Source organism: Natrix helvetica (assembly GCF_964273705.1).
Source record: "Natrix helvetica genome assembly, chromosome: 3".
Taxonomy (NCBI): Eukaryota; Metazoa; Chordata; class Lepidosauria; order Squamata; family Natricidae; genus Natrix; species Natrix helvetica.
In genome coordinates, this window is record NC_138549.1 from 88,716,887 (window position 1) to 88,853,338 (window position 136,452).

A 136,452-nucleotide genomic window follows, 5' to 3' on the forward strand; every position below is an offset into this window, starting at 1 on the left:
TCGGGTACGCCCCTCGACCAATCAGAACGATACCTGTTTCCCACCGTAGCAGCGGACCAGAGAGGAGACTTCCTACGATATATGCTAATATCTAACAGTTAAGGCACCAGATGTGATGGAATGTGCTCCTGAGAATTGATAGGTGGTGATAGAAATTGCCACAGATTGGTTTAGGGTTATTGGTTAATGTAGATACCAAGAGGAAATGGTGGAATCCTAGATATACACAGATGTTAGGAGATAACTTAATTTGAAAGGCCACTAGGTTTATAATGGAAATGACTGAAAATGAGTCCAGAAAGCTATGGTCTAGTTTTTGCTATGGATGTTGTATTGTGAGATGTTTTGACTTAAAGATGACAGCTAGAAGAGCCAGATTGATGGAGTCTTCAAATCACTTGCAATCTTTATTAGCCTTTTCCAATTGGATGTAGAAGACTTGGTGATTTCCCACAATTCTAAGAAATATATCCTAATAAATCAATGGATGCCCATTCAAATTCACACTTCTTGTCAGGAGTAGCATAAGGTGCCTGGGTTTGAGTAGCTCCCAATTTGGCCCAGTCTAGTTTCCCTTCTAGACTGAGCCTAGTCTGTTTCACATTTGAGGAGGTCTAGCCTTCTTAGCAGGACAGTGGCTGGTAGGTGACCCTGCCCTGCATAATATAGGAAGAGTCCTTCTATTGCCATCTGTCCCTTTCTTTTGGCTGAGTCAAGGTGATAGAAAATTTGCCAATCTCTCTCTTTCTGTTAGGTGGGCTAACAGATAAGAGGTTACTTACTAAGATGGTAAATAACTTCTTATCTGTTAGCCCACCTAAAACCACATTTGTGATTGGTGTCATATGACTTATCTGCAGATTGCGCTATTAAAATCTTGTGGATCTAACAAATGTTTATTATCATTGTTTGTTTGAGTAATAGGAAAGCTATTGTCCCCCTTTTGTGGCTCATTCCATTTTACAAAACACCCCACTGTTTTCCAAATGTTACCAATGTCTCGTTAAGTTTAAGTACAACAAATAGCACTTTTGTATATCCATAAATCACTAACATTATTGCAAGGTATTATGTATGTGACATTCTTCTTTAAACTCTTCCAGTCTTTGAAAACATCCACTTTTAAATTCAATAGCAACATATTTTAGTATTTCAAATACTTCAGTATTATTCAGCAAGCAAACTAAGTCTAATTCTTTACATGCTGTTCTACCTAACATAGAACATCTACCTAATGCAGTTCATGCAGAGATATCCACTAATGCATTCCAAATTAATTATTCCCAGTGGTACTATCAGGTTACTAAATATTGGTTCGAGTTCTTGACAGTAACTTTTTACAAGAAAAGTGCTAAAATGTTTCTGTGGGCTATATATTCCGTTCTGCATCTAATTTAAACCTTACTATCATTTTGTTCTTACACAAGCATTAGTTCTTCCTATTTTCTAAACAATGGAAAGCAGATTTCACCGGTGAATGTGCTATCCATGTTTTTATTATGCAATTAACAACATTCATATTCCTTACAGTTTTGGAAATATATATTTAGCTGCCTTTGCAAAGCTGTATTTATTTCTACATTTATAAACTAAGTTTTCCAAATGTGGGACAATTCCGAGGGGTGAATCCAATGATATTGAGGACAAATGTATACCTTTTTTGTTGAATTCAGCTTGATTTTCTATTTTTTTCAGCTTGGTTTTCTATCCCCCACCCCCAACCAATGAAGCTTCTTGGGTGAGAAACGAAATGCCTTCTTTGTCAGGGAAAATACAGTCCAGTTGGGTTTTGAAAAAGCACCTTTGAGATATTTTTTTCCTTGTAATTTCTTCATTTCCATGTCACCGCAATACTTGCACCAGAGCTATTGCTTATCATGATTAAAACAATCCTATAAATATTATGAATTGTACAGGCACTTTTCACTTTTCATTTCATGACTAGGGAAGACCATGGGTTTCCAAAAGAACAAAATTGGATATACAGTGCCTCCTTGTGGTAGTGCTGAATCAGACTTGCCAGATTTTTCCCCCTGTTTGGTATATATCTATTGACTGCCAATCTTGCATGGTGATGTTTGAAATTGGTAGAAACCATTCAAACCGTTTGGAATGGAAAATTCATTTTAGATAACATATTCATTTCTACTGTCACAATGAGTCCAAGCCAAAAAAGTTTTAAATTCTTCTACCATTCAAGGCTTAATTTCCCTTTCTCATGATTTGTTATAATTTTTCTGAAAGGTAGCCAGTCAAATCAGCGATTTAAAATGGCAAATTATTTCACAAATTTCTCAATTCCTTTTCACAGCAATATTTTTTTATTAGCAAAATTTGATACATTTCCATTGTCAATTTTAGAAAGAAGATACCCCTAACTGGTAAATGTCTCTGGGATGTTGGTGCTATCAAATTAATTGGGCCTATATTTTTATACTGCCATTTTTACTACACTTGAAAGAAAAAATTAATATCTTCTCTCATGGGAAAATTGCTGGGCACTTAGATGAATTCTACATCACCTGACTTGAAAGTCCTTTCATCTGCTTATATTGCATGCCCAGAAGTATATTAATTTCTGCTTCCCCACTTTGTTTTTGTTTTGTTTAATAACAATATTCCCAACAACCAAAATTGTGGTCAAATGTTTAATACTTGGGGACAATGGTAAAAATGAGAAAAATTGATTTGACATTACTGAGTTTATGTGAAGTCTGCAGTGCTTACAATCAGTCTAAAGCATATTGTGATGGGCTGTAAAAGATATTTCCAGGATTGAAAAATATATTTTATGGCTAACAGTTCCTTGTTAAAAACATCATAGTTCAGTTCAACTGGTGAAAGCAGCATGGAATAAATGGCAGAAGGCAAGGGATCTTTTCTCCTCTCAGTTGTGTCTTAAAGGAGGATACCACCTAAGGCAAAGTCTGAAACATCGATTTGCACAATGAAAGAAGGAGTGTGGTCCAGATGGTGCAGCATAGGCTGGGAGGTAAAGATTTGTTTCCAATGCTAAAATGCTTCTTGAGTCAGCAATCCACTTAAACAGAATCCCACCCCCATTTTTTAGTAAGGTTGAATTAAAACCTTAAGCAAAATCAGGTATAAAACACCTATAAAAATTGTAGAAGCCTAAATACCATTGCACATCCATGATAGTCTTTGCAAAATAGCAGGTCAGAATGAGAGCAACCTTAGTAGAATCCATCTGCAGACTTTCGGTAGAGATCCAGGCAGGGATGTTAAAAGCACGTTTTTCAAACTTAGCAAATAGCCTATATATGCACAGTCTTTCCAAAACATTTCTAACATGATTGGTGTGGACAGTCAAGTTGGAAAAATTAAAAAAAAGCATCTAAATATACCATGATATAAATGTCCAGGACTCAGAAAAAACATTGTTCATGAATCTCATGAATACAGAAGGGTAATTAGACAGTCCTTGGGGTATGACCATGCATTAAAATCTCCCACAGCATGTGTCAAAGCCGGTTAAATACTCATGATTTTCCTTCATATGGATCAAATTCCAAGCCCTTCACAAGTCAAGTTTAGTTTTAAAAAATGCCTTTGGAGATGTTCCAGAAGACCAGAGATAAATTACAGTGAGTTAATGATGGTTATAATTTTTAAAAGTGTGAAATTATAAACAATCTTCTATTGTCACTTTAGTATTTTGGGGTCAGACAGCAAAGGAGGAATACACAGGGGAATGATACACCAGCACAATTGCAGTTAATTAAAATGTTACATATTAGTAAGGATTAGTTGCACTGTTAAGTGTCTAACAGATATTTGGCACTTAGTTAGGGCAAAAGCAGGAAATAATTATCTAACTGGGGTTATAGCTAGGAGTTTGATATCTCACCATACATATTTAGAAAAGCATGCTGCTCAGTAAATAGAATAAGCTTGTTTAAGCAGCCTCTTTTTCAAGTATCAACTAAAAAAGTGTGGGTCAGTCACAAGAGATCCTCAAAAAACCATTTTCGATTTGGCAAAGTAGAGCAGAGGCAGAAGACTAAGGAGTTCTAATAAATCCTTTCTTAATGTTGTCATCAACCAGTTTCTTTAAAGAAGCCAGTTGTGGTATACACAGAATATTGAAACAGCTCCAGAAACTGAAGTGATAACAAAGTCCCAGGAATAGGTTTAGAAAGCATGAAACACAATTACAGCAGTAGGGGAATGGGACTTTAGCTCCTGCAACTAATGATCTTACCACTTATTTTAATGTAAGAGACACAATTCTTCAAATATCACAAATATCAAAATTAAGAGTTTCTAGCCAATCCCAAACCTCATGGGAACACATTAAGAAAACTATGAGGTTTCTATGCAATCATTGATGAGATAAAGGAGAGAACATTCAACGGTATTTTTGAGCAGATAAGATAAATTGATGAACAATATTCTTAACAATAAAATTTGCCCTCATTCCTGAGACCAATAGTGCAAAAAGATACACAATTGGACTTGTTTGAAAGTTTAAGATCACAGGCTAAATGTTGCTTTTTAGCATTGAATATCTGACTTTTATTTATTTACTGGATGACTCTCTTCTGAACTCTTTTTTTTTTAACAGAAATTTTTATTAGTTTTACAAAATTTTCAGGAAAAGGGGTAATGGGTAAGGTTACAAATTTTGACAGCTACATTATGCAGGAAATGGTACTCCCTCCGATTCTCATAACTTTCACTTGTTAATACATTAGATAATTACTACTTAGCAATATTTTGACAGCATATTTTTACCTTATATCTTCCAATAATTTCAATCTATTTTATATCAGAAAAAATTCCCTGTATCAGCAATTGCATTATTTTTCTAACTCACTTTTGTGATCTAAGTTTTCTCAATGTTGCCTCTTCTCCCCCCACCAGCAAGGCTCCGGCACCTCCCATGTCTTGTGTATCTCGTGTGGTATCATCAGCTTTATCTAGGAGCGCTTTGTTTTTTTCCATGATGGCCTCGGCCTCCATAGTTGTATTAATTCTAACTCTAGTGCCCTCCCAGAATATCAGCATACCTTCTGGCAGAAGCCACCGGAACCAAACCCCTTTCTCAAATAGTTTCTTCGCTAAAAGCGAATATTTTTTCCTTTTATCTCTGACTTTCTTTGGGATTTGTTTCAGGATGACTATCTCTCTATCCTTGTATTTTAACACTTGCCCCCTTTGTGCACTAAGAATCTCATCTCTTGTAGTCTTTCTAAGAAATTTAATGTGAACCTCTCTTGGAACATTGTGTGTTCTAGCATAAACTGAATTAACTCTATAGACCAGGTCAATATCCCATCCCAGCTGCTGTCTGTCTTTTTTAATATATTCAGCCAATAATTTTGTCATAATCTCCCTCAAATCTTCATCATCAGCCTCAATTACATTTTGAAATCTAAGGAAAAAGGACATCCTTTCAAACTCCATTTTTATCTGATGGTTCTCAAGTTCTTGGTTTCCTCTCTGGACCCCCCTCACCTCCCCCCTCATCTCAGCCGTCCCCTCCTCCAAAACTTCCAGTCTCTGTGTATTTTGAGCCGTTCGGTTTTGGTTCTCTCTGAGCTGTTCATTCATTTCTTTCAGTTGATTTTTCAAGTCCTCCTGCCCCTTTAAGATCTTTTGAAGCAACTGCTGAGTTAGGTCCTCCTCAGGGGCTTTGGGTTGTAATAGAGATGTTAATGTCTGTTGTCCGCTGGGGCTGGACGTTGAGGATGTTGGAGCAGAGCCAGCAAAGCCTGGTTTCCCAGGTGGTGGTCTCTTCGGTGCCATTTTAATAAAGAGAACTCAGAGGTGTCTGTGTCAATACGATGAAATGGCAGCTATAAAAGGGGATAACCAAGAGAGATCACAAGGCAGGCAGTCCAGACAGTAATAAGGACCTTTTCTATAGTTCAAATCCAGACAATAAAATCCATTATTCCAAGTCCAGGATACAGTATATCAAGAGATATCTCTGAGTGTCACGGAGACAAAGACAAAATGCCAGCAATTTCCATGGGTGGAGTCAAATTTCAAAGGGCATAAAGACAGAGGAAGTGTGCCATCTTGCCTTGCCAGCACCGGGATCAGAGGGCAACAAACCAAAAGTTTTCAAAGTTTTCAAAAGAATCAGATCATCACCTCTCTTTCACAATTGCAGCAGGGCATTCATCTGCTTGCTTGTTATGAGTGTGATTTCTCTTCTGAACTCTTGAAAGGGTTCCCTCCCCCAAATTTAGGGCATCTATTGGCAATGTAGGCTTTCCACAGGTAGTACTGCATAGCTGATTCAGAGCAAGCAAATTTAGCAAAGTAGGCAAGGAAGAAGTCACCTGAGGTGACACAATAAACTGAGACCCTATCTGTCAGCTCTACCATCCCCAGCTTGGCACCTTGATGGTATCCTCCCATCACAAGGACTAGGAAGGAGGAGGGGGGAACAAATGGGCAATAAACCTGTATGTAGCTTGTGGAAATTAGGGAAGAGTATGACAGCTGAAAAAGAGCAGAGATATGTGGAACCAGTTCTGTGCCAGGCATCTCCAAGGTTGCGTATGGAATGTTACCAGCACAAGCAACTCAGCATTCCCAAAATATCACAACAATATCATATTGAATTGGATTGGCTGGATTGGACTGGTCATGGGAGGTGGGATGGGTTATAAGGGAGTAGTTTTGTATTGTTGCATGGGAAACCTCAGATTCCACCTGACCTTACTGCAAGCAGCATCTCTTAGTAGAAGTACCTTTCACTTCAATGAAATGGAGTTGATGGTTTTTCTTTTTTAAGGGATCAGACTGGGAAAGATCTGACACCACCTCTGTTGCTTCTTTGGAGCAAACAAGAGTTCTAATTATTGTATTCTTAATGACATAGCTGGGACAACAGAAGATCCAAAGAATTAGGAAAAAAGGGGGGAGCAAGTATGGAAAGGTGTGTGTGTGTGTGTTTGCGTGTGTGCATATAATTTTTTTCCCTTATAGCCTTCATCTATAGTTACATGGTGTGGTGACAATTCTGCTAAACTACATGGCTTGCCTTGACAAACTGGTTCATCTTGGAGTTCATTAGATAGGCCTTCCTAAAATTGATTTGCTCAACCTAATTCTTTCCAACTACATGCTGAACATCCTAGTGAAATTCTTTGATTTATTCCTGTACTTGCCTTGATATAATCTGCAACTTTCCCAATTAGTAATGGCTTTTCTTGTAGAATCACAGGTCTGAGACTAAAAAGCTGTTTGATTATTTTCATCTAATTTCCATGTATTTTGGTGTGCTGAAAACAAATGAAATATTGAAAAAACTCCTAGACGTCATGATTTGCCACAACATGCAAAATTGACTTCAAATTTATCATTCTTTTTAAATTTTTGGTATTTTTTTTATATTATGGGTTTTAAACAAAATTTAAAGTCCAAATTACTATTAATTAATTCACATAAGTGCATTTAAGATATAAAATGCCAAAAACACCTTAAAGAGTTTGTCCGAGTTATGTAAAAAAATATAGCACTGTAAATCTGATGGTCAGCAATATATACATAATCTAAGCAAGTTTTAAGTGTGCTTCTAATGGTAGAAGGGATTAATCTTTCCTGAAGAATCCAGTGGGAGGGAGACACAGGGCAGATAGCAGCATCTCCGGCCAGTGCAGGGGGCGTGGCCAGCACTGTGACGTCTCGTATACAGACACAGAGCTGCTCTCTCCTGCATGCCACACTTGTGCACGAATCATCATCAGGTTGATTTGGTGAGAGACTTGAATCTTCCCAAAGATGCCACTGAGTTACTCGGATCAAGGCTGAAAAGCAGGAATTTATTGTTGCCAGGAGTGTCATCTTCATGGTTCAGACATCGTGAAAAGGAGTTCGTTCCTTACTTCTCCCAGGAAGACAAGTTGGTTTATTGCATCGATGTCGAAGGTCTGATGGGTCAATTTAAAATCCAATATGATTCAGAGCGATGGCGTCTTTTTATAGATTCTTCAAAAAGAAGTCTCAAAGCAGTTTTACTCCACAACGGTTTTTACACTTCCATACCTGTAGGTCATTCCGTACACTTGAAGGAAACCTACGAGAACTTGGAATTGGTTCTTCGTAAACTTGAATATGAAGACCATGGTTGGCAAGTGTGTGGGGACTTGAAGGTCTTGTGCATGCTGCTCGGGCAACAAGCTGGGTATACCAATACCCTTGTTTTCTGTGTCTATGGGACAGTCGAGACAGACAAAATCACTGGACCAAGAAGAGTTGGCAGCCATGGGTGCTAACAGTCGGTGAAAAAAATGTCCTCCGAGAAACTTTGGTACCTTCCCATAAAGTTCTTCTACCACCTCTCCACATAAAATTGGGATTGATGAAGCAATTCGTAAAAATCACTTCCAAAAGATGGAGAATGCTTCAAATTGTTAGGGTTCTAAATACCATGCAGAAATAAATCATTGTCCAAGGCAAAACATCCTTAAAGGTGCAATTTATTCCGCAGGCATGTTAGCACGGCTATGGAAAATTCCAACTCTGGATTTACATCCTCTGGGGTCACCCAGTTGAAAGTTCATGATTTATCCCCACACCCACAAATCCATCACATGTTCCAATCATATTCTTCCACGCTGGCATGTACACCCATCTTCTTCCGGCCAGGTGTCGAGATGCGGAGACAAAAGATGACCTTGGCTTCTACAAAAGAATGTCAACAATCCATTCTACAATCCTACTCCTTTCTATTCCCCCCTCCCATCTACTACACTAATGAAACAGCATAGAAAATTATAAGAAAGTGTGGCAGGCTAAAGATCCTAAAAAGAATATAACTACAGACCTGACACAAATACTTGGTCACCAAGTTTCCATGCCTGTCGGAGGCAACATTGAAGGAAGGTGTGTTCGTCGGACCAGACATTAGAAGGCTTATAGTTGCTCAAGAGTTTGTCAATACCATGACGGATCCTCAAAAAGAAGGGTGGATTGCATTTAAAGAAGTCGTACAGAAATTTTTAGGCAATAACAAAGATCCTCACTACAAAAAGATCGTCAGAAGAATGCTGAAAGCATTTCAAGCTTTAGGTTGCCTGATGAGTTTGAAAGTGCATTTCCTCCAGTCCCACCTTGACTACTTTCCTGAAAATTTGGGAGCTGTGAGTGAGGAACAAGGTGAACGATTCCACCAAGACATTAAAGAGATGGAAAGGAGATACCAGGGAAAATGGAGCATTACAATGATGGCAGATTACTGTTGGATGCTTCAGAGAGACATTCCAGATGCTACTCACAAGCGTAAATGCACCAAGAGGAGCCTCACAAGGAAGAAGAATTGAGTTTAGTGTGTGTAGGTGAGCTCATTTCAGTTCAAAAAAGGATTTTCATGAAAATATTGTAATAAAACTTTAATTTTATAAGTCTATTCCCATTTATCTTGAGGTATTGCCTTATTTAACATAATTACCTAAATTGTCAGGAAATGTGATGTCCTATGACAAAATGGAGGTCATTTTTGGATTCAGCGCATCAAAAAACATAAAGATTACGTGGAATAACCAAAACAGCTCTCGAAAAAAAATTTTTTTTTGCAGACCTGTGAATTATCAAAGCCCTAAATCTCTGGATAAAATTGCACAGCTGCTAACCATTTCTAACTCTTCTCTGCTAATTTTTTAAGTAATTGTATTGAATTGGGAATTGAAGTTGATTTAATTTTGGGGAATATTATTATTTCTTTTTTTAAACAGAAATTTTTATTAGTTTTACAAAAAATTTCAGGAAAGGGGATAATGGATAAAGTTACAAATTTTGACAGCTACATTATGCAGGAAATGGCACTCCCCCCAATTCTCATAACTTTCACTTATTAATACATTAAATAATTACTACTTAGCAATATTTTGACAGCATATTTTTACCTTATATCTTCAAGTAATTTCAATCTATTTTCTATCAAACAGAAAAAATTCCCTGTATTAGCAATTGCATTATTTTTCTAATTCACTTTTGTGATCTAAGTTTTCTCAGTGTTGCCTCTTCTCCCCCCACCAGCAAGGCTCCGGCACCTCCCGTGTCTTGTGTATCCCGTGTGGTGTCATCGGTTTTATCTAGGAGCACTTTATTTTTTTCCATGAAGGCCTCGGCCTCCATAGTTGTATTAATTCTAACTCTGGTGTCGGGAATATTATTATTTCTATGGTAGATTGTCTAGTGTGTTCATTTGTTTCTTAAGATGTAAAAAGGGCAGATCTGGTAGAGAGGCCTGACCTTTTCTAGTCTTAGTAAATTTAAGTTATACAACTAATATCTTATCTATCAGAAATATATAACCAAAGAGGTGAAGCTTTGTGTCTTGTTCTACAAAGTTGGACCTTCAGACCTGCCTCAACCCTGGAATTACAACCCAGAGATGATTTATTCATAAGACTTTTGCCTCCTATATTTTATCAAATTTATAGGCTATTGATGATTATTTCTCATCTTACTGAAGTCTAATGATAAAGGAACTTCTTACATTAGTAACAGTCCTCTAGAGAAAGCATTTTCTATTTGTAGAATCTGATCTTTGTATTCGGTTTCCAGCAAGCAATCATTTTATATCATCATTTGCCTCTGAAAGTATCAGCCACAAAGTAGACCAGAAGATATAACCAGATAAACGAATTTTACTTTCCTGTATGGTTATATTAAAATATTCTTGTAAATTTGAAAGCACTTCTCTCTCCCACCTGCTTTGCAGCCCAAGAAACTAGAGATGGTCTCTTCGGAGCTTGCACTGGACTAAACTGCCTTTTATCTGGCCATTGCCTTGCCTGTATCTCATTGCTCAGTTCTTCCAACATTATTCCCATATACCATAACAGAATGTGAAAAGAGCTGAATTTGGGATAAACTGTCATATATATCCTCTAGAATTTATATAAACTCCATGCTCCTTATTCTTAATATTTTTACATTAATTATGTAACCCCTTTCCTAGTTTGGTTAGGAATAAATCTCACTTGGCTTGTGTGTAGGATTGTAAATTGAAGTTTAAAAGGGTTATATTTCTGAATAGAAACTACATATGTTCTAACTGCAGGAGGTAGGAAAGACACCATCAAAAAGAAGTACCGTACCTCTGATCTCTATTGCTTTTACTTCATAGGGTGGGGGGATCCTCAGCAACCCTCCTTGGGTGAATGCACAGGATGGGTTGATTCTGGTCAAGAGAGATGATGTTGGAGATCCACAGTTGCTGATTCATGCATGGATTTAAAAATTAAAATGAGCATCTTGAATTAGATCCAGAAGCCAAGTAAGATACAACAAATGGCTGCTGGAGAAAGAGGCTTTCTAGTGTTTTTTTTAAAAAAACAGACTTCTCTGATTACATTGTATTCATTGAAGATATTTTCCCTCCCCCCCCCCTCGCCCCAGTCCAGTTTGTTTTTCAGGGTTTAGTGCTATTGTTGACTATATTGTGTTCTTTTTTAAAAATTATAAACCATCTGGATAGCTTGGCTACTATGTACACATAAATATTGTAAGTACACAAATAAATGTACAGTATATTAATTCATACTAATTTACTTTATTAAAGTAAATGCTGAGTACCAAAGAGAATGGTGCAGAGGTAAGGACCTTTTTTCTGGATAGATAATGCACTTGTTGCATTGTTTCTATTGCATACTTATAATCTACAATTAATATCTCCTTAAAGTTTTTTATTTTGTTACAAATAAATGTTCTTTCTGTTGGCTATTATCAACTGAGTAAAAAGACTGTATTTCTGAAGCTTTGTTAATAAGATGTGAATAATTCAAACTACCCTGTGAAAAATTCAGAGAGTATCTTATTTGCATATAAATGAAATGATGCTTTAGTGTCAGAATCAATATTAAATACAATATAAAGTTTTACAATGGTACCCTAACACTGATATAAATAATAAGGTCAGGAGTTAACAATTTCTAACATCTTATCTTTTGCAAATATATGACTGAGAGGCCAAATCCTCTTTGCCATATTGATATGACCTGTTCTAAAGACTGATACATGAATTAACATGTATAATACAAACAAATCCTCAATGACATTAGATGCTAACCCACCAAAATATATAGAAATTGAGGTTACATAAGTAAAAAGAAAAGATTGAAAAAGAAACAAGTATTAGATTGTGGGTGTATAATAGAATAGCTTATTTTTAAAAGAGTTATATTCTATGTACCTAATTTAACTTCTGTTTGAGATCTAAAACAGACTTCTCTAGTTTTTCTTCACCCAGGAAAGACCTTCAGTACTCGGCTAACGCTCGCAGAAGTAGGTTGCAAAAATCCAAGCAGCCACTAGATGGAGCAAAGAGACACAGAAAACACTTTTCTGTGGTTTAATAGTCATTGCAGATTTATGCAACCTGTTCTAATAGCCTTAGGCCCAGGTCTCCACTTTGGTTATATTCATTGAATGGGCTCCTTTAGTGGACATGGTGTGACATGGTTCCTATTAAATGCAGACTTGTTTCCCCAGATTTATGTTTTAGCTTTATTCTAAAACTTTATTGTAAAACATTTATAATGTAATATAAATCTATAAATCTTGTTGGAAGTATTGTTAGCAAATATAACAACTTCTGTAGCTTTACTCCCTCTTGGTTCAAATCCACATTACCATTTTAATACTGTTGGTTAATATTTCAGTATGTTTTAAGGTAGCAATTTATGTAAAATTATGTCCTAATGAGTGAGTTCAGTAGGCAATACTCTCAGATAACATGAGTTCTAGACTTTAACTTCCAATTTCCAAAATGTATAGATAATACTGGTATTGAGGAAGAGGAAATCAACAGACATAGATTTTGTTATTATTAGAAAGAATTAATCATTGCTTTTGATTGACTGGTATTGATCCTAGACTACTATTGTTCAGAATATTTTTAAACAGAAGTAGTTTGGTTTCTTTTGTAGGTAGCACTTGAAATAAGTATTATTTGAGAAACTGTTTTCTTCTGAATATTTATCACAATCTGAATTTCACCTCATTAATGGTTTGTCTAAACAGTTTACATAGGTATTATTGTTGAAGTATGAAATGATTTCATAGTTATTTTTCACTGCTTTCGTGTCAAGCCCCACATAGCTTGCAAACTCAAGAAGTGAGAACCTCACAGATTTTAGAAAGGCATCTTTAATTCTAATCAGGAGTAAGAACAGTCTTGAAAACTGTAAAAGTAAGTTTTCAGGCAGACATTTAGCAAGCCAATTAAGGCAGGATCTCTTTGAAATGTTTCTTTCCCACAGCCTCCACATCTGGGCTCGGTTGCTTATTCTCATACAAACTGAACCTCTCCTCCTGCTTCCTACAGTCTCTCACATTTTGCTGTGAAGGGAAATGTTAAATACTCTGTGTAGCAGCAGTGTAGTTAAAATAAAAAGTAATAATTCTGGATAGGAATTAAAACTTATTGCAAAATGGGGAAAATTTATTTTATTTTAATATAATATATTTATATTAAAACTGTAGCTTTAATTTTGCCAGAGACCTTATATTTGAAATGGATATTGCTTGATTTGGCCCGAGAAAATAATCAGAGTAACTTTTAATAGTATGTAGACGGAAAATTTCCAGAAATGCCACTGCTAGACTGGTAAACCTGAGGGAAAACATTGTAGAAGGCAGTGACAACTATTTTTTTATTGCTGCTAAGAAAACAATATGGACTTGTCTATGAAATCACTAGAAATTGTACTGAACGCAAGGGACTATCTACAACAATAAGAACATACTTTTACTTCTGCAATGTACAGTTTTCAAAGATGGCATTTATTTTTGTTATAGTGTAAAGTCCTCCTTTTCTGCATTTGTACTTTAAAATCTTTGTAGAAAGTTAGCACCTACCCCTCTCCTAGAAGCATGAAATATTTTAGGAAATATTAAAAAGGCAGATTATTATATTCCCAAAGGGAGAAATGGAGAAACATGTTTTTAGAGGCAAAAAGCAACCCCCACTTTCCTTAATGCGGACAGCAGATGTCCGCATTTAAGAGATAAAGAGCTTATTGAAAGAAGACAAGTATCTAGATAGCACTATTCATAAGCAAATAGCCTCACCCAAGAGTCAAAACAGAATGAAAGCCATTAAGCCACAATAGGGATTGCCCAAAATCCTTTCAGAACACAAGCCTTCATTACATTACACTCAGAGCAGCCCAAACTTCAACCAAGCTTAGCTCAGACAAAACAGCTAGGATTTGTACTTTTCCTACAGAGCCAGCTATGACCCTTACATAACTCCTACATGGCCGATACATAGGCATCTGACAACAGCGAACAGAATACATGTTCTTGTACAACTCCATGTAGTCAGCTGCACCAGAACCTTAAACGCTGTTGGTTCTGTCAATCATTAAACTATCTTTCCAATCAGCCTCCACGTTTCCAGGGTCTTTCTCCCAGCTCAGAACTGAACCAGATGGATAATTCTTCCAACATTGTGTGTCGCAATTACAGTAGTCTCAGAAACTCCCTACAAGTTTACAGGGAGTATGACTGAAGCTATTTTACATCTGTTTAAAGTATGCCAAACAAGTAAAAAAAGGGATTAATTTATTTACTTCAGTAAAATTATTTTAGTGGCAAATTAAGTTGTTACTCTTGGATATGGCCATTATGCTTTCTCCTGCAAATCTTTTGCATTCTTTCAGTTGCACAATAGATTCTGATAAGATAAATTAATATAACATTGCTTTTGTCAAATACTTATAGGTGGAACCAGCACTTCTAGTACCTTTGCATATGCCACCTTTCTCAAATGTCACAAAATTCTTCCCACAAGAATGTACCTTGAAAATTAAGCTTTTTTCCTACTTAATTGCTGCAATTTCTGGGTTCTTAGTATGTACCTATATGTATGTAGTTACCTATTTCTATGATCCCTTTCAACTAAAAGTCTATGCCATCTCCAAACTAATTTCAATTAGCAGAAATGCAATGTCACCAGGCTTTCTTTGAAAAAATAAAGACAGACCTGAAAAAAACACATTTCTGAAAGAGATTCATAAGGATTTTTAAATATTGTCAATGTTGCCATACTGGAAAAATAATCCAAAACTCCCATCAGAGGGCAATATTTAGGGAAAAGGACTAGGAAAGTATTCACCTGTTCTGACTTGGTAAAACAGGTAGATATCCTTAGGGAAAAGCAGTCTTGCAGATAACTTTAGAGCAGGGGTGTCAAACTGGCGGCCTGTGGGCTGAATGCGCACGCAGCCCACATGTGCAGGCACCGCCCATCCCAGCTCCAAAAAGGGGAAAAAAACATCGCAATATATCACATGGCGGCAATGTGACGCTGCGAGTTTTGCACCTGTGACCTAGATCTGAGAAAGGCCTATGAGCCTTTAAAGGTGATGGTCAGAACCTTGAATTGCACCCAGAAATAAAATGAAAGCCAGGGTAGCTCACACTGGCTTTTGTTACAAGGACAAACCTAGGGCACCCATTACTGTGTGCTGTATTCTGGACTAGGTGAAGTTTCCTTGTGGTTTTCAAGGGCATATGCAATCAAGCAACTTCAGTTAATGGAAGATGGTGTGTCTGATATCGGTTAAAAACTGAGCTAGTAAGGTGCTGCTAAATATTGCTTACCTGATGCAGGAGGACCTAGCACTCTCATCAACATGCACGTAGACTGCTGCAATGCCTGAAGTTACTGAAAACAGAACTTTTAAAAAAGAAAACATCATTGGTAACATCATCAATACTTCTTGTTCTGATTTCTCTTTCCAATTTTCATTTTATTTTTACAATTTGGATTGTATATTACTTAAATTCTGCCGATCTATTGTGACATTGTGATTGCTGAGAGCCACTGCAGCAGGATAAAAAACAAATAACCAAATAAAAATAAAGTGCTACAATAAAGGCTAGGTCTAGGGATTACAACTGTACATAAAAATAATTTATAGGGGGTAAATGAGACTTTTACAACTAAATTGTTAATAATTACCGTATTTATCGGCGTATAACACGCACAGGCGTATAACACGCACCTTCATTTTAAGAGGGAAATTTCAGGAAAAAAATTTAAATTTCAAATAAAGAACTTTGAAGCAAAATAAGGGTAGCTCAGAACTTTTTTTTATTAATATTATTACCACTTATAAGGTAAATAATGTAAAAGGACAGTAAAAGCAACTATGAACACTGCTGCTTTCACTGCTACTATCTTCCACCCTCCCTTCCTCCTTCCCTTCCTTCCTGCCTCCCTTCCAGTTCCCTCCTTCCTCTTTCCTCCTGCGTGCCTGCCTTCTTTCCCTCCTGCTTATCTATGCTTCCTTCCTTCCTTGCACCTCCCTCCCTTCTGCCTGCCTGCCTTCTTTCCTCTTTCCCTATCCTCCTATCCTTCCTTTCTCCCTCCCTCCTTCCCTGCCTCCCTTCCAGTTCCATCCTTCCCTCCTTCCTTTTTTTTATTAACTTTTAGTCGGGAGTCCGGGGAGAGGAGAGACGGCTCATCCATTCTCTCCTCCTCTCACCCACACCCCGCTGTCTAAAGCGCTTCCTTTCGCCCGCCCGAGCTCTTCCGCGGGCAAAAGAAAGTGTTTTAGTCGGGTGTCTGGGAGAGGAGAGACGGCTCATCCATTCTCTCCTCCTCTCGCCCACACCCCGCTGAGTAGCGCTCCGTGATCCTTTTCTGTGCGCCTGGTGTTTAGATAGATAGCCGGATGTTTAAAACGCCAGGCGCACAGAAAAGCAGCTGCTTTTGGGGCGAAGCGCTCCACGATCCTTTTCTGTGCGCCTCGCGTTTAAAACATCCGGCTATCTATCTAAACGCCAGGCGCACAGAAAAGGATCGCGGAGCGCTTCGCCCCAAAAGCAGCTGCTTTTCTGTGCGCCTGGCGTTTAAAACATCCGGCTATCTATCTAAACGCCAGGCGCACAGAAAAGGATCGCGGAGCACTTCGCCCCAACAGCAGCTGCTTTTCTGTGCGCCTGGCGTTTAAAACATCCGGCTATCTATCTAAACGGCTGCTGTTGGGGCGAAGCGCTCCGCGATCCTTTTCTGTGCGCCTGGCGTTTAGATAGATAGCCGGATGTTTTAAACGCCAGGCGCACAGAAAAGCAGCTGCTTTTGGGGCGAAGCGCTCCGTGATCCTTTTCTGTGCACCTGGCGTATATCGCCTGGCGTATATCGGCGTATAACACGCATACATCATTTGCCCCCTATTTTTCGGGGGGGAAAGTGCGTGTTATACGCCGATAAATACGGTACCATGTTTAGTTGAAAGCCTTTTTCTTCACTGTATGGAACAAGAAGAGGAGGACATAGGATTAGCTTTTGATTCTTCTAGTTCAGACCTCTTTCACTAATCCATGGCCTGTATTTCATGTTCCATACATCAGCTCCCATTGTTGTGGAGAACAAGTATTTTAATTATATAAACCAGAAATAACAATTCAACCCCCTTCTTTCTTTCACATTTTCCCTACTGGGGGAAAATAGACATCAAGTGTTTTTAAAGTTCTTCAAACTGTCTGACTCATAGCCACAGATGTATTCCTTAAGGAAGTAGCACATGCGATAAAGTTTAATTATCTTTTCACAAAGCATTATGTGGCTGAGTAAGTAAATGCTCAGGTTTCCATTTTTTTTCCTCTGAGCAAATATCCATTGTTATTTCATAGTCCAAGAGTGCAAATCCTGAGTGAATTTGTGGCTTGGCACTTCTTATTTTCAATATTGTTCCCCCCACCCCCCAAAAAAGTGGTATACAGATGAAACCATGTCTATAGGTACGAATTGTAGGTATTTCTGTCTGTGGTACCATCTATTGTGGCATCTTGATAATTAGCCAAAATGAGAATAATAGCGTAGCTCAGACTTTTTTATTTTATTTATGAATTTACTAACAGTATTTCTTTTGGGGTGGCAATGGTTTAGTTGTTATGACAACATCTTAGTGGCTATAGAATAATTAGGAGTTGAAAACATATTTGTTTAACGAGATGGAGCATTGGAGTAAACAGGAGCCAAATGGATGGCTTGCTGAGGTTCTGATGGAATCCAAGTCTTTCTTGCCCCCAATGGTTTCTGATCCATGACTTGTCATCAGAGAAACTTTGCTTAACAAAAAGAAATTATGTCAGGCAATGGAGGGACTCAACACCTCAAAGTCCCCATTTTGGCCATATCAACCAGCAATGTGCATTTATTAAGCTTCTATAAGGATCATTATCCATAAAAGACAAGTGTGTGTTTGTTTGTATGTGTATATATGTATACATGTATATGTGTGTTTGTATGTGTGCGTATTTACAGGTAGTTCTTAACTTAAGAACCATTCATTTAGCAGCAGTTCAAAGTTACAAGGGTACTAAAGAACTTTACAAGTGTGACTTTACACTGTATCACTGTGTTTACACTGTGACTTTACAAGTCCTTGTACTTACAACCGTTGCAGCATCCCCATAGTCCCATGATTAAGATTTGGTTGCTTGGCAACCGGCATGTATTTACAATGGTTACAACATCCCCGGGTCTTGCGGTTGCCATTTGCGACCTTCCCAACCAGCTTCCTACAAGCAAAACCAACGGAGGAAGCTTAATTGAATGATGGTCACATCATTCACTTAACAATTGCAATAATTTGCTTAACAACCATGGTAAAAAGACATCATAAGACTGGGCATGACTCATTTAACAACTGCCTTGCTTAGCAATGGAAATTCTGGTCTCAAGTATGGTTTGTACATTGAGGACTTTGTGTATATGTGTGTGTGTTTATGCATTTCCTAAAGAGGAATAGAGTTTAACTGAAAATGACAAGCTTTGGGACTTGAGTTTCCTCAACCAGCAGAAGTGAGGCAGCCCTGCATAAAATGTTCAGCCCCCAGAGAGGAAAAGGTTGTCACTTCAGTCCTGGGAGATTCCCTCTGGCGAACATACCGACAGTATTGGTGAGGTCCAGAGGGAGCTGTGTTTAGTTCTCTTAGGGCCCAATTTGGCAAACACTTATACACTTGGCTAACTTGAAGGGAGTCTTTTGCATGAGCAATCTTACTCAAATGTATAAGTGTTTGCGGGACACAATGAGTCAAATGGATGGGTATTGAGGTCAGTAAACATTGTCAAATCACCCCCATCACAATATCGCATCCAAGCAAACTGCCTTGCTTATGGTGGCTTACTGCAAGACTATTAAAAATGCATCGAACAGGAATATTTTGAATAGTTATGGGGACTTGGGGGTATTTTTCATTTAAAAGGGATCGGGAGATAAAAACAACCTCTTAGATCTAAGCATTGAAAACAACAACCAAGGACAGTCAAAAGTCATAGGGACCCATGGTTCACTTGTGATTAATAGGCATTATTCTGAAAACTTAAAATAATGTTTAGACAGAACCTGCAGGGTTTTTAGAAATATCTGATTCTAAAAGGAGATAATTCTCCACATAAGGAGGCTGAGCTTTTTTTTTTTTTACACTGCTTGTATTTTTTTTTATTGCCATGGCAATTCAGTCTTGAACACTTTGGGCATTAGAAAAATATTTGTATTTGTTTTTCTCAGCAACAAAGTCCCTCAGAATGTGTTTGTCTTTTATTCACATTTCTTCACAGATGAGATAAGTTTTATACTGCTCTTAGAATGGATTTGACTTTCTGGTGGTGGAGATTTTTCTGTTCCAGAATACACAGGTTTATGACTTGTTATGTGATCTCTGTGAGGGAAAAAGACTCAAAACATCTGGATGATCAGATGTTAAGCTTGTGGGAAATCAAAAATTAAACTGTCTCAGAGCTGTTAAGAGTCTCCTTTGCTATATATTTTATGTGATGTGTGTATTGTATGGGTGTAGAGGGAGATGCCATCTTGGGGGAAAAAAACTCTGAGGAAAAAAATTGCTCTGAAAAATGAACTGTTTATATAGTTGCTTTAAAGTCTGGTCAGCTAAAAGCAGATGTTACAAATTAAGATGGAAACTTGCCTGAAGCCAAAAGGATCGGAGAGCATACTTTTTAATCATTAAAAAAGTGGGTCTGCTTTTGAAAACTGTGATGGATGAAATCCAGGAAGTTTAACAGTTTAAAATCCAAGTGACTTCAGCAGAAACTCTGTGGTTGAAATCAGTAGTGGAGTTTTAGACTGCTTAAATCAGGTTGTTTTTAAATTTTTTATTAGGATTATCATAATATAAAATACAAATGAAAATAAAGAGGGCAGGGGAATACGAAACGGAAAGAGAAGTGTAGGGTGAGGGTGGAAAGAAAAAAAGGCATTGACTTCCAACTTTTTTCTGGGCAGTAAAATAAAAAATAAAAATTGTAGCCTTTTAATATATCAATTTAACAAATACTAGCCATTTCTATTACGAATGCTTAAATTGGGTTGCGTTCACTGCATTTCTTAGGTTAACTATGGCTGTTTTGGTTTTGTATATGGTATTGTTTTTGATGGCTAATATTTTAGAGGCTTATTAAAAGTGATACAAAGATCACTTTGTATATATCTGAAGAGATACTGATGAGCCCCCTACTATGAATTACTGTCAACAACTTTACACTGATGGACAGTGTTATTCATATAAATATTTTAATCACTTTGTGGCAAGAAAGACATTTTTTAAATTACAGTTGGAGCACTAGCCAAAGCTCAGAATATATATGAGCCAGTTTGTACAATTTTTTTTTCTGTAAAGGCAGTTTGCTTTTTATTGGGTGAAATAATTCTGAATAGAATATAGTTACCTCAGATCCTACATGATAAATCAGGGCTCAGATTTATACATCATTAAACTGTATTTGCTTCACTATTAATTTCTATTGATTTACAGAAACACTATTAGAATAGCAATGTTAAGAGAATGATTGTTTTTCTTAAAGCACTACATTAAATGTATACAGGAATGTCTATTTTAAAATTAGCAAATGATTTTTAATGATTTGAACCTAAAATCAAAGAATTAAGAGAAATAAATATATATTATTTCTTTGTTTTAATTATTTTAGTTCAAAAAATTGGCGTGGATCATAACAGGTTAAAATCATGGGAGAAATTTGGTATCATTTCTGCTACTTTTTCCTCACGCCCAGATAAAATTGCCAGACTGCAGAGCTGCAGTTGTGATTGAATCAACAACATGCTCCCTATCTTTAAATCTAACCATCTTCAGCCCTACATTTAGGAATCTAAGAAGGAGGGTTGGTTCCCTGAGCCACAATTTTAAAGATTTTTCCTCAGATAACTATTTTTCCCAGTTATTTCCCCTCACACTAAGGCATATTAAGCTTGCTTGTTTGGTTTTTCTTCAGCTACTTTGAGGTCTCTGATATTTTCTGTTTAGTTTTTAGTGGTCACATTTTGGGGGTATCTTCCTAGTCAGCTCTTTCCTTCTCCTTCCCTCCTTGAAATAAAACAGGCCATGTTCACTGTTAATTCTACTCTTGATAATATACCACACTGTGGCTTGGCTTGCCCTTTGGCATCTACCACCATGAACACATGAAACTGGAAAGCAAATATGTATGACACTGGGTTATGTTATTGTTTCCCAACATGGGCCACCTCTAGAAAGTGAGGACTTCAACTCCCTGAATTCTCCAGCCAAGATGGCCCTTGCTGAAAATTCTGGAAGTTGGTCATATTGGGAAATCAGGTATCAGGCTAGAAACCGGTTTCATGAGTTCCAATTTAAATGGTTCTTGTAAAGAGATTGGGTTGTTCCCTGAGTAACTTGAAAGTTCCATAATACCATAAAAATAACTCATGGAGTCAGTGTTATTTCCACTGCCATGTATGAAATATAGTATAATCTAAAATTTAAGGGAAGATCATTGTTCATGCGATGATAACTTTCCATCCAGAGTGGCTGGGAAATTCTGAGAGCTGAAGTCCACATGTTTTAAAGTTGCCAAGGTTGAGAAACACTAATCTAGACTATCACAATTCTTTTTGTGTAGAACTGCTCTGAAGGACATTTTGAAAACTGGGGACAGAAGACCAGAAAGTTATTCCTAAACTGCTCCCAGAATACTAAACCTAGAGCCACTGTGAGCCCCTTCAACAGTGAGATGAGTGACATATAAATTTAATAAAGAAATGACTATGAGACCTCTGATTTATGGAAATTAAATTGGCTGCAAATAGATTCCTGGTCAGAGATCAGGTTACTGTATAAATAATTTCATTCAGCTCTGAACCTGTTTGAGGCCTAAACATTTGATGTGTCTATTTCTCTAAATACAAGTTCTAGCCAAATATTATATTTCACAAAATGAGGGAGGGGACTCACTGTTGACAACAGTGCACTAGGAGTAGAGTTGCACATCACACAATGGACAACTAAAATGGAACAGTTTTAAACTATTAAAAAAATATTTTCCACATGCTGCAATTCAGTTTTTAATTGTGTCTCTCTTCATTTATTCAGTGATGTTAGAGATACTTGAAATGAGAGACCTGAAAAAACTACACTTCCCAGAATTCCTCTGCAAAGCTTCCTTTATTATGAATGTGTTCCTTTCCTTTCCTTTGAAAAACAGAAACATTGAGAACTACTGATTTGAGATACTATTACTTTGCCTACACGCAAATGCTTAAATGGCTGGTTCATTTAGTTTTAAATGCCAGTAGAGAATCTGAAAACAACTTGAGCATTAAATTTATCTTTTCCCAAATGGGTGAGAGGGAACTGTATTCTCCAAAATTACGTAGTTCATCAAATCAACTATCTGAGACAGCATTACTGGACAAAACTGTCTACACATTCTGGTAAAGATAAGTTCCCGCAAGATGGGCTCTAACGTGAATCCAAAAGCTAGGAAGACTAAATCTCTAGTCCCAGTAATCGACCCAAATTAGATCCTGCAACATTATCCTGGGACACATATATTTGCCTTCATTCCTGAAATTTGGACTGTTTTATTTGGAATTAAAGTGATCTCTTATCAAGAACAAGCATTGCCTCCTTAAATTTACTCAAAGGCCTCCCAGTTTTTCTAAAAAAGGAAATGAATCCTGATTTACTGTGCTTAGTTAAATCATTAGGGTAAATATTTTAAATGGTATTTGTTTTAATAATAGATTATAACATGTATATTTTTGGTGAATATGTCTATATAGTACAGAATATTTGAATTTAAAACACCCAGATTAAAATATTCTTAGCAATGAAGCTCTTTATTATCACACACTAGCCCAAACTTCCCCAGAAAGTGGCTATGAAAATAAAATGGTGGGGAAGTCTATGAGCATAAACTGACATGAAATACATAAATATTTTTTATTGCATGTTTTTACAGCTAACAGAAAAATCAGATTTCAACAATGACAGAACCTGCCTTTTCTTTAGATAATTTATTTTTTGAAGGACCAGGCACAAAGCAGATGTAAGTTGGCTCAGTGATTGGTGAAAAATACTGATAATTTAAATTATGGTGTCAATGTTGGCAGGTAGGTAATGCAGTATTGGCTGAATACAGAGCCAATCATATATGCCCTCTGTACAATGAAATGCCACTCTTCATTACATTAATTGAACATCTCTGTTTAAAAATGGTTCTTTTAGAAATAATTTAAAGCTGTTACTTTCATCCTTTAGATTCTATAGGCTATACTGATACAGCTTTGAACATTTATTCCACAATAAACAATTTGTTTTATTTTATATTTAATACTTTTTGGAGTTTCAATTATCTTACTAATTCGTTCTGCATCTAAACTGTTTTCCACATATAATATAGGTTAGTTGTACAAGCAGAAAACCTGTGGGCTTTGGAATTATGGCTGGCCACAACATAGCAAATTCATATTTAACTGAAGTGGGTTAATATTAACATAAACCTTAAATGTTAAATATAATACTTTTTACTCAAGTGTAATATTAAAAGAGCAAATTTAGAAGTCAATATGTTTGGTTGTTTCTTAGCAATTTGGATGGAACATCTTAAAGCATTTTTTTGTGTATGCATATTTTGAAAGGTATCTAGAAAATGAAGAGCCAACAAACTGGGATCTTGCACCTGTTCCATCTGTTTTCGAAATTCCACCCACTCAGGAGCTACAAATGGATTTTGCAAAAATTAATCAAAAAGGTAGAATCTGTGATTAGGATTAATATGACAACTCATAAAAGTTAAAATAGAAAATAAAATTTAGTGTTTTTGTTTTAGACAGCTTGTCCTGATAACCACAGGAAATTAAATCAGGATGAATATAGATAATATACAATGATGCTTCTGTAACTCTATTTAATAATTCTATTTGCTACTTATTCCAGGAGAAAACTCGTTTTTGGCATCAATGGTAATACTCTTCCTTAGACAAAACAGCCTCTGAGCTGCAGCACAAAGTTGTAACTGTTCCAGGAAGCCTCAGCCTAGAGTGCCACATGAAGTCACAGCTGACGCAGCAGTACGATGCAAAGCTGCAGCTGCCCCAGGAAGCTCTGCTTGCACCAACTAGGCAGTGCCATGTGAATCCATAGCCATCCCCAAACACTTAAATTACCTTACCCTGGCCCAGCAATGCAGCACAAAGCCCTACTGGCTTAGCCCAGTCCCAGTCCCATTTGCCCTCAGTGCCCTGCTCTCTGAGGCCTTTCCCAGCCACCCTCTACACTGTTGCCCCAGCCACTTTCATCATCTTCTTGCTCCTGCTGTTGACTAACCATACCCTGTCTGGCTCTTTGTTGGTTAGCTGCTGGTCACATGCAAGCCTATTATTATCATTCTTGTGGTAATTTATACATTTAAATGAATAAAATAAATATTTTTAAATCACGTTATGTGATATGTGCTTTGGGGTTGAAATCAGCTCAAAAATGGTTTATTTTGAATAGAAGGTTCATATGCTTCAATGTATGAATTTCTTCTGAAATGTTAGTCTGTAAAAAGAGGAGGAATCCCTTTCTTTTAGATTTTCTTAATTTTACCGTAGTGTTCTGAATGTATATTTTAAAGTGAAATCAAGTTTGAATTTATAATTTGCTATATACATTTTGCAAGAATATTATGCATGACCGATGCATATAAGACATAAAAATGTGTTATCCGTGTAAGGTAAAGATAAAGGTATCCCTCGGACATATGTGCTAGTCGTTCCTGATGAGGGGGTGATGCTCATCTCTGTTTCAAAGCCAAAGAGCCAGCACAGTTCTAAGACATCATGTGGCCGACATGACTAAACAGCGAAGCCCGGAATGCTGTTACCTTCCCACCATAGGTGGTTCCTATATTTTTTAACTTGCATTTTTACATGCTTTCGAACTGCTAGGTTGGCAGAAGCTGGGACAAGTAATACCAGCTCCATTATGCGGCACTTGGGATTCGAATTGCCAAACTGCCGACCTTTCTGATTGACAAGCTCAGCATCTTAGCCACTGAGTCACCACATCCCTTATCCATGTACATTTTTAAAAAAATGAATAACATATAATTATTATTGAACAGACAGATTAATGACAAGCATGATATTGTGTATTTTTAGAAGACTTTTTACAAAGAGAATTATAGTAACTACAGGCTAAAATTGGGGCAGGAATATAACATTTTGGGGGCTACAGTTGGAATCAGATCCATTGTTCTCCATATCTTGATTAGAACATAAGCAGAACTTGTTTTATAGAGTCCTTTGGAAAATAAATATTAATTAATTTTCCAGAAGATGATGGTGATGAAAGTGCTTACTCAACGTTCAGGAAAAGGTATGATTCTATGCCAATTTTAATAATTATCAGAACTGTTATTACTATTCTTTTAAATGTAAAATATCTGGGAACAATTTTTTAGTATAGTAGTTGGCTTTGCCTTAGACAAAACACCTTTTATAAGGGTTTAAACACATAATTTAGTTTATTATTTAGTTAAAAACCAGCTGATTTGCCAAAAAGTCTATGGAGATTCTTAATCATCTAGGTCATGGTTGCCCAAAGATGCTTTTTCTAAAAGACAATTTGACTTTCTTGGTTTTTTTTTCTTTCAAAACATCCCAAGAAAGTTCCACACCTGTTTACACTCTGATTCAGATAACTCTGAAAATACAAATAAATCCCCAAGTAACTTCAATGACTCTCAGAGAATTAAGTACTGACTCTCAGAGTGCTAACAACCAGATGACTGCAAATAATATAAATCCTTCCATTCCCCACCAGTCAATTAGAACTGAAGAAGTTTCTTGGATGAGAAGTGAAACATTTCACTTTTGGGACAACGATTTGCCATTACACTTCAGTTTGCTCACAAAGACTTAATCCCGTGGCATTTTTCAGGATATAGATTTTGTAACCCAATCTTCATAGAAGTTTGTCATAAAATTTTTACTACATGAATGGGAATGTAACATCCCATTACTGTGGTATTAGAAAGTGGTCTTTGGTGATTTAGGATACTAGATTGTCCTTTTTCAGGAATTTGTTCTGAAAGTCTAAGTAACTTGAAGCTAGGAAGAGTTCATTTTAATGTGAACTTGATGAATCCTGATTCTCAGTTCAAAGAGGAATACATATCTTTAATGTTTAGCAATCATTGAGTTTTTCCTTCATTAAGTATCCAGATATAAACAATGTAATGAAATGAAAACAAAAAAGGAGTAAGTTAGAATGAAATATTTTGTTGCCTTCCGTTTTCTTCTTCAGTTCTTTGAAAACTTTGGAATACTGATTCTTGCAATATCCAAATATTATTTTTCAGAAGCTCAGTAGAAATGGATGTTATGGTGGGCTGAAAAAGCAGATATATATGAGAGATGATCTGAGTAATACCTCTTAACAAAAGAACATACAATACTTGCATGTACTGCTAATGGACCAGTCAGCTGAATAATCAAAGTTATATACCGTATTTGCTGGAGTATAAGACGCACCGGAGTATAAGACGCACCAAGATTTTGAAGAGGCAAATTTTTTAAAAAAGTGTTTGCACTCTGCAGGCCTCCAAAAATGGTCCATTTTTCGCAAAAACGGGCCTTTTTTTTTTTTTAAAGGGCATGAATAGCTTTAGGTAGCTTGTAGAGTGCTCCTCGGGGGTGCCCCCCAAAGAGCAAAAAACGGCCCGTTTTTCTCTCATTTCTGCTCTCCCCAGCCCCCAGGAGCATTCTGAAACCCTCCTAACGGCTCTGTATGGCCATTTTGGTTTCAGGAGGCAAAAAATGCTGTATTCAGTATATAAGATGCACCCAGATTTTCAGCTTCTTTTTTGAGGGAAAAAGGTGTGTCTTATACTCCGAAAATACGGTAAGTTGTTTATAAGGTTTTAAAATTAATTATTAGAAACAATGCAACAGAGCAAATATATATAATTGTCATATAAAAAGGTGTGTGTGTTTATGTATATTATAAAAAAAATCCTTTACATTCTTACAGATTATTTAAACCAGCTTCTTATACATATGCAAATAATGCCAGTGCAAAGATAGAAATGGATACATACTGCAATATTATTAACAACAAAGAGATGGAAAAAGACTTATGGAAAAATGATATGCAGATAGCCCAAAATTCAGATTTTAATTGTCTTTCTATAAATAATACTTTTTCTGCTTCTGCAAATACAAAAGGAATTAAAAAAGCACCATCATTTCCATGTATTTCAGACATCTCTAGTATGGAAGGTAAATTATATTTTTTTCTACACTTTTTCCTGCAAAAGGTACTTAAATTACAGTTCTCATGAAACAACTATGAATAATGCAGTGGTGGGTTCCTGCTGGATCGCACCGGATCGCGCGCGCTCCCTTTCAGCGCTCCACCTGGCTCGCGCACTCCCTTTCAGCGCTACACCTGGCTCGCGCGCTCCCTTTCAGCGCTACACCTGGCTCGCGCGCTCCCTTCCGGCGCTAAAACCGGAAGTACAGTCTTGCCCCGCCCCTGGCGAAGCAACGACGCCTGCCTGCGCTCCACCAGCTCGGCTGGGAACGGAGATGTTTCCTCAGCGGAGCGGAGCGCCTGAAAAGTCCAGGGTAGGGGCGGTGGGGTAGCGGTAATTATCCGGGAAGACCTGGAGCCGAGAGAGTTCACTGTGCCACAGACATCCGGGTGTGAATCCCTTGTCGTGAGATGGGGCCCAGGGAGACAGTTGGGCCTGCTGATTGTATACCTGGCTCCTCGCTATACATCAGCGGCCCTGCCTGAGCTCCTCAAGCTGATCGCAACGATGGCAGTTGAGACCCCCAAACTTTTGGTCATGGGGGACTTCAACTTGCCATTGGTGGGAGAAGCATCTGAGGTGGTTCAGGAGTTCATGGCTTCCATGACAGCCATGGACCTGACTCAGTTAATTCAGGGTCCCACACACGAGGGAGGCCACACACTGGATCTTGTTTTTGTCTCTGACCAGTGGACGAGTGATCTGGGAATAGGGGACATAGCTATTACTCCCCTGTCATGGTCAGACCACTCACTTCTCCGACTTGACTTCCCTGGTGCTACCCCCCGCCGCGGGGAGGCGGAACCGGAATATCCTAGGTGGTTCCGCCCCAGGCGCCTGATGGAACCGGAAAGGTTCCAGACGGAGCTTCGGCCACCTCCTGTAGACCTGACCCGCCCCCGGATAGAGGACCTAGTAGCCGCCTGGAATAATGCGGCTGCCGGGGCCTTAGACCGGGTGGCGCCTTTGCGGCCTCTCCTGCGGCAACGAACCACCCTGGCCCCTTGGTTCACCGAGGAGCTAAGGGTGATGAAACGCCACAAGAGACGCCTAGAGAGCCGATGGAGATCCTCCCGTTCCGAACTTGACCGAACACAGGTACGAACCTACTTAAGGACATACCTTGTGGCAATAGGAGCGGCCAAACGTCGACATTGTGCCGCCCTTATTGCATCCGCAGATAACCGCCCTGCCGCCCTGTTTCGGGTGACCCGCTCTCTTCTTTCGCAGAGACCGCGGGAAGCCCCTTTACAGGGCAGGGCAGAGGAATTTGGGAAATATCTGCAGGATAAAATCGCTCAAATCCGGAGGGAATGGGTCCCCCTCAGTGGGCTAGGAGGGATGCCCCAGGCGAGTCTTGAGAGACCATTCTGGGAGGAGTTTGACTCGGTTGCCATCGAGGATTTGGACAGGTTACGCGGGCGACTACGAGCCACCACATGTTCATTGGACCCGTGTCCCTCCTGGCTTGTACTGGCATCCTGGGAGGTTACACGAGACTGGCTCTTGGTGCTAGTGAACGCTTCATTGGGCGAGGGGTTCTTACCGGCCGCCTTGAAAGAGGCGGTTGTGAGACCCTTACTCAAGAAGCCTTCCCTGGACCCAACGGAGCTAGCCAATTACCGTCCTGTCTCCAACCTTCCTTTCTTAGCGAAGGTTGTAGAGAGTGTGGTGGCCCAACAGTTCCCACGTCACCTGGAGGAGAATGATTATCTAGACCCGCGCCAGTCCGGCTTCCGACCCGGGCACAGCACAGAGACGGCCTTGGTCGCGTTGGTAGATGATCTCTGGAGGGCCAGGGATAGGGGTTGTTCCTCTATCCTGGTCCTATTAGATCTCTCAGCGGCTTTTGATACCATCGACCACGGTATCCTCCTGCACTGGCTGGAGGGGCTGGGGGTAAGGGGCACCGTTCTACGGTGGTTCTGCTACCTCTCCGACCGGACGCAGTGTGTGTTGGCAGGAGAGCAGAGGTCGTCCCTGAGGCCTCTCACTTGTGGGGTGCCGCAGGGGTCAGTCCTCTCGCCTCTCCTGTTCAATACATATATGAAACCGCTGGGTGAGATCATCCGTGGTTTTGGGGTGGGATATCATCTGTACGCTGATGATACACAGCTGTACATCTCCACCCCAAACCACCCCAACGAGGCCGTTGAAATGATGTCCCGGTGTTTAGAAGCCGTACGGGTCTGGATGGGTGACAACCGACTCAAACTCAACCCCTCCAAGACGGAGTGGCTGTGGCTTCCGGCCCCCCGGTTCAACCAGCTAATTCCAACACTGGCCATTGGGGGCGAACAACTGGCCCCCATGGAATGGGCGCGCAATTTGGGCGTCCTCCTGGATGCCCGGCTGTCCATGGATGACCATGTGGCAGCCGTGGCAAGGGGGGCGTTCCACCAGGTTCGCCTGGTGCGCCAATTGCGCCCCCTATTGGACCGGGATGCCCTTCGCACAGTCACTCACGCGCTGGTGACGTCCCGCCTAGACTACTGTAATGCTCTCTACATGGGGCTTCCCTTGAGATGCACTCAAAGACTGCAGCTGGTCCAGAACGCGGCCGCGCGGGTGATTATGGGGAGTACGAGATACTCCCATATAACACCTCTCCTGCGCGAGCTGCACTGGCTTCCTGTGGTCTATCAGGTGCGTTTCAAGGTATTGATTACCATCTTCAAAGCGCTCCATGGCACAGGACCTAGCTGCATGCGGGATCGCATCCTGCCCCATACATCCCTACAACCAATTCGCTCTCACAGAGAGGGACTTCTCCGGGTGCCGTCCACTAAGCAGTGCCAAAGGGCGGCGCCCAGGAGTAGGGCCTTCTCTGTGATGGGCCCAGCCCTCTGGAATGACCTCCCCCCGGATATTAGGATTACCACCGACCTCCGCTCCTTCCGTTCAAAACTCAAGACCCACCTTTTCCAACTAGCAGGCCTGGCTCAACCATAGCTTCATTTTATTCCTCCTGGCAATTTTTAAACTTGTAATTTCCATTGGGGTTTTAATCTTAACTTATTTTAATATTTCTATGTTATTATAATGATTGTATTGTGTTTTATACCTCCTCCGTACAATGTGTAATTTTATAATATGTGTTTTTATTTATTGTACGCCGCCCCAAGTCCCTTTGTGGAGAGGGAGCGGCTAACAAATTTAATAAATAAATAAAATAAATAAATATGTCTTTTCTGTCTTAGAGGTTTACTTGATAACAAGAAAGTATAGAAGGAATAGTGTGAAAGCACAGATGATAACTTACAAAATCCTGTAAATCAGTGGTTCTTAACCTGTGGGTTGGGACCCCTTTGGGGGTCGAACAGCCCTTTCACAAGGGTCGCCTAAGACCATCGGAAAACACATATTTTCAATGGTCTAAGGAGAACCGAGACACCAATTTTATGGTTGGGGGTCACCACAACATGTGGAACTGTATTAAAGGATCACGGCATTGGGAAGGTTGAGAACCACTGCTGTAAATCATGAAGGTTTGATTATATCAGAAAAGCATAGTTTAGAAGCACCCATCATAGAAGCACCCAGCAATAATTATAAAGAATAAGTTAGGGTTGAAATTATTTACATTGGAATAGGAATATATTTTATTTATGCCTTCAAATAAGCTTTTTACAAGTATTATCTTCTTGTAAATTACATTTTGTGAATATGTTTGTTGTACTGTATAAACCATGGAATCATAATTTGCAGATTTCAAATCAATACAAAACACTCGTCTCACTAGATAACCCTTTGGAAAATTTTAGATTCAAGAAAAATTGGTCCAAACTATTTTGGTTTGATAGTCCTTTCCAGTTCCTGTACAAACGCTGACTGGACTAGATGTTAAAAGTTTCTCTGACATCGGAAATTGCATACTTGTTTATCATACTAGGAAACAGCTGACAAGTAACTTTCTCCTTCAACACTTCGTTGCTATTCCCAGTATTGGTTTCCTCTACCATTTACTTTATTGAAGGGCTGACTTCAACCATCACACCAACCAACAGCAATGTTACATCATTGCCAATGGATTGCAGCCTGTCCTCAGCATGTCTGTTAACCTAGCAAGCTGTAATATTGGCAATTTTTATTGGAAATTTTTCATGTTGTAAACATATCAAGATTTGTACAGGTTATCAATATTAGTCTACCCTCTCCCAGTGATTAATTGCACAACCAAGTACAACTAGGTCAGAATCTAATCTATTATGTTTTTATTTGTGCTGTTTAAATAAATATTGACTAAGATCAATTATAATGTGCATGTGAATAAGAAAGAAAGAAAACTAAATCCAGTATTTGTTTTGTTTTGTTACTAGTAATATCTAAAAATGACTCCATGGTTTTGAGGCCTGTGACTGAAATCCGTATCCTTTTATAAGTTATTACTACTATATAACTATATATCATTTCTTGGATGTAAATAATAGCACTTTTAAAATCCAAAAATTCATCATGTGGCAAAGGGATTCCTATATATGGCTGCATAATATCAGGAAAGCTAATTGAGCAAACTCATCATTATGCCAAGGGTCATTATCTACAATAAACATCTCTATGTTATTCATAGATTGTGGTACAGTACTATTACATGGCTTTAGTGGTCCACTAGCATGGCAGGGTCATTGGATTAGTTTACCCATATAAATGAATAATATTTATCTTTGGTAACTTAATCAGTAATTTTATAAATATTTACTATAGATTTTCGTCAAGACATCTTTTCTTCTTTCAGTTTTTTCTTGCATTTTCTTCTTTTTTTTAAGACCTAGTTTATGAAATGAAACAAATGTGGAAAATTAGAAGGTTTTATTCTTATGTTTAGATAAAATTGTACCCATACTTCATTAAAATGTCTCCTTAATACAAGTTTTAAGCCACTCAATTTAGAAATATTTTCAAAGAGTTCCCTTATTTTAATTTTATTCAGTCTAAGGCTTTGGATGATGTAAGTATGACCTAATTATTATAATACTGATGTTAAACTATTCTTACATTCCCGGGAAGTAGTTATAACAAAAACTAAAGCAAAATAAATAACCAGATGTAGCCATCCATCCTTAACACTCAAATGCCCTGCAGAATAGTAGGATCTTAAGCAACTTCTTCAAGACCAGGAAGTTAGGGTGGAAATGCAGCATCACACTATATTATGTTGCAGAAATTTGCACATTGTTGTCTTCTATCAATATATATCTCCGCTAGTATTTATAGCAGCATGCTAAAATCTCAATAAACCTCCTTTTCTTGGTGTGGCCCTTGCTACAGCAGCAAAGAAATAAATATTTTTAGAATATAATGAGTAAATTTATAAGATATCTTTTCCAAAATCCCTTTAGATGTCATAATTGCCCAAAGCTACAATCAAATGAAGTTTTTAATTTAATGGGATTTGCCTTTTAATAAACATTATAAGATTATACCATAAGCAATTTATAAAGGGCAATAATGGTTTTCAAACTCCTATATTGATAGGAATGTATATGATTAACAACTTTTATTGTATATTTGTAAAGGCAGATTAAAAATTAAAGACATTTATCTGCCAAAAGTCTCAAATCCACTTCACAACATCTGCACAACAATTTTAATATTGATTCCCAATGGAAAGTCAAATGGGTCACTGAATGCCTAGATATAGGTAGACATATAAATGACTGCACAAAAAAGGTGCCAGACTTTCACCTAACATATCAACAATAGACAATCCTGAGAAGGATTTGTAACTCACACTGTATCTGCCAGCATTCTTTATATAGAAGGGCATAGTATCCTCCCCTCAGTGTGACTGCAGGGCCCCACATCAACTGTAGATCACATTGTGACCTATTATAAGCTGAGGACATATACCTGTCCAGTATCTGATTTTTAAAATATAAGTGATGCTGCGCTTCAATGGATAGATAGCCTAGACCAGTGATGGCAAACCTTTTTGTAAAGGTATGCCAAAATTGTGTGCCTGCGCGCTATCGTGAACACGTGCCTGGGGGGAGTGAAAAACGAACCCAACAGCCAACCAGAAGTTCTGAAACTATCTGTTTCTGCCTTCTCGAGGGCGCTTCAGGGGGGCTGGGGAAGGCTGTTTTCGCCCTCCCCAGGCTTTAGGAAAGCCTCCGGAGCACAGGAGGGTGAAAAACAGGCCCAACGGGCCAACCAGATGTTCGGAAACAAACTTCCGGTTGGCCATTGGGCCTGTTTTTCTACCTCCCCAGGCTCCGGAGGCTTTCCTGAAGTCTGGGGAGGGCAAAAACGGCCTCCCCTGGCCCCCCGGAAGGCTGAAAATCAGCTGGACAGCACGCATATGCGCATCGGAGCTGATGACTGGCGTGCCAGCAAATATGGCTCCGTGTACCACCTGTGGCATATGTGCCATAGGTTCGCCATCACAGGCCTAGACATTGATACTTAAACATAGATCTTTTTAATATTTGTGTTTTACTAATATAGGTGAAATGTTAATACAGTATATATTGCTAGTCCGTGTATAGTATGTCATGTGCTAAATAAATAAATAAATTGCATATAATTTTTTTCTCCTATGTGCACTATTTCCTCCTTGGACTTGAGAAGTGGTTTTATGTTAGCAATGCTATTTCAGACCATGCCACATAGTCATTTTAAATACCTTATATTCTTCACAATTATTCAGTGGCAAATGCAAAGAAAGAAAGAAAATATTCTGGTTTAGGCTCTTTTGCTTCTCATGTTTTTTTAAAAGTGAGTTTTTAAAAAGTCAAAATGGATGTTGGCTGTTGTTCTATATTTTACTATTTGTTACTATTTTGTAGATTCTTTACACAGACAGAAATTTTGTAATCTGTGCACCAACTGGTTCTGGGAAAACTGTGATGTTTGAGCTTGCAGTTACCAGATTATTAATCAGAGTGCCAATACCTTGGTTAAATATTAAAATTGTATATAGTAAGTATACTACTTGTTAAAATTATTATTACTGCTTATAAAACTATTTTGTTTTTGCTTGTTTTGGTTATTGCATGTAGCCTTATGGCAGCAAAAAAAACCCTATGTTTATGTATTTTAATGATGATTTATTTATTTGTTTTATAGTTGTGCATAATGTGGTTTTGATTTATCCTTTCATAGGTCTTGCTTTGGAAGGCCCCCTAGGCCAGTAGCTAGAAACTTAACTATGCCCCTTCGTGATATGATTAAGTTAGTAAGGTTGCAGATATAGGAAGATCTTCCTCCAAAGCTTAGTCTTCTGGGCTAAACTTTGCTTCTGTCACTTTATACTGGAAATTCTTCCTACAAAGAGAAAAGTGGCCCTGGTTTTAAGCAGGCAGCGATATGTAATGATTGGGTTGTACTCTTTCTGTACCGCACAGAGAGGCAGAAATAGTTCTGCTCAGAGAGTGGGATTTCCTTTGCTTTCATTGCCTTTTTCTATTAAAACACTTATTTTGTAAATGTATGGAAACTACTAAACCAAAAAAGTATGCTCTTTAAAAAACTTTAGAGAAAGGTTTTAAAGAGTATACAATTAAGGCTTGGTGAAAAAAGTAGAAGACATATAGTATATGAAAAATCATTGTAGTATATCCCTAAAAGGAGTTGGGACATTCAAAGAAATTTGAAGTTGTGAGGAGTTGTGGGGAGTAGAAAAGTATTGGAGATATTGTACTGGAGTTATTTTGTGGCTATCTTGTTCTCTCACAAAACTTGGTTTCATTTTTAGTGGCTCCAATAAAAGCTCTCTGCAGCCAGCGCTTTGATGATTGGAAAGAAAAATTTGGACCCATTGGACTCATCTGTAAGGAGCTAACAGGAGATACAGCAGTGGATGACTTATTTGAGATACAACATGCTCACATTATTTTGACTACGCCAGTAAGTTTCAAAAATTAGTGAATGTTGCTTTGTTGACTAGAAATATTCAGTACTGTTCAAGTTATATTTGTATGTTTAGAAATAAGTCTGATCAATCTCCAGTTGATTTATCTATAGTTTCACCATGAATTGGTCACAAGGCATGCATGAAATGCTTCTTTGCTGCTGCATATAGTAGCATCAGCTACACAATGATTACATCTGAAAAGTGAAAATGCAGCATTACTTTGTACAATGCATTAGATTACTCTGAAATGCTGTTTGAATTTGATCTGCGGTACTTTTTAAAAAAAATAAAAATGCTGCTAGCTTTTACAAAACAAAACATATTGAAATAATTGTTAATATTTATAATGCTAAAGCTGATTGCTAGGTATAGTAATAATAGTGATTGACAGTTCCAACAGTATTTTAATCCTATAAAACAGATGAATTTAGATTGTACTACAATATTATGTTTTTTCTATTATCCTTTAGGAAAAGTGGGATAGCATGACTAGAAAGTGGAGAGATAACTCTTTAGTTCAGCTAGTGAGACTTATCCTCATTGATGAGGTAAAGTAGTAACTGATGATTTAAAATATAATGATGGAAAGCAGTAGATGTTTTAGATGTGGTATTTAATTCCGTAGGTACATGTTGTAAAAGATGAGAGCCGGGGTGCTACTCTTGAAGTTGTGGTCAGCCGGATGAAAACTATTCAGTCTTCTTTTTCACAAAGTTCTGACAATCCTAGCTCAGTATTTCCCATGAGATTTGTGGCAGTTTCTGCAACGATTCCAAATGCAGAAGACGTAAGAAACATGAATTAACTTTTCTTTTTATATGTTATACTTTATACTTAAGATTTCAAAAAGATTTTTCTCTCTCTTTTTAGCTGCTTGCTATCCAAAATCAAATATCCCAAAAAGAAAGGAAAGGAAAGGACAATTACAGTACTTTGAATTAAAAAAGCTATGCTGATTGGGCAAACTCTGTAGTTCTCTCATATTTGTTGAATATAGATACAGGTTACAGTACTGGCAATCTAATTATGACAATCTAATTGTGTTCCAAAATGCATTGATGGGTCATAAGTTTGTAATGTACAGTATGTGCTTAGCACAGTGAATGTTTCTGTTTCACACTGTCATCTCTAAATATTCAATTGCTTATTAGTACAAGTCAGTGTCTGCTCTTAGCATAAGCTAGCATAAGCATAGCTAGACCCGTGCCTTCAACTCTTCCAGTAGTTAGTATATTTTTGCATAATATGTTCAATATGTTACAATTTCAATGTCATTTTTACCTGAATTGAGAATTTTGGATGACTGTTCTATGAACCATTTGTTTGTTTAATGGGTTATTCATGATATGATCAAGAGTTTTCTCCAACACCAAAGCTCAAAAATGGCCAAAACCTTTTCTATCCAGCATATTCAAAGCCCAACCTTTGCTTCCATAGCCTGTCCTGGGGGAAACTATTGCTAACATGGTTCTGGTCTTCATAGGTAGGACTCTTCACAGCACTTGAATATCTTTTTCAAAGTCTCAAGTGCTACCTTACCAAATAGTTGATTCGTTTCATCTTTCACTGTGTCGAGCTTTCCTATGTTTATGCTCCTGACAGTCCATATTCCCACAGTAGCTCTGTTTTTGCAGCTTTGGTTTTTATGTTCCTGTGTGGCAACATTAGCCTAATGTACCATTTGTACTGCAAAAAATCCCAAGCTTTTCCTCAATAGAATATTAAGTGCTATCCAATCTGAAAGAGCCAGCACTATATCATCAATACTTCATTTTGTCTATCACACGATTTTCTTCGTAAAATGTGTGTTTATCTTTGCTTTCTTTCACATTGTATAAAATTATCCATTTGCTATTGTCACGAAAATGATTTTCCACCATCAGTATGTTCCTACACTGCTGCTACTTGTTTAACCTTGGATGACCCTTTTGGGACTTGGCATACAATCCCTACATTGTTCACTCCTCCCTTGCAGGAACACTCCCCATCATAATGTGACAGAACAGCAAGACTTGAAGGAAGAATTATATATTCACAGCTTCGTTTTCTTCCTAAAACCTCAGTCATCAAGGCTTTTGCATGAATTTCAGTCCAATAGTATGTTGCTTGGTAATTCACATCCTGATCCTTTCTCCTGCTTTGGGGGAATACATTTGAGCATTTCTGCTGCCAGCACCTATTTTCCAGGGGACACTTCATCTGTTGTCCATACCATGAACTATTGCATTTGCAACTTGTTCCCCTGGTTAAGTGCTCATTCAATCAGTTTTGTCCCTCATGATGTCTAGCCTGAATCTGTTTCATTATAGTTATACCAATACAATACAATAGCAGAGTTGGAAGGGACCTTGGAGGTCTTCTAGTCCAACCCCCTGCCAAGGCAGGAAACCTTATACTGTTTCAGACAAATGGCTATCCAACATCTTCTTAAAGACGTCCAGTGTTGGGGCATTCACAACTTCTGGAGGCAAGTTGTTCAACTGATTAATTGTTCTGTCAGGAAATTTCTCCTCAGTCCTTGATTAGTTTCCACCCATTGCTTCTTGTTCTACCCTCAGGTGCCTTGGAGAATAGTTTGACTCCCTCTTCTTTGTGACAACCCCTGAGATATTGGAACACTGCTATCATGTCTCCCCTAGTCCTTCTTTTCATTAAACTAGACATACCCAGTTCCTGCAACCGTTCTTCATATGTTTTAGTCTCCAGTTCCCTAATCATCTTTGTTGCTCTTCTCTGCACTCTTTCTAGAGTCTCCACATCTTTTCTACATCGTGGTGACCAAAACTGAATGCAGTATTCCAAGTGTGGCCTTACCAAGGCATTATAAAGTGGTATTAACACTTCAAGTGATCTTGATTCTCTCTCTCTGTTTATGTAGCCTAGAACTGTGTTGGCTTTTTTGCAGCTGCTGCACACTGCTGGCTCATATTTAAATGGTTGTCCACTAGGACTCCAAGATCCCTCTCACGGTTATAGTTTTATCCATTAATAAAGAATAAGTTCATCTCTCTTCTGTGACAGATATCTCTTCAGATATGACGTGCAGTCACTGTTATATCTCTCCTGATCCTCTAATACATCAGATTACTATATTTTAAAACGAAAGACTCTAAAAGCGAAATTTAACCTTAATCTTACTTAAGACAGACATGATTTCTCTCACTATGCTTATCCAGCTAGCTTGCCCTAAGTAATCTCGACTCCCATATCTTGCAACCTTCAATCAGAGTTGTAGAAGCACTTCCTCTTAGCTCCTCTTGGCTCCCTACAGATTTTTAGTTTATGCCTCAATTCATTATCTTACCTCAAATGCCAAAATACTTTGGCCTGCTTTTACCATGGGTCCCACCCTGATCATGTAGAAACTTTTATTGTTCCTGCAAATAGTGTTTTTATGTTCTCAAAAGATTTTCTTGGCTCAGACGTGTCGCCCTTCCATACTTGCAGTTCAGAAATGGTTATCTTTGCTATTACTACAATCCCTCCTTCTCAAGCATCTCTTGGTTGTGTGTTTTTCCTAGAAACTAGTCTATTGAACCCATGTTGTTATTTTTCCAGTCTTCATTTTGCTTACATTTTTCTGCAATAGAAAGAAAATCTTCTATGTTTTCTTTCCATTGGTCTTTTCTGAGTGATCTGCTTCTTTTCACGACTAGCTACCTCCCTGCTATTTGTCTCAAAATAACTTTTTTCAAACAGAACAGGGAATTTCCTCCTGGTTTTCCTCAGGAAAGTTCTGTTAGCATTATTGCTACCTGCCAGCGGCCAGAATACCAGAAACAACATAATATTTGTCCTTTATAGCTAAAAAGAAAAAGAAGAAGACAACGACAAAGAAGTTTTCCCAGTTTACATGTTTACGGATTGCATTTATAGTCATGGATTCTCCTGCCTATTTGCTCAGGCATCTAGGATATGTGTACTGGCTATTTGGATGAATGTGGAGGAAGGAATGGTTTGCTATGTCTTACTTGAGTGAATAAGGGATCACTCATTTACTACATTCATAATGCTTATTTCTGATTCCTGTTTTGCATGGAATAGCAGTAAATCAGTGCAAGTGACTTGAATATTATACAGAACATCTAATGTCTTAAATATAGAAAACATTCTCCACTCACCCATCTTCATATAAAATAGAAAGCACTCTATAATACCAGAAAGATAGACATGTAGGCAGTATTTAGCTGTATTAGCTGGTAAATCTTGGTAAAAATTCTGGAACAGTACTTTGTATTCATGACACAGACAAGCACACTGAATACCCAGTACAGTAAATCTAAAAATATTTGTGCCAGTGGAGCTTTCATGATTAAAGTACAGTTCCTCTTGAGCAAGTCCTTTCAGGACTGCAGCCCAAGGCATTTTTTTTCCCAATTTCAATCCTAACATGTTTTCTTTTCCTTTAAAGATTGCAGAATGGCTTTCAGATGGCAAGAAGCCTGCTGTATGCCTGAAAATAGATGAAAGACACCGTCCAGTGAAGCTGCACAAAGTTGTGCTTGGATTTCCCTGCAGTAGCAATCAAACTGAATTCAAATTTGACTTAACACTTAACTATAAAGTAGCTAGTGTTATTCAAACATATTCTGAACAAAAGCCAACACTTGTGGTATGCATGACAATTTCCCCCTTAACAATTATCAGGTTCTAGTGTATATTTCAGAATTATTATAAACAATGGGTTTTCTTATTTACAGTTCTGTGCCACAAGGAAAGGAGTTCAGCAAGCTGCTTCTGTACTAGCAAAAGATGCTAAATTTCTTATGACTATAGAACAAAAACAAAGGTACCTTGTAATGCAGGCTTTCTCCTGGTTACAACATATGCATAGTCTACATGTAGCAAAATCTGTGCTTCTCATCAATTTATAACAGACTGTTATAGAATCAGCACCACCAAGTTGTTAGCATATAGTAATTAGATAATGAAGTGATTTTGCTAAGAATATTTTTCATAGGACTCTTTCAGGGAGTGAAAATTAATAGCATCAGACAACTTACTTATGATGTAATTAGATTCATCCTTTTGTAAAGTAATTGCTTTTGGAATACCTAAAATAAATCTTCTCTCTGTGCTCTGCAGTTGTCATGTAGCAGATACCAGCAATTAGAGCATTAGTGTTGAATAGCTTCATTGTTTTTCCAGTTACCCCGTAACAGTCTTAAAAATTCTTTAAAAGTACACTTCATTGATTTGCAGTCAATTTTTTGAAGCAATAATTTTACTGCTTTAATTGCATACTCCATATAAATATTTATCTGTATGAGTACAGTAAAAAGTAATTTATTTGTTATTTCAATTTTATAGTTGCCCATCTCAAATAGATGATTTTGGGTGACTTACAATTAAAACAAAAAAGAACACAGTATAAAATATAAAATAATATAAAACCATATAATATTTATACAACACAATTCACAATCAAGATATAAAACAAGCCAACAACACTCAACAAAACCATTGTATAGGTTCACAGGTCTCCAAGCCTTGTGAGAAAATATGTATTCATTGAAGAGTAAAAAAGAATGCTGGTGTGAGAACAATTTTTAATGGGAACAGCTTTTCAAAAATGGAAAATTAATTTGTAGCCTTTTCTGAACTAAAAAAAAGTTTATTTATTGGTGTCATGAAATGAGTAAAAATATTTTAGTCTTATCAGGTGATAAATGGGGGGTTGTCCTATTTTTCATCCTGGTCTAATTTGAAGTTTATCATGATGAAATCAAACAGGGTGATCTTTAAAAATACTATTACTTTTTTTGTACTTATTTAATGACTTATTGCAATTGCCATATTTTCTCATTCTCTCCTTGAAGATTACAAAGATCTGCAAATTTAATAAAAGAAGCCAAGCTTAGAGGTATGTATGTTATACTAATTGGAGAAACTATCATCATTTCTGTATAACAGGAAAAATCAGTGTTTTAAGTTTGAATTTCATTTGTAGATCTTCTCATTTATGGAGTTGCTTATCATCATGCTGGAGTAGAAGTGTCTGATAGAAAAATAATTGAAGCAGCTTTTAATATGGGAGACATACCAGTTCTTTGTGAGTACAAGGCATTTCAGAATAAAAATATATTTTAATAACTTTATTTATAGTTTTTTCTTTGACATACATAAGTACTTAGTGAACAGTGTATTGTCTGGGTCAATTTACTTTATACACAATACTGATAACATAATGCTATTTAAGTATACATGGTAATAATCTTTCAACTTCTAACATTTACAGATGTATAGTAATTATAATATATTATGTAGCAGTATACATAATAATATTTCCCAATTTCCAATCTATACCTCTATTTTCTAACCCTTAACAAAGCAAATCCCATATTAAGAAGCATGTTGTATCCATCCATCAATCATCTCTTGCCCTTTTTAATATTTCAATTCTTATTGACTTTTTGACAAATCTCCATTGCTCCTCCCTTGGGATTTTGCATCCCCTGACATCACCCATATTTAGTCTAAGTATTTCATCTGCCTCTACATCTACCTTGCTGTCAAATCCCTAGAGCACCCTTCAATAACTCTTTCATAACTTCTGGGAGATCTTTCTCTTTGTCCTCTTCTATAGTTTGACCTCTTAAAGTGTAATCTTCCTGTTCCACTTCAGAATTTTTACTATCTCTTCCATATCTTTATCTGTTTGTGTCGTTTGTTGATTTATCTTCTCTATTCTTTCCTCTTCTCTTTCTAATTTCTCTTCTATTTTCTGAAATTTTTGTTCATTGTTTACTGTCATTTGTTGAGGGTTTCCTAGTCTCACATCTGTATCATATCAGTTTCTTCATCTCCCTATGGTTCCTTGTCATAGCTTGCTGAATACATTGAAGCTTCAATTGTATTTCTTTTTGAAATGTATTTGTTTTTCCCTGTTGCAACATTTTGCTTTAATTTAATGGGCTAAAAGTTACCCAATAATCCACCAAAATCCCAATGTCCCAATTGTCCAGAATACCAAAAAGCCAATATTAGAAGAATTTGCTCAATCCCAGAACTGTTCCTCAGAATCCATAATTTTTATAGTCTTTAATCAGCATTAAAGGAAGATATAACAGCTGATTGTCAAATGATCAAAAGGTCCATTTTTCTTTATACAATTTCTTCCAGTAGTCCAACAATATTATCAGCAAATTAAAATCACTTTTAAGTGTACTGCGAGTTCCAGTCCATTCTTTCTATATTTTAAAATTTCATAGTCTTCCATTGAAATTTCATTTCTCTTCTGAATCTATAATCTCCATTTGCTAACTTGCCATTTTCTCAGCGCTTTGGAGAGTGTTTCTTTCAAAAATTATTTTACTTGGGGTTGAGTTTCTAATATTGAAGCTGAAAATCATCTCACCCAGTTCCAATCCTCTGTTCACAAACTGTTCCAGCTCATTAGTATTTCTTCTTTAGTTGCCCCAGCTTTGGACTCTCTCTTCTTCATTGGTCGGGAGGGTGTCTTGGTTCGAGGGGGAGCTGCCACTCTCCCGTGATGAGCAAGAGGTCCCTCCTTTCTTCATCACCCCTCTAGGGTGACTTTAGCCCCTTAGGGCCTCCTAATGAAGAAGAATCGGACGGGATTTGTGGAGCCCCGCTACCCACAAACATCTCACCACAACGGCAAACTGGAGGTTTTCAAATAAAAATAATTTTGATACTTTATTTCTTTAAAAAGTTAAGAATCAACTTGTTATTGAATGATTGGTTAATTGATTGATTGATTATGTGCTGTCACATCAATGTTGACTGTCAGCAACCACATGGGCAGAATTTCTTCATGGCAATTTGTTTCTTTCAGTTCTCCCAACAGTACACTCCTCACTATTGTAACCATCTTGCTGCTGGTCATCTTCTTCTCCTTCCTTCCATTTTCGCCAGCTTTAAAGTTTTCTCCAAACAGCTAGATTTTCACATAATATATCTAAAGTAGAATAATTTGAGCTTGGAGTTCATTTTTTTAACTGGGATAATCTTAAAAAACCTTAACTTGTAAAAATGGAATTTATCATTATAGTTTATAAATGTGGTATCGTGTTTCCCCAAAAAATAAGACAGGGTCTTATTTTCTTTTGACCCTCCCCCCAAAATATGGCCTTGGCCTTATTATTGGGGGGGCTTATTGTTTTGGGGGTGCAGGAGTCAGTGAGCATGGTCATCTTATGGCAGCTGTGTTGCTCCGCTTCGACAGCACAACACAGCCGTTCGCCCGAGGCTGTGCCCACGTCCTCCTGTCCCCACACCAGGCTCTTCAGGAGCCACAACTGCCACTATCCCAGCACTGAGGATGGCTTCTACTGAGGTTTCCAAACCCCGAAATTCTGCTGCTGAGTCTTCCAGGAGCTGGGGCAGAGAGTCTTCTGGCAGTGGCTGCTCTTGGAGTGCACATCCTATTCTATAGTTGTGGCCTGGTTGCCGGAAGACTCTCTGCCCCAGCTGCCGGAAGACTCAGTAGCAGACGTCCGGGGTTTGGAAGCCGCAGAGGAAGCCATCCTCAGTGCTGGGATGGTTGCGGTGGTGGTGGTGGCACCCTGGCCCTGCAGGAAGAGCTGGCCCAAGTGGTGGTGCGGCTGGGAGGCGCGCAAGTGGAAGGAACAGGCACTTGCACAACCCCCCTCTCCAGACAGGCAGAGCGCCACTCACTGAGCCAATGGTATACCGCAGACCTCAAGCCATGGGAGCCAGGGGGAACAGGCATTTGCGTGGCTTGGCGCCTTCAGGATACCGCTGGGTTGATGAGTGGCGTTTTGCCTGGGCAGAGGGGGGAGGGTTGGCCAATGGGCTTATTTTCAGGAGAGGGCATATATTTATGCCCACCCCAAAAATCTGGCATGGCCTTATTTTCAAGACATGTCATATTTTCAGGGAAACACAGTATGAGGACAGAATATTTATCCCTTTTTCACTTAATAATATAGAAATTAAGTCTCATGATGATGTATTCTGTTTTTTACACTTTTATTTTATTTTTATGTACTGTCATTTTTAATTTTTATTATAACTATAAAAGTCCAAAGTTGGAAAAATCTGGGTCTTTGGATTTCTGAGAGGGCCTTTTGATAAATTAGTATTTTTTTTTAAATTGCTGTTCCTGTTTTGTTGCAGATTTTCTGAATTTTAGTTTGGCTGACTAACTTCTTATAGATATTTCATTATGAAACTAGTAACACTATTAGTTTTTTGACCCAAACAAGTGGTGTTTGTGAAATTTTATATGTATGAACTCTACTACCTTGTTCAGAGCCCTGATTATATTAGCTAATTCGGTAATGAAGCATTGGAAGAAGAAACCAAGATCAGCAAACAGCAATTTCTCAAAATTTTAATCCTGAGCTACAAATATCTCCACTTTCTAGCCTTTTAGATGTATATGTCACTAGTGGGCTAGATACTTAAACAGTTGCTGCATATGATATATGCAAAATGAAATGTCTTGGTACAACTTGACATAATATTTCAGTATGCTTGTTTGAAATAATAGGGGTTGTGTCAGCAAATATAATATATAATGTTATAAGATGGAGAATTGAATGAGTAAGCTTAAAGCTTTTTTCTCACTTCATTGTATCAAAAGGGAGAAAGTCTAGTATGTTACAAAAATATACTTATATCCATAATTTTTTAAAACTCATCTCTTGTAACAAGTTCAGTATCTGATTTTTGCAGTTACTACTAGTACACTTGCCATGGGAGTAAATTTACCAGCACACCTGGTAGTTATAAAATCAACAATGCATTATGCTGGAGGAATGTTTCAAGAGTACAGTGAAACTGATATTTTGCAAATGATTGGGAGAGCAGGAAGACCTCAAGTAAGATGAATGTATCTTAAAGCAAGTTTTATATGGAATTAGTAAAAGTTGGCACTAATATGTTTGATTTTATATCCGTGTGCCTTGGAGTCATTGCTCACTCTTAGTTACTGCCTGGATCAATCTCTGAAGTTTTCTTGGCAAGCTTTCAGAATTGGTTTGCAACTGCCTGCTTCATAGGGCAGAGGGTATGACTGGGCCAACGTCACGCAGCAGGCTTTGTATCCAAGGGAGAATTAGAAGTCACAGTCTTATTTTTCTAATCTAGTGCCTTAACTATTCCATGTAACTGTCTTTCACATTTGATATATTAATTCTGTTGTAAATGAATGTCTGCCCATCTTATTGTCAAAGGTTTTATTAGCATACTAGAGCTATTGTTGAATAATTAATATGACTATGTTTAAGAGAAAACATATAGTTACTAGGGTTTAAAATGGAAGGTTAAATGTTTCTGAATTAACAATAACCTGTAAAACATCAATAGGAAAAAAGAACTTTCATAAAAGTATTAGCAGTTTTTATTGCTTGTTGTTAACACTAGCTAGAATATTCTAATTTTATATTTTAACTTTTTCAACTGATAAGCAAGGCTGCAAGAAAAAATGTATGTGAAATGTAATGCTGGCAATTTTACTATTTTGTGCAACTTTCATATAAATTTTATTCCTAGGTAGAACTAAAACTTGATATATTTAATGTTCATTCTATGAGTTTATGAAAAAATTGTTAGGGCAGTGTTCAGCCCATACTCCTTAATGATCATCTCTTAAATGAGACCCCTGTTTTTATACTTATTTATAATATTTTAATAGAGGGTGAAACATAATCCTTGCTCATTATCTTTGTAAAATGTTTAAATGAATTAAAGTAAAAGTATTTCTACAACCTCTTTACATTTCAGAAATTCCCTTTTGGGATTTTGAATAGCAAATAAAAGACATGGGGGAATGTCTTGAATTAACAATAATAATAATATGCTTTCCTAAAGCCTTCAGAATTACAAATCCCAAAGACCTTGGTTTGCTTACTTTCTATTATGCTTGAAGGTGTATTGTATATATATTTTTCCACAGTTTGATACAACAGCAACAGCAGTTATCATGACAAGGCTAAGTACAAGAGACAAGTATGTTCATATGTTAAATGGTGCAGATACAATAGAAAGCAGGTAATTTAAATTGTTTTTAGTATGTAGCTAGAAATGCTGTCCATATTTGTTTGATTATTGGAAATAAATGTTTATCTAGGATCATGCAGTTAGGCCTATGAGGGAAAAGGTTTAGAAAATCTTTGTCTTTCAAGCATGAACCAGAATAGTAAGCAATAAGGCAAACAGACCACACAGTATTGTAACTGAATATTTACTGTAATAACATGAATGTAAGAGGAACAAATTTATGTTGAAATCCTTCGTATGCAACCATTTGTAGTACAATAGTAGTAATATGAGAGAATAAGAAAATACGAATGGTTATTTATTTTCTTTTTTTCCCTTAAGCATCTTAAAAGAAGCTTTGGGACTGAGAAAACACTGGATTTATCTGGGGAAAGGACTCCTTCCCTTTATCAGGCATTTTTTTATGACCTGCGCAATAAAGCTTTCTTAGTTTAACTCTTGAGTGTCAATTCATTCAGTTCAGGCCTAGCAAACTTTTTAACATCGTGACACCCTTAGTCCTGTTATTCAGATTAAATTTAGAATACAATTTCTTTCCATTCAAAATTTAAACACTTTGAGATTACACAATTTCCCCATTTTATATAATCTGGACTTGTTCATTATTATTATTACATTTTTATTCCATCTTTTATATGAACATGTATCTGTATATTTATGTGTATATGTATACATATATGTATCAAAGTGGTAAACATAGTTAATATTCCTGCCTTCTATTTTCCCCACAAAAACTCTGTGAAGTGGGTTGGATTGAAAGCAAAAGTGACTGACCCAAACCAGCTTCCATGCCTAATATATGCTTAGATTGTCATCTTATTGTATTTTGAGTGACTGCTGGAGCTCTGCCCAGAAAAATAATAGCTAGCCACGTTTTAGAATGTACTATAAAACTGACATACTTTAACATGCCCTTTAAACTCCAAATTCCAACAAAAGAAAGCTAAGTATGGAAACAGGTATTTCTGCATATCTCTAAAATTGTATTTTAAGATTATTTTGCTGTTGTGTGTTGGAAAAATCAGCACCAGCTGCTAAAAATGGTGATATGCAAATTCTTTATTGTTCTACTTCTAAAATATGAAGGACTTTGAATCTGCATCCGAGCCACTACATAATCATGTAAAATCATATAAAACCTGGTACATGGAAGACAAGGAAGCCACTGTGAACATTGAAGGCATCACAGAGATCTATATATCTCTGCTTTGAGCTTAAAGGAAGGTGGACCATATATTCTCCAGGATATACAGTATATCACTTCTGCAACTGCTGCACGGCAAGGCCAAGATAGCTGGTGCAATTTATATAGTCTTTATATTGATTTCCAATAGACAGACAGCATTGAACTATTGCTATCATGTCACCCTTAAGCCTTCTCCTCATTAGGCTTCTTCATTAGGCCTTAGCCATTCATTGTATGATTGGCTCCAGACCCCTTATCATTTTTGTTGCTCTTCTCTGCACTCTTTCTAGGGCCTCAGCATCTCTTTTTGTATTGTGATAACTTAGCACATAGAGTTATATACCACTTCACAGTGTTTTGTAGCCCTCTCTAAGCAGTTTACAGAGTCAGCATATTGCCAATCTGGGGCCTCATTTTACTGACCTCAGAAGGATGGAAGGCTGAGTCAACCTTGAACTGTTCCCATGAGCCTGATGTTACCCTTCTGTTGATGCATCCTGGGACTGCATCCACCTTTTTGGCAGCTGCAGCCAAACTGCTGACTCATAAGCAGTGGTCCACCAGGACCCATAGGTCCCTTTCATAGACACTATTATTGAGCCAGGAACTGCCTATCCTGCAACTATGAATTTAATTTTTTCTTCCTAAGTGCATCACCTTATTTTATCTCCAATGAATTATATCTTGTTGGATAGGGCCCAATGCTCAAGTCTGACAATATCCTTCTGAATCTTGAGACTATCTTCCAAAGTATTACCAATTCCTTCCAGCTTGGTGTCATCTGCAAATTTGATGTGTGCCCTTCAATCCCCTCATTTACGTCATTTATGAAGATGCTAAAGAGCACTATGCCCAAGACAGAACCTTGAAATACCCTATAGCATGCTTCCTTCCACATTCCATTAAGAACCACACACTGAGTGCGATTGGTCATCAAAATGTAAATATATCTGGTGTGGTCCAATCTATCCCATATTGTTCTATCTTACCAAAAAGTAAGCTGTGGATTCCTTTATCAAATGACTCACTTAAGTCAAAATAAACTATATCCACAGCATTTCCTTGATCCACTAATTAAGTCACTTTATTAAAGATGGCAATAATGTTTGTTGGCATGATGTGCCTTTAAAAAACCCATGCTGGCTTCTAGTAGTGCTCACACATCCACTACTTAATTATCTTTTCCAGGATTTCCCCAGGTATTGATATCAAGCTGATTGCTTTGTAGTTTCATGTATCTCCCCCCCCCTTTTGAAGATTGGATCTACATCAGCTCTTTTCCAGTTCTCTGACAGTTCCCACATTCTCCAGTAGCCCTGAAAGATTTCATTCAGTAGTTCCGAAATAACATCTGCCAGATCCTTGAATGTAAATCATCTGGTCCTGGAGATTTGAACTTGTAGAACCCACAGGCTAAATTAGCCACAGGCTAATTCCCAATGAGTTGACTATAAGCCTTCCTAGGCTACTGTTTTATACTTGGAGAAATGGGAACAGAAACTTCAGACCTAGTAAAGCAGGATTTCCATTCTCCAGCTTCATCAAGAACCCCAACAAAATATCATAATCAGTGTTATCAAAAGTTACCATGATTTCAACAGGTGTCAGCAGAATTCCTGTCTCCTGGAATATGTAATTAGTGCAACCAAGGCAAATACAAGTTTTATTTCATATTTAATTTCATATTTAGAATTATTGTCTCAAGCTTCGACCACCTGAATAGAATGTTCAGTGTACTTGAGGTATTATAAGATTTGCTGCTTAATCTGAAATTTTAAGTTAGAGAATTCAAGACCCAGGTTAATCTTTAGAAGAAATCAGACCTAGGCCTATGCTGAAGGCTGCCAGGCTTTGTTGTTGTTTTTCCTTTGAGTGACATAAAAATATCTTTAAGCACTCCCTTAAAGAAGTGAACCAACTATTTATATCTTAATATTTAACTATTACTTAATTAAATGTATTATTCTTTTAAATATCTATATTTAAGGGATTAGGCACTAAAACCCAAATCACTAGTTCTCTATTTAAGAATGAAATGTGTTGGTAATAATATATATTTTATTCATTTAATTTGTATCTTATTTTTTCTTTTCTCTCTCTCTTTATATTAGTTTGCACAAACATCTAATTGAGCACTTAAATGCTGAAATAGTGCTTCACACCATTACTGATGTGAACATAGCTTTAGAATGGGTGAGATCAACTTTCCTCTATATCAGAGCTTTGAAGAATCCAGCTTATTATGGTAGGTGGCACTTAAAATTTGTGAATTGAAATAGACAATTAAAAGGTGATGTGGTAATTTGTTTCTTATGATAAAACAGTTTTCTGTTGGCAAATAATTTATTCAAAACATTAATGGTCTTTCTTATGCATTTCCTTTTTCAGTAGAAATGTAGGCAATCAGAATATGTAGTCTCTTATTGCTTATGTTCATCTGTCTTTTCCTGATTGTGAATACAGAACAATATTTTTGTGGCATCATTAAGCAAATGCCATGATCGTTAAGTGAACAGCATGGTCATTAGATGAATCCATTATACCCAATGAATGTTTTTTAGCTGGAAACCAGAAATGAACACTGAACACTAGCAAACACTGTAAAAAATCATGGTCATATGATCATGGGTTGCTGCAAAATGGCCACAAAGGTGAGCCAGTTGCCAAGCACCCAAAATGCAATCAAGTTAACAAAAGCAAGTTTGAAAATGAACTGGAGCAAGTTCAGAACTAAGAAAAACTTTCCAGAAAAAAGTCCCCCAGAGTTCTGAAGGAGCTGGCAGATGTTATCTCAGAACCATTGTATCATATTTTTAAAATATCTTGGGGCACCGGGGAATTACCAGAGGATTGGAAAAGAGCTGATGTGGTTCCCATCTCCAAAAAAGGGAGAAAAAACCAGACCCAGGAAACTACAGAACAATCAGTCTAACATCAATACCTGGGAAGATACTGGAAAATATAATTTTAAAAAACAGATCTGTGAACATCTAGAAACAAATAAAGTTATAACTAATAGCCAGCATTGGTTTGTTAAAAAGAGATCATGCCAAACCAATCTTATTTCATTCTTTGACAAAGTAACTAAATTAATAGACCAGCAAAATGCTGTGGATATAGTATATTTAGACTTCAGTGTTTGACAAAGTAAACAACAACACACTACTTGATAAGCTAGAAAAAGGTGGAATAGACAGAATTACCACCAGATGGATTTGTAACTATACACAATGAATATTCCTTAATGGTACTACTTCTACACAGAGGAAAGTAAGCAGGGGGGTACCACAAGATTCCATCTTAGGCCCACTTCTCTTCAATATTTTCACAAATGATTTAGATGAGGGAATAGAAGGGGAACTCATCAAATTTTCAGATGACACCAAGCTGGCAGGAATAGCCAACACATCAGAAGACAAGCTGTGGTTCCAAAAAGATCTTGACAGACTTGGTGCAATGGGCCCTATCCAACAAAATTGATGTGGAGAAAGGCAAGGTTTTATACCTGGGCAGGAAAAACCAAAGGTACAAATATAGATTAGGCGAGATCTGGCTCAAAAACAGTAACTATGAGAGGGACCTTGAAGTCCTAGTGGACAATTACTTAAACATGAACCAGCAGTGTGCAGCAGCAGCTAAAAAAGCTAATACTAGCCTTGGTTGTATAAACATAGGCATAGAATCAAAATTCCATGAAGTATTAGTATCCCTTTATAAAGCCTTAGTAAGGCCACACCTGGAATACTGCATCCAGTTTTGGTCACCTCATTACATAAAAGATATTGAGACTTTGGAAAAGATTAGCAAAGAAGAGCAACTAAGATGATTAAAGGCCTGGAGACTAAACCATATGAAGAATGGTTGCAGGATTTGAGTTTGACTAGTCTAAAAAAAAAAGGATTGGGAGGACACAACAGCAATATTCCAGTATTTGAGAAGCTGCCACAAAGAGGAGGGGGTCAATTTATTTTCCAAAGAATCACAGGACAGGACAAGAAACAATGGAGAGAAGCAACCTAAAACTAAGGAGAATTTTTCTAACAGTGAGGACAATTAATCAGTGGAACAGCTTGCCTTCAGAAGTTGTGGATGCTTCATCACTGGAAGTTTTTAGGAAGAGACCAGACAGTCACTTGTCTGAAATTTTTGGGCTCGCATGCCATAAGTGGGGGGAGCGCATGGGGGTCATGTGCAGGTGTGCCACACTCATAATGCAATGCGTGACACCCCCCCAGTGCACATGTGCACACTACAGGCGCGACCCCCCATTTTTGCATGCTTTTTTCGCCCTCCCCAGGTTCCAGAGGTTTTATAGGAGCCTGGGGAGGGCAAAAACAGCCTCCCCCCCCGAAGCCCTCTGGAGCCTTCAGGGACCTTCAGGAGGCTTCCCTGAATCCTCCGGAGCAGTCAAAATGAACCTCCGAGCAAACCGGCAGTCCTTTCTTGAACTTCCGGTTTGCCCGTAGGGCTGGTTTTTTGAGCTCTGAAGGCTTCAGGGAAGCTCATAAAGCCTCTGGAGCCTGGGAAGGACAAAAAATGGCTTTAAAAAAGGGTGAACTCAGCTGGCCAGCGCGCACATGCACGCTGGCCAGCTGACAGGGCAGCGCCTCGCGTGCCATGACAAATGGATTCGCGTGCCACCTGTGGCATGCGTGCCATAGGTTCGCCATCACTGGTATATGGTCTCCATCTTGAGCAGGGCACTGGGCTAGAAGACCTCCAAGTTCCCTTCCAGCTCTATTGAGATTGAGGTTACTTAGTAAAAGTGTTAGGAAAAATTACTGAAGCCCAGTCAAGCTATGTAGTTTCCTTAACTTCAAAACAGGTTTGGCAAGACTGGTTATGAATACTGAACTTCTTTTCTATCTTTACATCAGTGACGTGCGGTGAGGTTTATGACTGGTGAGGCACTGACACAGTGCTGAGTTTCAAATATTTTTAGACTTGTGGACTTCAACTCCCAGAATTCCACAGCCAGGCATGCTCAGTTCCAATTTAAAGCGACAGCATTTGTTTTTCTCCTTTGCTCCTTCTTTCTTTTTCTTTTTCTTTTTCTTCTCCTTCCCCTCCTTCCTCCCTCTCTCCCTTCCTCCCCCTCTCTCAACACACACACACACACACACACACACACACACACACACACACACACACAGAAGTTGGATTGGACTATCTCTCCTACCCCTTCCCTCTCTCACTCACTCTCAAACAACCCCCCCCCACACACAAAAGTTGGATTGGATATCTTTTCCAGTGGCTTGAAAGCAGCTCCTCTGCCATCCCCCCCCCCCATTCCCCTGCTGCCTTTCCCAAACACCTTCACCATTGCAAATGCAATACAATACAATACAATAGTAGAGTTGGAAGGGACCTTGGAGGCCTTCTAGTCCAACCCCCTGCCACTGATTAATTGTTCTAACTGTCAGGAAATTTCTCCTCAGTTCTAAGTTGCTTCTTTTCTTGATTAGTTTCCACCCATTGTTTCTTGTTCTACCCTCAGGTGCCTTGCAGCCTGCTGTCTGGGTGGGAAATGCCTGGAACACAATAAAGCCCACCCACCACCTCCTGCTGGCAGGCTGGGGTGAGAGGAGAGGCAGAGAAGCCGGAGGGGAGCCGAGTCGAGCCTTCCAAAAGAAAGAGGCTGGGGGGAAGTGTGTGTACTACAGCATGGCTCTTTGCCTGGCTTCCTGCCTCCTTCTGTGGTCTCCTCAGTGCTCGCTTGTGCTCTCCCTCCCCAAGTGTAGTTTGATTGCAGGTGGAGCCACGTTGCCTTTTCAAACTTGTAATCAGTGAAGCTGGGCTAGATTTTATATAGTTTTATCCAGCTGTGTGTGTGTGAGAGAGAAATGAATGGGGGCCTGGGGAGGAAGTCACTACACTTGGGGAGGGAGAGCACCAGTGAGGTTAAGCAGAGTCATCCACGGTGAGGCAGCAACTAGCTCAGCTTTTTCCTTTTACTTTTTTTTTTTCATGATGAAAGTGGTGAGGCTGTGCCTCACTTGCCTCACCTGACTGCACGTCACTGCTTTACATGAACGCTTTGCTTATCAACCAACTCATAGTCTGTAAGGTGCTTGATAAATTACCAACCTGGATTACAAATGAGAATTTTTATGATTCCAAGTTCATGAATGGCATGCTTGGATTTGAGCAGTCAAAATGGAAAGTTAAATTATACCAGAAAACTTGGAAACAGAAAATCAGTCTGTCTTTGGAATAGTGCATGAAGCTCCTATTTCTTCTTGTTCCAAAGATGGCCTTGAGGATACTGGTACTTAAACATTTAACAGGCTTATTGCAGATTCATACTACAATTTATTTTGTAGAAATCTGATAATTTTTTCTCTGCAACATTTCAAAATATAAAAATGTCAGTTGCATATTGGAATGTGATACAGATAGTATTTTGTTCCCTACAGTAAATATAGGTTGCCTGTTTTTGAAGAAGATGAATTCACTTTCTTGAATAGTGTATACTTTTTTTAAAGTTTTCAGCTAAATAGGCTTGTTTTTTATAGAGGATCAAATGAGAATATTAAAATTAATAAACTATTTTATATCAAGTGAATGCAGATCTATTTTCCCCAAAGGCAGAGTTACTGTTTCTTCACTGATCCTTCTTGCTGTCATCACCACAGCATAAGGCATTCTGCAGTGTTCAGCACAGTAGGATCTCTCTATATGTGGAACAGCTGCTTTTTTAGAACTGTGAAAGAAAAGGGGGAGGGAAAAAGTGGTAAATGAAATACTTACTTTCTTGAAATGCTCTTAAATGATAACAGTTAGGACATTTAGCACCTTTCACTACATCTGTTTTCACATCGATTTTGTATATATGTGTGTGTATGTGTGAGAGAAAGAGCAAGAGAGAAAGTGAGAGAAAGATGAAAGCAGATATAAAATCTTTGTAGTAGTGGAAAAATATTCACAAAATAAGTATTTTTTTTAAAAAATGGTCTATATTTGTTAGCAGAAATATAATGGAACAAATGTTAATGTTTGAATGCTGTCCTGCTTTTTCTGCAATAAACTGAGATTTTAAAAAATAGAAATAGAAAGTAGGGAAAATGTCAGATGCTGAAAGCATTTTGAACTATGAAAACTGAATTTTATTTTTCAAGCCACTTTAGTGCTAGAACAGATTCTTTTGTTGTTTCATGAATAATGCAAATATTTATATGCACAATTAGGATGCTTATATTATAGAGGAAAGGATCAATTCAGAGCTCTGAGGGGAGAGTGTTCAATTCTCAACGCGGCTTAGTTTAGAAGAACACCTTACGGCCTTGACCAGGGGGGGCTTTTACCAGGTTCGCCTGGTACGTCAGTTGCGCCCCTTCCTGGATCGGGATGCTCTGTGTACAGTCACTCATGCCCTTGTCCTTTCTCGCCTGGACTACTGCAATGCTCTCTACATGGGGCTGCCCTTGAAAAGCACCCGGAGGCTTCAGCTGGCAGAATGCGGCCGCGCGGGTTGTCATGGGGGTACCTAGGTGCTCCCATGTTACACCCCTTTTAGGCGGCCTGCACTGGTTGCCGTTTGTTTTCTGGGTGCGATTCAAGGTATTAATTATGACCTTTAAAGTGCTCCATGGCTTAGGCCCAGGGTACCTGCGAGACCACCTACTGCCACCAGTAGCCTCCCACCGTCCAGTACGATCCCACAGAATTGGCCTCCTCAGGGTGCCGTTGGCCAGACAGTGTCGGCTGGTGACCCCCAGGGGGAGAGCCTTCTCTGTGGGAGCGCCTTCCCTCTGGAATGAGCTGCCCCCGGAGCTTCGCATAATACCTGACCTCCGGTCCTTCCGATGCACCCTAAAAAGTTGGCTTTCCCAGCAAGCCGGCCTAGCCTGTTAATTTTAACTTATTTTAAATGTATTGTCTTTTAAATTCGGTTTGTTTTTTTGGATATGTATTTAATTTTTTTTAAACTTTTGGGATGTGTGTTTTTTTAATGTTGTACGCTGCCCTGAGTCCTTTTGGAGAAGGGCGGCATATAAATCCAAACAAACAAACAAACAAACAATTCCTAAGATGAAACACTATGACAGATTGCTACATATGAGAACAGCAAGCAGCAGTTACTTTAGTTCTAGAAGCCAATTTCAAAGGAAATTTGAAATTTCTGGTATATCTATGTCATTAGCTGATCACCTATGGACTATAGTAGTGATGGCTAACCTTTTTGTCATTGTGTGCAGAAAGTGCATGCGTGCATACCCATAATACAATGCCCATGCGACCCCCGCTGCCACGCATGTGTGTGCAACCCCCCCGCATATGCCCCAATCCCCCCCGCATGCACCCAAGACCCCCATGCTCCCCTGCCCCAGTGCATGCACATATGACCCCCGTGCATACATGGCAGAGAGCCAAAAATCAGCTAGCCAGTGGGAGGTGCACACACATGCATGGTGGAGCTGAGCTGAGGCAATGGCTTGTGTGCCCGCAGAGAGGGCTCTGCGTGCCACTTGTGACACATGTGCCATAGGTGTGCAATCATGGGACTATAGCATGAATTTGTGGGTTGATACATTCTAAAGTACAGTGTATGGTGTCTAGGTCTTCTTATCCCCTGTTCCTTCTATATTGGAAAGGCAACAATATGTGTAGCACAAGGTACAATCTGGGACAATTTTAAAGTTAAAATTAATAAATAATTTATGAATCTCTTTAGGCAGCCTTTTGTGTCCCATAATAAATTGTGTGCTTAATATACAAATCTGTTGATTGTAAAACTTTGCATAGGTTTCTATAACAAAAGTGCTGCACATTATTCAATTAATAATCAATTGTATTCTTTTAACCAAGGGTTTTCAGCTGGGCTGGACAGAAATGGAATTGAAGCAAAATTACAAGGTCAGGTTTTTTGAAAACGCAAAGAACAATGCATAGGCTTAAATGATACTTAAATTTGTTTGCTCATTTTGCTTCACCTTCTAGTACTAGTTCTGTTAATTCTTTTGTTTTTCCTCTTATTTCCTGTGGATTCCTTAGAGGTTATTGGACCACAATAAAGTGACTTTTTCCCTTGAGCCCAGAGATAGATAGTCCTGTTCTTACCACCAACGTTAGAATTCTTTTACTTCACCTAGAATCTCTGCCTTTCTGAATAAAGCAAGCCTAATTCTCTGCCCCAAAGAAGTTCCAACTCATATCTACTTTCACTTCCAATCCCAAAGTTCAGCTCTGCTCCCATTGTTGCTCCTCCCACTTCAACATTGCTTAAATTCCTTCTTTTCTTGGGATCTAGCTCATTAGGACTATGTGGTCATTTTCAGTCTTCATCTTGCTTACATTTTCTCTCTCTTGCATCTTCCTTTTTGGCCTTTTCCCAAAAGAGCTTTCTTTCATCTCTTTTAGCCATGCTGTTTCCCTTTGTCCCAAAACAAAGCATGTGAGGCTAAGATTCTGAAGTCACCAAGAATCCCCTTTATTTTATCTGGGCAAGGGTAAACTTGTTTTTCTTGTTTGGTCACATGTTCATAGCTATTGCATAGACATTTAAGAAGTTGATTTTATATCTTGAAAATAGGGTGAGTGAATGTGAGGAATGGAAGTGCTTGCCTTGCCTGAGTTGAATCAGGGTTTGCCTGTTCACAGAAGATAGATAAACTTTCTGCTTTTTCTAACTGCAAAATTATTTTTCCTGCTTATCAAAAATTATCACTTCAACTTGGACAGAACTATGTTTGAAGAATTTGAATGATTTGTCATCACTTGATCTGATCAAGATGGATGATAACCTCTACTTCAAGACCACAGGTAATATTACATAATCTATATAATCTGAATGTTCAGAATTTTTTTTTTAATATTTTAATATTTAAAATGTTTTCTGGGGCATGCAATGTTCTCATAAAAACTGCCCCAGGACAATGTGCAATTGCAAGACTTCACACAGCTCTCAAGTCTCTGTTATGTGTCCAGTTCTTTCTTTCTATAATGACTAAAAATTGACGGTGTACTTTTCGTCATTTTCAGTAAACGCTTGAAAATTGTAATATCAGGCATAAAATAGACATAACTATTTTTTTAAAAAACCCAGTAGAAAATATAAATCAGAAAAATATAAATGTAGCCACATTTATAGTGTCATGGTTCTGCCTATCATGGTACTACTTACTGCAACTCTCAGGTCTCAGAACAGTGTTAACTGGGACCAATTACAGTTACAAAACTTTGTTCCTCTTTGTCTTAGAGTATTCCATAAATTAAGGGCAGCTTCTTGATAAGATATTGGTGTTAAAAGCATGGGCTAGGAAAATTGGATAACAGGGACAGAAACTTGAGACTTTAAGTCACTGTCATATAGCAATAGCATACAGTTACTGTATATACCACTTCACACTGCTTCACAGACCTTTCTAAGTGGTTTACAGAGTCAACATATTGCCCCCAACAATCTGGGTTCTCATTTTACCAACCTTGGAAGGATGAAAGGCTGAGTCAACCTTGAGCTGGTGAGACTCGAACTGCCGAACTATGTATGCATTAGTAGTATCTAGACTCATCTTCCTATGGAAAACTACACTGATATTCACATTTCTTCAGAGGATCATGAAAATCAACCAGAAAATTAACTAATAGACAACCATAAGAAAACAAATGGTTTTTCCCCCAGATTTGTAGAACGGCATGATTATAAGGCCAATGCAAATACTTGTTCTTTCTCTTTTTATTTCTCTTTTTTGCTCTTAGAGGGGGCAGTATTTCTCAGAGGTTTTTTTTCCTATAGAAGAGTTCTTTCATACGTACTTGGGAGCGTGGAAAATTCATGAATATTTTTGAATGTTGCAGAGTTTTAAATAGTAGTAACATTTTCTCCTTGAAATATGTACTAATCATGTGGCAATTAGAAGACTAGTTAATACATTAAACCAGATTTAATAGTTAAATCTAGTTTATTATACGTTCCCATTCTATAAAAATGAGTAGCTAAAAATAATTTGAAATCCTTTGAGTTAAAATCAATGTCTCAGAGTAAAAGAGCTGGAAGATCCGGTTAAACCATTGAGCCAAATCTTGTGCTCAATGTGAGAATCCAAACAGAAGCATCCCAAAACTGAAGGGTGTCTAGCCAATCCAGTAAAGAAGAACCTCCCACCTCTTTAGATAATTGGTTCCAAAGGACAACTGGACTTACTATTAAAAAGGGGTTTTCCTATCATATGCGTTCTTCAAACTTAAAGCTATTATTCAACTAGTAAAAAAATGTCTTCTATATTTCACTTATTAAGAATACTTAATTGTTTTATATATTTATTTTTTCTACAGAAACTGGACGGCAGATGGCTTGGTATTATATTGCATTTGACACTGTAAAAAAGTGTTTCCTGATTAATGGAACAGCAACTTTATCTGAACTGGTAATTTTATTATTCATATGAAGAATTAATACTCTTACAAATTAGCTGAAAACTCATTTATAGTTTCAGATTTTTGAAAGTTGCTTTTTATTGAAACTTTACACAATTCATACCATTTGGCTTAGATCTGTGATCAGAGTTGTGAACTGGAGGAGAAATGACTTGGAGTTCATTAATTATTGTGCAAGCTACTAGAAAAATTTATATCATACAGTTATATACAATTATCAAGAATGGCATTAGACTCTAATGCAAAGTTATTGGGAAATAATCTGTTCAACTTGAAAATAACTTTTGTGGAACTGGATCACAATTCTCTGTGCTCACAAAACAATGGTCTTTTTAAAGACTGTATTACATTACACTGCATTACCAAATCATTATTTCTCATTGATGAGAAGTCAGAAGTTTGTTATTGCTTGCTTCCTAGGGCTGAGAGAGAGTGATCGGCCCAAGGTCACCCAGGTGGCTTTGTGGTCAAGGTGGGACTAGACCTCATGGTCTCTTGGATTCTATTCTGATGCCTTAATTAATAACCAACCTGGCTTTCATATTAAAGTATTGTAATTTTTTTTCTAAAATTCTTGCTGCAGATGTCAACTCTTATTACATTTTAGACTTTAACAGTAAATATGTAACTAATACTGAGTGGATACAACTTTTCATCTTCCTTTTTTGCCTTTATTATTTATATTATTTGTATATACTTATTGTGGTTCAGCTTGAGTATTTAGTACAGACTAGATAAAGTGGATGTTATGAATCTAAGGTCAATGTATTGTTGCCTATGTTTATTTTTTTTATGGTTTCATATGCTATTTGCTGCTCAGAGTCACTGTGGGGAGTTGGGGGGGGGGTCATACATACTGAGTCAATGAATACACAAATAAATAAAATCCTTTTAAAAGTCAATCTGGACAAAATGTACCCAATCTGTCCCCAATTTTTAAATGAAAAATCAATTTCCTAAAATTTTCTTAAAAATTGGGGGAAGTTACCTGTTTTGCTTAAGCAATTTGCTCTTTAAATATTTATCATGTGGAGCAATTAAATCTGACTTTGCCTTGAAATATCACACATAAGTTTCCCTGTATTTGGGCAATATTTGGACTAAATATTAAAACTCAATGACAGAAATAGGAAAAAGCCTTTAAACTGTTTTAGAGTTTTTGTGCTGAAACATATTGTTTGAGAACCACAACAATATATGAAACAATAACTGTAACTGGGATATGTAGAATGTTTTATTTTTTTAATGATATATAACATAAAAATGCATTTTCTGGCAAAACAGACAAACATTTTTCATTGCTTTCCTTAATGGTGGGTGTTTTTTATTCATTAGACTGTGGAGATACTATTTTGCAACAATTCACTGAACCGTGAATTTTAATATTTGTATGGTAGCAATGGGATTATGTATCAATGATGTTTAGTTCCCATTTAATTTTGAATGTATTTGATGTTACATAATAAATATATGTTTATCATGATGCTCTGCCAACTGTCACTGTATGGTATTATCCTGATTTTCATAATGAAATGACAGGCATAGTTTGCCAGTCTGTTTATAGCAAAAATGTAAATTATTCAATGAATTAAATAATGAGATAAATTAATATGTAATGCCAGGTTTTATCCTCATAGTGCAACTGTGATAAATATGAACTAATCAAATTTATTTATTTATATACTTTATATGTCCTCCCATTTCACTGCAGTGACTATAGGTCCAGGGTGTCAAACTTGATTTCATTGAGGGCCGCATTAGAGTTATGTTTGATCTCAAGGGGTCAGGGTGGACGTGGTCAGAGTAGGCATGGCCAGCTCGACATCACTCTTGTCGAGGGTGTCTGTGGTGGTCCAAGTGCTCTGCCAGTGAAAATGGGCTCCTGAGCTCTGTTTTCATCTGTGATGGCTTCCTGCAACCCTCTGCCAGCAAAAACAGAGCTTGGGACGGCTGCCCGCAACCCTCATGAGCTCCATTTTGGCTTCAGCGGTCTCCTGCAACCCACTGCCAGAGAAAACACAGCTCTGTTTTCCTTGGTAGAGGCACCATGGGCCAGTCCTTCACTGTTTCCAGGGTGGCCCCATGGGCCAAATCTAAGCACCTTGCAGGTTGGATCCAGCCCGTGGGCCTTGAGTTTGATACTCTTGCTCTAGGTGGTATACAAAGTTAAAAACAACAATTTATACAACTTAAATCATAAATGCCAGGTCAGAAACAGCTACACCAACTCATAATAAAACAACAGTAGCTGTCAGAGCTTGTTTAACCTCTTGACTCAAATGCATGGGATGCTTTTAAAAGCAGATTCTTTGCTTTTTATGTTGTTACATACTAGTATGGATAAGGGACACGGTGGCTCAGTGGCTAAGACGCCGAGCTTGTCAATCAGAAAGATTGGCACTTCCGCAGTTCAAATCCTTAGCGCTGCATAACATAGTGAGCTCCCGTTACTTTCCCAGCTTCTGACAACCTAGCAGTTCAAAAGCATGTAAAAATGCAAGTAGAATAATAGGAACCACCTTTGGTGGAAGGTAACAGTGTTCTGTGCTCCTTTGGCGTTTAGTCATGCCGGCCATATGACCACGGAGAAGGCTTCGGAGAGTGCTGGCTGTTCTGCTTTGAAACAGAAATGAGCACCGCCCCCTAGAGTCGTGAACAACTAGCACATATGTGCAAGGGGAACCTTTACCTTATACTTGTGTTGGGACTGTGTTAAATGTACCCAATATGTGGTAACTTGATACTTACAATTTAGATAAAATTAAGAAATAAATAATATTTATTGCAGCAGCAATGTAAGCAATATATTTTATTCTTAAATTTTGGTTTGTAAATTTCTCACTACTTAACACTAACCCATATTACAAGAATGTATTATGTTTCCTCCTCCTGCTGCATATTAAAGTGTCCAAGTGTATCCAGAAAAACTATAGACTATTCTTCCAGGCTTAGTAATAAAAACAACATTATCCAATGCATGTCTGTTCAAAAGTAAATTCTATGAGATCAATGCATTCTGTTTTTACATAAATATGGATAAGCTAGACAACCATATAAAAATAACAACAACAAATTAAAAAAATACTAAATTATACCTCCATCAAGTCTTGTGAACTATTAAAACTGAATTGCCAGAGATAATTCTGAACCTATTTCTCTGCAATTACATCCAAGAAAGTAGACACATTTTAAAATAAGTGCTTAAAATATATTTAAATAAATAGAACAAAAATAGAACAAAATTAATGAAAGAAACTATTGCAGGTTGAATTGATATCTGGTTGCAGTGAATTTTCAGACATCAAGTTAAGAACAAATGAGAAAAAAATACTTAATTCCTTGAACAAAGATAAGAAGTGGATGAACATAAGGTACAAGATTAAAATTATTTTTGACTAAGGAGTAATTTTAATTACAGCAATACTTTTGCCTTCTGCATAGTGTATGTACTTAAAACCTATACATTAAGTTACTATAAATTCTATCCTACTTACAATTAATTCTATTTCACATTGGAGATGTCAGTGCCTGGACAAAGACTTTCCTCGTCATGTCCTTTACCTGCCCCAAATTCAGAAGGACTTCCAGTTTGCAAACCTACTGTTGTTGGAGGAATATAATCCCATCAAGAATCTGATAGTATATTTTAGTAGGCTTTAACTCAAAATTGCTTGGATTGAGTCTGAATCTGTTTTTCCCCTTCTAAGTCTCCAAACACCTGGTCATTACTTCTATCACAGTGATGGCGAACCTTTTTTGGCTCGTGTGCCAAAAACGGGGGGAGCACAGGGGGGTCGTGCGCAGGCCTGCCACACCCATAATGCTTTGCACACCCCAGTGGACATGCACGCATGACCAGTGCTCCCCCCCATTTTTGGTGTGCTTTTTTTCGCCCTCCTCAAGCTCCAGAGGCTTTATATGAGCCTGGGGACGGTGAAAGCAGCCTCCTCCTGGAGGCCCTCCGGAGGCTTCAGGGAAGCTCCTGAAGCCTCTAGACCGCAAAAAACCAGCCCTGTGGGCAAACCGGAAGTTCGGGAATGGACTTCCTGTTTGCTCATAGGGCCAGTTTTAGCCCTCTGGAGCCTTCAGGGACCTCCAAGAGGTTTCTCTGAAGACTCTGGAGGGCTAAAACCAGCCCTACGAGCAAACTGGAAGTCTGTTCCTGAACTTCCAGTTTGCCCATAGGGCTGGTTTTTTGCTCTCTGGAGGCTTCAGGGAAGCTACTGAAGCCTCCGGAGGGCAAAAAATGGCCTCAAAAGGAGGCCGAAGTCCAGCTGACAGGGCAAGCCTTGCAATGCCCTGACAAATGGCTCCGCGTGCCACCTGTGGCACAGGTGCCATAGGTTTGCCAGCACAGTACTATCAGATATCCTATTTGGTAGATGATACAAATTTATATCATTCACGTGCTGATATTTTCTCACTGTGAACTGAAAGGTAATCTCCCCCAGCAGCATTGCATGGATATTAAATAACATTAAGGAAAGGACTGAGCTCTGGGATTCTTTATACTGGAGGGACCAACCTGTTGCTGCCAAGTGCCAACACAAAATAGTACCTACCTATGCAGACAGCAGTTCATTGTCAAAATTGAACAGCCCTCTCTCCACAGAGGGGGAAGGGATATGACATCATTTATCTCCAGTCTACAACACAGTCCTTTCAACAGTTCCAAGAAGGCTCCATTTGCACTACTCAGGTGACCCTGAGGACACAGATAAACCTCCAGCTGGCCTCAACGACTCTCTAAAAGAATGCAAATGTCCAACTGTCTGCATGGAGTATAAATCCTTCCATTCCCCACTATCCAGCCAGAGCTGAAGAAGCTTCAGCTGAAGATGAGATGTGTTGAGAAGCAAAACGTCTTCAAAGAAAAAGTAGAAAGTCCAGTTGCCTCTTGCAAAAGCACCTTTGGGACAACCATGACTTGGATGACTGAGAATCTCCGTAAACGAAGTAGATAAGCAAGCCTGCTCTGCTGATTGTATCACAAAAGAGTAAGCTCAGATGTTCAGTTGTACTCACCCCAGTAAATGTCCAAACGCCTCTTTATATGTTTTTGAGAGCTCTCAAAAACGAGGAGTTCACTGGGGTGGGGAGCCATACCCATTAGAGCTTTCAATGTTAAAATGTGCATATATGAAGCTGTAAAGTATGGAGAAAATTTATTTTCCCAGAGATTGGCAAATCCCATCTTAAATCCACATAGCCAAAACAGAACAGCACAATTCAGGAGCACCTGGAGGGTCACAGGTCTTATAAACCGGCTCTGAAACTATAATTCTACAGTAATATAGTTATAAATAAATCTTACTGAACTCTTATTTATGTGTATCATACTGCCATATCTTCTAGATAATGAGAAATACATCTCATTTTATGTTCTAAATTAATGTCATATATTTAGTACAAGTAAATAAAAAATTATATATTTTATGTACAGATATCCAATGGAAGGAAAAATAAAAACAAGAGAAATGAAAGTAAACTGGTAATTATTTTATACAATATATTATTATTATTTTAAAATAGTAACAAGAGTTTTTGGTGAATTATTGTATGGTATTTCCTTATATTCCATCCTCTCTAGATTTTATCTAGAGCTGTGATGGTGCAGTGATTAGAATGTAATACTGCAGGCTAATTGGCTGACTGACATCTGCCAGCAATTTGGCAGATCGAATCTCACCAATCTCAAGGTTGACTCAACCTTCCATCCTTCTGAGGTCAGTAAAATGAGGACCCAGATTGTTGGGAGCAATATGCTGACTCTGTAAACTGCTTAGAGAGGACTGTAAAGCATTGTGAAGCAATATATAAGTTTAAGTCCTATTGATTTTTTTAAAAAAAATCAGTGGATTTACTGTTTATAATATTTACACATTGGTGTTTTCAATATTTTGAAATTTTATAACTTCTTTTTCAGTCTTATTCAGGCACAGTTAGGATGCATTCCCATACAAGATTTCACCTTGACGCAAGATATAGGAAAGATTTTTAGAAATGGCATAAGACTTACAAAATGTATGGTAAAATTTAAAATTACTCTTTTCATTATATATTTGCTTACAGCTAATCCTTGTTTAGTGACCTCAAATGGAATTGGCAACTCAGTTATTAAGTATAGTGGCTGCTAAGTAAAACAATGCAATTTTACAATCTTCAGTTTTCCTTTGCTTTACAGACCTACAAAGATTGGACACAAAGGTTTTTTTTTGTAATCACCATCGTAACTGGAGATGGTCACTAAATGAGGCAGTCGCTAATTTAAATTTCAAGGGCCACTCATTTTCTAATAAGTTTGAGTGCTATATATAAGAGTAAAAAAGAGAAGCAATGTGTTTTTTAACAATAACAACAACAACAACAACAACAATAGTAAGTTTACATCCTGTGATAATAGTTGTGATACCATCAAACATCTACATCTTCCTATTCCAGGTCCTTGAAAAGAATTCAAAACAAAAATGCCAAATCCATCTGAACATCTGGCTGGCTGTGAAATGAACTGTATAATGATAATATACATCAGCATGTATTTTTTTTTCTACCTCTTCCTCTTTTTACACTTGTTTCTTTTCTTATGTAGGGTTATCTGAATTTCTGGCTACCCATCAAAACAACTTTATTGTATTACTTAATGCTTTGATTTTAGCGAAGTGCTTCAGATGTAGACTTTGGGAAAATTCACTCTATGTATCCAAACAGTTAGAAAAAATTGGTAAGTACCATAAAAAAATATTCTACCTTTCAGCTCATACAATACAAAAATTGAACTTTTTTGTATTTAGGGTAAAGTACAATAATTTATTATTATAGTAGGATAGAATTATTTTCTTATTCCATCCTCAGATTGGACAAGGCTCGAGATATTGAGGAAAATTTAAATGCAGGAGATGTTGCTTCATGTTACATTAAATATCATTTGTGAAAATGTTCAGAATCTATGCATGTTTTTTAGATCTTTCTTATATTAATTAATATAATGCTTTATAAAAGGAAATGGCAACTATGATGAGAATTTTGTATAGCAGTATGTTATACATTAGAAGTACAAACTGCATAATAATATTGAGGATGATTCCTATATTTTCTATTGTTTTTTAAATATCAGATTTTTTAAAAAAATACAGGTAATACTTGCTTAACAACCAAAATTGGGATTGTAATATTGGTTGTTGAGCAAAGCAGGCATTAAACAAGACACCCACATGCCTTTTTTGCTCAATGATTGAAATCCTAGTACTTTCAGTTGTGGTCATTAAGCTACATCTCAAGTTATAAAGTGGATAGTGAACCACCACATCATGCTCCAGCTGGATATTGTTGGTGCTTTGAACTTTGCCAACAATCTCTGTTGTTGCCTTTTTTTTCCTATTACCCTGAGCTTCAGTCTAAAACATCTCCAGGGATAAAGCACCAAACTGCAGTCTAGTCAAATCTCACCATCCTTAAACCAACAACTGCAGCCCCCTGACAGATGACCATTTTGAAATATATATTTAGAGTAGATACTTATTTAAATGATATTCTATATTTGCTTATTAGTAAAAAAAAAAGATAAGTTGTGAGGAAATGCAACTTGACAAATTAATCTTTAGCATATTTCTATTTTCAATAGGCATGAGTTTATCAAATGCAATGATGAATGCAGGACTGACATCCTTTAAAAAAATAGAAGATACAAATGCAAGAGAGCTTGAATTGGTATTTATTTTATAATTTTTATGTTGTGTGTTACATATACTGTTTTATATTTGCTCATATATCTGATTTGTATTCTGATATTTTCTAAATAAATCATATACATATCTTGAAGGAATGCACAGCTGTTTTTCCAGTGAAACACATATTTCCATCTGCAGAAGTGATAATAAGGGAGTTCTCTTTCCTCTAGATTTCCCTATACTTTCAAAAACTACTCCAGATTTTTTGATAAGCTTGTATAGAGAGTAGAGGTAGAAAAATGACTTAACACGAGACTTTCTATTCATACTACACTAGATTCATTCTGCCTGAGAGTGTATATAATATTCTAGAAAAATGTATTGAATCATGATATAAGCAGTATTTATAACATTCTAGTCCTAGGAATTCATAGTTTTTCACATCTAGATACTAGTATAGTAAGGTATCTAAGGTGAGGAAAACAGAAAAGGAATTTATGCTGCAAGAATTGCAGAATCATCTGTAACTGATAAAAGAGTTGAACAAATATGTAATTACTTGTTAAAGCTGTAGTACACAAACATAGTGTTTTTACCATTCTTATTTCATTTGATAAATTCAAACAGTGGATAACTGCAGTTGGTGGTAGAAATGGCAGCTGAAAGTGAGAAAAAAAAGTTAACAGAAGGTTGAATACGGGGAGTTTATTTAGATTATCCTGAAGACATTTCCAGATAGCCAGTTTTGTGTCCTGTCCTCCAACCTGTAAGATGGGGTATAAAAGGTCAGAAAGTGTTTGCTCTGTTTACACAACTAGTCCTTACTCTGCCTCATTAATGAGGTTGGAGAATTGTGCTTAGAGTTTCCTGCTGGGCAAGTTATATTGCAGGGACTACTGGATTTTATTCCCTGACCAGATTGCTGCCTCTAACTATGTCATCAATATGCATGGTGCAAAAATACCATATATCATGCAAGGCTTGTATTAAGAGAAGATTGAAAACAGCATTTCCACATCTGTTTGTAAGAATCTGAAGTTAATTGTTTCAGTAATAGGCTGGGGATGAGGGGAAATCTGCATCAAGATTCATTTTTTATTGAAAATTTGACAAGGCATTTCAAGTCAATGGTAGGTTTGTGTGGATGTGCCCTAAGCAAGACAGACAAACTGACCTAAATTATCCCAAAATGCACTGTTGCATGTTGATTTATTTAACAATGCTAACAATGTAATGCTAGGAAGACTATGTTTTGTAAATGGCTTTTATGCTATGTTTAGCAAATATTGGTCTATGTTAATATGAATGCTATCTGAATTTAAATTTCCAGATTTTGAACAGACATCCTCCTTTTGGAAATCAGATTAAAGAATCAGTAGCACACCTTCCAAAATATGAACTTAACATAGAGCAGGTATATATGTTTGTTTTGTGTTTCCGCTACAAAACAACTGAATTGAAAAGAACATTTAGAAGAAACTTTTCTTCCTAAAGTTTTGCAAATGTTCATTAAGTACATTTGTGATTTAAGTGCTGTAACTAAATAAAGTATTCAAACTATGGAGCCAATTGTTCATTATGATATACTAGAATCAAATGTATTAGCTACTACAGTATAGAGAGTCATAGACTAGAAAAACTATAGTTAAGATTTCTAATCATAGATTGGAAAAATTGAGAAATTGAGTTCTGTGGCAAGAACAGCAGATGCTTTATTACAATGTAGCAAGATAATATCATTTGGTCATACTGTCTGCTACATCACTAATGAGTGACATTCGCTGTTAAATGGTCTAACACTGCATGGGATTATTTAATAATCCATACCATAGAATTAGCTAGAATGATGTAGAAACTAGATATAGCAACTACTTAAGAGGCATCTCCTCACAACCCATGTTTTCTCCTGAGTTTGAATATGTCTTGCTTTTCTAAATGCTGGTTAATACTGTGGGCATATATAATAAGGCAGTGATGGCTAACCTTTTTCTAAAGGTGTGTCAAAACTGTGTGTGCGTGCACTATCGCACAGGCATGTGTACCCACCCACCTGCACATATGTGAACGACCCCCCTTTTCATGCATGGGCGACCACTCCCGCCCTGCATGCATGAGCGACCCCACCACCATGCATGCGTGAGCGACCCCACCACCATGGGGGGGATGAGTTTTCACCCTCCCCAGGCTCTGAAGGCTTTCCTGAAGCCTGGGCAGGACAAAAACAGCTTCCCCCAGCCCTCCCCTTTATGCCCTCCCTAGGCTTCAGGAAAGCCTCCGGAGCCTGGGGAGGGTGAAAAACAGGCCCAATGGGCCAACCAGAAGTTTGTTGCTTCCGGTTGGCCCGTTGGGCCTGTTTTTCGCCCTCTCTAGCTCCGGAGGCTTTCCTGAACCCTGGGGATTATTTTATTTATTTATTATTATTTATTCACATTTCTAAACCGCCCCCTCTCCCAAAAAGGGACTCGGGGCGGTGTACAGTCCACAATAAATCACAGATAAAATACAAATATAAATAGAACTATAAATATATGTATGTATGTGAAGGAGGTTAAAATTAAGATGAAAATTAAAATTAAAATGACCTCCCCCAGCCCTCTGGAAAGCTAAAAATCAGCTGGGCGGTGCTTGCATGTGCGCAGGAGCTGCCGGCTGCCGAGGGCTGCTGTGCCAGAAAATATGCCTCCATGTGCCACCTGTGGCATGAGCCCCATAGGTTCGCCATCACGTCAATAAGGCAAGTGCAAGGGAAATTATACATGAGTGAAAACATCATCATACAAATGCTCCAACTAGAGGTGACACAATAGCAGTCTTCCAGTATTTGACAGAACCTCACAAAGAAGAAGGGGACAACCTATTTTCCAAAGCACTTGAAGGCAAGGCAAGAAGTAATGCTTGGAAACTAACCAAAGAGACATCCAGAACTAGAGAGAAATTCTTGCCTTCAGCTTGCCTTCAGAAGTTTTGGTTGCTCCATCACTGGAGATTTTAAAGAAATGATTGGACAGCCATTTGTCCAGAATAGTATAGGTTCTCCTGTGCGCTTCTTGGAGAGTCCAAGCATGGGTTAACACAGTCTATCTGCCCTAGGACTGAGTAGATTTTCCTTTGACCACGCCTCCCTTTGCCTCATTGAGATCAGTTTAAAAACTCAGTCCGAACAATTGAAGAATTGGCAGAACAGAACATGAAAGTTGACTGGCTAACTTACCTTCAAATCAAAACTAAATACAATAAAGATACCAAATTATACAACATCAAAACAGAACCACACGAATTGGATAAAATTATTCAAAGCTCAGATAGAAAGATGATAGGGAGAATATATAAATTTCTCCTGAAGTATAAAATGGAAGAGGAAATTGTGAAAGAACAAATGATAAAATGGGCGCAGAACTTTGGATATAATATCGAATTAGACAAATGGGAAAAACTTTGGGGAACAAACTTAAAAATGACACTATCAGTTGCATACAAGGAAAACCAATACAAAATGTTTTATAGATGGCACCTGGCACCAACAAGGTTAGCTAAAATCTCAACAAATACCTCCCCAAAATGTTGGAAATGCGAATCGATACACGGAACGTATTACCATTTAGGGTGGACCTGTGAGGAGGCTAAAAAATTCTGGAAAAAGATCAAAAATTGGCTGGAGGCAATAATGGGGGTTAAAATAGGATGGAAACCTGAAATTTTTAAATTAGGAATAATGTCTGCGAAATACAAAAAAATAATAATCCAGTATTTAATATTACATATAATTATGGCGGCAAGGATTACCTTTGCCCAGAAATGGAAAAACAAACTAACTCCAAGTGAAGATGAAATAATAAGAAAGATTATGGACTGTGCTGAAATGGACAGACTAACTAAAGAAATTCAGGGAAAAGAAGAATCAGAATTCTACCAGATATGGGATAAATGGTATAGGTGGATGGAGGAAAGAAACAAGAATCAATGAAGGAATGTAACAAAACTCAAAAATAATAGTTATGAATAAAATAAGAAAGTTAAGAATGGTGAAACTCAAATGAAATACAATTGAATGGGAAATAATATAAGGTGAGCGGTATCGATTGATAATTGCTACTAGAAAGAACAGGAAGCTCCTGTTTGTATTGCATTGTGTAAATATGTTGTATGTCTAAGTTTTGTGTGTGTGTATTTTACATGTTTGTTAATAAAATTGAAAAATTAAATTTTTTTTTAAAAAAAACCTCAGTCCGCCTGTTAGGACTAATTTTGGGGAGCTCCTCAGTTCTAGGTCAGATAGATTGGACTCTCCAAATTGAGCATAGAGAATCATCTCCCTTTTTTATTTTCGTATAGAACACGCTTTAGGTAAATATAGGTAGGAAAAGCTCAAAAGGGGAAAAACCTGTACCTTTGAATTGCTGAAGAAGGCTGCAGGGTTCCAGAGAGCTGCTGATCACAAGCAGAGTGAGAAAAAGGTGGCGGGAGGCTTCCTGTCCGTTTTTCCCCAGCAGCTGCTGTTAATAGTGCCCCCTGGAGTGCTTGAATGCTCAGGCCATGTCAGCGGTTTCTCCTCAGCCTGGCAAGATGGCTGCCATTTTAAAGCATTTCACACGCTTTTTGCAGGTTGCTAATTGTCATCTTGATCTCGGAGAGCGGCGGCACGTGGCGGTGGCCATTTTAAAGTGACTCCCTTTGCATAGATCGCCGTTTGGAGCCGCTTGAAGATCTGCAAAGTTGTGCTTAAGCCCCTCAGCTGCAGATCGCTGCCAGGGAGTGTTTGGCCTTGTCCGGGACGCCGGCAAGGTCTGCCTTCCTGCATCGACCACTCAAGGACCTTAAGGGCGGCCTGAGGAGGGTTTTGGCCAGCGGGCGTCCCTCCTCTCAGACAATGATCTGTGGGCATCCCGTAGCTGGCTGGCTCACCCCCGGTGCCTGTCTACTGCTGCATTACCATCTCTGCATCAATCATCTACTACATCAAGTCTTCTGCAGATCACCATGGCAGATGGAGGTTTGGAGGCGCAGGAGGTGCTGACAATGCCCTCCTCCAAACGCAAAAAATCCAAGAAGGCCTGTCATAAGACGCATCAGGTGGCTGCCTGGGCCATCAGGGCATCCACCTCTGCTTCCTTCTTCACCAGGGCTTCCCTCCTCTGGTTAAGACAATTGAGATCCAAACCTCCCTCTGAGGGATCTCGGTGGTGTCACGTTCTCAGTAAAATTATCACCACAGTGGAGTATTCAGCCGACACCTCATTGAATGCAACAAAGTTCGCATCCTGCACATTGGCTTCTAATGTAACCTCACACCGCCTGCTGTGACTTCGCCACTGGCAGGCAGACATGAAGGCAAAGTGGAAGCTTGCTTCTGCTCCTTTCAAAGGGGGACAGCTTTTTGGGGATGCGCTGGACAAATTTATGATTGAGACGAAGGACAAATGGAAGGTCCTTCCGGCCACTCTTAAGAAAAATGAGCAGAAAAGCTCTGGTTCGTTTAGAAAACAGACCTTTCGAATGCAGAAGTCTGCTCAGACATCCACCTCCTCTTCCCATTATAGACCCTACTCTCAGGCAGGTGACAGGGGTCAAGATAGGAATTCCTTTGGAACACAGGGTAGGCAACAATAGCATTCCTTTCGGAAGCCATTTCGTGGCGGCTCCAACTCCCACCAATTCAGACGCGGCAAGTGACCATCACTGCGTCCCTCCCATAGGTGGCCGGCTGCAACTTTATGCCAACAAATGGGAGTAAATTACCACAGACTCGTGGGTTCCCAACACAATCAGGAGGGGTCTAGTCTTAGAATTTCCCAACAGACATTCATTCGTTGTCCAACCCCCAAGAATCCACTAAAGAGATCCCTCATGCAGGCAGAGAGATCCCACTAAAGAGATCCCTCATGCAGGCTGAGATTCATCACCTTCTCCAAATAAGGACCATAGAACCCATACCGAGGGATCAGGAAAAGCAGGGTTTTTATTCCATTCTGTTCCTGGTCCGGAAAAGCTCAGGGGGGTGGAGGGCCATCTTGCACTTGAAGCGTCTGAATCAGCATCTGGCCTACAAGCAATTCAAGATGCAATCCCTCCACTCCATCCTGGATTGCATAAGGCAAGGGGACCTTCTCACCTCCATAGACTTAAAAGACCTGTATGTTCCCATTCATGCGGCGCACAGGAGGTTTCTGCGGTTCCACTACGATGGGAGGTATTACCAGTACAGGGCTTTCCCCTTCGGCCTCTCATCTGTGCCCAGGACCTTCATAAAGCTTCTGGCAGCTGTGGCGGCCCAGCTCCGGTCCTGTCTGATTCGACTGGAATGCTACCTAGACGACATCATTATTCAATCCTCGATCCACGACCAGGCCCGACGAGACGTTCAGATGACCATACGCACCTTGCAACAGCATGGTTTTTCAGTGAACCTGAAGAAGAGTCATCTCGAGCCGATCACACAAATCCAGCACCTCAGCACCATCATAGACTTGGTTTCTTGCCAGGCTTTCTGTCCCCAGACCGTCTGCGCAACCTCAGGAGCAGAGTACATCATGCCGGCAGCTAGCGTCCATCAGAGCAGACCACATATATGGGACAAGCAACATGAAGGCAGACTGGCTAAGCTGACAGACAATCAACAACTCCGAGTGGCGTCTGCACCCAGAACTATTCCAACAGATAGTTCAGAGATTCGGCCATCCACAAGTAGACCTATTCGCTACGCATGCCAACACACACCTGCCAAGGTTCTTTTCCTGTTACCACTCACCCCAGGCGGAGGGACGGATGCGCTGAGGTGTAAGTGGCCCTCAGGACTACTCTATGCATTTCCTCCCCTCCCACTTATTCCACAGGTAGTAGCCAAACTACTAGCGGAGGAAGCGGTAATCCTCCTTGTGACCCCACATTGGCCCAGGAGATCCTGGTACGCGGACCTTGTCAGCCTCTCCATTCAGAAACCGTGGAGGATTCCTCAGGAGCAGATCTCCCTCAGCCAGGGGACCATCTGCCATCCGGACCCCTAGTGGCTCCAATTAGCCATCTGGCACTTGGGGGGGAGCTCCCGAGGAAGCAGAATCTTTCTGACAAGGTCATCAAGACTATTCAGGCATCCAAAAGGCCATCCACTGCACGAATATACGAGGCGACATGGGTCGCTTTTCAGCCTGGTGCAAAGAGACATTTCAGCTTCAATACCACAACTACTAGACTTCCTTCAGGAAGGGTTGGACAAAGGTCTGCCACCCAACACTCTCATTTGCCAGGTCGCTGCCTTGTCTACCATCCTCGCTAGGGGTTCATCCGGTCCCTGAGTCAACACCCTCTGGTCAAGAGCTTCCTGAAGGGTGTGGTCAATGTCTGTCCTCAGACCGTACACCATTATCCTTCCTGGAATTTGGTGTTTGTTCTGCGTGCCCTGACGAGCGTGCCCTTTGAACCAATTCGAACTGCGAGTCTTCGCTATTTGACTCTTAAAACTGCCTTTCTAGTGGTGATTACGTCTGCTTGAAGGGTCTCAGAGCTTGCAGCTCTTTCTGTCAGGGAAGAATTATGTATGATCCATTCTGATCGAGTCACCTTGAGACTCGACCCTACATTTATACCTAAGGTGAACACTCCCTTTCACAGATCCCAGGAAGTGATTCTCCCCAACTTTTGCCCCAGACCTGCGCATCCCAAGGAGCATACTTGGCATAAGTTGGAAGTTAGGCGAGCTGTTCACATTTATGTTAGGAGAACTAAGGATTTTAGACGTTCCGAATCCTTCTTTGTGTCATTTCATGCTGGGTCGCTGGGCCGCAAGGCCTCATCTTCCATCATTGGGCATTGGATATGGGCCTGCATCAAGATGGCCTATGAATATCAAGGCAGGGCCGTGCCAAGTCAGGTGACAGCACACTCCACAAGGAGTGCTGCCACTTCAGCAGCATGGGTGACCCAAGCGTCCATCCTTGACATTTGCAGAGCGGCTACATGGGTGTCTCCCACTGCTTTCATTAGAAATTACAAAATTGACACCTTTGCCTCAGCTGAAGCCTCCTTTGGAAGACGTGTTTTGCAGAAAGTTGCTTCGGCTCTGGACAACCTGGACATTTCCAGCCCTGGGACACAATAGCTTGGGTATGTCTCATGCTTGGACTCTCCAAGCAGCTCACAGGAGAAAGACCGTTGGCTTACCAGAATGGTCTTTCTCTGGGCGCTGCAGGAGAGTCCAAACCCACCCAGGGTCTAACAAGGAGTTCAAGACTCTTTCTTCTAATTTGAATAATGAACAGGCGTCCTGCAACGGATAAGACCTTCATTCTTAAACTGATCTCAATGAGGCAAAGGGAGGCGTGGTCAAAGAAAAATCTACTCAGTCCTAGGGCAGATAGACTGTGTTAACCCATGCTTGGACTCTCCCGCAGTGTCCAGAGAACGACCGTTCAGGTAAACCAACAGTTTGCAACCGACTTTGGAGTCCAATTATATAATGGTAGCATTAGGTAGAATGGCATCATTACATACATGTCATAACATTGAACTAGCTTAGCATGGTATCTGACTCCAGCCAATATTAATCTATTCATATTTATTTACCATATCGTATGTGAAAGCTAATTTTATTTTGTAATTGTATGTCATTTATTTTCAAGCTGACAAAGTACAATGAAGGAGTAGCTGAAATCATAGTGACAATCATATTAACCAACTTTGAACAGATGCAAATAAAAAGAACTGCTCCAGATTCTCATTATGCAACCCTAGTAATAGGAGATAATGATAATAATGTGGTTTTTAAACAAAGAATTACGTGAGTAAATTTAAATTATTTTGAAACTTTAACAACTATGCATTTTTGTATATTTAATTTTAAGCTATTGATTCATTATATACTTGCAGGGATTCTGCTTTGCTGAAAACTGGAAAGTGGACTAAAAAGATTGAAGTGAGAAGAGCTATTAATTCTGATGAGCTTAATATAAATCTAATCAGTTCTGAATATGGTAAATTAATTTATGGATTTGGATTTTAAAAATAAGTCTACTAAGTTTTAAACTGAGAACGTCTTGGGTTTCATGTTTCTTAAATTACTATATGCTGATTTTACAGTGAAACTGCATTTCTGCTTTACATTATATTGTATGGAAAAAAGTCATCCAGTGAATTTGAACAAAAAGCAATGGAGATCTGAAACAAAAGTTATTTATTGAAATATTTTAAAAAATGATCATTAAACTGTCTGAGAAGCCCAACAATAGATTGACAATGGTTGTCATAGGAGATAATGACACATTTATATAACTGTGTTTTAAGAATGAAGCTTGGAATGAGGTTGAAGTTTATAAGATAGTTTAGTGGTTAAGCCTCTAGGCTAGAAACTCTGGAATTGTGGGTTTTAATGACACCTTAGCCATGAAAGCCAACTGGATGATTTTGGACCAGTCACTTCGCCCAACCTACCTCACATAGTGGTTTTTGTGGGGAAAGTAGGAGAAAGGATGTTCTTCACCTTGAGTTATTTCTTTAAAAAATAATAAATATAATAAACAATAAAATAATTAGTATTTTACAATATTTTATTATAAAAAGTAATAAAACAAAACTAAGATTATTTTTACAATGACAAGTAAGCATTATGTGTGTGTAAAATGTACATTTTATCTAGTATATAGCTCTTAGATCATGTAGCCCTATAAAAAGTGCTATTGTTACCTAATAGAAGGCATACCTATATTTTCTTCCACTCTTTGCTGCCTTGTTGGAAGATGCAATCAATAGAAAAGAAAACATTGGAAAGAGAAAAACGGAGAGGATCAGTGAAAGATATGTTTCAATATTTAAATTAGCTTTTAATCCAGTGCTACATTCTTATATACTATTAACATACAAAATGCATCAGTTGTAACATTCTGTTGGCAAGAAAGTGGGATATGCATTAAAATTAGTTTTTCTTCTATTACACACACACATACACACACACAATTTAATTATATATGTGTGTGTATATATATATATATATATATATATATATATATATATATATATATATATATATATATATGTATGTATGTATGTGTGTGTGTATATATATATATATATATATATATATATATATATATATATATATATATATATATATATATATATATATATATATATATATATATATATATATATATATATATATATATATATATATATATATATATATATATATATATATATATATATATATGCTGGTTTTGTTGTATTCGGGTCTTTTCCCGTGTAAGGTTGAGATTGTCTTTGCAATGAAGATGGCAGGTGTGATCCTGCCGAAACGTTGCAAAGACAATCTCAACCTTACACGGGAAAAGGCCCGAATACAACAAAACCAGCATACCTACACCCGTGAAAATCTACGAAAACATATATATATATATATATATATATATATATATATATATATATATATATATATATATATATATATATATATATATATATATATATATATATATATATATATATATATATATATATACACACACACATATACATATACATATACATATACATATATATAACATATACATATATATAACATGTATATAAATATAATTTTCTTCCCTAATAGTTGGATTGGATATTCAGCAGAAATATAAACCATTTTACTTGGGACCGAAGAAGTTTGGAATCATGATCAATCATGGAAAATCTGATAGCTCTCAGATATCTTCAATAGGGTCGTCAAAATTAAGAACAAGTAAAGGTAAGCAAAAATTCTATACTAAATATTTATTACTAGCAGCAGGATAGATTTTAGGTATGTAAGTGTTTGATGTCAGAACCTGGTCTGATGGTGAATAATGTATGACTATAAAGGGCACAGGCCTATTTCAGAAATTTTTGATTGCAGAATATTAAAATAATTATGAGAAGAGTTGGCAAACAAAAATCAATGTGCTTTTGGGTTTAATATTCAAAATGCAAATCCTACTTATTTAGTAGGCATTTGAAATTTGCCCAAGGTATTCTCTGTGATGATAAATAGCACTAGAATTCTGATAGATTTTTGTTGTTTTAAAGTTTGTTTCTAATACTTTAAATAGTAAGTAACTTTGTTATGATTAATATATATATTAAAAACATATACATTAGGAATCCATTATATATACATACCAGGGGTTGTCTGGGCATACCAGGGGTTGTAACACAAATACATACCTATTTCCCTGGCCTAGCTGATAAGGAAGAGAGCCTGTGGCTTAGTGGCAATTACATCGGCCTAATATGCAATACAGCCCTGGTTCGATTCCCAGTAAGGGTATGGCTAGCTGATGAGACCTAAATAGGTTGAAATAGATCTATACTAGTCTCCCTTTATTTATTTATCAGCAAAAATACAACACAAATATAAAAGGGCAACATTAAAAATAAAAATATGGTTTTCTGCCTAGATGGTCCTCTGTAATGAGCCGAAGGACAGAAAGGGGGAGTAGTGAGCTCCCTCCCATATTTGGGCATACCAGGGGTTGTAACACAAATACATACCTCTTTCCCTGGCCTAGCTGATAAGGAAGAGAGCCTGTGGCTTAGTGGCAATTACATCGGCCTAATATGCAATACAGCCCTGGTTCGATTCCCAGTAAGGGTATGGCTAGCTGATGAGACCTAAATAGGTTGAAATAGATCTATACTAGTCTCCCTTTATTTATTTATCAGCACAAATACAACACATATACATATACATATACATATACATATACATATACATATACATCATGGATGGGTTCCTGCCAGTTCTAACCTCTTCTATAGAAGAGGTTCCACAAATCTACAGTGCTGTTTAGAACCGGTTCCAGCTCCCTCCCCCCGCCTGTCCGCACATCATCAAGATGAAGAGCGAGAAGAGGAATTCTGGGAGTTGAAGTCCACAAGTCTTAAAGCTGTCAAGTTTGAACACCCATGGTTGTTTTTTTTCCCTAAAGGGTTCAGGATGCAAGGGTCTTGTACCTGGACAGCTTTAAGACTTGCACACTTCAATGCCAGAGTTCCTGAGCCAACATGACTGGAGGAGGAATTCTGGGAGTTGAAGTCCACAAGTCTTAAAGCTGTCAACCTAAAGCTAAGCACCAAACCACTCCTACTCGATCACATGGCCATCAAGCCACTCCCACATAGCAGGCCACACCTACAGAAGAGGTTCTAAAAAAATTGAAACCCACCACTGATACACACACACACACACACACACATATATATATGATTCCTAATGTATATGTTTTTTGTTTTTTGAATCTGAATATTTTAGTTGGTTTTTATTTAAATTGTAGTATCCTCAGATAAATTTTCCAGGGATAGCCTTACTGAACAGTGGGATTTAATTTGGCACAAAATTTTTAGAAACAGAATGTGTATTTTATGTCTTATTCTTTTGTTCTGACATTGAAGTGTCAGTATATATAAACGTAAATTATGGATAAATCCACTTAAATTATAATAAACATTTAGTAGACTTATCACTTACTAAATACCTACTGTTTCCTACACGATCATTTTCAAATGTTTTCTTCATGATCCTTCTTCACTTACATATTACCTTATAGAATTTGTGGAAAAAACAGTAAAATAATCTGCTGCAATTTTTCACTGATTACCGTGTATTTGATTCTGATATAATGTTTAATTTTTTTTTTCTTTTATGTCATCAAATTAACATAAAACAAAAGAAGCTACTTGTAGCCAAGAATCACTAAGCATAAAGAATGGAAATAGAAAATGCAATCACCACTGCAAAAATAAAGAAACATGTGGACATGATTGTTGTGAGTTTTTTTTCTTATTGTAACTTATGAATGATACAATCTGCATGTAAAGCATTATGACAAGGATTCACTCAGCCTCTTGAGTTTATGTGCACATACTCATAATGTAAACATTTTAAAAATGGGTATATTGGAGGAAGTTTTTCATTTGGAACATGACAGATTCTTTTTTTTTAAATATTTTTTTTATTTTTCAAAACAAACACAACACATCCTTCTTTACATACTGTAGAAAGTGTATCAGTTGGTTACAAAAAGGCTTTCGTGCATCTCTTCCACAGTCAACAAACATAATTCATATTGACTCAAGTATTTTAATTCAGATATTTATACATGTTACTATCATCATACCTCCATTTTCATTTGACTATAATTGTTTAATCGTCCTTCATCATAAAATATACTAAGATTTAATACATAACCACATACTGGCATTTCATTTACTATTTCTAAAATCCTCCAATAACCCTGAATCCTTATGTCCTATTCTAGCTAAACATCCATAATATTTAATAACAAAGTTTTTAAATCCTCCTTTCCAAATCACTGTTTACAATTTACATCCAGTTTCCTTATGTTGTACCCATACCTGTATATACATTGTTATCATTATCCCTCCTTCATTTAACTATATCCTGCATCATAACATTTTCCCCCTAATAATCAAGACTTAACTTTATCTAACTTAGTTCTTTTTTATTAACCTTTATATATAACCCAAAAGGATTTCTAATCTTCCTTTCATGGATACCATTCAATATTCATATTCAATTATTACTTATCATAACACTACACATTGTATACATTATTATCATTATCAATTATTTATTTAACTATATCTATTGTCACTAAATTTCACTAAGTTTAACTAGTTTTAAATTATACCCTTCCATCTATCAACCTGTATCTTTCCAGTAGCAAAACAGCCTCATATCTTCTGCCATTTGTGGTGTCAGTCCTCTAATCATCTCCTTAATCAACTTTGTATGGACTCCTCTTGGCAACTCCTTGCTTATAAAATCTCTCATGTAATTTCGATGCCCTTCTTCTGTTTGTTTAATCAGATTATCTTTGATTGTCGGTAGTGTTATCAATGATATTGCTAATAAAATTTCTCTCTTTAAATCCATACATTCTTTTGTTTTTTCTTCTTCTGTATCTTGCCATCTGGGGTAGATTTCCCCTCCATTTAATTCCTCTTTCAGTATTCCACTCTTTCCATTTTCAGAGACAAACCAATCACCATAAATATCAGCAATTTTAATTTCTTTATATTCATTTTCCTCTTCGATTTTTAGGATTTTAACCACCACTTTTTCCACTTGATAAACATCTCCAACTTCTTCATAATATTTTGCTGTTAGATGCTCTAAGTCTTCCAACTTCTTCTCTATCCTCTCATATGTGTTTGATAATTTTGTATTTCTGAGAATATCTTTTGCAGACTTAAAATTTCTTTCTGCTGTTGAAATTTTGCCATTATCTCCAGCTAACAAACACTGCTGCTCTAGCGTGGAAGGCTTTAACAAGATTAAGCATAGATTCACAATAACGTTTTATTTTCACCTTTCTCTGGTTAAAGATATACTTCAAAGGGACATCTGTATGCTTTTCTTCTTTTCACTCTCTATAAACAAGCAGTGAGACCTTGGAGTGCCAAGCCAGGATAATCAGTGAGAAAAGTAAGAGTGTTTCGTTTCCAATACACAAATCTCCAGCCTCCAAGTAGCAGTGTTATTGTTGCAATTTTCTTTGTTTCTTTTTGTATCTTTTTTGTATTTCAAGTTTTAAAAAAGTCTGATTCCTGAATGAGTTAGAAGAACATCCACAGTAATGAAAGTGGAGAATTTTAGTCCATAGATTACAAAGAATAATAAAAGAAAAAAAAAATAGAAGAAAACGTAATCCATTCGTTTTAAAAGGCTTGCATAAATTCCATCCATGAAGATAGCATTTAAAAAGTAAGATAACCCACTGTCCAAAACCATTCCAAATTTAATTCTACCGCTTATTTCTTCTGTTCTCCAATTTAAATTAATTTTAAGTTTTTTATAGGCAGTCTCTTTTAAAACGGTAAAAATTCCTCACCAGCTATAAACATTTTCTCTTTCCATATCCTTCCGTTTTGGAGCCGCCCCGACTTCATCAGCCTTATGGCTGGATTTTTTATCGCCGCCTTGGAGAACTCTTGGATCGATCAGGGACTTTGCGATGTCCCTGAGATCAGCAAGATGTATTCTTCCTGTTCACCATCTCTGCAGGATGGTTTAGGTCCGTTTGGACCACCCAGTGGCAAAAGTATCGATGGCGATCTCAGAGCATTGAAATCACATGTTGTCTCGTCGCGACATTGGCTCCTCCATGACAGATTCTTAATGGAGTACAACAGTGGTCCCCAACCTTTTTGGCAACAGGGAGTAGTTTCATGGAATACAAATTTTCTCTGGATGAGGGGTGATGGATGGTTTCATATGCAACCTAGATCCAGCACATGCGCAGGAGAAGTTTTGCTTGCTTACCTGCTGCTCACCTTCAGATACACAGCCCGATTCCAAACTGGCCGCAGCCTGGTACCAGTCCATGGGCCTGAGGTTGGGTAACCCTAGTGTACAATACATACCCAAAACCCACTTTTAAAATGTGCATCTGGAAGAGTAACATTGAAAAACAGACCACAAATCAATAAAAATGAGCAGGTTATCATTATAATTTACTCGTAACTATGATATATGCTTCATAGCTTCTAGTTTTTTGTCATTAAAAATGGATTTAGGAATTATTTAGAAATAATTGATACATACAATGTTGCCAATAAAATGGAAGTGGTTGGCTGTTGTCACACAAGAGTTTATTTGAAACATCTATGAATTATTTTTCTTTTGTTTCTAGTTTTCTGTAACAAAAATAAAATATAAATATAAAATGAATATGTATATATTACATTTTAAAGGTAAAATTGGAGTTTCGGAGAAATCTAACATGAAGAATGAGTCAGCTTTTTGTTCATATCTTACTGACTTAAGAAACAGGAATGCTGAATCTGCCATTCCCCCAGTCAAGCGACTAAAGGTATATGAATTTGAAAGAATATGTATGCCCTTTTAAAATAAAATAACTATTTGAAATTAAGACCATTTTTGTTAGTGAAATATAATATCTAATGTTGAATATTTCCTGTGAAGAAAAGAGGCAGAATATTATAGTAACATTAAAAATGTCTACAAAAAAGATTAAGGTGACAGTACAAATTACTCCAGAAAACTTATTGGGAAATAAAAGTTTTATGATCTTCTATACTATTTATTTGAAATAAGTATAGAAACTGATACCAGTATTCCACAGAGGTAGTTTTGGGGAAAAAATGTGCATTTTGGCAATATATGATTTTTAAAAACATTAGTAGCTAATTTGAATATGATTGTTGGATTGAATAATAAACTAAGATTGGATATTGTACGTTATGTTACTTTTTGCAGGCAAAAGTTTGACAATGCTTCTTGCCTGCCATCTAAGCAGGGTTTGGAGGATAAAGTTTATACTTTGTTCTTAAGATTTTACATTGCAATCATTTTTATTCCTATGGAGTCGCCATCAAGTCTTCCCCTTTGCTTAAGTTAAATAAATTTACAGATTTCAAACTATTCTTTCGTTTGGTAGGAGTTTTTTTTCCTACCATAAAATGATTACAAGTATAATAGGGAGTGAAATATAATAAATTATATTTCTATAATACATTGTAATAATAAACTATAAATAGAATTATAGCCACCCTTCGTTTGTTCTTTGCATAATTCAAAGCTGCCATTCACTAAAATCGTTATCATCATTCCAAATCAATCTATTCCCATATAAAGCCCTTTTCACTGAAGGTTATACCCTGTTATCTATTATGTTAGTTCAGTACATGTTGGTATCAAGTCCCAAAGGTGCTTTTTCAAGAGAAAACTGGACTTTCTGGTTTTTCTTTGAAGAAGTTTCACTTCTCATCCAAGAAGCTTCTTCAGCTCTGTATATTGGACTTGTGGAGGAAGATTCAAAGGGCCCACCTGCAACAGGTAATTCAGTATTGTACTCTCAGAAATGAACTTAACCATCCAATTAGAGCTGAAGAAGCTTCTTGGATGAGAACCAAAACGTCTTCAAAGAAAAACCAGAAAGTCTAGTTGTCTTTTGAAAAACCACTTTTGGGACAACCATGACCTGGATGACCGACAATTTCCATAGACATGTTCGTGGCAAGATAGTTTTCAGCTTCTGGATCTAAGTCTGAGAGAGAAAAATAGGTCCAAAACATCACCCAGCTGGCTTCCAAGGGAGGATTAGAACTTCTTGCTCTTAATCTTAACCCTAATCTTAACCATAGAAAACTTTCAATCCAAAGATAAGTAGATCTCGCTCTTGCTCTACACACATACACAAAGAGCTATTTTCTACCATATAAAACATATCAAGTAGAAAAAATAATGTTCATAATGTTCATAATAAAAATAGTTTTTAAAATTGTGGTTTATTTATTTCTAGTTGTATATAAGAAACAAATATAAGTGACCCTGTATATAATAATAATAATAATAATAATAATAATAATAATAATAATAATAATAATAATAATAATAATAATATTTTCTACATTTTAGATGAAGATGTCAAATAAATCTCAAAACATCGATCTTAAACAATTTAGTTACATTCCAAAAGCTTTTCTTCCAGGATTGCCAAGGTATTGTAGTAACAGTAAGAGTCAACTATTATCATTGTCTTTCTTTATTTCAGCTAAAGATTGGTAAGACATAAATTAGAACAACTCTGGTACAATCTAAAAATATAATTGTCAACTTCTAAAGCGTTGCCATGACAAGTATCAGGTTGGCACTGGAGGGAGGATTCCATGCATACCTTTGACCAGAGTCTGGTCTCATATATCTACAATCTAATTGGAAATATGAGTTATGATGCATGACAGAAGGAAGGAGATAGAGGGGTAAAGTTCAAATGCAAGTAAGCGAAAGCCAGTTTAGGCTCCACAGATGATCAAGCCAAGATGTTGATCCTAATAAATGAATGTTTTTTGTTTGAACTTTGTCTCGAGGCTCATAAATTAATTAGGTCATCTCTTGGGAACTTCACAGAGAGCCTAAACTGACTTTTAAAATCTATCAAGATTTCCGGACTCCCTGAATCCCGGGCTCTCCAGTCACTTCCCGATATTTGGAGTGCTTGGAGGGAAAATCAGGCAACCATGGTAGAAGGTGGATTATCGGGAGAAAGCCTGATTTCAACTGGAAGAAGTCGGCCAGTTCCCCCCCCCCCATCAGAGCTCCACACTTCCACGCTGTGATGTCTTCCCCAGCAGCAACAGCAAAAAAGAATGAGTACTTTTGGAAAATAACCCCTAAGGCAGCTGAAGTAGAGTTCCCTTATCCCAATTCCCAGATACAGGGAATGGTCTCAAGCAATCTGGCAAGGGTGGACTGGAGGTGCGACTGGAAACAAGCCAAGCTCCCAAAGCCCCAGATGGAATCCCTAGGGAGTGCAATAGAGCAACTGAGGGAGGATTTTGACCAGGCCACCCTTCATCATGCTGCACAAAAGAGAGAGAAGGGACATCTGATCCTCTTGAAGGGAGGAGATGCAGACTGGAGTGCAGCCCCCTCCCCCTCCCGATAGAAGGATAAGGAGCCCAAAACGGCAACCAGTGCCTCTCCCACGCAGCAAGCAGGCTGCCAAGAGCAGGCAACCCACACCCTCTCTCTGAACTAGGGGTGAAGAAGATGACCACCCATATCAGGCGCAAGTATACAGAGGCCGAAAGGAGGTTGGAGGAGTAGGGCTGAACGACCCACCCCAATTCAGGGGAAAGTTTGACGGAGACTCAGACCAGCTAGCCCTATTCCTTGATTCAGCTGATATCCACCTAGAAAGCTATGGGCACCTCTACCCATCCCCCAGAGCCATGGTGAATACCATCGCACAGGGTCTAGAGGGAGAAGCAAGGGAATGGCTAGCAGCCCTCCACAAGAGGAGAACCCCCAACTGCAAGACATAGATGACTTCCTGCGACTGCTAGAGGGCAGATTTGAGGAGATGGAGGAGGACCCATATGCAGAAGAGGAACTCAGCAACCTAAAGCAGAGGGGCTGCCCCATCAAAGAGCACATCTGTGAATTTAGGAAGGTCATAGGAAGGCTACCCACTTTACCAGAGCGGCTGCTGGTGCATTTTTTCAGAACATGCCTGGACAAGCAGATTGCCCACGTAACCATATACTGCGACATCCCAAATCAACTCTCTGAGTGGTTCCAAGTAGTAACAAAAGTAAACAGCGGGCTGCGCGCCAATGACATGAGAAAGCAACTGGACACAAAAGAGAGACGTCAACCTGACCTGAAACCACCCAGCCAGCTGGGAACCACAGCACCACAGCAGGCCCTGAGACCAGCCCTCCCTCGAAGTCTGCTTAAATGCTACAAATGGGCCACATGGCAGCTGCACGCCCAACCTCAGCCCCCAAACCAAGGCCCGACCCACTGCCCAGGGCACGACCAGAACGAGGGCCCAAATGGACCACCAACATGTCCGGAAAAGCCTCCAGGTTGCAGAGGCCCCTTCCCCCTCAGGTGAAAGTGGTGGAATCCCAGGCAACAACAACCAATTCCCTGAATCATGTGACAGCGAGGACGAGGGAGAAAATGACCCAATGATGAATGAATCAAATCACACTTTCCTTTTTCCAATATGCCTCACAGCCCCAAAAACAGGAAACCAGGGGGATTTTGAAGCCCTAATAGACTCAGGCTGCACAAGGTGCTTAATCAACCTAACCACAGTCCTGAAACTGGGGATTAGAGCAAAAAGACTGGCCCATCCGATCCGGTTCGAGCAGGTTGACGGTCCCTAATGGGAGGAGCCTATGCCACCTACCTAACTGAACCAGTGAGGCTAGAACTAGTGGATCACTGGGAAGTAATTCGATGCATAATAGCCCCCAAAATGACAGAAGCAGTCATACTGGGACTTTCCTGGCTAGACAAGTGGGGACCGACCATCTGGTAGCAAGGGGGTACCAGCAGACTTAGGATATCAAGCCCCCCCAACCCCTCCCACACCAGTAAGCAGAAACACCCACCCATGCTGGAACCCCCCCCCAAAAGAGCCCACAAGAACAACTGGCAACCACATCCAACAAAACCCCAGAGGCCGAACTGATTCCGATGGAATATCAGGATCTCACAGAAGTATTCAGCGAGGCTGAGTACGATGTTTTGCCTCCCCACCAGGAGACAGACTGTGCCATCGAAATCATCCCCGGGGCAAAACTACCCAAGTTCAAGTTCACTGTACGCCATGACACCCTGGGAAATGCAAGAGATGTGCAAATACATAGACAAAAACCTAGCAAGGGAGTTCATTGAGCCAGCCAAGCCATGGGTTGCTGTGCCAATCCTCTTCAAAGAAAAAAAAAAGATGGAACTATGAGGTTGTGTGTGGACTTATGAGGGTTAAATGGGGTGTTCGTACACAACCTATACCCCCTCCCCCTCATGAAGGACATGCTATCTCATCTGGCCAAGGGAAAAGTCTTTACCAAACTAGACCTCAGAGATGCATACTACCGAGTACGTATCAGAGAGGGAGATGAGTGGGAAACAGCATTCAACTGCCCCCTAGGGAGCTTTCGGACTTCAAGGGGCCCCAGCGGTATTCATGCAGTTAATAAACGAGGTGTTGCATGAGCACCTCTACAAAGGGGTCCTCGTCTACCTAGATGACATCCTTATCTACACTGAGACAATGAATGACCACGTACCCCTGGTCCGCCAAGTACTTGAAAAACGTCTGGCAGCCAACCTGTATGTCAAGGTATTAAAATGCAAATTCCACCGTGCATGGTTAGACTACCTGGGTTACCGAGTGTCAAATGAGGGAATAGAGATGGACCCAGCCAAAATGCAAGCCATCCTAAGCTGGCAACCCCCTTGCACCCGCAGACAGCTACAAAGCTTTCTAGGATTCGCAAACTTCTACAGGCAATTCACCCCCTCCTTTGCGAAGATTGCCAAACCCCTGACAGACCTACTGAAGACAGGGAGCCCAGGAATGAAACCTCATCTGAGACAACCCCTACAGTGGGACCTAACCTGCCAAGAGGCATTCGAAACACTAAAATAAATGTTTGCAAAGGAGCCGGTGCTGAAGCATCCTGACCCCGAACAACCCTTTGTGATCCAGGCAGATGCCAGCGACATGATAGTGGGAGCAGTGCTACTCCAAAGAAACAACCAAAGAAACTTACAACCCTGTGCCTACACCTCCCGCAAGTTCACAGACACAGAAAGATGATGGGCCGCATGGGAAAAGGAAGCTTTCGCAGTGAGATGGGCACTGCTAACCTGGAGACACCTGTTGGAAGGGAGCCAGAAACCATTCGAAGTCTGGACCGACCACAAAAATCTGGAGGCGCTTAGGACCCCAGGGAAACTATCACCCAAAGAAGTCCGATGGGCTCAATGCTTCAACCATTTTAATTTTGTCTTAAAGCACATTCCAGGCGGGAGGAACTTTCTAGCTGATGCCCTCTCCTGCATGCCTCAGTACAAATGGGAACAGAAGCACGTAGTGGATGCCATCATTCCCTCTACTCAAACAGCTGCCTAAGTAACCACCAGGCGGCAACACTGTGACCGCAAGACCAATTGGCAAGAGACCTAACCACGAGACTCAAAACTGAACTGCTAGCAGACCCCTGGTTCCAAAACAATCAACACATCTTATCGAAAAGAGATGACCTTGCATGGAAGGGGACAAAACTCTATGTCCCAGAATCCCTACATACCTTAGTTCTCCAGAGGAGTCATGACGCCAAACTGGCAGGCCGCTTTGGGTTCCTAAAGACTTTACACTTAGCCCGGAGGTAATTCTGGTGGCCTGGCATAAAGAAAGATATGGATAGTTACGTGAAAAGTTGCACCATCTGTGCCACAATGATGACTGGGAAACACCTCCTCCCCGGAATGCTGCAAACAGTAGCAGAGCCAACGAGGCCATGGGAGGAGATCACAATGGACTTTATAGTAGAGTTGCCAAAAAGTGGGGAAAACACGGTGATTTGGACTGTAATAGATCTGTTCTCCAAACAGGCACACCCTGTAACGGACTACCCTCGGCTCACAAGCTGGCTAAACTGTTCGTGAAGCATATCTACCGACTGCATGGAGTACCTCGAAGAATTATCTCAGATAATTCCAATGCCTGAGTATCCAAGGGACCCCCCTCCCTTCTCAGTCAGCTTGACTGATTGGATGTCGATGCTGAAAGCAACTTGGGAAAATGTCAAAAAAGCACTGGCTAAAGCGGCACAAACCTATAAGAAACAGACAGATAAAAACCGGGCTCCGCAACGGCCATTCCGGGTGGGAGAGAAGGTTTACCTCTCCACAAAATATTTGAGATTAAAACTGCCTAGCAAGAAACTGGGGCCAAAGTTTATGGGACCATTCCCCATAGTAAAGATCATCAACCCAGTCACAGTGCAATTGAAACTGCCTCGATTGCTGGGGAAGACACCCGGTGTTTCATACTAGTCTCTTAAAACCTGTGATCGGATCCACTCTGCGAACACTACCCCTGGAGCCCCCGGGCCCTATGGTCACAGGGAGCCAAACCCATTATGAAGTTCAATGAGTCCTTGATTCAAGGTGGCACAGGAAACAACTCCTATACTTAATCAAGTGGAAGGGCTACCCCTTATCCGAGGCATCTTGGGTAAAAAGTAGGAATATCCAGGCTGATCGCCTTATAGCAAAATTCCATGCAGAAAATCCAGGCAAGCCTGGGGGAGGAACACATCCCTAAATTATATACATGTACTCAAATTGTCTTTGTGTCACACAGGTCGCTTTCGGGAAGTGAGGGGAGCCGGATGTCAACTTCTAAAGCGTTGCCATGACAATTATCAGGTTGGCACTGGAAGGAGGATTCCATGCATACCTTCGGCCAGAGTCGGGTCTCATATATCTACAATGTAGTTGGCGAATATGAGTTATGATGCATGACAGAAGGGAGGAGATAGAGGGGTAAAGTTCAAACACAATTAAGCGAAAGCCAGTTTAGGCTTCACAGAAGATCAAGCCAAGATATTGATCCTAATAAATGAATGTTTTTTGTTTGAACTTTGTCTCGAGGCTCGTAAATTAATTAGGTCATCTCTTGGGAACTTCACAATAATAACATTAACAGTTTAATATATGACATATCTTTAATAAGAAATCTGGATTTGACGTAGCTTGATCACTATAGCACAACATTTGAATGTTAAAACAATGATTTCAGGATGTCTGTGATTTAAGAAAACTTCTAGATAATTGATCTGGGGAGCAACGCAGTGTTTCCAAAAAATGAATTAATTGACAACACAATTCTGCATAGAATTTACATCTTAGAGAAACATATTTTAGTGTTTCAGTTTCACCTGAACACAAGGGATTCCTTTATAACTGCCATCCATAACTGCAGAAGGAAGGGCATTAAAACATGCTTGGAAAATGAATATAGAATAACTTGAATAAATAGAATGTGGGTTATGATTCCGTTGATATACTGAGGAGACAATATAATCTGGGGTTGTTGCTAAATTACTGTATACTGAAGTTCAATATCTGGAAAAAATTAAGAGGCATGCCAAGATGAAGCGCTGTGTTGTTATGACTATACTGTATATCATCTAAATTTAAAGTGAACACTCCTAAACTAGGAGAGGCAGAAGCCCCATGGGGGGAAGATAGATAGAATTTAAGCCAATAACATACACATAACGCAGGAGGTGTTTCTCAGAGGAAGGGCTAAAAACACAAGGCATAAAGGTCCTTCCAGTTGCCCAGCTAAAGCAAGCAGGCACCTATAACTGAGCAGTAGCAATTACAGGAAGATGCTGGAAATGCATAATCACTTTAGTGATAATGGCAATTGCATCAAGTTGTACTGTGTAGGAAAAGCCAATTGTTTGTTTTCTTTAATAATAATCTCAAATTTACCGGTTATTCACTATAACATTGATTCTAATTATTAAATTTTTCTAAAGATTAGAACATGGACAACATCCAAGATCCCCTTTACCAGAAGACATCTATAGTTCTAATGTCTGTCAAACATTTCAACTGGAACCTGAGGTTCGCAAAATGAATGGTACATTTCTAATGATTCTTAACATTTATTTTACTTGGCCACAATTTAGTCACAGTTCAATTCTTTTAATTCCTTTAGTTTCAGTGATATAAATTAATTGCATTAAATACTTGGAAACATCATGCTTCTTCACTTCTTATATGGTAACATAAAGGAATAACTGGATTATCTTTATTATCCCAGAATATTCTCATTTTGTAGGTTTTTTACACAAAACAATACATTTACTGTCCAAGCCAGTTTCATAAATATCTGAATATACAGTAAATGTTTCAGATCAGTATATAGTAATTAGAAAAGCTTGTAAAAATAAATGCAATCAAAAGCCCATTTTATAAATAAATGTCTGCTCCCTATTAGAAACGCGATGCCTGCTTCCAAAAATGGTGTTGTAGATTCACCTGTCTTTTTGTTTAAATTGGATACATTTATTATTTTAATAATGTAAGAAATTACATTGTAATAGTATTGTTATGTCAAATTTTAGGTTTCTTTCCTATCAAGCAGTCTGATGAAAAGAATAACCCGACAATGAGCTCACACAAAAGTCTTGAAGAATCTTCAATGAGCAACTTGACTGATGCAGATAAGAGCATCTCTTTGTTTTCTGAAACTTTGAATGTAAATTTTGAATTAGGAAATGAAATTTGGAGTGATTGCAATGATGGGAATCACAGCAACGCTAATATGCAGAAGTTAAAAGTTCCAGGTAAAAATTAAATGTAGTAGCTAATTTTAGTTTAAACTATTGAAGGAATATATGAATCAATATTGGCTTCTGTTAATATTATTGTATACTGTCAGAAATTAGTTGTTTTCTAGCATAGCAAATTGTAACCTTAATGCTGGATTGCAAATGTTATCTCACTGCTGCATCTCGCTTCTATTCTTGGTTTCAAAGCTAGGGACATTCTTGAAAGCTAGTAGAAGAAATTGTTACATGGGAGTATCAAGCTGCATAGATAAAGAAACCAAACTAGGGAGTTTTCCTGGCTCATAAATCCTTAAAGCATTCTGCCGAAAAACAACTTGGCAAAGGGGAGCTGCCAATCCCTACACAAGGCTATAGGAATACTTCACAGATAAGGTAGACAGAGACAGGAGCTTGAACAAAAGAACGCTTTAAAGATCATGCTGGTAAAGAATCTTTGTCTCTGATTGGATAAGCTTTGTTTCTATCTGCCTAAAATGTATATAATACTCTGAGCCACTCTTCCAGAGTATGGCTATTCCTTACATGCATTTGTTTGTATGTTTTGGATATGGTTTTGTCACCCAGCTTTTGCTATGGCCATAAATAAAAGCTGATACTTTTTGCAAACCTCGTCTCGAGTGTCACTCTTTGGCATTTCAGTGGCTCGGGAAAAACTGTTGGAACCTTACATTATGTACTAGTATTTCGTATATAAAATCTGCATTATTAGTTTAATCCAAAAAAGAGTCACAAACACAGAGCAAAAAAAATGTTTTTCACAAGTGACTAAAATATTATTTTTGTTTTATTTTGTTATAAATATATAACAGGGGTAAATAAAATAATAGAATGCAATTTCTAAAACATAACATAGCATACCCATGGTGACCTCTCTGGATAATTTCTTAATAATTTGGAACACTGGAGTCAGATACACTTAATTGTCATATCTGATTTTTTTAAAATATTGATTTTAGGAATATAGACAAGATGCTAAGAAGAAAGATTTATTGTGCAATATATCACTGGGTAGGAAGTTAGATTTAACTCACAAATAAGCATCTGTATGATTGATTCGCTTTGTTTTGATAAAGATCCTGTTTTGATTAATTTGTGGTAACTAAATTGAAATATTACTGCAAATATCTGGCAGAAATGCAGAAGTGATCTTCCATTACTTTTTTTACAGGATTACTTTTTACTTCCCAATTTAGGCTACAACTGTTTGATATTTTTATCAAACAAAGACAACCCTATTTATCTTTTTTTCAAAATCAGCCAAGATTTTATTATAGTACAGTACTAAAATGATAGATTTGGTATATCAGATTGATTTCATTTATCTTTAGATACTATTTGCAAGATATTTGGCATTATTTTTATGTTTTAGAATCTTCTCCCCTGGAGTCCAGAAACGTGTACATCCAGAATTTGAGAAAAAATACATCGTTTTGTCAAAACACTCAGAAAAAACCTCCTGGGGTACTTTTTAAAAGGTATCTATAATGTAATAAAATAACTACTTATGTATCTTCAGTTATGCTTGCATATACAAAGATTTTCAAATGGAAATCCCCCAAAGATACATTATCCCACTTGTCTTCTGGCCGTCTCTAACCGACGGCTTTTGCATAGAAAGATATGTTTATGATTTTTTTAAAAAGGCCATTCTGGTTCACAAGTATAAGAGTTATATATGCACAAAATCTTTTTTGTATGCAAATCTTTTCTCTTTAATGCCCTGAATCTTGGTATCAGATCAATCTTGTAAATAAAATTTCTGCAGAAACATTCTAAATATACATATATTAAGAACGGAATGCAGAGATGTATATATTTCCTACTGTTACTATGCACCTTCTTATATGTTTAGAATGAAAATACTCCAAAATGTTACATAATTTATTGTGGTAGCACCTTGCTGTTTTTAAAACCTTATAATCTTTTATTTTGCAGTATTTAATTTTGTTTAGATTCTATTTCATTTTTTTTAGTTATTCTACAGATAAAACAAAACCTGATATCTGTTTACAAAATTCTTACTCTCCTTCACTGACTCCTCCATCCAGTAGCAAATTACTTTTAGAATATGGAAATCAAGATATTGTAAGTGATAATTTACAAATTTGATAATTTTGCTTGTCTAATATTGTACTAAATACATATTGAAAACATGCCTGGTTTTTATTAGGTTTATTACCAATGATAAACTTTTCTGACATTTATATGTTTGCATATGCATGACTGAGGCAGGACATAAGTTGTACGTACATTTTCTGAAAGATAGTTGCTGTCATGAAAAATTCAGAAGAATGAAAGGGGTACAACACAGAGCAGAAATAGCCGAACATTTATTTAGTGATTGTTGGGTCCCAGTTTTACAAGAAAGAGGAACTGCGAACAATGAGAAAGCAAAGATTTTTACAGGGCTACAGGCAGCAATCCTAGGAATCTAGTTTATTGGTAAATATTGGGGAAAGTCAGCAGATTCTTGACTATGAGCCTGGGGTATTTCTGTTGTTAGACAAAAGCCCCACTTTCAGAAGAGGCAGCGGCACTGGGGAAGTTCATTATTAAGGAGATGCTAATCAACTGCCTGACTATGATTAAGGATGATACCTTAATCACCTAGTTATAATTTCTATTGCAATTCTCTTTATTAAGGCTGCCTCAGGTTATAGCATAAGCAGTGAAGAGTATAAGAGTGAAGTTTCTAGTCTTTGGTTAGATGGAATGAGGGGAGTCTCTCTTTCTGAAGGCAGAGATGCTTGTTTATGACTCTGATGGAGTTAAGCACTGCCCAGGTCATATGCATTCTCTCTCTTTCTGGATGCCAATGGCACCAATGTGATCTGCAAGGCCTTAAGTTCAGGGCCTACCTCCTCACATTTTTGCTAAAGAAGTATCCATTTTAAGTTAACTAGGGCATTTTATAGAGAAGATATCTAGGGAAAAAGATTAGTTGTGACTTCATTATTTACTTGATGTTTGAATTGTGGTAGAGAGAAAAAGATTGGGAGTTATTTTTTAATTTAGTGTCACTTTTGATACTTGGATCCTTGAGAAATGTTCTTAGTGTAATACGGCATAGAATCACCGTAGTATAATATTAGGCCCAGTAGTGGGATCCAAATTTTTTTACTACCGGTTCTGTGGGCGTAGCAGGGGAAGGATACTGTAAAATCTCCATTTTCTCCCGATCAGCTGGGACTTGGAAGGCAGAGAATAGATGGTGGTGGGGTCAGTCAGAGGTGGATATTTACCGGTTCTCTGAACTACTCAAAATTTCCACTACTGGTTCTCCAGAACTGGTCAGAACCTGCTGAATACCACTTCTGATTAAGCCTTAAGTTTATATTTCCAAGATTCAATTGTGTAAACTTATGTAATATAGAAGTAAACTGTTGATCATATGATGCTAACTGCATCTACTTGTTTTGGGGGGTTTTGTGTTACAGTTTAGACTTCAAGAAGAATATAATCCACCAGAAAAGCTGAAAATGGGACAATTAACTACAACTTCAGAAACAACCTTGGGATCTTACCAAGTTGCTGGAAAGGGAGACTTTTTTATTACTAACAGAACTATGACAAAGGGGGCTGATCTTAGGTATTAAAAAAACATTTTAGTAGAATCTTCAAACTGAAATTTTCATAATGGTTTCTGAACATGTATTTCAAATGGCATAAACGCACAATTAACCAATTCTTTTTACTCGCCTACTGTATATTTCAGACTTCTCCCAAGCATGGCTGCAAATCTGAATTCTCTATAACTGCATATAGACACAGCTTAACTAATTTCTTTATTTCAGGCAACAGTAAAACCATAAACACAGAATATTGCCTATTGCAGTACACACTGCTATGTTTCTGTATGCTCCAAAGTATAGATTCTAAACTTCTTCTTCCTGACTGAGTTAATTGATATTTGACTGTTGTGGTTACAGCCCCGAGAATGCTCATTGTTGACATAAGATAAAACATGCAAATAATTAAGGCTGCATAAAATTCATTTTTTCATGAATGAAATATTCTAGAAAATCCTGGAACACTTTTTTCTTGCTCCAAACCAATCAATCAATCAATCAAACTTTTATTTATAAACCGCGGCCTATCCTAAACAGGACTCGGGGCGGTGTACAGTCATTATTAAAAACCATATACCTATCAAAATAGAATACATATACATAAACTTAGATGGAGGAGGTAGAAAATATACTGTACCATATTTAATTAAAATACAAATAAGATTAAAATTCCCTTAAAAATTCCACGATAAGATGTTTGCCAGGAGGTGAAAGATGGAGCTATAAATCGGCTAAGCCAGCTAATTGGAACAGGTGGGTCTTAAGCTTCTGTCGGAAGGAGCGGAGGTCGTTAATAGTTCTAATATCGGGGGGGAGGTCATTCCAGAGGGTTGGGCCCATCACAGAGAAGGCTCTACTCCTAGGTGCCACCTGTTGGCACTGCTTGGCGGATGGCACCTGGAGGAGTCCCTCCGTGAGAGCGGATAGGTCGTAGAGATGTGTGAGGTGAGATGCGATCCCGCAGGTAACTAGGTCCCGTGCCATGGAGCGCTTTAAAGATAGTCACCAACACCTTGAAACGCACCCGAAAAACCACAGGTAGCCAGTGCAGCTCGCGCAGGAGTGGTGTTATATGGGAGTATCTTGTTCCTCCCATGATGGCCCGCGCGGCCGCATTCTGAACTAGCTGTAGTCAGGATATCAGGATCATTTTTATTCTGAAATGATACAGTAATTTCCAGGAGTAAATTCTCTGTTCAATTTGCACATCCTACTAATATTTATACTTTAGAACAATATTTTGGTTTATTAGCTCTTCCATATTATGTTAAAATAGTAATTTTATAGGGTTTAATATACTAAAAATAACATTTTCTTTGTGCTTTCTTTTGTCCTAGGCATCAACTTGATGATAATGGGGATATTAAGCCTTTTCTTGGCATATTTGATGGCCTTTTCTAACACTCATAAACAAAATGTTTTATCGGTGGGGAAGAATACATCTTAATTTTGAGGATGAGAGATCTTCAAATGCTATTTGAGCATTTTCTACTTTTTCGGTTTATAATAATTCATTGGTAGTCAATTTTGCTATATGGACAATAACGTAATTACCAAAATGCTATATATTTACTTACATGCATACTTAATTTGTAATATTATTTAAATGTCAAAATGTTTCATTAGATAAGATTGTACTCCAAATATACTATTTTTGAATTTTACAGTTTTATTCTGGAAAATAAATAATATTATCTTTGCCAAATATATTTTTTAAATTAATATCTTTGTGAACTATTTCTTTTTATTGTTTTCTTTCCTTTGGTCAGTGTTGACAACTGGTGGCTGCTTGGACAAATCCCTACAGTTTTCTTGACGAGGTTTAATAATAATAATAATAATAATAATAATAATAATAATAATAATAATAATAATAATAATAATAATAATAATAATTTAATTTGTTAGCCGCTCCCTCTCCACAAGGGACTCGGGGCGGCGTACAATAAAAACATACATAAATACATGTAAACATATACACACACACATACACATACATATACATACACGGAGGAGGTAACAATTAAATACATCACGAGTAATAATAAAATTAGCCATTTAAAAATACCCCATAGTAAGATTACAAATTTAAAAAAGGACTGTCAGGAGGAATAAGATAAACTACGGTTTCAGAAGTGACTTGCCCTTAAATTCGTGTTAGGACTGAGAGAGAGTGGGACTAGCCCAAGGCTGTCCAGTTGGTTTTATGCCTAAGGCAGGACTAAAACTCATGGCGTCAAGATCTCTAACTCAGCATCTTTAACCACTAATAATAACCATAATAGCCTTATTCTTAAATTATTTCTGAAAAAAATACTTTCCCCCCATATTTTTCTAATCTATTAACCTGTATTGACTTTGCATTTTACAATTAAGTGTGTGTTTGTGAGTGTATTGTCATCTCTTTGTAGTTTTAAATACTATTATTTCAAATTGGTTTTTATTCAGCAATGTTAAGAATGGGTTGGATCCAAATATTTTCATGAATGATTTTTTTTCTATCATAGAAAGTTTTCTATGAGTAAAAGGAATCTCACCATAAACAGAACCCTTCTTTTATGAGCAGAATAAAATCTTCGGATTCAATCATATTTGCAGCTTAATTGAAGAAGTAGACCCAGAATAATATAAAATGTGTATTTTAATTGGGTATTAGGATATTACTACATAGAATAGAATGGTATTTACAAAAAGCCATGAGCATACTGTAAATGTTTGTATGTATGTTTCTCAGCTGTTCCTTCTGCATGAAATTCTAGTGAGCTCTAAAAAGCCCTTCCCCAATATTAAAGCTACTTTGTAGTAGCTCATCAGTTCTATTTACCGTATTTTTGGAGTATAAGACGCACCTTTTTCCCCTCAAAAAAGAGGCTGAAAGTCTGGGTGCGTCTTATACACTGAATACAGCATTTTTTGCCTCCCAAAACCCTGACCCCTTCACCAAAATGGCTGTGCAGAGCCTTTAGGAGGCTTATAGAGTGCTCCTGGGGGCTGGGGAGGGCAGAAATGAGTGAAAAATGGGGCATTTTCTGCTCATTTTGGGGGGTCCCCACCCCCGGGAGCACTCTATAAGCCCCCTTAAGGCTACTCATTTAATTTGTAATTTGTTAATTTGTTTTTGCAAAAAACGGGCTATTTTTGGGAGGTCTGCAGAGTGCAAAAACTTTTTTTTTATTTGCCTCTTCAAAATCTTGGTACATGTTATACTCCTGTGCATCTTATACGCTGAAAAATATGGTAATTTTTTAAAAATGTACTAAAGAACAAAAGGCAGCATATACAATGATCTTTGGACATTTATGTGTATGTGTCAATCATAAAAACAGAAAGGTATAGTTCTAGAAGAACTGCTCAAATGTTTGTAAATATTCCATCTTACTATGTTTCCAGTTTGTATGCAGAAACTTAAGTGCAATCAATAGATTCTTTGAAAATGAAATTAAATTTCTTGAGTGTTAATGGATTCACGTTCTAAAAAACTAATTCAGTGATCCAAATAGCCAAAGAAACAAGTTTTTTAATTTTGGTATAGCAACTGGTATACATTAGACTCAAATCTCTGTTCTTTCTTCTTTCTTTAGTCAAACCTATTACTTGTTCTTCTCTTTAGTCATCTGTGGCCATCATTTCAAAATTAGATGTTAAAATGATTTGCAGCCTACTAGAGTTTTCCACCCTCATAGTAGAAACAATTGATCAATATAAACAGATTTAGTTCTACTGTTTACTTAGCTACCCAGGAGAAAATCCAATGGCATAAGTGGGGCTTAATTCTTAGTAGATATATAAGGATTATCAGTCTGACTCTTAGATGAAATGAATGGAATATTATCCTCCCACCTAACATTTTGGGTAGATTTTATATCAGATAGCACCTTGGAAAAAAAAACCTCTCCAAGTTACTTTTTTCCCCCTTCTTAAATTAAATCTTGCCCAAGGGTGGGATTAGTAGTTATTACTGTTTTTATTTCAGTCTTAAAAGTGATTAATGTTCAAAAGATAAATTTGAAGTTTCTTCTTACAACTTTTTTCTTTATGTAATATTGCCTTCATTTTTCATATGCTGCTCATCAATAATCTGTCTCTCATACCTTAGGGAACAACTTCAGTTCTTTTTGCAATATACTTTACACTGTTCTTTTTATTTTAAGAGGCTTTAATTTCCATGTTCTACCACAGGATAAGAGTAAAATCCATCAGCAAGTTCTTGAAGTTATGAATGATAGAATATATTTCTGGCCATATACTGTATGTCCAATAAAGCTTTTAATAAACAATTTCTACTACATCCCCTGGTATCTACAGTATATTTTTGTTAAGAATTTCTTATAATAAATATGAAATCTACTGGATTATTAAATGTGTTGTGCCAAACAAAACGTTTTGTTGGTTTCCTCCACTAATTAATTTTAGTTGGTTTCATGTTTCTTTTAGGGTCCAACTTCCCTCCATAAATCAATTTATGGGGAATCTTTTAGATACACCATTTCAATACTTTCTCAATTGTTTATTTTTCTGGTTTTACTTATGAATTAAATTTTGCATTGCCCAGTGTACAATGGGTACACTTTCACAATCTCCATTTGCCTATCTCCCTCCATCTCTGTCTTTTTAGTCCCCTGCACTCTGCCAGTTTTCATAGGATTAAATTGGAGACAGTTCTTCCCCATTCACACTTGCATAGCCTCCAGGCATATTCAACAACACTGAGTATAATCATAAAAGGTAAACAATTACTATTATATTTATCTTTGAAAATAATCATCATCATCCTCGAATTCAGTTGTCCTAAATTTACTTTTTCAGTTGAAAGTTAGTGTCAAACCCTGTATGTTAAATAGGGACAGAAACCTGGCAGCTTCACTTAGCAGGCCCAAGGTTGAAAGATACTGTATAATTGGGTATCATTGGTGTACTGATGATACTGAATTGTAAGATACTGGATGGCCTTGCCCAACATGTAAATGATGAAGAGGAGGGGAGAGAGAGTAAAATCCTGTGGCACCCCACAAAAAAGCCTGTTGAGCAACCTCTCTCTCTGACCAATCTGACTGAAATCACTCTGGAGAAAGAAAGAAAAACATTGTAAGTTGGTGCCTCTTCTCTCAGCCCTCAGAGCAGGATTCCATGATCAACAGTATTGGCAGCCACTGAGCACAAAGTGCACAAGGTCCACAAAGATCTCCATCCTGGTTTTGCCATGGGTTATCTACAATACTCAATCCTGGTCTAAAACCTGACAGAAATAGGTTTAGATAATTCACTTCCTCCAGGGGTCTCCTCAACTGCAGACCAACCATCTTCTGATGGTCTCCTTCCACTAGATAGGCTGTTGTCCCCCATCCAGACCCGAACGGCTTCCAAGCACCGGGACATCATTTCGACGGCCTCGTTGGGGTGGTTTGGGGTGGAGATGTACAGCTATGTGTCATCAGCGTACAGATGGTATCCAACCCCAAAACCACGGATGATCTCACACAGCGGCTTCACATATGTGTTGAACAGGAGGGGCGAGAGGACCGACCCCTGTGGCACCCCACAAGTGAGCGGCCTCAGGGTCGACCTCTGCTCCCCTGCCAACACACATTGCGTCAGGTCGGAGAGGTAGGAGCAGAACCACCACAAAACGGTGCCCCCTACTCCCACCCCCTCCAGCCGGCGCAATAGGATACCATGGTCGATGGTATCGAAGGCCGCTGATAGGTCTAATAGGACCAGGATAGAGGAACAGCCCCTATCTCTGGCCCTCCAGAGATCATCCACCAACGCGACCAAGGCCGTCTCCGTGCTGTGACCGGGCCGGAAGCCGGACTGGCGAGGGTCTAGATAGTCGGTTTCCTCCAGGTGACGTGGGAACTGTTGTGCCACCACCCTCTCTACAACCTTCGCTAAAAAGGGAAGGTTGGAGACGGGACGATAATTAGCTAGCTCCGCCAGGTCCAGGGAAGGCTTCTTGAGTAGGGGCCTCACCACCGCCTCTTTCAAGGCGGCCGGTAAGGACCCCTCCTCCAATGAAGCGTTCACAAGACCCAGGAGCCAGTCTCGTGTAACCTCCCAGGATGCCAGTACAAGCCAGGAGGGACACGGGTCCAATAAACATGTAGTGGCTCGCAGTCGCCTACGTAACCTGTCCAAATCCTCAGGGGCAACAGAGTCAAACTCCTCCCAGCGTGGTGCCTCAAGATTTGCCTCCGACGTCTCCCCTGGTCCACTGAAGGAGGCCCATCCACTCCGGATCTGAGCGATTTTGTCCTGCAGATATTCCCCAAACTCCTCTGCTCTACCCTGCAAAGGGGCTTCACGCGGCCTCTGTGATAGGAGGGAGCGGGTCACCCGAAACAGGGCGGCAGGGCGGTTATCTGCGGACGCAATAAGAGCGGCACAGTGTCTGCGTTTCGCCGCTCTCAGTGCCACAAGGTAGGTCCGTAAATAGGCTCTTGTATATGGTTTTAGTTGCTCTCTTTACACCTTTTGCCAGGTAAGTCTGCTTCGCCCAGGAAAGCAGAAGAAACAGATCGTTTAAGTCATACCTACATGTAATTTTGCAGTAGTGGAGGTTTCTATGACTCTTTAACAAGTGGAATAGGGAAGTGTTGTGGCCCAGCAGGAGCCGTTCGAGCTGCCACCCGACTCCGACAGCGAGGGTCCCTATGAGTCGGCTCTGGAGGATGTGGAGGTCCCTGGGCAGGGTTCTGACTCCGAGCAGGGATCAGAGAGGCTGGTCGGCCACCAGGAGGCGCCTGAGGCATGGAGCAGTGGTGAAAGCCAAAGGAAGGGGGCTCCTGATGTCATGCCTTGGAGCAGTGGGGAGGAGTCACGGGACAGTGAGTCAGACATCAGCAGTGAGTTGGTAGATGCTCGTTACCGGCGCGTTAACAGGCGTAAGGAGCAATTGCGCAGTTACAGGAGATAATTGCTCTCAGCTGCTGATAATTAGACTCCTCTCCAGACTATAAAAGGACTGCTTGTGCCCACGCCCTTTGCAGAAGTCAATGCAGGAACTATTGTGGGAGTACAGTCTTGTGAGCGTGGCAGGCTGGATAGCTGCTATTGCGTGTCAGTGCCGGAGGGTTCTGAAGGTCGAGTTGTGTTGGATTGCTGCCAAGAATCTATCTGTTTGTGCAATAAACCTCGTGAAGTATCTTTGGCTCGGAGTGTGTCTGTGATTGCGGGGGAAGAGGGGGGTCAGAACAGGGAAGGATACAACAGTCAAGGATTGTGACTTTATAATCAACAAATAGTAAAAATAATCATTTCCTTAGACAGTCCCATTGAAGATTGAAGGTTGATATTGATCACTTTGGGGTGCACTGTTTTAAAGCCATGAAAAAAATTTTAGAAGTTTGAGTGCATACAGGTAGTCCTCGAATTACAATCACAATTGAACCCAACATTTCCATTACTAAGCAAAGACAGTTGCTAAATGATTTTCCTCCATTTTACGACCTTTCTTGCCACAGTTGTTAAATGAATCACTGCAGTTGTTAAGTTAGTAAAATGGTTGTAAAGTGAATCTGACTTCCCCATTGGTTTTACTTGTCAGAAGGTCACAAAAGGTGATTACATGCCCCCGGGATACTGCAGCCATCATAAATATGAAGCAGTGGCCAAGCCTCCGAATCGTATGACCATCGGGAGGTAATAAGGATCAAAAGTATGAAAAACAGTCACACGTAACTATTTTCAGTGCCACTTTGAACAGTCAGTAAACAAAGGTTGTAACTCAAGGACTCCTGTACCTTTATAGTCTCTCTCTAAAAGATGATTTAGAGAAAGCAAAATTTTACTAGAGTTACATGGAACTCATACGGGACAATGATCTAGCTGCAGCAGAAATTACTCCAAGTGAAGATGCTTACTGAAATCATTAGAATAACATAATTTCTTGAACTAAAATGTAACACTATATGGCGTTCTTTATTCAGAAAGGAAAAAAAAGTGATATCTAACTCTCAAATGATATAGTAGAATGCTAAAGCTGTTATTCAACAGAGGAATCTCTATAATTTGCATCACAACTATATTTTTCTTATAACAATGTAAACAAAGGAAAATTCAATATAACAAGAGTCACATTTACAGTCATACTGGTTTGAGTTTGGTAATAAACTACTGTACATGTTGATACCTGCTTTTAATTTTATTTCAGCACCATTATATGTTTTCTTGTCTTACCAGGTATCTTGATTTGAATTATCTGCACCTGAACATGAAAGAGAAACATTTTTTTAAAAAAATTCCTTCTCTGAAAAAAATCAGGAACTCAAAGGAACTGCCAGAAAAGTACTTCTCCTTTTACTGCTTAGACAGACACCTTCCAATAACACATCAGACCATACAATATCACACATCAGATAAGCTCAGTAATATAGAGGCACATTGTTTTAAGAACAAGACGCAGTTTTATATTTTGTAGTTTATTTTGAAATGAAATAGTTCAAAATAAAAATATAAAATAGTCAACAAAGTGTTTTCCATTATATTTGTTTTGGCCCCAAGTAAATATTGAATATAAAAATTAATTATATTTGTTGCCTGTTATTCATTACTATTTTACAATTAGTTCTAAAAACCTGCCTGTTACATCATATTGTCTTAATTCTTTTAGCATCACACATGTCTTTATGGCAAACTCTGTTCAGTGTTGTTGTTTTTGTTAATCTTCTGACCCTACAGATTAAAATCCCTCTAATCCAATTTGCCACCGCACTGGTTGGGAAATTCATACCTCTTAAAGTTGCCAAGGTTGAGAAACACTGACCTAGATAATTCTAGACATGGTTTCAGAAACCAAAACTCTCCTCTCATTGTACTCACTTAAAGTCAATTTCTTGCTTTCCTTTCTCATCTCTTCCCATAGACTTCAAAAATGGATGGCAACACCATCTGAACCTCCAGAATCTTATACTTCCTTCCTAGATCTTCAAAGTTTATATGATATATCTATAACTTCTTTATCTCTGTGTGAATTAACAGGAAACAATGGCTTTCAATGGGCTTGATAAATTTTACCCTAGGAACGTTGCTTCTACTTTTTGTAAGCCACCCAAAGTGGCTTGGAGTCAGACAGCCTCCAAAATGTATTAAATAAATAAATGTTGACAGTCTGGCAGACAATATATTTCACAAACCTGCTGGCACCCATTTGTTTCAAAGCCTTGGAATAGTGAGGTATCAACTACTCCAATATTTCTGAGAAAAGGACCAATTTGGATCTAATTTTAGCTTTTTGTCGAAGTGAAGATAAGACAGTACTTCTATCTTATTGCAGGACATAGTTGCTCCCTTAATTCTATAATGTCTTATTTGCTTCCCCTGAAGGCTCAGATCCATTTCTTTTGTAAGACCCAGGATGCTTTCTGAATTGCAGGGAAACAAAGACCTCTTCTGTGTCTCTTATTTCTAGTTGTTATTCTCAGCCAGTAGGGTTGCTCCTTTATTCACTTGCCTTCTTTGAAGACAATGTATTCTTTGCCTGCTTCTGCTATAAACTCTTATCTGATGTGACAATTTTTTTGTCACCTGAAATGGGGCCATTCACTTCAAGGTCTGCTGCAAGACTGTACTTGCTGCAAATACTTCCCCCAAATACTGCCAGGCAGTAAAAAACATACCACAAGATCTGCAGGCTTCTTTCTCTCTGTTCCTTTTCATTTGTATGTAGAGGCATTGCGGGCAGTAGCCTTATATTTTCTTTATTCCCAGGCTTTCAGTTTAAGCTCTTGATTTAAAAGGGAAAATTGGTTAAATTGGTTAAAAGACTTTAGCTCACTGCCCTGGCAAACTCCCATGAACCCTTCCTGATCACCTTCCCTGTAGAATTTGGGATTTTCTACGCCTTCTGCTGGACTCATTGGGAAGCAATCAGAGGTGGTATTCAGCCAGTTTGGATCAGTTTGCCTAAACTGGTAGCAGAAATTGCAGGCAGACCCACCCTGAGCCCACCTGCCCATCCGCCCCGGCTCTATGCCGTCATACTGTTGGAAGAAATGTCTTTCTGGGTTCAGCTCCAAGTGGGGGAAAAGACACTGGAGACATGGAGGCTGCTTGGAAAGATGGTTTTAATGGTGGACAGGACCACATGGCTTGAGTCCTGAACAGAAAAGGGGATCACATACCTTAATGTTGGGTGAAGACGAAGAGAAAGAGGAAGGGGCTTGCTGGGCTTTTTATAATTTGTTCAGCCCCACTTCTCTGTTTCCTGTTCCTGTGTAAGAAATGTATTCTGATTAGTTCTCAGAGTCCCATGAGGCCATCCGGGGGCAACTCTCTAGGCTGTGTTTTGAATCCCAAGTTTGACTGAGTTTCCAGATGCCATGTGGTGAGTTTCTGTGAAAGGCTAATATTACCTTTGTTATGTAAAGTAGACTGGCTCAGGCTTTAATGGCTCATTGACAAAAGGGGGTGGGCAGGAAGCTGCAGGGAGCTACTTTGTCTTTAAAACATGTTTATCCCTTTTCACATCTAGGGGAATATAATATTCTGCCTTTTCAATATTTCCTAGGATATTTCATTTTTCTAGGAGAGGGGTGGGTGCTAACTTCTTACACTACTTAGGCACGTTTTTGAGGCCAGGCACATACACAGAAAGCCGGTGCATGTGTCGACAGGGTGTGTGCACCCGCATGGTGAACCGGTGATAACAGAATGTGAAACCCACTGCTTGAAGCAATCACTGAATGGACAATCAGCAACTCTTCAAAGAAGATGAACTTTCTTTGTTTGGATTTGTTCTAAAATAAATGTAACTAGCCATCATAAGTGTTAGTTGTACAATCCCAGCACCACCATCCCTTGGTGAAGACATCTTCTGTACTTAAGGTTAGTAATTGAATAATTAGGCATCTTTGATTTGACATTTGATTAATGGTTAAGATGCTAGTCTAGAAACCAGGGGACAATGAGTTCTAGCCTGGCCTCAGGCATGAAAGCTGGCTGGTTGACTTTGGGCAAATCACCCTCTCTCAGTTCCTACAGGGTTATTTTTGTGGGGAAAATAGGAGGAGAAAAGAGGATTAGGTAGGCTCACTGCCTGGAATCACTTATAAAAGTAATAAAGACAGGATTAAAAAGGTCTAATAAATTAAATAAAATTGAAATCAGAGATCTCCTCTCCCCAGAGTGTAGCCACCTGTTCTGAATGCCTGTGGAAGGGTTCCAAATTCCAATGCAGACAAGGAATCAATAGCATAGCATTTTCGTAACTTTAGGTGGTCAAACAGGCAGCACAAAGAATGAAAAGGAAAGAAAAAGGAGAAGGGGAAGGGCCGGAAGAGAAAAGAATATGGATCACAAATTAAGAGAAACGATGTTATTTCAATTTCATATTAGCATTTGACATACATAAGAGCACACAAGTTGATATTCTGATAATTCAGATAGAAATAAACAAAAACTTAGCAGCCACAAGAAACATGGAACAGATCTAGAAAAAAATTGTCCTGCTTTCATAATATTGGCTCACCTTGAACACAGAAAAACACTGCCTACCCAGTTAGGGGCAAGGAGGCAGGGAGAGAAAGAAACCTTCTTCAGATATAGTGGCAACTATTACCAAATACATTCAGGCAGTGGTGGGATTCAAAATGTTTTACTACCTGTTTTACTACCTGTGGGCATGGCTTGGTGGGTGTGGCAAAGGAAGGATACTATAAAATCTCTATTGCCTCCCCACTTCAGGGGAAGGTTACTGCAAAATCCCCATGTCCTCCCGATCAGCTGGGACTCTGGAGGCAGAGGATAGATGGGGGCAGGGCCAGTCAGAGGTGGTATTTACCGCTTCTCTGAACTACTCAAAATCTCCACTACCGGTTCTCCAGAACTGGTCAGAACTTGCTGAATATCACCTCTTCATTCAAGGCCTGCGAAAGAAAAAGGCTGCAATTTTTGTAGGTATTATTTGCATGAAGTGCAAATAGGCAGTGTCAGCGGGCGACACCTAGGAGTAGGTCCTTCTCTGTGATGGGCCCAACCCTCTGGAATGACCTCCCCCCCCCCCAACATTCGAACCACCACCGACCTCCGTTCCTTCCGTCAAAAGTTAAAGACTCACCTATTTCAATCAGCTGGCCTGGCACTTTCTTAGTTTTACCTCCCGGGGATTTATTTTAATTGGGTTTGGGTTTTTAATTGGGGATGTTTTTAGGGTTTTAGAATATATTTATTTCTTGTACAGCCTATCTCCTCCATCCAAATGTATTTAATTGTTTTATGATTGTATTTTTATCTGCATTGACTGTACACCGCCCCGAGTCCCTTTTTGGGAGAGGGGGCGGTCTAGAAATCCAAGAAATAAATAAAATAAATAAATAAATAAATGAAGTACATTGCAAAGAAAACAAAGCCAACCACCAAAGCAGTCAATAGCGTTTTTGGAATAAAGGCAGAAATGAAAGAACACCAAAAGGACAGACGCTCAGCTTAGCGTGAGATGGAGTGGTACCTAAATTTAATATCTATCTATCTATCTATCTATCTATCTATCTATCTATCTATCTATCTATCTATCTATCTATCTATCTATCTATCATCTATCTATCATCTATCTATCTATCTATCTATCTATCATCTATCTATCTATCTATCTATCTATCTATCTATCTATCTATCTATCTATCTATTTATGATCATGTTCAGAGACTCAATCTCCCTCATACAGCGACTCTGGGCACTGTACAAAAAGATTAATAAATAAGAATAAATAAGTAAATAAAATATATCTGGACAATTTAAAAAACCATCTGCAAAACTGACCCATTTTATTGTGTCCCCTGAAAATGCATTTTCTGGAGAAAGATTTTGTTAGCTCGGGTAATGGATAGGCAGACACAGGCTAACAGTAACAATAGTTCTTTATTTAATACAACATGTGTGAACAATCCAGCAAGAACTGAGTCTGACAGCAGCCCTTTTATAGGGAGCTGTCAGACCCTTTGACCAATAGAATCAAACCTCTGTTCCTGCCGGAACAGAGGACCTTGGGGGAAACCATAATTGCTATTGTAGATATCTAACAGATTTCCTTAATGTATCTATTTACCATTCCCAGTTCCTAGTAGTCCCTACTTGAACAGCTCAAAGAGTTTAGTACAAATAATATATTCTTTAAGTAAGTAAGCTATGCAATACAAAAATTCAAAAACTCTTAAAGGTTGCTAAGCAGGCTACTTAGAAGATGGTGGTCTTCCTAGGAGGATGGCTCTTTTTATAAAATGTCAAACATTACATTTAGAATTGTGTTTTGTTTTGTGTTATTTTTTAAAGCCTCCTTATTCTGGATGGTAAACTAATATATACATGGGGAGAAAGCTTTTGTTTGTGTAAATGAAATTGTGATTTACTTGTAAATGTGAAACTTTCTATTAAAAGATGCCCAGCTTCACAACATGAAAAGAAACTTGCAACTGCAAATTGATATGATCAATTTGCTACTCCCCCACCTGTTTAAAGCCAAAATCTATTTATGAGATATTATTAAGAGCAAATAATTCCCAGAGCTTCAGGAGAGAAGATACAGCTGCAGAATGTGGTCTCATTTGCATATAAATGACATGATTTCAGCTCAGAGAGGAATATTGAAAAATATATGTTTCTACAGTGCAGCTTTGGAGAACTCCACATATTAAGGTCAGATTGTGACATTCCCACTCTCCCCTCCCAAGTTTATTCTTGGAAGTGGCAGCAACTGATTGCATTTCCAAAAGTGTGTAGGTAGTGTCAATTTTACCCACTGTATATTTTTAAATCTGCACTAATTAAACTACCTTTTTGTAAGCTTGCATATGTACACATATTAAAAACAAAACTAAAATGAAACACCATTCTCAATCTGGTGATTGCTAATGAATTAATTCAAGTCCATTAGTTCCCCAGCCAGCATGGGGGCGATGAAAATTCTAGTCCCATAAAACTGAAGAGGGAAAACTTGTTAGGAAAAGATGGTTTTAAAAAATAATAATTTGAAAAATACTAAAAAGAATTCTAGGAATGTTAAATGTTGATCTGCTTCCTTCTAGTTCTAAAAAGAAATGATGATTTAGGACTGAGCAAAACTTCAGATTCAATTCCCAAAAGGAAGAGAGAACATACAGAAGCATGAATGTACCGCATACTTGGGACTCCTTAATTGTGCAGTGACATTTAGCAGCATTTTATATCAGCTATGACGGGGATGTCAAACTAGTGACGATACGTTGTCGTCATGTGACATATTGCAACTTTTCCCCCTTCGCTAAACCAGAAGTGGGCATGCCCAGAGTGTGATGCATCCGGCCCATGGGCCACGAGTTTGACACCCCTGAGCTATGAAGAGGGTTCTGCTCTAGCTGTATGGTTTTGGAGCTTCTTTAATGGATCATTGACAGGGTCGTCTTTGTCCTTCCCAGGCAATCAAAAGCAGCTTTTCAGAATTAAAAATAAAGTTTTAAACGAAACTACACAAACAGTGATACTAACTAAATATGTATTTAGAAAGCCCCCCCTCCCAAACGAAGAATACAATTCTATAGAAGTTTATGCAGATAATCCAAGGAATGCAAGAACCATGAAGTAAGTGACAATCTTGGAAAAGGAGAAGAGGTGAGAAGGAAACTCAAGATTTGAGTTAGATTTCCTTTAGAATGAAATAGATGCTCCGACAGAATTTCAATTCTTCAACATTTAGTTATTATATCTATAACAATACAGCAATCCAGTAATCTGTGACGTGGTTGTTCCTTAATTTGAGGAACAAATTAAGAGCCGATAAATTTGAAGTGCATATATCTAAAGTGAGATAAACATTTTCCTCAAAGTGCTTACAGGTGTGCAATGTAATTTCGCCATTATATTCACTGGAAGGTAGGTCTCTAGACAAGTGTACAAAAGATAAAGGAGCCATCAGAAGTACTTTATTTTTCCAGGTGGAAAATTCTTACATTGCTAATTCTAGCAAGACAAGACATACCTGAATTACAGCCTCGGAAAGTCTGCCTTGCTTTCAGTCTTTTTAATCTTCCAGTCACCTTTGGATGGTGTGCATTTGTGTAAACCTCAGTTGCTTTTATAGTCCAGAAAAGCAACACAAGATGTTGGGAGAAGAAAGAAACCAGACTGACTCTCTTATTGTGAGTTCCTCGGTAGAGCACACAAGAGAAACTGGTGACAGAGCTATTTTATCAGATATAAAATCTCACTTTTAAAACTAATGGGAAATATTTCTTTCCATGGTATGGCTCTTTTCTTCTTTTCCTTAAAGTTCTATCTAGTCCTAGTAGGTAAGCATTCAATGGCTATTAACCTTTGGGATTTAGGAGATTAACATTTTGAGACAATTTTAATACCCTCTAAATATATTTCGTGCTGCTTAACAATGAGTTATGGAACAACTTCATGGTTGTTCAATATTGAAAGAAGGAGAGACAGAGAGAAAGAGAGAAAGAGTCAGAAAAAGAGTCAGAAAGAGAGAGAAATTTCATTTTAATCTTCTTTAACATTTTATCCTATTGTGTTGGGTCTTGCCACAGCCTCAGATCTGTTGGCATTTTTACACAATGCGTTCTTATTATCCATACTTTGGCTCTTTCTGAATTTTTCCTTGAGTGATTTCAGCTATGGATGAAGCGAAGAGAGGGGAGGGGACATTAGAGCAAGACAGAGGGGTGGAATTTACTTCTCATTTTGTAAGAAATACCAACCCAAAGCAAAGGTTAGATTAACCTTGGGAAAATAGGGGACAAAAGTTGCAGTCAAGACTAAAAAAAGAGAGTCTGATAAGATGCTTCAAAGAGAAAAAGGAGTGCTGGGGTGCAAAACAGATCTAGCCTGAACGGCCCTAAAAGGATATTCTTTTGGTTAACAAACAAAGAACAGATAAGTCATTGATAAGCATATGTCTATTGCTCAGATTAACAAAAAGAATGACCCGGGATGAATCTATTCCATATGGAATCCCTTTAAAGATATCTGCCCTCTCCCAAGACCAGCAATCGGTTATGCAAATGGGAAAAACTTAGGGGGGGGGGGTGTTTGGAAAAATCATCTTGAGATCCTTTTAATATCATTTTCATTCCCATTTGCTGAACATGAGGGATCATGGTAAGGACAACTGAGGGCACACTACTTTATTTCAATTTGTGGTCCCTGCAGTTTTCTTGGCATGGGGTTTCAGAAATGGTTGGTCACATTTTTCTTAGGGCTGTGAAAGAGTGACTGGCCTGCGATCAGCCAACTGGCTTCCTGCTGTAGGAAGTTAAAACCCACCCCTCTGCTAGAAAACTGAAATATCCTGTGAAATATTGAAAAGGCAGAATATTATATTTCCCTGTATAAGAAATGGAGAAACATGTTTTAGGCAGGAAACAGACTCATTCCTAATGGACAATGGGCCGGCTCAATACCTGAGCCGATCTAGTCTACATAACAAAGACCCACCCTTCAGCTCCAGGTTGATGGGATTAAGGCATGATAGTATTAGCCCTTTACCCATCTAACTACAGGGCACCTGGGAACGCAACCAAGCTTGGGACTCAAAAGACACATAAACTACAAAGTTAGCTAAGATTCCCCACCCCTGGAAGTCTGACAACCAATCAGAATACATTTCTTACACAGGAACAGGAAACAGAGAGGTGGGGCCGAACAGAGAGTAGAAAAAACTCAGGAACTCTCAGCAAGCCCCTTCGCTTTTTTTTCTTCACACAACATCTTTGAAGCATGTGATCCCCTTTTTGCCTAGGACCTCAAGCCATGTGATCCTGTCCACCATTAAAACCATCTTTCCAAACAGCCTCCATATTTCCAGTGTCTTTTTCCCTCACTTGGAACTGAACCAGAAGGACATTTCTTCCAACACTGCCTAAATTGAGACTACAACTCAGTCTCCAGATTTTTGCCCTAATACCATAACTTCTATGGTATCTCCCCAACTGGACATGCCTGCCAAATTTCTTCCTTATGCATAAGGGTATCAGTTTGACTGAAGGACATGACCATTCCAGCAATCGGCATTTTTGGCCTCTTGGCTTGATCATAATATTAAATCTCCATAAATCTTCAGCTACGTGGAGGGTTCAATGTTTTTTTTGGGGGGTGGGATGGGATAGTATCATGGAAGAACCAATGCCATTTTAAGAGAAGCATGTAATATAGAGAGCAGGGGTGAAATTCAGCAGGTTCTGACAGGTTTTGGAGAACCGGTAGCGGACATTTTGAGTAGTTCGGAGAACCGGCAAATACCACCTCTGGCTGGCCCCACTGTGGGGTAAGAATGGAGATTTTGCAATATCCTTCCCCCAGGAGTGGGGAGGGAATGGGGATTTTGCAGTATCCTTTCCTTGCCACGCCCACCAAGCCACGCCCACAGAACCAGTAGTAAAAACATTTGAATTTCACCCCTGATAGAGAGCCTATAATGGCCACCAGGCAGAATGCTGGGCTATCAATTTAAATAGGCAGATCTGGTTTAAGGCAGTGTAGGAAGTTATCACCTAGCCCTCAACCAGAAAAATGAAATATCCTAAGAAATATTGATAAGGCAGAATATTATATTTTCCTGGATGTGAAAAAGGGAGAAACACATTTTAAAAACTAAGTAAATTCCTGCAGCTTCCTGCCCATCCTCACTTTATCAATGGGCCATTAAGAAGGCCAAGCTAGTCCACTTTACATAATAAAGAGTTCTCCCCTTCAGCTCCAGGGAGGATGGGAAGGAAGGCAGGATAATATAAGCCTTTACTCAACTGACCACATGGCATCTGAACTCAATCAAACCTGGATTCAAAACTCAGCCTAGAGCAGGGGTGGGGAACTGTGGCTCTTTTGCGACTTGTGGACTTCAACTCCCAGAATTCCTGAGGCAGCTATGTTGTTTCTGGAATTCTGGGAGTTGAAGTCCACAAGTCGCAAAAGAGCCACAGTTCCCCACCCCTGGCCTAGAGGGTTGCCCTTGCATGGGCCCATGTGAGTCTGACAGCCAATCAGAATACATTTCTTACACAGGAACAGGAAACAGATAGGTGGGGCCGAACAGATTATAAAAATCCCTGCAAGCCCTTCTTCAGCCCCTTCTTTTGCCTTTTCTTCTTCTCCAGAAGGACATTTCTTTCAACAACAGCTTCTGTGATTGCCCTCTAAAAGCATTGCTGTCCATGTGCAGTCAGCTCTGTTGAGGAAGGAGGACACTGAAAATGCATGACCACAAGCATGTAATTTTAATATGTTGCTTTTTTTACTTCACCCAGTCAAAAGTAAAATCAATTCTCATTCTTCCTAGTCCCCGATTTAAAACCTGCCCCTGTTGTTGAGATACATTTGTCCCAATACATTTGTATTAGTAGGAGCTTGGCTAAATTCTCCCTTTTTAAAAAGCTGAACTGAAATGCCAACGTGCATTGGGGATAATGGTGATGTAAGTGTTTTTGGGTCCTGCAAGGAAATTAACTTAGCAGTTTAACTTGTTGCAATACTGTTTGTGATAAGCTTGCTATTCCATAGAAATGAATCCCAACCTCTGTCATTTATATCAACCAATCAGGATATTCTTAAAAGTTCAGGCAATTAATAATATCTCACATCTTGGTAGATTAAGGAAAACAGTTTTCAAAATTACTGTAGTGTGGGAACAATAAATTCCCACACTGGAAAGGCTGTATGCCATATAATTTATTTTAGATTTTCATCCAGGGTATATTATGACACTCTGCTTGAAAGTCAAATTGTCCATGTAAAATGTTTTCCAGGTGATAAGTTTGCCCTGGGGGTTCCAAAAAGATAATAGATTCAAAGTTATATCTGACTCAGATATCTATAAAAGCGGGTTGTCGGGTTTTTTTAAACATCTTATGAGCAGGAGCACACAAAAAAAACCCCAGTAGCATTTGGATACTAGCATTTTCTCCTTAATAAGGGAGCAGTTAGCTACTTCTGGATTTGGCAGTAAATATTCCGATGACACCCAGGGCTGGAATTCTGAGTGATTCTAAGTAGGTTTGTCTAATTTTATTTAGGTGGACAGGACAAGTAGTAATGGGTGGAAGACCATTAAAGAGAGATCCAACTTAGAACTAAAGAGAAATTTCCTGACTGTGAGAACAATTCATCAGTGGAACGGTTTATCTCCATCGGTTCTGGTGGCACCATTGCTGGAGGTTTTCAAAACAGCTATTTGTCCGGAATGGAGTCTCCTGCTTGAGCAGGGGTTGGACTAGAAGACCGTCAAGATACTTAGTATTCGATGTTCTATGTCCGGTGATGGTGAACCTTTTTGGCACCGAGTGCCAAAAAGGGAGTACTTTGTGTGCGCTTGTCTGGGCCATGACCAGGAAGAGGAGCTGCTCAGGGGGCATGTGCTAACCGGAAAATGAACTTCTGGCTTCCGGTGTGCGGATGTGCGGCGGCCAGCAAGTCTTCCAGTTTCTGGTGTGCATACACATGCACCGATAGCTGGCCAGTGCGCATGCTGATGCCGGAAAACAGAAAACAGCTCTTCTGTCACTGCTGCACACACAAAGGCCAGCTGATTGTCATGTGCGCATGCATGCCAGAAACCTGGAAGAGAAATGGGTGATGCCGCATGTGCCAGGTGACACAATTCCGTGTGCCACTTTGGGCATGCGTGCCATAGGTTTGCCATCACGGTTCTATGTAGACTACATTAGGCTTCTGGAACTTGAAACATTTTTGCCAATTAGATTTTTAAGCAGGTTGTTTACAGTATTTTTGTTACTACTGTACTACTACTACTAAGTCCAGATCATTGCCATTTAATTATTGAGTTCTATCAGTCACATCAGGATGCAGAACAAACAAAATCATCTTTTTTTTAATGTTGGTGTAAGGAGGGAAGGAAAGAGGCAAAAGGCAAAAGGCTTTTGATCAGCAATGTCACTTTCGTTGTATTGTTTTCCAAAATTGCAGTCAAAAGGATTACGATCTGAATTCTGAAATATGATCTTGAATTGTTTATTGCCCCGGTTCAGTTGAGCTGCAAGCAATGCTATTTTTTCATGTGTGCTGCTTTGAAGTTTGTTTTTTTTAAAGCAAAGTCATTTGTAACTCTTAGGAAAGTACGAATTAACTAGATGGGAACATTAATCTGCTTCGTAAAGCATATTCAGCTAGCTCAGAAAGGTTGGACCGGTTCTGGAACCGATATGAATCTCCACCTTCCACATGGGCTTTGCAAAGAAGCCTGCAGAGATTAGAGCATTTCCCTTCCTGAATGAGCCTCATGTGCTCAGATGGAGAACTCATCCTTTCCTTTCCCAAGAATTCAGAAGAACAAGTTATTATTAGGCAGGTAGGCATTATTAGGAAGAAAGAAGGCAATGACCTTCTTAGTCATGATCTCTACATTATTTCCTTTGCCACCAAATATTTTTTACATATGATTACTTAAAGCAGTGTTTCTCAAACTTGGCGACTTTAAGTCCTGTGGACTTCAACTCCCAGAATTCCCCAGCCAGCTATGCTGGCTGGGGGATTCTGGGAGTTGAAGTCCACAGGACTTAAAGTCGCCAAGTTTGAGAAACACTGACTTAAAGCAAAAAAGGGCTCCTTGCATTCCCTTCCTCCCTCCCTCCATCTCAATAAAGATTGATTTTATTTCTCTTTTGAGCCTGATCTGGCTCCCCAAGTGTTAGATGTGCACCAACACTTATCTCATTGGGGAAAAGAGGCTTGTAAAATGTCTGCATTTGAAAAAGTCAGTACAAATATGTCCATTTGGGTGAACATATGGACTTATATATTTATATCTATATCTATATATAAGCCAAATAACATTCACTCATCATGAAATCTCCAGAACTGTAAAGCCTACAAACCTGAAACTCGGCACGTATGTTCCACTTGGCTTCTAGATGCTCATTAGGAAAGGATTTTTCGAAATGACCATCAGATCATCAGTATTTCTTATACAGTATTATATTAACATGTGTCGATGCTAAGGAGTTAGATGTTCTACTCCCCCTCCCCACCTGAAAACAACTCTGTTCCAACTGCCAGTTGCTTTATATGGGTGTGGCCACCATGTGACTGATTCAGCCTGTGGGCTGGGAGTTTAGACATTCTACTCCCCCTCCCCACCTGAAAGAACTTTGTTCCAACTGCCAGTTGCTTTATATTAACATGCTCTGTTACTAAGAAGTTACATATTCTACATTAATTTTCAATCTTTAAGTGTCAATGTATCAAACCCAATTGTAACTACTCATTAATTTTCAAAGTTTAAGTGTCAGTTTCTCAAGCCCGATCACATAGTTTCATAGCGAAGCATGGTATCCAGCTAGTAGGTATATATAACTCTGCATGATTTGGGACAGAGGCAGAATGAAACCAAAGATTCCTTCTAATGTGTGTCATGATGTCAACAGATATGAAAGTCACATCTGGTAACACTGTGGTCAGATTCTGAGAATCCTGTGCATGCAAATTTGAGTCTAGTTACTCAAAGCCACATCTGAAACGAGCCCAGTGTGATTGGTGCATCCTTCAAAAACTATTTTGAGCAAGAGCAAAGAAAATGAAACATCTTTCTCTCTTTTCCTCTTATCTTTTTCACAACACGTGTTTTTACTCCTCTGAAGAAAGACCTGAAAGCATCTCATTCCTGCATTTATATTCTCATGTGTTGCAGAATTGAAGTGAGAGACGTCTTTGCTAGGAAATGGCATTAGCAACATCATTTCATGTCCTGGCTAACATCTGTAAACATCTGCACTTGCCTACCGATTTCAACAAGAGGTTTCAAAACATATTTGTTTAAAAGGTCAAGGAGGAATACAAGCCTCCTGATGCATCACACACTAAGTGGTTTAATATGGCGTTCATACAGGTCTCATATTGGACATTTTCCTTTCCTAATTATGCTAACAGCCTCCAGCCTGAGGCATGCTTAAGAAATCTCCATCTGTTTGTGGGGTGGGGAGTGGGGGGAAGCCAGAAACCTCTCTCTTTTGAAACCCAGCGTTATTTTTTTTTCCTGATACCAGTGCTTAAAGGAACATTACCCATTTTTAAAAGCAGCTTCCTGTGAAGTCTCCTAGCTCTCTACAATAGCTTAGCATATTGAGAAAATTCCCTCTGCTGGCTACCTCTGAACATGCTTGGCAAGGAGTAAGTCCCATTGATCACAGGGGGTGGGGCTTACTTCAGAGAAACAGTGCACAGAATTGTATGTGTTCATGTGTTGTTTTGAAATGAAAAGCTGATGGACTAGCGGCCTTCCAGAGAAGCAATAAATACCACCTCCCGTTCCATTGTTTTCCTTGTACTTTCCTGTTAAGGACCTCAGCTGTTCTTTCTCCTTTGCTGCATCTTGGCTCACACATAGGAAGGAGCAGACAAGGTGCCTATGACAAGAAACCCTGGCACTAGATTAAAATCTTGGCAAGGCAACTGCTCCTGTACACAGCAGGCAGGTGGATGAAAAGAGCTTTGGTCTTGTCTTTGCAGAACCGGTTGAGAAGGCAGGGCTGCAAGAATCAAGGCTAAGAAGGCCCCGTGTGCCTTTTCCAGTGCTGAGACCAAAAGCGAGGAGCAGAGCTACCCAACGTTTTCATGTGCTGAGCTCTACAGATAGATAACCTATTTGTGAATCATTGAACATGAAATGTAATCCAACTCACTGTGCTGAAACGTGACCAGGTGACTCTAATGCCGGCCTCTTGCCCAGAAGTTTTTTCTAGCTTCTGACAGTTGATACACCTATATGCAAATACATCCACGCATGTAGCCACCGTGGGATTACTTTCAAGATAAGGTAAAATTATGTATGGTGCATGAATAAAGTAAGAAACACTGTCAACTAAATTAAAGGCCTGAAATGGGAAAAAGAAAAGAAAAGAAAAGCAGAGATACAGTTCACCCAAGCATCGCTTACTGTGCTTTTCCATACCTTGTAAATCATCTTTACTTATCCAATGACAAATAAGGATTAGAAAGCCTTAGGATGTTTGCCCCGTTAGCCAGGATTAGACCTTTTGTGATATCTTGGCTTGTCACTACGTTAATTGGTTTGCCAACTTGTGCTTATATTCTGAGTTATACAGTAGACTGAACTGTTTCTTATCTGACAATGATTAATGCGCATGTCACATAATATGTCACACATTCTTTATTTTCCTTCTGATCTTCCGTTCGCCTGCCAAGAGGACGCAGGCACATAACTGCCAAAAATGTAGTTAATTAAGTTAGCAAGATTTGTATTTTATTTTATATTAAAGTGTTTTTTATTAGAATATGTTTTCGGGTTTTATTTCTGCTTATTCGGAAATATGCTGCTAGGAGAGCCAATGGTCCACGCCTCATTAATTCAGGGTGAAACTTCCCCTGACATGGCTCTCTACAGGTGTTGCAGAGTTTTGGGTAACGTAAAGGTAAAGGTTCCCCTTGCACATATGTGCTAGTCGTTCCCGAATCTACGGGGCGGTGCTCATCTCCATTTCAAAGCCGAAGAGCCAGCACAGTCTAAAGACGTCTCTGTGGTCATGTGGCCGGCATGACTAAATGCCAAAGGGGCACGGAACATTGTCAACTTCCCACTAAAGTCATCCCTATTTTTCTACCTGCATTTTTACATGCTTTCGAACTGCTAGGTTGGCAGAGTTTTGGGTAGGAATGTTAAGATTCAATGTAATGATTTTAAAAAAAAGGACTAAGAAGTGGATTGGAAGGAAATAAACTTATGAAAATAAAGGTGACTTTGAATATTTATTTGATACATCCATTATTTGCTTCCCCCTTCTGAGGCAGCTCCTACAAACAGATGTGGCCCTTGTCCCAGAACAGGTTGTACATCCACGAAATATAGGAAGTATTCCAGCAAACGACAATCCATCAAGCACCCATCAAATGGCCAATCCCTTTTGTTTATTTCAGTGACCAAAAGAACTTAGCAGAGGGCTGAATGGAGGAGCTTATGACTGGTCCTCAAAGCTCTGGCCACTGTAGCATCCCACGGTGGTGCAGTCACATGAGGTCATGCTTTACGACGTCACTTTGCAATGACGTCACTTTGCAATGGAAATTCCAGTCCTAACAGCCATTCTTAAGTGAGGACTATGTGCGCTAGGATACTTTGCAAATATTAAGGCACTGGATTGAAATATTTTATTATTCCTGCATTACATTTTATTTATTTATAACACAAAGTGCAGATGGTTCTCATACATGTCTACTTAGTATATTCTTCGTTGAGCTCAGTAAGGTAAACTTTACAGAAATGTAATAATCGGCTGGCCAGTTCTGTATGTCTACCATACTGAATTCAATGGGTTTTACTGCCAGACATGCTAATTGTTGTGTAGACCACAGCAAACTATCATTGGCACTTAAAAACATGGGTGTACTCCAGTGGTGGGATTCAAATAATTTAACAACTGGTTCTCTGCCCTAATGACCAGCTGGGTAGGCGAGGCTCAGTGATCATGTGATTGGATGGGCATGGCCAACTCAACGTCACTCAGATCGATGGGCGCTCCGCCTTAGCTGTGACAATGTAATAAGGGTTAACCGGAGAGACAGTTTCTGTAAGCAGGGCAATAAAGGTCAGGCTACAAACAACACCAGATGTTTCCTTCCTGCCTTCCTTACAGGATTAGCCCTGTAAAGTGGAAAGAAACCAAAGGAGATTTCTTCCAACAACCGGTTCTCCGAACTGCTTAGAAAGTTAACAACCGGTTCTCCCGAATAGGTGTGAACCGGCTGAATCCCACCAGTGGTGTACTCAGCAACCTTATCTGCCTGTTGAAAAAAATACATGAATGAACAGAAAGCAACAGTTAGAAAAGGATATGGGGCAGGTAAATGATTCAAAACTGGGACAAGAGTGTACTGAAGCTGCATCCTATCACTCTATTTATTTAACGTATGCAGAATACACATGTAGCAAGGTGGGAGGGGAGAAGGGAATAAAAGGAGGTTTTGGCGGGAAGAGGGGGGAGACAGAGGGAGTGTGAGAGGAGGAAGGAGAGCTTTTTTCGGGGGGGGGAGGCCAGAAGGTAAGGATAGGAAGGGATGGCTGGGGGAAAAGGAAGCCTGAGAAGATAGAAAAAGAGGCTTAATGGGGAAACGGAGAAAGAGGCCTGGGGAAAGGGAGAGCGACAGAAGGGGATAGGATAGGAGAGGCTTCTGTGGGGCAAGCAGAGGAATCCACGAAGGAGCAGAGGCAGTGGAAGGAGAGAGGGGGGGAGGAAGGAAGAAGGGCCGATCAGCCACATGAATATCATGTCATCCCATGACCCCTGGCTGGGAAAAGACTGACCATCACCCCACCATGTGACCTGCCTGTGGAGAGGAGACTGGCCACCTTGACATTACATGGCTCAGACCAGTAGAAGCGCCTGAGCGAGGGACCAGTGTGGACTGGCGGCCATACCAAAAGGGCGGGAGAACCCAGACTCCAGCGGCCCTTTCAGGGATAGCGCTACACACATAAGAAAAACTAGGTTAGAAGAAGTAGAATTTACATTTTTGGGAGAAATATCAATGTTCTTAGATATGTTGATTATACCCTTTTTGATGCAGAAATGAAGATTCTTTATCTCTTCCGAAGGTAAAAGAAGACAAGGCATAAGGCAATTTCTGGGGAGAGAAAGTCAAACAGGCAGTGCCAATCCAATGAAACAGATGTGGAAGGGCATCCCAAAAGTGACTGATTGATGGGGAATGAAAGGATTTCCTTCCACTCCCCACCATTCAGTCAGAACTGAAGAAACCTCTTGGATGAGAAGTGAAATGTCTTCAAGGAAAAAACAGTTGCCTTTTGGACAAGCCCCTTTAGAACAACCATGACCTGAATGATTGAGAATCTCCATAGACAGATGTGGAAGAAGTTGAAAGAATAATTGGTTTTATTTTTCTAGGGTCAAAATTTAGCTGGGAAGGTGACTATGGCCATGAAATACAAAAAACAAAACCCAAACATTTGTTTCTTGGGCAAAAGACTTTGACAGAATATTGAAGCGCAGGAATACTGGTAAACAAAGTATTATTAAGGTATTATTAAGGTTCTGTATTTTTCAAGTTATAATATATGCTCCTGAAAACTGGATCAATAATAAAGAAAAGAAAGTGCATTAATAAACAGAACCTGAAGTATATTTCAGATTTCACAGTGTTTAATTTTTCTGTGCAACGTAAAGGCAGCCAGTGAATCTCAAATCTGCTTCTATATAAATGTCACATTCTCGTGAGCTAAGTAGCTGTATCCTGAGTTTAATTTCTTGGTAACATAATAGCATGACCCTGTATATGGCACATGTTACATTCATGTGTTCATCTTTGAATTAAAAGCTTCCATATTAAACTCAGAGGCAGAATGAATTAATCCAGATGGATCTGTAAATACTTAAGACAATCCAAAGGAAAAAATTCCATAGTTTTTTTCATTTCTTTTTTTCAATAAAAAATAAAGCTGCCTGCACTATGATAGCCGAGAGGAGAAAACTTGCATACTGGGATACGTAGAGGTTGATTAGCTTGGGAAAATAACGAGAATACTAAATGATTACTAATAATACTTAATCAAGATGCTGGTAAGCCTTTTCTATATTAATTTTCTCTTTTGAGGATAGTTTGAACCCCACTTTATTAAAGAAAAGAAAAAGTAACTCAGGAATAACTATTTAATCTTCAAATGGAAAATGTAATTTTGAAAACCATTATCTTAGGAATGCAGTAATCAAAGCAAGTAATCATAGGAGTTAAGCCTGCTTTGAATGTTATTTAGAATATGTTCTGGATGAAAGCAACAATTGTCAGATCCATTCCAGCATCTCTTGGACTGTTGTTGTCTATGCAGTTGCACATTTAAGCAAATGAATGGGTATTCAAATATATGTGTGTGTGTATGTATGTGTGTGTGTGTGCGTGTATGTGTATGTATGCGTATGTATGTGTGTGTGTATATATATATATATATATATATATATATATATATATATATATATATATATATATATATATATATATATATATATAATGTGTGTGTGTGTGTGTGTGTGTGTGTGTGTTGTATTTGTACTGATAAATAAATAAAGGGAGACTAGTATAGATATTTATTTATTTATCAGTACAAATACAACACAAATATAAAAGGCAACATTAAAAATAAGAATATGGTTTTCTGCCTGCATGGTCTTCTGTGATGAAGCCGAAGGACAGAAAGAGGGAGTAGTGACCTTCCTCCCATATTTAGGCATACCAGGGGTTGTAACACACACACACACACATATATGTATATGTATATGTATATGTATATATTTGTTTTTGTAGATTTTCACGGGTGAAGGTATGCTGGTTTTGTTGTATTCGGGTCTTTTCCCATGTAAGATTGAGATTGTCTTTGCAACGTTTCGGCAAGATCTCACCTGCCATCTTTTTAAGGCCAACCCTGAAGATGGCAGGTGAGATCTTGCTGAAACGTTGCAAAGACAATCTCAATCTTACACGGGAAAGACCCAAATACAACAAAACCAGCATATATATGCCTGGATGGTTTTCTGTGATGAGCCGAAAGGACAGAAAGAGGGAGTAGTGAGCTCCCTCCCATATTAGGTCATACCAGGGGTTGTAACACAAACACACACATATATATGTGTGGCCGCGCGGGTGATTATGGGGAGGACTAGATACTCCCCTGTAACACCTCTCCTGCGCGAGCTGCACTGGCTTCCTGTGGTCTACCGAGTGCGTTTCAAGGTTTTGATTATGATCTTTAAAGCGCTTCATGGCACAGGGCCTAGTTACATGCAGGATCACATCCTGCCCCACACATCCCTACGACCAATTCGCTCACACAGAGAGGGAATTCTCCGGGTGCCGTCCACCAAACAGTGTCGGGGGGCGACACCCAGGAGCAGAGCCTTCTCTGTGATGGGCCCAGCCCTGTGGAATGACCTCCCCCGTGACATCAGGATTACTTCCGATCTCCGCTCCTTCCGTGTACAGCTGAAGACCCACCTCTTTCAATTATCTGGCCTGGCTCAACCGTAATTTTTCTCACTCCTCCTGACTGTCTTTTTAAATTTTAAATTTTAATTGTACATTGGGTTTTTTACAATTGGGGTATTTTAATGGTGATTTTTAACTGTCAAAATGTTGTAATTTGTTACCTCCTCCGTGCATGTGTGTCTTTGTATATATGTATGTTTATGTGTTTGTACACATGTTTTATGTTCTATATGCTCCATTGTACGCCGCCCCGAGTCCTGCCTGGAAAGGGAGCGGCTAATAAATTCAAATTTTATATATATATATATATATATATATATATATATATATATATATATATATATATATATATATATATATATAATATATATATATATATATATATATATATATATATATATATATATATATATATATATATATATATATATATATATATATATATATATATATTATATATATATATATATATATATATATATATATATATATATATATATATATATATATATATATATATATATATATATATATATATAATATATATATATATATATATATATATATATATATATATATATATATATATATATATATATATATATATATATATATATATATATATATATATATATATATATATTATATATATATATATATATATATATATATATATATATATATATATATATATATATATATATATATATATATATATATATATATATATATTATATATATATATATATATATTATATATATATATATATATATATATATATATATATATATATATATATATATATATATATATATATATATATATATATATATATATATATATATATATATATATATATATATATATATATATATATATATATATATATATATATATATATATATATATATATATATATATATATATATATATATATATATATATATATATATATATATATATATATCTCCCACATTTTAAGCCCACGCTTGAAGATGGCAGGTGAGATCCTGCCGAAACGTTGCAAAGACAATCTCAACCTTACACGGGAAAAGACCCGAATACAACAAAACCAGCATACCTACACCCGTGAAAATCTACGAATATATATATATATATATATATATATATATATATATATATATATATGTGTGTGTGTGTGTGTGTGTGTGTGTGTGTGTGTGTGTGTGTGTGTGTGTGTGTTTGTGTGTGTGTGTATATATATATATATATATATATATATATATATATATAGAGAGAGAGAGAGAGAGAGAGAGAGAGAGAGAGAGAGAGAGACAGTGCAATTTTTTTCTAAAATGATCAAAGACCATGTTAACTTTGCGAGGTGGTTCCCACACACCATGGCACCTCAAAAGTTATTGGTATGAAATGAATCATGAACATTTTCATTTCCCATTTGGTGCTATGGAGATGGTTAAAATTAGACCACAATTACTCTGCCAACAGCAGCAAACCCTATTGGACCTACATTGCTGAAAATGCACAGAGAAGCTCAAGTCAAGAGTTGGCCAATATATACCTGGAGCCAGTGGTGGGTTGCAGGAGGTACATCCTGCTACAGGCGCACCAGTGCCTGCCTAGAGCACCGGATACTGTTCCGGTGCGGTGCTCTGGAGTGCCCTCCCCCAACGTCCTTACCTGTCTTTAAACTCTTCAGGGCTTCCATACACATGCACGGCACGTATAGCGCCTGCGCAATGCTCCGCCGAGCAGCTGGAGTGTTGCGGAGGCATCGCTGGAGGGTAGGATACATGTGCACGCTGTACACATATGCGCACGCATTGTGCGCATTCATGTGGAGGACGCCGGGCCCCATTGCAACGGGATCCGGAATCCACCACTGCCTGGAGCAGTCAAACTATTTGAAGCCAAGCGAGTAGGACAACTTCTTTACAATGCCCAGCTGGGCGCCTTCTCCAACCATGCACAATTAACAGGTAGTCCTCAATTTACAACCATTCATTTAGTAATCATTCAAAGTTACAATGATGTTTTAAAATGTGACTTTTCACATTTATGACCATCACAGTATTCCTACCATCCCGCAATCAAAATTCAGACAATTGGCAACTGGCATGTATTTCTGATAGTTCCAGGGTCATGTGTTCATCATCAGCAACCTTCCCAGATGGCCTCTGACAAGCAAAGTCAAAGGGGGAAGTTGGATTTGATTAAGAACCACATGATTCATTTAAAAACTGCAGTGATTTGCTTAATGATGATGGCCAAAAAAAGTCATAAAATTGGGTGCAATTCACTTAACAAACTGCTTTACTTAGCAATGGAAATTCTATTCTCAATTCTGGTCATAAATCGAGGACTGCCTGTAAAACCTTGTTCAATCTGCCTGCAAAACCTTGTTCAATCTGCCTGTAAAAACTTGTTCAATTTCTCACTCCAGATTAGCCCTTCAAGTCCCCAAGTGTCTCTAATGCCACCCTGAGATTGCCACCCTGAGATTGGAAACAAGTCTCATGAAAGTGGGTGCTAGAACATGGAGCCAACTATTGGCTCAAACTATCCTTTTCCCACCCTTGGCCTTACTCTACTAACTTTGAGGGATGATTTCCAGTCTACATGGAAGAAGGCAGTGGCAACTCAAATTTCATCCTTCTCTCTACTGAGTTCTTCTCTCTACTGAGGTCTTCTGCTGAGCATGCTCAGGGCATTCAAGAGCATGTAGCATGTAGCAGACCCAAAGTGCCAAATGGATCTAGCCAAGTCCCGACCTCTGCTGTCAGTGAATCCAACACTGCCTCTTCTATGGTTTATTTAAGTCGAAGTACCTAGCCCCTGAAGGACCTTTAAAGTGCATGATGTCATGCCCTCCCCTCAGCTGCCCTTGAAGGCCAATACAAGGACCTGTATTGAGGGCCCAGATTGTTGGAGACAATTTGATGATACTGCAAACTGCTTAGAGAGGGCTGTAAAGCTCTATGAAGCGGTATATAAGTCCAAATGCTATTGCTACAGAAAAATGTCCTATCCAGAGACAATGTTCCTGTGATTTTGGACACACAAAAACAACACAGCATGTACTCCTCTGGTCCCTTTATTACAGAGACATTCATATTAGCATCATTTCACCATTTATGTGTGAGCCCAGAGTACACAGATCTCCCATTCAGGAGTAAACCTCCCTGCTGCTTGCAGATGCTAATCCTACTACAACATACATTTTTTTTACATACAGCAGTTTTCAAAATCCATCCGATGATGACCTGTGCCTCAAACTAGTTTTAATGAGCATCTCTAGTTTATTATTTAAGAGAACCAAGCACTGTAATAGATTTGGTTAGCCATATACCAACGTTTAGGCTCTCCTTATCCATTTAATGCTTTTATCCTTTCCTTTTGGTAGTTTTTTTAAAATTTATTTGTGCCTTTTGGCACTTTCCAAACATATTTTTATGCTTTTTAGCCTCGTGTAACTTTCTTTGGAATTTTTTTTTTTTTTTAGTTTTTAAAAATTATTGTTTGTATCCCATCCTTCTTATGATGGACTGTGACCATAATAAAGATTTGGTTTGTTTTGATCACAGTACAGCTGGTATTTCAAAACCATATACTTCTGAGAGGAATACAATGATTTTCTCCAGCAGCAGAATGAATCTCAAGATTATACAGAGGAAAAGAATGAAAGTAGAATATGGCCATTTCTATTCTAATACTGCATTTTAATCTTTTTTATGCCCGTCTATAGAAATCGGTAACTCGGGATCTCCCATAAAACAAGGTGTATATTACTATGGATGGTTTTCACCTATTAGTGGTTGTAACTTCTATATTTCCATTGTATTCTAGGTCAGTGTTTCTCAAGTTCCTTTAAGATGTTTAGACTTCTCCAGAATTGTGAGAGTTGAAATCCACACATCTTAAAAGTGCCCAAGCTGAGAAACACTATTCTGTGTAGTCTTGGGATACATAACTTTGGCAAAATGTGCAGCCCTCCAGCAAACTACAGCTCCTGAAAATGCTGGCACTGATTTGCAATTTGGATGCAAAATTACATCAAGACTATTTCTCTTCTATCTAACTTCTATCTGAAAGGGATAAAGAAACTAGAGAAAACCAAGCTGGGTTTAGAACTGGCCATAGTTGCACATTGCCTTAATTCAGTTATGGTGTGGTGTGGTGTGGTGTGTGTGTGTGTATGTTACTGGGAGGGATGGTCAAGGAATGCCAGGAGTCCAAGTGTTATTTAAGTCCAGAAGGGTCATCCAAGGTGTGAAAGCACTCCCAGCTGCCAGTTAAAACAAGCAGGCATATAATTTGTGCTAAAGAACACTACGTCAGTTGTGCCCCTTCCTGGATCGGGATGCCTATGCACAGTCACTCATGCCCTCGTCCTTTCTCGCCTGGACTACTGCAATGCTCTCTACATGGGGCTGCCCTTGAAGAGCACCTGGAGGCTTCAGCTGGTCCAGAATGCGGCCGTGTGGGTTATCATGGGGGTACCTAGGTGCTCCCATGTTACACCCCTTTTAGGTGGCCGGCACTGGTTGCCGTTTGTTTTCCGGGTGCAATTCAAGGTACTAATTATGACCTTTAAAGCGCTCCATGGCTTAGGCCCAGGGTACCTGCGAGACCAACTACTGCCACCAGTAGCCTCCCACCGTCCGGTGTGATCCCACAGAGTTGGCCTTCTTAGGGTGCCGTCAGCCAGACAGTGTCGTCTAGCGACCCCCAGGGGGAGAGCCTTCTCTGTGGGAGCGCCTTCCCTCTGGAATGAGCTGCCCCTGGAGCTTCGCATAATCCCCGACCTCTGGTCCTTCCGACGCGCCCTAAAAAGTTGGCTTTTCCAGCAAGCCGGCTTGGTCTGTTAATTTTATCTAATTTTTAAAATGTTAGTGTTATATTAATTCGGTTTGTTTCTTGGATTGTTTCTAATTTTCTTTTAAGTTTTGTAATATGTGTTTTTTAATGCTGTACGCTGCCGAGTCCTTTGGGAGAAGGGTGGCATATAAATCCAATAAAACAATAAAACAAACAAACAGAAAGGAAGAATTGTGAGTTTTTTTGCTAGAGAAATGTGAAGACAGCCTATTCTTGGTTGACTGCATTGCTATATGATAGGGCAGAAATCCACATGTTTGCATGTCAAAGATTCCAGATGTAATTCCTTACATGTCCAGCTAAGAAACTTAGGGAAGGCTTTATTGTGTTGGAGGTTTTGGGTGGACAGTGAATAATAAAGCAAATATGGTAAGGCATGATTTCCTGACTACATCCAGTTTGTTTTTTGTCAAGTATGAGATCTGGATGTATTTTAAAATTCAAATTCAAATAAAGGTCAAGAGGAATGATACCTGTGAGCAATGTCACAAAGAAATTGCCTTGTAATAATAAGAAAGTGCCATCTGCTGGCAAGAAAATGCAATGTGGAAATGTAAAATGGAATGCATTTTATATTTATGCAAGAGGCCTTTTGAACTCTTATAATTGCATTGCACAAGGTATACAGTATGTTACAGTGAAAGCAAGAAGTTATGACTTGCTTTGCATGGTGGAAAACCTAAATATTGCTGAACTATAAGACCCTACATCCTTAACCATTAGTTATGCAAACGGAAGGGTCTGAATTGTAATTTAGCAACATTTGGAAGGCCAGGCGTTTTCCCAGGGTTGTTACAAAATATATCCCATGAACTGGTAGCTTCCCTTATACTCTCATATGGTATCATTTAAACAAATTGTGAGTAATCCAACCAAGTTAAAATGTTTGTTTGGACTTTATTCCTCCCCTGTTTGGCTTTGATTTCCTTGCAAAAGCAAAGCAAAGCAAAGCAAAGATTGCTGTGGCCATGTGTTCATACCGATGTTAATTTCCCAATCTTGCTAAAATTCCAAGGAAGCAAGATTTCTCATATAACCTAAATGCCAGCAATAATGACAAAATGTTTGCCTCCTCCTTCTCTCCCTCCCTCCTCCACTGGTGAAGACAACAAATGGAAAGATATTAAGTATAAAAAGAGGCAAGAGAAGCAGAGTCATACAGGAAAGAACCATCCATGGAAAAGAATGAAAGTCCTTTGTCATTGGTAGGAGGAATAAAGAAGCAGGGGAATTCACTAAGTGAAGTCTGGAGAGAACAGTAGGTCATCAACATGAGATTTGAAATCCATAGAAGGATTTATTAAGCTACCCTGTTTCCCCGAAAATAAGACCTCCCCAGATAATAAGCCCAATTGGGGTTTTGAGCGCATGCACTACAATAAGCCCTCCCCCAAAAATAAGCCCTCCCCCAAAAATAAGCCCTCCCCCCAAATATTTAACCGTATGCGCAGCCGGTTTCCACCTTTTCCTGGGGAGGAAGGGGGAACATGCCCCACACCCCCCGCATGCACCTGCCATCCACGCGGAATGGCCTCATGGAGGCCACTCCCGCAAACCCTAGCTAACACACCCATTCTCTTAGTGGCAGCCACAAAAAGAGCGGTAGGCCCAGTGACGCTAGGGCTGGCAAGAGTGTGACAGAATCAGAGACCGAACTTCTGGCCCTCTCTGGGTCAACTGATCCGCAGGCTGTGGGCTGAGGTTAAGGGGCCTCACGCACCTCAAAAATAATAAGACCTCCCTGAAAATAAGGCCAAGCCCTTATTTCAGGAGTCAATAGAATGTAAAACCCTTATTTTCGGGAAACACGGTAGTTTCGTTTCTAGCTGGTTAAGCAACTGGAGTCATGCATCTTAAAGCTGTAGTGTGGGAAAGCCCTGGGAATTTTTCTATAAACTTGCAGAGGAGGTTTAAGAAGCAGTTATTTCTTCTCAAGGCCAATTTCCTCTTACTAATGAAGAGAAAGCTACCAAAGCCTCTGTTTCTTGTAATACCTTTTTAAAGGTCATTTAGGTTGCAGCCTAAAATAAAATGGAAAACACTGAGTATTTCCTGATAACATTGGCCAAAATGTCTTTTTCTAGAGGCAACTGGACTTTGGGGGTTTGGGGTTTTTTTTTTGAGGACATTCCGCTTCTCATCCAAGAAGCTGCTTCAGCTCTGACAGGATAGTGGGGAATGGAAGGATTTATTCCTTGCAGACAGACAGCTGGTCATTTGCATCTTTTTAGATTGTTGAAGCATTTGGAGGTTTATTGATGTCTTCAGGGATACTTGAGTGGTGCTCCTGGATCCTGTAGTCTACAATTTTTTTCCTCTGGAAATCCAGTCCTACTCCTACGCTATTCAAAGGGTCTTCATCCCAAATTGTATAGCTAAAGGTCTGTAGAGATTCTCAATGATCCAGGTCATGGTTGTCCCAAATTGGCCAAAATGATTGGATGAGATGAGAGGTGAGTGAGTGAGTGAGAGAGAGTGAGAGTGAGAGTGAGAGTGAGAGAGAGAGAGAGAGAGAGAGAGAGAGAGAGAGAGAGAGAGAGAGAAATAGATCATAGACCAGGGGGCAGGGGATGGCCCATGCGAGACTCTGCATCAGTTTCCAAACAACGGCACCGCCAAGCAAGCAAGTGAAGCTGGCTGGCTGTGACAGCTCAGGGAGAGAGAAAGAGAGGGAGGGAGGGAGGGAGGGAGAGAGAGAGAGAGAGGGGGGGGGGAAGGTAAGGGAAAGGGAGGGGAGATGCAGCTTAATGGGATATTCAATATCCTGCAAGGCACATTTCTTGCCCTGGGACTCCCCCCCCCCTTCCCATCCTCCTTTTCTTTGCAAAAAGCAGAGCTGTGTTAGCTGAACAAGGTGTAGATGACATGGGTGGTGTGCTTGGGATGCAATGGGGAGACTGCTTGCTGCTACTCTATGACAATCACGGCAAGAGCTGTCAGTCAGCATGGAACGCCCCACATCCGCCGAAGTCAGCCCCAAAAAGCAAGGAAAGCTGAAAAGCCTCGCCGCTGCCCGATAAGAACTGCGGCGATAGGACTTCCGGGTGGCACCGTAGGCGTTGGAAGACGTTTCTTTGGGAACGCCAGCCTCAAGATTGTGTTTAAGCTGCTAGAACAGCGTAAATCAGCTGTCAAGCGGTTTGAAAACTCTCCTCTCAGGAAAAGAGGGGGAGGAGAGCTGCCAGGCATTTCGGGTAGAGCACCCCATAAACCCGCAGGAGTAATTCTGTGGTGAGAAAGGTGCACCCTGCTTTACTCCCTTCTCACCACCAGACAATACGTGATGGGTTGGGCAGAACGAGTTGTTTCTCCAGAGCCCTGCCAACCTTTGGGGGCAAGTTTCCTCTCCCATTTCTCCCATTTGGAGGTTGTGGAGGGCAACTGAGGGGCTGCGCCCACCCAAACTTTGCCCCCAAGTAGCTGCAACCATCCAACACGGGGCTCAAGGAGACCCTGGTGCAAAATGTGACACATTTAAACACGTGCAAAAAAATTCACAATCCTACCCTTTCTTCTCCCCCCTCCCCTACCTTTCGAATTTGGTGAACTTCCAAAAAGCCTGCCATCTCTCATCACACATGCATTTAAGTAGTTTGGGGGGGGAGCTTATTTTACAGGGAGGGGGTATTTTAACCCATGTGCTGAAAAGCCTGATTGGGCTTAGTATTGGGACCTGTCGTATTTTCAGGGAAACACAGTATTGTTAAATGATTAGGTAAGCTCGTCCTTGGCCTCCATTTTGTAATTTTTTTTTACATACTCGCAAAAGATCATGTATGTTTCCCAATTCTAAAATAACTGAAGTCAGTTTCAGATTGAGTTTGACTCTGGGTGTCACATAACGTGACTCTTGCACATTCACATTCACATGGTTCTCTTGGCAGTAATGCTAAACTAATTTTATTTATTTATTTTATTTTATTTTCTTCGCATTTCTAGACCGCCCCCTCTCCCAAAAAGGACTCGCTGCTTCTTCCAAGAATCTGCAGGCATCCTACTAACATTCCATCACCATAACCATACTGAGGACAGATTCATATATTTTAATGATGGCTGGATGATGTTATGTTACAATTGAGGAAGATACAAACCTACACTTCTGGACCATCCATATGGTCCCGCATCCATGTCCTAACCCAGTTTTCTTTTTCTTTTTTTTCCAAAGAATTTTATTGTTTTTTTTAACGTTTATAGGGGAAAAGGTAGATGGAAAGGTATACAAATTTTGGCAGTTGCAAAGTGTGGCAGGCGCCCCCTCCCTCCAAACTCATGGAATACATCTGAGTGTAAAACATTAATACATAATCATATAAAATCAGCATATTAGTTCTAAAAATATTTTCAATCAGTTTATATATTGTAATATATGATCTACATATAATTTCATTACTACTTTCGGTCTGTTTATAACAATGTGATTTTCTTATTCATTTTTGTGATCTGAGCTTTCTTGGTATTGCCCCTTCTCCCCCCGCTGACAGAGCTCCGGCCCCTCCCGTGTCCTGCATAACCGTTGTAGAGTCTTCTGTTTTTTCTAGGTTTGTTTTGTTTTTCTCCATAAAGGCCTGTGCCTCTATGGGTGTATTGATTCTAATTCTTGTCTCGTCCCAGAATATCAGCATACCTTCAGGCATCAACCATCTAAACCACACCCCCTTCTGGTATAATTTATTCGCCAATTGCGAATAATTTTTCCTTTTTCCCCTAATTTTCTTGGGGATCTGCTTTAGGATGGTTATTTCCCTGTCGTGGTATGTCAGTGCTTGCCCCCTTTGTACACCCAGAATTTCGTCTCTTGTGCTTTTTCTAAGGAATTTAATATGGACCTCCCTGGGTACATTGTGTGTTCTGGCATAAGCTGAATTCACTCTGTAAACCAGATCTATCTCCCATTCCATCTGTTGTTTTTCTTTATGTATGTATTCAGCTAAAATGTTAGTCATAATGTCCCTTATATTTTCCCCATCTGCTTCTATGACAGTTTGAAATCTAAGATAAAAGGACATTCTCTCAAATTCTGTTTTCATTTGCTGGATATCAAGTTCTTTGTTTCCCTTCTGCACTGCTTCTACCCCCCCCCCTCACCTCCGCCACCCCACCCTCCACAAGGTCCAGTCTCTGTGAGTTCTTGTAGATTTGGACTTGATTCTCTTTAATTTCTTCCTTCATTTCCTTTAATTGTTTCTTAATTTCTTCCTGGCCCTGTATAAGTTGCTGAAGCATTTGTTGCAAATCCATCTCTGTACTCTTAGGTTGCATCAGTTCTGTGATCTTTGATTGTGTGGCAGGACTGGATGTTGCAGATGTCGGGGCAGAAGTAGCAAAGCCAGGTTTTCCAGGGGGTGGTCTTTTTGGAGACATAGTTTATACAGTAGAGAAATCAGTCAGAATGGAGAATGGACAGCTGGAGAAGTAGAGCAGACAGGTGAGTCCAGGAGGCAGAAAATCCAAGCAGAGGAGAATTTCTTTAGTCAGTCTGGCAATAGAGAAAAATTTTTCCCCCAGAGAGTTCAGGAAAATAACAATCCACAAGAGATTCTTCTGGGTGACACAGAGACAAAGACCGGAAGCCTGAATTTTAAAGGTGGAGTCAGGTTTCACAGTTCATGAAGACAACGGAAGTGTGCCATCTTGCCCTGCCAGCTTTGGGCTCAGAGGCATAGTAAAGTTTTAAAAGTTCACAAAGTTTTCAGGTCATCAATAAGTTATGGAGCTAAATCCAATGAAAAATCACTTTTACAGGGGTGAGGCATCATTGGTTGGCTCTCCCCCCTCCTCCTTCCCCTGGGGGCAAGAGCAGAATTTTTCCAAGCCGCTTGTCCAAGGGGGGGGGGAAATCCCCCTCCCTCCAGCCGCGCCTCCAAAGAAATCCGAAAGTTTAACGTTTTAAATTGCTGAAAGGTCCATCAAATCAAGAAAAAGGGAATGAAGAGGGGAAGCGCCTCACCACACCGCCGCTGCTTCCTTCTATTTTTACATCGTCCGATCAGCCTGTTGCAAGACGCACGCGCGCGCGCCCTCCGAGACTGCTCCTTGATGCCTGGAGCGAAGCGGAGAAGCCCCCACCAGCCGCCGCCAATGCTAGGGTCCTCCGCAAAGCTGCTCCTTCGGCAGGACGCCTCTCCGGGGCGTCCTGTGCCCCCCAGAAGCAGGGAAGCCCACCGGGGAGCGGGAGCGGGCAAAGGACTTGCCCGTCGCCGTCAGCCGCCGGAACCGGAACCGTCCTAACCCAGTTTTCTTAGTTGCTTAGTATTCTAGATAGGGCAAGCTTGGCTAAGTGCTTCCTACTCCATAGCAGTTTTTTTCCCAACCTGGTGCTGTCCAAATGAGTTGGAATTATGATTTTCAGAATTTTCAGTGTCTACATGGGATAGCAATTCTTGGCATTGCTAACACATTTGTGGGCGCCAAGTTGACGGAACTGTAGTGTAGGACTCAGTTACCACAAGAATCCCTGATGACAATTGTTCAATTTCAAACTTCCCAATATTTTTGGGGGGGTGGGGTTGTTAATTTTTCTCAGTTATGGGTTTTGACTTATTGGGAATCCATTTGTTATTGTGGTTAATAGAAAGTTTAGGCTTTACATACCCAACTTGTAAGGAAGATGACTATGGGTTTCCTTTAAGTGTCTTATTTAAATAAAATAGCTCCCCTCTTTTATTTTTCAAACCAATTCTAGTAATTCTCAGAGTGCTCAGAACAAAGTGGCAAGTAAAAAATAGGTCAGCTCTTGATTTGAAATTGTAGACGAACATGTATTTGCAGTGTTCCTAAGATTTGTTTCCTTAGAGTAAAGTTGGCAGGTATGAGAGGAAGTTAAAGATTTATTTTTGGTGCTACATTACCAGATGTCATACTTGTTCTTCTGAGACAGTTGCTTTCATCCTCAACAGTATCAGTTCTAGTAGCAATGAAAACATGATTTCCATTCCATTTTAAGCAGTATAACACACACTGTTCGCATGCCATTAAAAGTGGGGAGTTGAATTGTTTGAGAGGTTGCAAGCAGAGAATTAGCTGTCATTTGAAAACTAAACATACTTATGCCACCTTTCTTGACTTTGGAAGAATCATTTAGGCATCATTTATTCCCAAGATGAATGCTGTCCTTATGTGTTGTTTCATAGATTATATTTTCAGTATGACTGACAGGCTAAATTCTCTGGGTAAATCAATTAAGTAATCTGAATAGAAGAAAGAAAAGAGTGAAAGGTATACTGTAAAAGCTACTATCCCACTGCACTGTAGCCATTAAAACCTTTCAATATGAGGGAAGAATGAAGGCTTTGCTTGGCACTGAAAAAAATATCTCTATGGGTCTCCCTCCCTGGGAAGGCCATTCCATCACCAGGGCCCCAGAATTTAAAAGCTTCCATCCTTAACATTATGTGGTATGGAGTAACTGGAAAAGGGCCATCAAGAATAAACAGAATATCTGGGCAGGTGAATATGAGATGAGATATTTCTCATGATGTCCTGGCTCTGAAACATTCAAGGCTTCACATTTCCAAAACTGATGCATGTGAGGGAGAAAAAAGCATAAAACTGGCAGCCAGTGTAACTGACAAAGGACTGGCACCCCAGGGATCAGAGCAGCCAGTCTCTGTTAATAACCTAGCAGCTTCGCTTTGTACAAAGTTTTTGAGTCACCTTCAAAGCTGGTAGAATGCATTGCAGTAATCCAACCAGAAAGTTACCAGAATATATATAACTGATGCTATATTAACCCTGCCCGGGAAACTTTGCAGTTAGAATATTAGCCTAAGGATATGAAGCCCAAGATATTTAATTGCCTGAGGCAAAGTGTAAAAGGCTGCCATTTTGTTCTCCCATACCATAGCAACAGAACAGTATTCATCTGAAAGCTGTTTCAAGAGTGCGGTAGCATGAAACGTATCCTCCCAGCACTTGCCGGTTAAAGGACTACCTCAGTCTTTCTAGTGTCAGGACTAGCCTTCAGAAGAAAGAGGGGAAGAGGGAGAGGTTCTCTTCTCTGGACATCTGAACACAAAGGCTGGGCGGTGATCTGTCCAAAATCCTTTAGCAAATTCTGCATTAATGACAGCTGACCAGACATTTTTTCCAACTTTTAGAACTTGGAGGAAAGTCCCTATGGAAAGCTATAGGTATGTAACTTCCTCAGTTGTGACCTAGCATCATATAGCATCATCCATACATCATACATAAAACTTGGAGGAAAGTCCCTATGGAAAGCTATAGGTATGTAACTTCCTCAGTTGTGACCTAGCATCATATAGCATCATCCATACATCATTACATTAATATAAATGTGTCTCCAGTATGCTCCTATTGAAGGAATGATGGCTAGACGAATGTAGATGATGCTAGAGGTCACAAGGGATGAAATGATCTTAGACTCTTGCAATCACCAATATTGAGGGAACCTAAAAAGCAGGCAAGTGTGGGGGAGAAGCCTATTGATAGCCAATAAAGTACTGAAAGAATACTAACTCTTTGGGAACTTCGGGCAGGTGGTATTCCTTCCCATAGACATCCCATTTGTCTCTGAAGAATGAGAAAGTTGGATTAAATACCCCTTTAGCTGGATCCATTATATATAGGTCTTCTTTTGTTCATATGTAGGTACCAGAAGCACTGAAAAAATGCTGGTTGGAGGTTCTCTCAGTTTAAACAATTTTGAGGCCTTTTCACTGAAATAAGATTCTCAGGGATTTTCAAATGCTATTAAGATTTATTCCAAAAACATATTTGTTTACTTCACTGACTATAAAATTCTTATTATCTACCT

General features: G+C 38.8%; 1 protein-coding gene and 1 long non-coding RNA gene across 9 annotated transcripts; one reads left to right on the top strand and one right to left on the bottom strand.

The window, feature by feature from the left end:
* Positions 1 to 6,182: 6,182 nt before the first annotated feature.
* Positions 6,183 to 15,223, bottom strand: LOC309390367. Of its 2 annotated transcripts, none has more exons than XR_014175119.1 (4): positions 15,114 to 15,223; positions 11,082 to 11,200; positions 8,809 to 8,837; positions 6,183 to 8,380 (listed from the first exon to the last, which is right to left on the bottom strand). It is a non-coding gene; the product is annotated as an uncharacterized lncRNA (long non-coding RNA). The 2 variants fall into 2 exon arrangements; XR_014175120.1 differs by having other exon boundaries at positions 15,104 to 15,203.
* A 302-nt stretch (positions 15,224 to 15,525) lies between these two features.
* On the top strand, positions 15,526 to 96,714 carry HFM1 (helicase for meiosis 1). Of its 7 annotated transcripts, none has more exons than XM_081946883.1 (38): positions 15,526 to 15,691; positions 23,925 to 24,037; positions 25,605 to 25,647; positions 27,304 to 27,551; positions 31,906 to 31,953; positions 32,464 to 32,534; positions 34,375 to 34,507; positions 35,283 to 35,434; positions 35,912 to 35,989; positions 36,067 to 36,228; positions 39,853 to 40,053; positions 40,142 to 40,230; positions 41,261 to 41,304; positions 41,392 to 41,493; positions 45,105 to 45,250; positions 46,327 to 46,421; positions 49,728 to 49,861; positions 56,425 to 56,472; positions 57,298 to 57,378; positions 58,891 to 58,982; positions 62,257 to 62,363; positions 64,436 to 64,483; positions 64,919 to 65,016; positions 65,582 to 65,713; positions 66,614 to 66,699; positions 67,990 to 68,073; positions 75,272 to 75,429; positions 75,519 to 75,622; positions 77,236 to 77,370; positions 79,331 to 79,426; positions 82,377 to 82,495; positions 84,064 to 84,146; positions 90,504 to 90,607; positions 91,095 to 91,316; positions 92,692 to 92,797; positions 93,296 to 93,407; positions 94,760 to 94,911; positions 96,229 to 96,714. In XM_081946883.1, the coding sequence occupies exons 2-38, from the start codon at positions 24,010 to 24,012 to the stop codon at positions 96,290 to 96,292; spliced, it is 4,005 nt and encodes a 1,334-aa protein (XP_081803009.1). In that variant the 5' UTR covers positions 15,526 to 15,691; positions 23,925 to 24,009; the 3' UTR covers positions 96,293 to 96,714. The 7 variants fall into 7 exon arrangements, with proteins under 7 accessions (XP_081803009.1, XP_081803010.1, XP_081803007.1 ...); XM_081946884.1 differs by having other exon boundaries at positions 25,608 to 25,647; XM_081946881.1 differs by lacking the exon at positions 23,925 to 24,037.
* The last annotated feature ends 39,738 nt before the right edge of the window (positions 96,715 to 136,452 follow it).

What these genes read in the sequence shown, in the direction of transcription:
- HFM1 (XM_081946881.1), top strand. Translation starts at nt 15,643, where the DNA reads ATGCCTGAAGTTACTGAAAACAGAACTTTTAAAAAAGAAAACATCATT. An exon ending in AACATGTGGACATGATTGTT is followed by an intron (nt 79,427 to 82,376) that starts GTGAGTTTTTTT and finishes TACATTTTAAAG; the next exon opens with GTAAAATTGGAGTTTCGGAG. An exon ending in TTTCTTCCAGGATTGCCAAG is followed by an intron (nt 84,147 to 90,503) that starts GTATTGTAGTAA and finishes ATTTTTCTAAAG; the next exon opens with ATTAGAACATGGACAACATC.